The 144179-nt window shown below is 45.5% G+C and overlaps 3 protein-coding genes across 6 annotated transcripts; 1 reads left to right on the top strand and 2 right to left on the bottom strand.

Annotated features, from left to right (window-relative positions):
• Window positions 1-2755: 2755 nt before the first annotated feature.
• On the bottom strand, window positions 2756-65527 carry kremen1 (kringle containing transmembrane protein 1). Its single transcript, XM_035435644.1, has 9 exons — window positions 65207-65527; window positions 39764-39926; window positions 25358-25449; window positions 8706-8830; window positions 7063-7216; window positions 6255-6587; window positions 3933-4121; window positions 3337-3421; window positions 2756-3059 (listed from the first exon to the last, which is right to left on the bottom strand). The coding sequence occupies exons 1-9, from the start codon at window positions 65280-65282 to the stop codon at window positions 2903-2905; spliced, it is 1374 nt and encodes a 457-aa protein (XP_035291535.1). The 5' UTR covers window positions 65283-65527; the 3' UTR covers window positions 2756-2902.
• Window positions 65528-83549: 18022 nt separating this feature from the next.
• On the bottom strand, window positions 83550-102995 carry susd2 (sushi domain containing 2). Of its 3 annotated transcripts, none has more exons than XM_035435810.1 (15): window positions 102775-102994; window positions 101982-102180; window positions 101720-101868; window positions 101407-101574; window positions 100234-100408; window positions 99036-99237; window positions 98025-98110; window positions 96877-97145; window positions 96077-96220; window positions 95088-95246; window positions 94331-94582; window positions 93295-93573; window positions 92784-92960; window positions 87457-87553; window positions 83550-85226 (listed from the first exon to the last, which is right to left on the bottom strand). In XM_035435810.1, exons 2-15 carry the CDS (start codon window positions 102047-102049, stop codon window positions 85190-85192), a joined length of 2262 nt encoding a protein of 753 aa, XP_035291701.1. In that variant the 5' UTR covers window positions 102050-102180; window positions 102775-102994; the 3' UTR covers window positions 83550-85189. The 3 variants fall into 3 exon arrangements, with proteins under 3 accessions (XP_035291701.1, XP_035291699.1, XP_035291700.1); XM_035435808.1 differs by having other exon boundaries at window positions 102618-102994; XM_035435809.1 differs by lacking the exon at window positions 87457-87553 and having other exon boundaries at window positions 102618-102995.
• A 2016-nt stretch (window positions 102996-105011) lies between these two features.
• Window positions 105012-109891, top strand: si:dkey-174n20.1 (uncharacterized protein LOC796174 homolog). Of its 2 annotated transcripts, XM_035435581.1 has the most exons (5): window positions 105012-105229; window positions 105376-105433; window positions 106305-106547; window positions 106671-106973; window positions 109175-109891. In XM_035435581.1, the coding sequence occupies exons 2-5, from the start codon at window positions 105391-105393 to the stop codon at window positions 109432-109434; spliced, it is 849 nt and encodes a 282-aa protein (XP_035291472.1). In that variant the 5' UTR covers window positions 105012-105229; window positions 105376-105390; the 3' UTR covers window positions 109435-109891. The 2 variants fall into 2 exon arrangements, with proteins under 2 accessions (XP_035291472.1, XP_035291471.1); XM_035435580.1 differs by having other exon boundaries at window positions 105012-105433.
• Window positions 109892-144179: the final 34288 nt, after the last annotated feature.

A 144179-nucleotide genomic window follows, 5' to 3' on the forward strand; every position in this document is an offset into this window, starting at 1 on the left:
CCTAACTGGCAATATAAGCACTTCCAGGTCACACATACAGGACACACTGCACTTTGATTGGTCAGAGTACCATGGCTTTCTCAGTTTGGGATAACCAAGGGACCGGAGCTGTCGCTATAGATTCCTAAATAGTTATAGCCAAATTAAATGTTTTGCATTGTGAGTTTTTCCTCATTTGAAATGGTAACTTTTTGTCAACCTCATTCCAAAAAAGACAACTACAGTACTTATGCATGGTCTGTTCTAAATGCCAAATTCAAACATTTTTTTAAAGGTATTTGAATCGACTTGCAATCATTATCACAGATTACAGCATATCAGGTTGCCAAAGTAAGACATTAGTCTACATCACCCAGACACCCAGACAAGTTGGACGCACAAAATTAATCCTGCAATAAGCATATTGGGTAGGCTATCTTTTACAGATCAATCTGAACATGAGGTTATTGTTGTTGTTGCTGCTGTTGTTCAAATGTCATTTTTGCATAAAGGTGTCTGTCTTTATTACAAGTGCACATGGACTCTGTATTTATAGCAGTATGCTTCATGCATTTTACATTTGTCTCAGTCTTTCTCTGAATATTTATTTTCTTTATAGAGGGTATAAATTACTTGATTCGAAGAGACACATGCAAACTGAATAAGTACCGCTAACAGACCTGTAAATGGTATTTAAGTGCACATTTTTCCTCTTTGATCTTTATTTAACTTGCATGAAAGTTCAAAAACAATACAAGTACATATAAAGAACTTTCAGCAGTATGATTGCTTACAATTTACATTTTAATGTTTGACTGTATAATTCCGTTTTTGCCGTTAAGGTTAATCGCACGCTTCTGCCATTACCCTCACCACGCGCTCAAACTCCCGTGTTCTCCTTCATGCAATCGTCATGAAAAGGGTGGTTTGGAAAAAAAGAAAAAAAAACGGATTTGCGAATAAGCTCGAGTAAGTGTTCCACTGGCGTTTCTCATCAACACGTGAAATCTGACAGTTCACCACTCCGTCGCTTTGCAGCAGGCAGTGACGTGCTCGCTAATATGGACCTAGTAATTAATTGGAACGGCCAAAAGTTCACAAGTCCATTAATTCCAGTGCTGTCTGTCAGCGACCTTGAAGCCAAATGTTGGCGTCTGCGGGGAGCTTAGCGTGTTTTGCTCCGGCAAGCTTTTGAAATCAGGAAAATCAGGTTGCTGGTGATAGAAGTGCTTTGACACCCTAAGCTACAGTAAAAGAGCATCTAAAGAACACACATTTTTTTTTACGTGTGAACATGTGACAATTCCATTATCAGTGTGCCAATGCCTTTACAGTGAAATTGTTTTTTAAAAGATGGCTGTTTTTTTTTTTTTTTTTAATTACATTTAAAAAAATTTTTTATGTAACACATTCAGGCCTTGCGCAAGTTCATTCATGGCTACGCTGCCAGTACAATGAAATGCAAGGCTTGCCCTTCTAATTAGTACCACAGTCGGCCAATGGAGCAAAAAAGGTTTTGCCTGCACCAATATGGCATCAGTATGAACAGCATAATTTAGCAGCCTAACTTTCCTGGATAGCATTTTCAAATTTAAGACCACAGGGTAAAAATATACATATATAAGGAAGCAGATTTAGTCACCAGCCACTCTTCCATGAACATATTTTTGCTTCTTTTTTTTTTTTTTTTTTTTTGTAAGCGCTGTCATACAGATGAGTTCTGAAAGAAATAAATTAAATTTCCACGACGATTTAAAAAAGAAAAAAGAAAAAGCCCACGTTTGCTTTTTAATTCTTAAGGCACTTGAACGCGGTTCAACCAGAAAGATCAGAGCCGCTAGCAGACAAAAAAAAAAAAAAAAAACAAAACAGACAGTTTAGCGACATCTGAGGGGAGTTTAAATGGCAATTATTTAAGTAGACTGCACACCCGCTGGCACTGGGGCTGACTCAGATTCTCCGATAGAGGTGAACTCTTTAACCCACGCAAGTCTTTTCAATTTGGTTATTCGCTCCGAGATCGCAATCTCTCTCTCTCTGTCTCCCGCCTTTATTTATTAACGAGTCCTCGTCCAAGTAGGTGTTTGTTCCACCTAGGGAGCGCGGCAGTCTGCAGAGGAAGCAAGACCTGACCTACATAAGAAAAAGCTTTTCAAAATGGCCCCCGCGTTTTCCCGCTCTTTCTCACAGGGCGGGGTTTCCAGTAGTCGGTCTGATTGGTCGGATTGGCCTTCGGAGAGGTATGTGAACCGTTCGCGTGTGACATGTGACAGGGGACCGTTCCCCTCGCCAGAGCATGAAGCCGCCGCGTGGGCCGCATTCGGTGTGACGGTGAGGATCTGCCGAAGGAGGATCATGGGAAGGCGTTTCATACGCGTGATGCCGCGGGCCCACGTCCCTCGCCTTCCGTACCTCTGCGGTACGAAGCGATGCGTTCTTGTGTTTTAGTTTTATTAGTGAACAGAGGGAAGCCCCTTGGAAGCTGAAGCAGAACCTCCATCGGTACACTTGGGAGGGGGTGCACATTTGGGAGGGCGGGGGGGTGGGGGTGGGGTACCCAGTTCCGGCCAGTCTAAGGCACCCACACTGATGGGAAGGCAAACGGGGGCAGCCGAAAACGTTGGCGTCTCCTCTTCAGACTGCCTTCTCCGCCCCCCCCCGCCCCTGCCCACCCCCCCTCTATGCCGGGTGCGGTTGCGGTCCTGACCGGTGTCGTAGCCGTAGTCCAGACCAGGCCTTACCATCTCCCTCACCCCCCCCCCCCCCCCCACCCATGGCAGTTAGCTGTTCAGTCGTTTGTGTTAGCTTGGTTTTAGCTCCTCCCCTCTCCCTCACCCTCTACCCCAAGAAAGTTTGAAGTAACGGGCCAGCGCAGCCTGGAAACTGGCTTCCTGCTGAGGACGCCTGGTGGGGAGGTGGCTTCCTAGTTGCCCACCAGGGGGCTGAGGTCGCCGTGGTGATTCTTTAGCTTCTTCTTGAAGAAGGATATGGTGGACGGCCGGTAGAAGATGATCCAGGGCTCCGAAGCGGGGCTCTGGCCGCAGGCCTCCGAGCCGCTGATGGAGGGTATGGTTGGAGACCTGAACGAGTGACGAAAAAAAAGAGAGAGGTGAACAAGAAAGCGAGGGATAAAGGAAAGAATGAAGAAACAAAAGGAGATGGTGAAGGAATGGTAGGGAGAGAGGGGCAAAAACCAAAACACATTAGAGCATAATGAAAACCCTCGCACACCAGTGTACACCACAAGAGGGAGAGCCAGAAAATCTTTCAGGGATCCTTTTGGAGCTCCTGTGGTCCAAAATCACTGCACAAAATCTCAGGCAGGTAGGTTACCTTAAGGAAAGCCTGTGCACTTACTTTACTGTGATGTGCAAGAGCAGTTTCGCCACCATGGCGATGACGGTGAGCGTCAAGAGAGCCGCTAGGACGTAGATGGTCCAAACTGTGGGAAGAGGAGACGCGACATTAGGAAAAACCCAACCGCACGCCCCACGCTGTCCCCCGGCTCCCCCCGTCACACGCCCGTAATTGCCAGAGAACTGAAGATGAAAGCGAAGGGACAGAAAAGGCGGGGTGGGGGGGGGGATAAGTGGATTGTGGGAGTGGTCTGAACATCCCGCGGTGGGCCGAATGAAGTCACGGCGACCGCAGACGCCAGGGTATTTAACTTTTTCACTTAAGCGTTCAGCACGCACTCTTATCCAGAGGGAACGGCACAGCTGGCTGTTCTGTCGGCACACACGATAAAGTCATACAGCTGGTTCGGGTTAAGCACCTTGCTGAGGGGCACAATGGCTGTGCCCCCACCTGGGAATTGAACCCGCAACCTCTTAGTCACAAGCCTTAAATCATTACAGTACACCGCCCCCTAGTGGTGGGGCAGAGGAACGGTCTGATGCGGAAGCACATACTAGAGCTGGGGCCACAGGTCCAGCTCCGGCTGAGCCACTGACCTGGCATGTTGTGGTCTGGCTTGCCGGGGCTGGACGTGATGACGTAGAGGATCTGGGAGGAGCGGCTGTCGTTGGACTTCTCCGTCACACCCTCGTACGGAGGCTCCACCGTGCCGCCGACGTCCTCCTCCTCCTCTTCCTCGTCCATCACGTCTTCCTCGCCCGTCCGCCGCCCCGGTCCTTTCAGCGCTGCGGGGGGAGAGAGAGAGAGAGAGCGAGAGAGTGAGAGCGTAAAAATGTCAGTGCTGTTGTTATGATGAATTTAAAACATTTTAAAAACATGTAACGACACAAAAAAAGAAGTAGTCAATGCTTCTGTCAGGCCCGCCTTCTCGCTTGTAAAGATTTTATTGACAGAAGAAACGTTCTTAAACAGATTCTGAATGACTGACAATAAAAATAAGGAATTTTTACATAGTAATCAGTAGCATTTTGCATTATTGTTTAACATGATATGATAATTGTTACTTCCTGTGTGTATGTGTGTGTGTGTGTGTGTGTATACATTAGGGGAGGGAGTACGCTGTTAATATCTGCAATATGAAAATTTGTGATGGGGAGGTCAGTTAACAATTTCACTCATTTCAGTTTTGTTTCAGAATGTGTATAAACTTGGCTGGGAATTTGACTACGAAGCGGCTAAATTAATTTATTTTTAATAGTCAGTCACTTTCAAATAAATAAATAAAAAGTTGAAAAATGGATGAAGCATTCGCAGATGTTCGGCATACACAAATAACACTGGCGGATTTCTGAACCAGCGATTTCCACACACGTCATCTGAAAGCGTTTATCTTCGCTGAAAATACCACCGAGCAACTCAGCGTCGCAAGAATACATCCACGCCATCTGGTGTTTGCATCTGGGGCGGGCCGGAGAAAACCACGCAGGAGGAACGTCTCCTCCGAGGCGGAGCTTACGTGAAACGAATTTCGGAAGCGAACTGTTCGTTTAGTTGTTAAGTTGTTAAGTAAGAGCGACAGCAAACTGCAGGTCTGAGGGGCCGAAGCCTTGCTAGCTGCACGTCTGACCGAGCAACAAGGACTCCAAATGTTCAAACAGTAGGAAGCCACGCCCCCCCTCGCGCCACGACTGGCTTGTTTTAGCATCCAACCGTACATCGTCCAATCAAAGGAAGGACGCTCAGAGACATTCAAAGCAAGAGTGTGTGGAGCTGACAAAAAAGTGACCAGTGGGTGGGCTAGCTGGCAATCAAAGCCTCACAGCACAGACCCAGAAATCTAGTGACAAAGTATGAGCACATATAACTGTATGATACATATGTATATATGTGGGGCTTCCATAAATGTGGACAAAGTGGTGGTGGGGGGGGGGGGTTTGACATAAAGGCCATGATGTATCGCCCACGCGCACACACAAAGAGAACGGAACGTTCCTCGGGACCCGTTAGGGGGCCGTAAATGGTGCGATTTTAAAAGCACGAGCGCCGGCAGCTCGGTAAAAGCATTTTAAATATTTCAGTTGCAGCCGACCGCAGATAGGACTGTCGCAGACGATTTCATCAGGGGGATCACGCGGCCAGGCAAACAAATATGTCAGCTGAAACCCAAAACCGTTTCAAGACGTACCTTTAGGTAATTTAAGACCCGCATTTAAAAAAAAAAAAAAATATATACGAAGAACTTGTTTTGTGGCGTTCCTTCCCATTAATCCGTGCTTTGAAAGGGCCAGAGATTTATTTACATATTTGCTCATTCAAATGCTTGGCTACACTTACTTTATACGATTACAGGACATACCCATTTAACTGCATGGTTTCAGTAAAGGACAAACAGTACTCCCTGAAACAACCTGATCCTTTTCTTAAAGGCCTTAGAGACATTGTTCTGTAGAAACCCTTGTGCCTTTGGAGGAGACTTTGTGAGCTACTATATTTAGATGCTATTCGGGTGACAATCTCCAAAAAAAACACATTTGCAAGGGGTATTAAGAATGTAAAATGTGAACCGCAATATGATTTTAAGCTCCGAAAACATCAAGTTCAGGATTTAAAAAACGATCGCAGCGTGTGGTACGCCTGTCTCCTCTTACCAGAGGGTCAGATATGGGGAAATGTGTAAACAATTTTGCTTGAGCTCAGCTGGAGTGCTGATCAGCGAAAACCCAGGGAAGCTCATTTTCCAGCCAAACCGTCACCAGCTTGATTCAGGGAACTGCAGCGCAGGGAACCAGTCCAAAGGGGACGTCGATATCATTCACCCCAACTTTTTTCAAGGAATGTTCCGGAAACTCAAAGACCGTTTGCCAGTTGGGGGGGCCAAGGAGCCGAAACGATGCGAGGCAGAGACGGGGTCGTCCTACCTTGGTAATGGACTGCGAATCCTTGCGCCTGATTGGTCCTGTCCGAGTAGAAGTACAGGATGACGAAGTTGGCGGTGACGTTGATGGTCTCCCGGGGCGGGTGCCGGCCGTCGAAGCGCGCCACCACCTGGTTGGAGTGGCCGTCCAGCAGCTCCACCATGTCCGTCTGGTCCACGATGTCGAAGAAGGTGAAGTTGAAGAGAATGACAGAGGCGCCGGGCACCTGGATGGTCCAGTAGCAGACGCGGCCCGTCCCGTAGTTGTCCGGGAAGTCCGGGGAGTACACCACGGCGGACGGCTGGGTGTAGTTTCCCCCACAGGCCCCCACCCTAGCTGCAGGTGCAGCGCGAAAACAAGCCAAAAAAAAAATTGTTAAAAAAAAAAAAGTTAGTGAATTGCAAACCTGATCACAAACAACAGTCACGTAAGATCTAGAAAACGGCAGAACACAACAACAAGGTAAGATTTACTCTCCCTTCATGATATAGAACATAATCTTTATCTATATCTCCTGCCACTTCATAGTGATCTGTCCTCAAAAGTTTCGGTAAAATAAAGTTTCCCTCCTCTGCCAGCGCACTCAGCATTTCATTTGTCATTTATCACGACAGCAGCGTCTGGACACTTGTGCGGGGGGAATCGATATCTCCCAGCTAGGCTGAGCATCAGGAGAGATTAGCGTCAGAGCTCTGGCTCGGCAGCGCAGGCTGTCAGGGAAGATGAAGCCTGGCTGAGCCCGAATGCGCAAAAAGCGTCTGTTGGTTTTTGAATTTTTTTTGAATTTTTGAATAGTTCCCCCCCAACTCACTGTCGAAGATGATGACGCGCCCGTCTCCGCCGCAGGGCTGGGTGTGGTCGCCGAAGCACACGTGGTTGCACTCGGTGCTGGCCGCCTCTCCGTGGCGACGGTAGTCGGGGTCGTTGCCGCAGAAACAGGCGTATCCCGACTCCATCCCCGCGAGCTGCGGCGAAGGGGGGAGAAAAACGTTAGCGGCGGCGGCGTCGGGAAAGAGGCCTTCTTTCGTGACTCAGAACGCAATCTCGCTCTTGCCCTCCAGTTTACCTCAACCGCTCTTTCCCCCTTTTACAATGGCAAGGGAACAGACACGACCCCCCCCCCACCCGGCCTGCCCTCCCCCATCCTAAAACGCTACATTTCAAATGGCGCTCATGGGAAGTGATTGCCGACAGCCAAGCGAACATTTGTAGCTACTTCACTACACTGCCCCTGAGAGAAGGCAGCCTCTTGTTGGTTTACTTGTATTGTAATTCATTAAAATAAAGGTTGCCTGCACATGAATGATTGATGACTCAAAAGCGAGTGTTTAAATATTAAATTAATGAGGAGGGTGTGGGCTTTTCAGTCCAGACATATTATCTAGGTTAATCCAGCCGCCCCTGTTCATGTGTTTTGGGAGGGAAATATCTGTCTGCACAAACTGTGCAGATGATCTTAAGCCGATGACATTTGACACATTTTTTCAATAGTTTTCGCTGAAAGCCATCAAAGGGTTTATGGGTCTGCGGCTTTCGAAAGTTGCTCGAGACACAAAGTCCTCGTTGTCGAGGATGATTAGTGACATGCTGTTTACACATTGGAGATATCAGCTGAAGATACTGTACAATGGCTGTTAAGTTTTTTTTCCTCAGAAATCGGTCCAAAAATCTGGACCAAAATATGATGTGTGCAGTTCACACTGCCTCTCTCATCTTCTACTGCATGAGATAGAGAACAGGCTCGGAGGGTGTTTCCAACAAACAAACCAACCTTTAAAATCATAGTTTTGTAGTCAAATTCACTTCAGTGCGCTATACTGTAACATTTGAATTCCCCAGAAACTTCATATTTAAGGTATTATATTTAACCCAAGGTGTAATATTTATGCAAATGCAAATGTAACCTATGAGGTATGTTTAAAAAAAAAAAAATATTACAAAGATTAATGTTACGGAAAGATTTGTGAATGATGATGTGCTGATTTTTTAAATAAGTAATGTACCGCAAAACAGATCATGGTCAATGATAGTTAAATGAAAAGTGGAATAGACTGCACAAAGTTAGCTGCGCAATGCTACTTGTGCTAAGCTACCAGTGCACACTATGAAGAATAAATGTTCTGTATTCACATCCAGGGGAAATTATCTACTGACAGGTGAAACTGTTGGGGGTTCTAACTGCTGAAAGCCTGGGCAGCTGGTCACTGAAACATACACAGCTGAGAAAAAATGAAGAGTCGACAAAGACAAATGAGCCAAACTCTGCACTGTGTTGAAATAAGTGAAAGTACAAAATTATATACAAGAGTAAGAGCTGATGTGATCCAAAACTGAACAAGAAAAAAAACAGTTAAAAAAAAAAAAACACGGGAAACACAGTGGACCTTGTTTGAAGACCACATTGCAGTACAGTGGGTGTGTTCTTCCCGTTTTTCCCTGGGGAGCCACGCTTACCTTGTACCTCTGCCTGCGGCATAAGCTGATGCAGTTCTGGATGGTGAGCTTGTTGGAGGTCTCGCTGCTCCCGGTCAGCGTGGGGGGGTCGCCGCTGTCCTTGAAGCAGCCCAGGTTTCCAGGCACTGTGGAGAGAGGAGGAGGGAGGGGGGGGGTTAAAAAAACAGGTTTTGGGTGCAGGTACCTAGTGTCAGCAGGTAGGGCGGTTCTCCAGGTAAGGGGGACGAGATTAGCAACCAACAGAAGGAAACACCTGTCCGAGGCAGAGTGCGATTTTCTGGGGGTCCACATACTCCCTCTAGAGCAGGGGTTTTCAACCATTTCTGATCCTCCTCCCGCCCCCCTACCCAGACTCAAAGGCATCCAGGGAACCCCCCATCATAACTTCAAAAGGGTTATGTTTAAAAACAGTCACTGCATATCAAGTCTGGCCAGGGGCCCCCTTCAAGGACCCCCCTGTAGAAAACCCAGGCTCTGGGGTTCCTTTCAGTGAGTTTTGTGGAGTTTTTTTCATGTCATGACTGCGTGTTCCTCCACTGGCCAGGTTCCAGGGCTCCTCCCGTTCATGCTTTTTCAGAAGGGGGGGGCGGGGGGGGGGGTTGGGGTTGAGGGGGGTGATACCAGCTGACTGGGACGCGAGAGTGGATCTACAACCCCCCCAGCCCCAGTCGAAAATCCTGTTAATTGTCACCAGACAAAGGGAGGTCCCAATGCGTGCGTACGTGCGTGCATGTGTGTATACACGCGAGTGTGTGTGGTGTGTGTGTGTGTGGGGGGGGGGAGGGAGAGGGTGCTGGAATCTGGAAAATCTGCACTGCTTGTGGAGAATTTTCCCTCTTTTCCCGAAAGCTGTGTAGTGTGAATGGAAGACAGACCTCATCCCCCTGCCCTCCCTCTTGTGAGGTCTGTGCTGTGTGAATGGGAGCAAGCGAGCTCATATCCTTCAGCTGCAGATGGCGGCTGTGGGTTCCAGTGTGTTGCATCAGTACCCCCCCCACCCCACCCCACCCCACCCTCATGCCCACTTTCTCCAGCTGGAGGGGAGACAGATGGGTTCCATGGACGAAATAGGTTCCCGTGGCGATGCCCGCGGTGAGACAGATATTAATGGGGGGGGGGGGGGGGGGGGGGGGACAGAGCAGACGCCCTCTGGTTGCTCAGGCGGGCACACGCATGGAGAGGAGTCGTCTGCAACCCGGACCGAGGCTGAAGACAGACCCGAGCATCGACTCCGCCTTGACCCCGCGAGTTTGACGGCCTTGCACTTAGCGCTTGGCGGGTTCAGCCGTCTCCAAGCCGTCGGTGGGGGGGGGGGGGGGGGGGGGCGATTGGCGGGAGGACGAAACGCGAGCGCCGCGGTAAACAGGAGGTTCAGACGGCCTGTTTCTGAGTCACCGCAGTTTTTCATAAGGAAGCCCGGCACACACCCGGCACGGATCACGATCAATGGAGCGTGTGTGTGATGCGAAGGGAAAAAAACGACCTAAGAAAGCGTCGCTTTGTTCCCGAACCGTCCTCAGTTGAAAGGGTGAGGGGGGTGGGGTGGTGAGGGGGGTGGGGGGGGGGGAGGCTGAGGGAACGCGGAGAACCTCGTCTGGAATCCCAAGCAACCCATTAATATGACTTCCACAACGTTACCTTGATTATGTTTTCATATCTCGGTGCGCTTGAATGACAGGAAATAAAAGCGGGAGAATCGCACCTACTTTCTATTCTCTGCCAGTGCGTGCCACCTCAAGCTATTCTCCTGAAAATTAGCATTTCTGCAGAGCTCGCGCAGTCAGTGAGCAGGGCTGCGGACGCGTGACTGAAAAAGAGCGGGAAATCTCGACTTCGAGAACGACCGTGATTTAGTTCGCCACATCTTAAAAGGCGTCCAGGGTTACCGGTGGAGGAGGCGGTGAAGGGGAGAGCCTACAAATTTCTAAAGACGACTAGAAAAAACGTGTCAAGCGCTAAGCTTCAAAAACATCCCCGTGAAGGAGGAACATCGGTTCCCGGATCAAAAACGGTATGGAGGCAAAACCTCAAATACCCGAGGTGAACCGGTAGTCTGTGAGGCGGGTGACTGTCTCGCCGCAAGCGTTTTCGGAGAGCTGGAGCGCTCCCAGGCGGCCGTCCTGCCTGCACTCGCGCTCGTTCCTCTCCTCTCCTCTCCTCTCCGCGCATCGGACGCAGGCGGCGCTTGCCTTCTCGTCTGGACGATCTCCGCGGAGCGCGATGAAGACCACACGTGCGCTCGCCGGTCTCTGCCAGCACGAACATCTGCCTGGTACAATGTTGCAAAAACCAAAAAAAAAAAGCCAATCTTTGTATGTAAGACTTTTAGTCATATATTTACACTTAAAATCCTATTTCTCACGCTTTTGTTGGCAAATATGAAAAAGATTGCCAGAAAGGTGAGGCAGTTTGACTCATTTCAAGAGGTAAGACCAGTTTCACTTGCCAAGCAAAAAGGAAACTTAAAACACGCTAATATTTTCAACTTGAGAGAAAGAAATAAGATGCTATGTCTCATTATAAGACACAAACCCTTGTTAAGGCAGACTTTTATTTTTTTCTCTGCGCAGCGTTAGCGGAGCGTTAGCTCGTGGCACAGCCGCCAGCTGAGCGGGGCGCGATGGCATATCCACGGGGTTCAAAAGGTCAACGCCAAGAGATCCGGGAAAGCCTCCAAGACAGACGGACGCATCGAGTCAAGTCGCGGGAGATCACCCGCTCGCGGATTTATTTACGAGGGGCACACACATTCAAACGATCTCGATTATGTCGTCCATCACGGCCGCGGCTGACGGCCCGCTCGGCTCGGTCGTAAATCACCGCGGTTACCGTTTTTATGGCAACGTTAAACGCGGACGCTTTATGAGGGATTAATGGACTGCAGCACTTCCAGGGGGGTGACGACTGTTTGCTGCGGTAAGGCTTTCCCCGGAGAACCAAGCGGCGTGTGGCACACGAACGACGGCACTGACGGGGGAGATCTGGAGTCCTTTAACGCCGGGCTTGTGTGAGAGCGCGAGCCAGATGTTCCCGAACGGCCCTCTGGGTGCTGCACGGGCGTGAGCCGTTAAAGAGGGTGTATATTGTTTTTGGACTGATGCAGACAAACACCTGGCTGTGCTGTGAGTTAGCCCCCCCCCCTCCTCCCTGTCCCCCGCCGACCCCCCCCCCCCCCCCTCCACCAAACCCCACCCCCTCCACCTCCACCGCACACCAGCCCCGAGCCATGCAGGTACTTCTTCAAAAGCATTTCCCCAGTGCTTTCAAAGCGAGGGGAAGTGTTTCTCTGCAGGGCTATGGCGAGATTAAAGGAACCAGGATATTTTTTTCCCTTCTTGACAGGAAGACTTATGACATATCGCTGTCAACTGACCTGCCTTCATCCTCCTGGACCTCCTCCTCCTCCTCCGCTTTAAAACGGGGCGCTCTGTGGCTGCCCCGTGGGCACGTGGGTAATGCGAGCGGAGCGGACGCATTCGGCTTTTGAATCAACAGAAATCAGGACTTGTTTGTTGCACAAACACGGCGTTTCGCTGAACATCTGCGGCACAGGTGCGAAAAAAACGTCGATATTTTCAGCCACTTACATAAGAAAATTCCTCTCTCAGCGAGTCCGAAAATCTTAACAAGCTGAGGGGTCTGTGATTGGGTACGTGTGAGTGTGCGTGTGTTTGTGTGCGTGTGCGTGTGCACCTGTGTGTGTGCATGTGCATGTGTGTGTGTTTGTGTGCATGTGCGTGTGCACCTGTGTGTGCTTTGTGTGTGTGTGTGTGTGTGTATGTGTGTGTGTGTGTGTGCATGTGCATGTGTGTGTGTGTGTGTGTGTATGTGTGCATGTGCATGTGTGTGTGTGTGTGTGTGTGTGTGCGCATGTGTGTGGTTTCAGTATGACAGAAGGCGATGGAATGCACCAGCCTGGTTCTGTGGACACCCAAGAACCCCCAAACCCCTGAAAAAAGTCACAGAGCAGAGTTCGGGTCTCGTGCTCGACCACAGGAAGCGGACGGCAAGGTGACGTCCGCACTCAGGTGCAACATTGAGGGGGCGGGGGGGAGGGCAAGGACTATAGAGCCAAAAGGGGCTAAGAAACTTCTGGAAAATATAAATAAAGCACATAGGCCTGCTAAACAGATCACAAGGGGGTGGGAGGGAGAGGCAGAGGAGGAAGAAAAAACAGAACGAGTGAGAGAGAGAGAGAGAGAGAGAGAGAGAGAGAGAGAGAGCGGAGATAACAAACACGACAACTTCAAACGGCGTGGTCTTGGCGAACGCGCCTGGCAGAGCTGGCGGTTGAAGGCGTCTGCCCTAGGCCTCTCCTCCTCAGCATTATTAAAGAAGGTAAATTACAGACATAAATTGCGCTTGACATCCGGAGAGAGAGAGAGTTTTTCGCGGAAGGCCCGTGGGGCGTGGCCTCTGCTTTCGAAAACACGTTCGCGCTGAGCGGGCGGCCTTCTCCGCGCCACGCCCCTGACTGCTCCGACGCAGCCGTTTTTTGTCGAAAGGGGAGAGAAGAGGGGGGAAAAAAGAAATAGGGAGGGAGGGAGGGAGGGGGAGAGGGAGGGGGGGAGGGAAGGAGGGGGATGTGTACGAGGAAAGAGAGGATGACTTGTCATGGTTAATAAGGAGGCCCATCCTCTGGATCTTTCCAGACAATATGTGTCCCTCTTGGCGAAGTACTGTGGCTACCTACCGATAATGAACCTCAGGTTCATTCAAGCGTAGCAGCAACAACAAAAAAAAAAAAGATAAATTCTGTCTCTGCAGAATACAGGCAACATCATAAAACCTCTCTCTGACAGAGAATAAGGAAGCTTGCGTTCTGGTCGTTCTCAGTACTCCTCTCCCCAGTCGGAAGTCAGAACCCATTACAAGAGAACAAATAAAGGTCAGCTAACAAGCAGCGATGCGACAGGGAATAAAGCTTGTGTGGATTACAACATTTGTGCCGTTGTATTGTTTGTGTGGGTTCAAAGCCTAGCGTGGGGAGGGGGGGTGGGGTTTTCTCCCACCTCCGGTTCACATACACACATAGCTTTTAAATTTTGTTATTTATTCTTTACTAAAAACATTTCATCATTAACGGAGGCCAATCATCTGAATGCTAATTTCACATGAAAGGCCTTCAAAATTCCATTGTCATAAAAAATCGTGTCATTTAACACAATCAATGACCCACCAAGGCATAACACACAAAAAAAGCTACACTACAATACTGAGAATTAGTCTCTGTTGCATTATTAAAAGGATGAATGGTTTGTTCCTGGCAATAGTTAACAAGAGTCAAAAGCATCAATAACTTTAAAAGTGGCTGTGTTTACCGTTGTGTGTGTGTGTGTGCAAAATTATTTTGAATTTCGAGTAATGCACGGAACTGACATATTTATGAGCCATAATTCCCCTCGGAGAATTTTATGTTTGGTGTAAAAGCGAGGGCTGTTTTATGTGGCCGCATTTGCTTTTATTATCTAAAAATCAAAAGACGCTTTGCACTTGTCTCTTTACCACAGGCTTATGAAAGCAGCTCGTCGATTTCATTATTGTGAGTTCAGCCACCATAACAAGTTCTCTTAAATTATAAATGAGAGCATATGTTTGTGTCTGAGTGTGTGTGTGTGTGTGTGTGTGTGTGTGTGTGCGGGTGTATGAGTGTGCGTGTGCGCGTGCGCATGCGTGTGTGTGCGTGCATGCAAATGTGTGCATGTGTGTGGGTGTGTGTGCATGCAAGCGTGCATGTGTGTGTGTGTTTCCAGGGAATAAGCAAACAGCGCATCCTTTATCTTCATGGTGCTCTAAAATAAATATTAGCTTGAAGGAATATTATTTTTTACAAGAGTACTTTTCACTGGCATGAACTCCTTTGTAAACAGAATGTTACTAAATACATTATTACTGATACAAATGATTTGTATAATTAACATAACTTAACCATTATTTTTATACCTGCTCATTGCAAACACCATATTAAAACTGAAATAATGTCACATTACAAATTACCTGATCTTTTTTTTTTTTGCATATGGCTGAACTTAAACACATTCTTTCTTTTTTTTTACTCTACTTACAAATCACTGGTCTTTGTTGCCGTTAAGAAAAAGAAAAAAAGAAGAAAAAAAAAAAAAGCAGGGCTAGACTTCAGAGATGTCCACTCCTCTTACGGTATAAAATTTCAAAAGAAGTTTGGAGTCGTCCGTGCCCTTGCGGGGACCGTGTTGCAACACGACCGAGCGGGAGCTGATCAATGCCTTCGCCCCGGGCTCCCGGAGAATGACTAACTGCCTAATTAAAGGAAGGGAGGAAATTTTACTTTGAATGAATAATTAGAAGCTTTCCAGAGCTTCTGGGCCCTGCAATAAAGGCGGTTGAGAAATTGTCGCTGGTGCGCTGGGGGGGGGGGGGGAGATCCCATGTTCCCCCAGCGGTATCAGCGCGGGGTCAGGGGGAAAGCGCGGTCCCGGGCTCATCCAGATGGAAAGCTCCTGGCCTGACTATTTTTTTTTTTTGTTTTTCTATAGCGCCCTTATCCAAAGCGCTTTACAATTGATGCCTCTCATTCACCCATTCGCGCACACACACACACACTCACACACCAACGGTGAAAGGCTGCCATGCAAGGTACCAATCGGCTCGTTGGGAGCAATTAGGGGTTAGAAGTCTTGCTCAGGGACACTTCGACACGCCCAGGGCGGGGGATCGAACCGGCAACCCTCCGACTGCCAGACAACCGCTCCTGAGCTAGGTCGCCCCGCTCTCATCCCACTGGAGTTAACAGCTCCTTAAAAAGTCACGTCCATCCCTCACCACCTGCTCTCAAAACTGAAGATATACACATTTGCAGTTTTTTTCCCCCACCCCCTTCCCTTCACCCACCCTTCCCACCCCCCACTCAACAGCAAAAAAAAAAAGAAAGAAAAAAAAGGGGAAAAAATGATAAGGTTTTGGTAGCGCTGTCATGTTTTAGGGTGAAGTGGAGTAACACGGGTTTGGGGGTTGGGATAGGGTAGGAACCTCGCCCAGCGAAGCCGTCGAAGCGTCTCACTGGACAGGTGCCCGACCCGGCGGGGTAGAGGTAATTCGTTTAAATGTTTGCCCCACTCACGCACAGCCTCTTGGTCGCCCCAGCACTTTCCCTGACAATGGAAACGGGGGGGGGGTGGGGGGGTGGGGGGGTGGGGGTGCAAACAAACAGCTCTGTGCCACCGCTGTGATCGAAAGGCTGCCTGGTTCCTCATCTGGTACGGTCATCCAGATATCGCAAGCAATCCCGGGCCGGATCTGTGCCAATTCTGGTCAGAAGTCAGCTCAGCCAGGTGAAAATTGGCCCAGATCTGGTCCGGAGTCTCTTCCTATCTGGGATACTCTCCTTCATGCTTCAAAGCTCCAGTATGGACCAACACAGACGCCGTAGACAGTAGATCCTGTGTCTTCTCAGTTTTCTACAGTTAACCCTCCCCCCTCAACACTGTTGTGAAAATATGGCAAAGACAATCCCCCTTGTAAGGATTTGAGTAGGTAAGTAGTTGACAAGCAACTTATGCGCAACCCTGCAACAGCTCACTTCCAATTATAGCTAACTATCAAAAACTGCATTTCCGCAGGGCCAATTGGTTCTTATAAGCACAATGCTCCAAATGGGTCCACACTGATCACTATTCTCCTTAAGGAGTTAAGGATTACCAGAAGAAGAATTGGGAGTAAACTATACCATATTTTTTTCTGTTATTGCTTCCAGCAGAGGTCCGAATTCTTGCCTCCATTGATGCCATTTAACAGGCATACTTGCCTGCCACTGTCATAGCACGGCACTTCAGCCTCGCAGTAAACTTGCGCAAGAATGTCGGACGTGGCAGGAATCCAGAGCCTTCTGCGAAAACACGCGCGCAGAGTGCGCCCGGAGAGAGGAGGCCCTCGCCGACGCTCGCGTTCACGTGGCCAATCGCAACTCGCGAGCCGCAAGGTTCACCGTCGCACACGACAACAGCCCGAAACGTGACGGGGCCCTTTTCCCAGCATCCCTCTGGTGTCAGCCCCCCCCCGCCCCCCCCCCCACCCGCCCCCCCTTCGAGGGGACCTCACCGTACCGCCCGTTCGTACCCGCGCGTAAACAGGAGGAGGAATTCCTCCCTCGGGGCAGGGAGCTAAAGGTCACGGAGGTCTGACAGAAACCAGCTCAGATCACCTGCGCAGGGGGCGGGGCCTTTGACAGGTGAGTGAGACTTGTTAAAAAGGGATCAGATTCAGGGCCTGTGCTCAACCCCCCCATCCCCCCCCCCCCCCCCCCCCCCTCCCAACCCGGCCGACGCCCCTTGGGAGGCCCAAAACCTGTTCTGCCGTACTGAGTCTACGTGCGACCCACAGCGCAATACATCCAGCAGTCTGGACTGCCGGAGAAAAACAACCAGGGACAGCCGTTATCTGACCATACTTACGCACACAGAACACTAGAAGTATGGACGGTCGAGTATGCATGGGGAAACTCAAATATTTGTACTTTTTATTTTGGCAAATTTCAACTTTTACATTAGTTTTCACTTCCAAATAAGAGGTTTAGATAAACAGGACTTGTGTGAGGTAAATTGAACGTGCATCTTGACATGCCCCATAAACACTGTTGTGAAGCTACTGACATGGAGAAAAAAGAAACCTTTGAAAAACCAAAAAAAACTCAACAAAGAAGCAGGTATGTAAAATACTACCAGAACCACCTAGGAATAATGCAAAATAAGAGCCAGGTTGAAAAAAGAAAAACAGAATTATCCTTTAGGTTTGAGAGAGAATCACTGGTCAACATGTTAGGCTTTGTGCCAAAGTTACTTAACCAGAAAAACCTCAGAAACTGTGTCTTGTTTTACAGAGCAGCAGACAAAGAGGTGTACTTCTCCAAGATACTGCCAGGAATAAGAACCACCACCCAATTTCAAAACCGTAAGCCAGAGAATCTAACTGCTAGTCAACTGGCACTGACTTTGTGTCAACATGGCTGGACCAGAATCCCACGGGGGAACTGTACCATGTTTCACAAGGAGCGAGGGCCAAAGTAAGGAATGCGACTCCCTGTTGTTCTGCATGGCCTGAGCGATACCCTCGCATTCGTTTACTTCCCTTCAGACCCTGAGAAAAAAAAACTCTGCGTAGTGGGAGTGTGGGAGACATCTTAGAACAATGGCTCCCTGATTACCTTCACCACAGATTTTCCAGACTCACCAAATTCCCAGCTCTGAATTCTTCGTATTTAAAGTCCTTTCTACTGACCACTTAACCTGAAATATTCCATTTTTAAGGATCTTCTGAAAAGTCATGAACCTTCTAAAGCCTTGCAATTTATTTTTGTCCCCTGTAGGGGACATCAGCAGCGGGTCTCAATGTGAAGAACCATATATTCTCCTGTGCAGAAACCTAATCAATAAAGACAGTCAATAAAAATAAACGATATTTTTGAAAATATATTCACTGCGACATGTTTTTGTCACCCAAGACATCAGTGCTACATCAAAGAGAAAATTTCAAATATTTCAAACAATTTTCTGCTGTTCTCAAGGGATGTGTGTCATGTGACCAAGCACCATATTTAGGTAATGGATGCCCTGCACTGAGACACAGCACCAGAAACTCACGTTAACAAGCAGAGCGTCCCGCAGCTAAGAGGGCAAGCAGATGAAAGGAACGCAGGAGCTGAGCATCTGTCCAGCCCGAGGGTCTGCGCCTTCAGCTGGGCTGGTGGGGGCCGTTAGCCCCTCCCCCCCCCCCCCCAAACGCCCCAAACGCCCCCCCTCGGTCACTGGGAGTTATCATATGTCGCATGCGGTGAGATTTAATGCTCCCCCCGTGATACAGGGAATGGTTCCACTCGCAAGGAGAGGACTTTCCGTGGTGCGAAGTGACCCCCCCACCCCCACCCCCACCCCACAACCGCCCCTCTCTGGGGGACCGAGCTTGGCATGCTCAACCGATACCCCCTGTAATTCAGTTTCTTGCAGAAGAAATGCCTTGTCTTGTCTGCATACAGCCCAGTAATGGAAATGAGTTCGCGTCTAGAGACTAACCTCACCCCCCTGTAAATCAATCCACATTCAACCTTGACGGTTTTGGTCCTTGTACCTCGATGGCAGTTGTGACAGGGTATTTATTTCAATAGTTATCGTTTCCCCGCGCTTTTTGCGTGAACGGCCTCTGAGCGGGCCGGGTCCTCTTAAGTTTGTGTGTTCGAGTTTTGAGCCCCTTGTTGGGTCCGCCTCACACCCTCTTATGTCCATTTCTGTCCATTTAAAATGGGCTCAGTCGGTGGAATGAAAAATGGCTGACGTGTCGAATTAATGAATCTAATTAATGGTCATATAAAGTGGTAACGAGATACTCAGAGTTAAGCTCAGTTGCGCTTCCAATTTTTATCCATCACCAGGATTACTGTTACTTTACAGAGTGCTTTTCAAATTTATCCACCAGATAACTAATCTACAAGACAACAGATTATGTTGCTGTCTTAACTGTCTCAACACGGCAATAAGATAACATTACAGCGACAACACCACTACTGCACTACTACTATGACTATTATTGTTACTACTACTACTACTACTACTACTACTGTTACTTCTTCAAGCATTATTGTTCTGCCATATTCTATTAATTGTGTATAAATACATATATAAAATATATTGTTGAGAAATTTTCAACTTAAAATATACCATCGTTGTCACATTCAAACTTTATTAGGCTAACCAGGATAAAATAGAACACTTTGCTCCCGGTAGAACAGCAGCATTTGACCTTCGACCCTGAGACAGAAAGTCTGGTGCTCTGAGCATCACATCACATGATGCCCCCCCCCCCCCCCTGCCCCCCCCACAGACACAGAATGTCTTCTGCCTCCAGGACCCCTGGGAAAAGGTTAGGGAAGCCACATGCTCCTGAAACAGCAACACAGATGTGCTTTTTTTTTTCCTGACTGCCAATCGGCGATAAAGGACGTTCTGGAAAAGAAAGAAAACAACGAGGCATCCCGGGGGCTGTAGCTGGGGTCCCGAGCACACGTCGCACACAGGGTGTGTCACAGTGAAAAGAGGTCAGGTGTGCACGCAAAAAGGAATGTAACATCGGGGGAAAATGTTCAGGTTTGAGAAAAGTAAAACTCCTTCCCAGTATTTTGTTCCAATCTCTTGGATTTGATAATTAGCACAATTCTTCAGCCAGGAGGGAGAACTAATTAATGAAATCAGCTGGTTGAGTTCACGGGTGGAAGAAACACATGGTAGGACTTCTACTTTCTGACCCCTAGACTTTCCAGCTCTGGAGGATAACCCAGTTGATCGATACAACACGGTGTTAGCATTATAGGTATGTGTGACCAGAAATTAGTCCATTAAAGCCACAACAGCCTATTAAATGCACAATGGACAGAAAAAACATGAAAATATACTTTCAACCTGTCTGAACCATAAAAATAATGGATGGATATGTGGATGGACAACCCTTATGGTTCACTGAACGGAAGACATGTAGATTGGAGTAGGGGGCTTGTCAAGAGGACTTCACTTTTTGGGACAGGATTGAGAAAGAGAGGGCTGTTTTTCTGACGCCTTGGAGCTCTGGGAAGGTACTGATGAGACACCCTGAAAACAGACCACACTTTACCCTAGTGTGGAATGTGCCGGAGGCGTCTCTGCCTCCCCCTCCCTCAATCTCTCTCACTCCTACTCGCAACCTTTCTCTCTCACTCTCTCTCCATCACTCTCTCAATCTTTCCCTCTCACTCACTCACTCTTTCTCTCCCAATCTCTCTCCATTCTCCCCCTCCCACATTTCTATCTCAGCCTTTCTCTCTCTCTCTCAATCTTTCGCTCGCTCTCTCACTCACCCTTTCTCTCAATCTCTTTCCACTTCCCTCCCTCCCCACTCCCCCTCCCCCCCTCCTCTCTCTCTCTCCATAAATATACAGTTGGAGAGTTGTAATTTAGCGGTGCAGAGACCTTAAAAGACTCCACGGGGATGGAATGCCCCGAACTAGCGCGGCAGGTTTTCCCGCCGTATTTGGCGGGGAGAGAGAGAGAGAGAGAGGGAGAGACGGCTCCTCGTTCACCTGCCCCCGGGGGCCCCTCGTGCCCAGCTGCTCGTCTGATTCGCCCTCACAGGGTTCACTCAGAGGTGCGCCTGACAGCCGCCAATCAGGCCTCGGCTTCTGGAGAACCCAGCGGTTTAGACCAGGGCTGCCCAGCCCTGTTCCGTCCTGCAGGTTTTCACTTCAACCCCGAAATTTGGCACACCTGATTTTGCCAATTGGCAGCTCGACGAGATCTCTGGCTGTTGAATGAGGTGTGCTTTGTTGAATGAGGGCTGGAGTGAAAACCCACAGGATGGTAAATCTTCAGGAACAGGGTTGGGCAGCCCTAGTTTAGACCCTGTGTTTACAACATGGGGTCCTTGAAGGTACTGTAGGGGGTTTCTTTGACCAGACTTGATAGATGTAAATATCGCATAAAACCTTTAAAAATCCCTGTTTTTAACTTTATGGGGAGGGGAGGAGACTTTTGAGGAAGTTGTAATTTCAGTTACAGGCCATTTTAATATCATCGAGGACTGATATGCTAAACAACACAAACACAGACAGACACACACACACACACACACACACAGCGGAAAGCAGGCAGTCCAGGGCGATCCTGGCGTAAATTCTGTGCCGGGTGTTGACGAGGCCCTTCGGTAATTTTGGGCGAAGTGGAGTGGGGAGGGTACAGTGATTTATCGGATGCATTCTTCACGCCCCATTACCCGCCGGTGCCTGGTGGGGAGACAATCCAGCACCCTTCAAAGGGAGACAAAGAGCGGGGGACTGCGTCCCAATAAATCAGCCCGGCGAACTGAAACGTCCCTCGCGGGGTGCCTGTCCGCCCTCGACGGGCCGAGAACACCAGCGGCGAATTTCCGGCCGCGATAAAAACCCGCTCCGAACGCGGGGCGCAGCACGTACGGCCACGGCGGGGCGAGCAAGGCGCGCGTTTCACGTTGGAATGTGCGATGTTGGCGAGGGGACATGCTGGAGCCGTGACACGCTACAGCGGGTGCCCAAAGCCAGCGGAAACTACCGTTGCCGGGCCGTTGCTAAGGCGATAAAGCGACAGGGGGAACACCGCGACAGCAGAGGGATCCCCCCCCATGCTCTGGAGGAGGGAGCCAGACACAGCACCGTTAACGCTTTAAGGGGTGAGATCACAGATACGTGATTAGAATGTTCTTAGCTGAACATTCTAACGCTGATGTAACAATCAGAATTAGAATGGAAACTGAAAGTAAAGGAGATCTAGAACACTGACTTTCCGGAAAAAAAAAAAAAAAAACCTGCTCTTCAAAGGGTTAAAGGCAGCACAGGGCCATAGAGCCAATGGCCTTGGGACATGGAGGAACCTAGGAATGATGGGACAGACCAGCCAAAACTGACCAATGAGAGACAACCCAGTGAGGCGAGACCATTGTTAACCAATGGAACTTTCCTTAGCTCATGGAAGCAGAAGCTTGAGAAGCCACAGCAGAACAAAAACAAACATACAAAGACAGGAGGGAGGGAGGGAGGAAGAGAAGGAGGGAGGAGGGGGAGTACAGGAAAAAGGGGGGAGAGACAGAGTGAGAGAGATGAACTTAAGAGCTGAACTCAACATAAAATGTTTTCAATTGTTGCCTGTTCTTGGGACAACGCCTTGAATAAACGTGATCACCTTGATCCCGCCCTCTTCTCTTCCTCAGCCTCGTCCTGCCCTATTCTGTAACAGTGAAAGGATGACCTGAAATGACAGGCCTCTGAAGGCTGTCTTTTCAGGAGGCGCACCGGGCCCGAGAGCAAACTAAAGGCGTCCCTCATTACCAGACAGGTCTGGGTGTGCACCTCCTGTCGCAAGCACGAAATTCAAAGGCGCGAGGCATAATCCAGGCTTGGCAACGGCTTCCAGCGAGCTGATAGAAAATCAAACCCCCCCCCCCCCCAAAAAAAAGAACGTTGTGTGTTTTGGATATCTCGCTCAGAGGGGTTTTTAGCTATCGCAGTACGTTCCCGATTGTGGGGGACGAAACAGGAGCATGCTGGCTGCATTGTGTGGGGAAGGAAGGAACGCTCAAAGCGTTTAGAACCGGGACACACGACCATGGGATGAGTTAACCCTCTGAAGAGTTCATGTTTTTTTTTCGGAATGGGTTTTTTTTTGTTTCTTCAAAATTCCAGGCCTGTGTTCTAGAACGCCGTGTTCGATTAGCAGGGCCGAGTGTTCACGTCGGCATCAGAACGTCGAGTTAGAAACATTCCGATCTCACACCTTACATTACATTACATTACAGGCATTTAGCAGACGCTCTTATCCAGAGCGACTTACACAACTTTTTTACATGGCATTTTACATTGTATCCATTTATACAGCTGGATATATACTGAAGCAATTTCGGTTAAGTACCTTGCTCAAGGGTACAACGGCAGTGTCCTACCCGGGAATCGAACCTGCGACCTTTCGGTTACAAGTCTAGTTCCTTACCCACTGTGCTACACTCCGTCCTACTAAACAGGCAGACTAAACAATTTCGCAGACATGAAGTTACTTTAACGAGTTAAAGTGGGCGGGGGGTCACACTGCGGAGGCAGACGACTACGACGACGAGCGCACAGCAGTCAGGGGCCTGACAATGGGATGGCGCACATTCGCCGGCGGCTACGATCTTCGGGCTCAAAGCAGAGGCGACACGGGGCGGCTGGAGCTAACCTCCGCGACTCAGACGCGCTCCACGGACGCAGAGGCGACGTGAAAAGGCCATTTGTGCGAAGTAGGTCACTCGCAACTCCGGTTACAGACAGCGTGGGAGTTGGAGTGTGTGTGTGTGTGTGTGTTTGGGGGGGGGGGAGCTGACCGGCAGGGAGCCTCATTAACGCTCTGGCTGACATCCAGATGGGTACTGACCAGCCCCCTAAGGCTCTGCTGCGGCCTGCCATTGGTAGAGCATCGTGTGTGGGTAAGACATGTGACCTAACAAAAGGTCATGTGACCCACCCAAGGCAGTGGTTCCAATGCTGTGGGCCAGGGCTCGTCAGGGGACTGTGGGAGGGGCTGAGCCAGGTCATGAGACGCATGATGCGCGAAAAAACACAAGACGCTTTATTTTGACATCCACAGATGTCTCACACGCTTATACACTGGCCCCTCTATACTCACAGTGTAGAGTCACAGTACGCAAGAAATTGTTTTGTGTTTGCTGATACACTTTGGTGTCATGTTTTTTTTCAGATTTTTAGATTCAGATTAGAAAACTTTATTATCCACTTCTGGAAATTTGTCTTTGGCTTTACCGTGGTTGCATTAAAAACAACAATCATTAAGTCTAAATACAGCACAAGACACTAAAATAGCACAAGACACAACATAACTGCAAGGGACACCAATTATCAAAGTGCAGATTTGAGGAGGTAGGGATTTTAACACATATCCAGCCAAGTTTTAATAAGGAAACTTAATCATAGAAAAACATATTCGCTCATTAAGAGCACTGTGGCTGTCAAAGTTCCAGAACAACTAACTGCTGATGGGATACACTTCCCAGAATGCTGTGTGTGACCGTGTCTACTGTGCCCCTCCCTACTGTTTCCCTGTTTTCTTGTAATTTACAGGTGTGTTGGATAGCGGCAGTGCTCAACATGATTTGTTTGCCAACACCTGGCCTGCCTGCATTTAGAAGACTCCTACCATGTCATGTGACCCCATTCTGCCCCAATCACATTTCAGAATCCACTCCCTGGTTTCTCTTACAGCTCTTAATCTGCAGGGCACTGGATCACTCCAGTAGGTGAGTGCAACTGCTCTCGCCGTCCTACTCTGCCAACCAAATGCAGTCACCGGAATGAATAAAATTTTATCAAACGCGTTAAAGCAGGGATCCGCAAGAAGAAGGTAATCTCATGGGTGTTCCGTTCCCCTGAACGAAAGGAATTTGAGGGATATTCCAGAGACGTAACTCAGGGCGAGAGTGCCTCAGCCTGGCCCACTGATCCGATTACAGAAAGTGGGATCGCAATCCAAGCCCTTTCCGAAACCAGACGGCAATTAAACACGACTGGAAAACCAAAACAGACCTTTTTTTTAAGGATGGAGGGGGCTAGAAGAAAGTGCTTCTGACACACACACTCGCACACACACACGGACCCACACACACACACATACACGCACACAGACCCACACACACACACATACACGCACATGGACACACACACACACATACATACACACACGCACATGCACACACACACACAATCAAACACACACACACACGCACACATACGGATTAACCCAGACACATGCACACAGCGCACGCACACACAGACATGAATACGCGCGCGTATCGCTTTTCATGGAAACAGCACACCCCGACAGCCGATGTGCGGCTCAGGCACGTCCGGACACATCAGGAAGCCTAATTGCAATTGTGATAGACTCCTCTCCTCCGTGTAACAGCCCGGTGACATTCCAGCACCGGCATATAAAGGAACCGTAATTCACCCAAAGACAACTCCGCATGAGAAACACCAGCGGACTTCCATTTTTTAAATGAAGATGTAGTGGGCTTGGCCTCCCCGGTGTTTCGGCTGAGGTTGTGTGTTGCGGGTAAAAGAAAAGAAGAGCGACACTTACTCTGGCAGGTGGGAATGTCGCAGTACTTCCAGTAGATGCCGTCGTCGTGGTCTGTGATGTAGCACCAAGGCCGAACGTCACCGTCTGGGTTCCTGAGTATGGGGGGGGGGGGGGGGGGGTTGGGGAAAGTTGGGAGATAAGAGAAAGAAAACACCAAAGACATTATTACCCAATAAAACAATGGCAAAGATTAAAGGTTCTTCCTGCGCTGTCGGTCTCATGCAAACCCCTCCCCCCCTTCCCACAAACCCTTGCTCTAAACAGGGACCTCCTCCCAGCTCTTCAGGGGCTCATTGAGCCAGAGCCACCACGGGACCTGGGTGTGTGGGGGGGGGGGGGGGGCAGAGAAAGACTAGCCGCATCAAGCTGGGAGACGCTTTGTTCTGCTGCGGGGGGGTGGGGAGGGGGGGGGGGGGCCCTGGGAAGAACAATGCGTCTGTCAAACAGGGACGCCTTTGACCTCACCCGCTCCATTTAACCCCTGAAGATCTGAGAGTCCCGCCAGCGGCTCCCCGTTTCGGTTAGGGGGGGCGGGTATGGGCGGGGGGACTGGCAGAGGTAAGCCGCAAAAACCGCCAGAAACGATCTTCCCTTGGACCGTCTACCGGTCGGTTATTAAAGTCTACAGGAATTCATTACATCCGCCCGCCCCACCTCCGCCGAGCCGCGATATAATGTAGCACCTCCATACTTCCCCGCGGCCTCTCCAGATCCCATTTCGCCCCTTTTGTCGCGAAGAATTTGATGGGTGTTTCCATCTCTTTTCTTCTCCTTTCAAAAAACACTTTCCAGATTCTCTCCCTCTCTCTTTCTAAATAGAAAGGGTCATTGATCCAGATGTCTTTTTTAAGAATGGCCTTTTTTGCAAACGCGAAACATAATCCCGGAATGAATGAAGCTAAGCGTGAACATTTCGCTGTTTCTCTGCCCCGGCAAACCTTCAGCGCGAATCATTTTATGCTGTATAATATTTTAATTTCAGGGGCACATTCTGTAAAAGTTCAACACACTGAGCCATTGCAGACAAGCATTGTCTTTCACAAAGTAAAAAAAAAAAAAAAAAAACTGACTGAATACTCCAGGCAAACTGTTTGGAAACCGAGAGGGAAAGAGGGAATACAATCTGCTCTTACATGCCAAAGAACTTTCCAGAAGGGGTCCGTCCACCCGTTCACTCAACACTGGGTAGCCCCTGTAAGTTGTGTAAGTGTGTACACTAGGGCAAAGTGATGATTTCTGAACGTTACTCAACATACACGCATTAGAAGACATTTTGGGGGGGGGGGGGGGGGGGGGGGAGTGTTGGCCCGGCTATATTTGACACCGGTACCTGGAGGGCGTTCACCTCGAGCCCCTCCGTTCATTTATCTACTCATTACAGCAATAATTACCCCCCGGGAGGGGGGGGGGGGCAAAAAAAAAAAAAAACTGAACATAGAATGGAAGTTGAATGACTGCAATCTAATAGAGAGAAAAGACTTTGATCACTAAATGGTTCCTCTCTTTCCCCTCTAGCCCGTCAATGACGGGTTTTGGGTGACAATGGGGGCTTGGCTTTCACGCGCTACTGTAACCGGCGGAACACCGCATAATGGCGGAGCGGAGAGGCACGCACGGATGAAAGGGGAGGCAGCCCCTAAAAAAAATAAAAGGAAAGGGTGTCGGGAGACGTTTTGTATCGGGGGAACGACAGGAGCAGGTTCAGGTTAACGGGGAGATTTAACGTGAGCGCTACCGGAGAAGACAATCTTTTTTTGGGGGGGGGGGGGGGGTGGGGGGGGGCGGTCTGTTAATACAGGTTGGAGGAGGAGGAGGACTGGGAGCAATTGCGAGGCCATCTCTGGAGGTGCGTGAGAGAGAGGACAGACGGTAGCGAGAGCGAGCAGAGACAACCGCGGGAGCGAGCGGATTTCGGGACCGTCGAGGTCCGAAACGCGGTCGCCGTGGGAACGTTCCCGCGTCGTCGTCGCCCGCTGGCCCCGTTCGCGCCCCTTTCACCTCCCGGGCGCGTACGCCGGCGAGCTCGACGATCGACATCGGCGTGTCTGCGCGAGGAACAGCAGACTCCCTGAGTTTACATCAGACAAAAGCATCTGTCCAACTGGCTCTTTCCAACATCTTAAATAAGCCATTTTCAGACGGGCCTAATCATAAAATTTATGATTACATTAAAAGATTCTGGCACGGAAGAAGCTACAAAAGTCCCAGATTATGAAATGTTAAAATGTACACAGAAGAGAAAAAACAAGCAGCCAATCCTGTGCTTTCCAAAGACTTGCACATAGGCCTTCTGACTTTCATTAAGAGGACCCTGAATGAGACATTTAAAAAAACACCCCGGCCAAAATGAGCTGAGCCAGATGACAGTGTGATCATTTTCAAAATCTTGCCCAGAATTCAGACTCTGGGGCCAGTAGAGAATGAAATGATCACATCACCCATTAGAGAAGAGTGAACCCTTATCAAAGTTTCACTACAGACTACGCGGATTAGGAGTACTGAAACCTTAGTGCAACATTAATTAAATTAAGATTAGAATGGATAATATACCTGTCCATTTTGGAGACAGAACGTTAATGACTATAAGCTTCATACAGCAGGCCTGATATTAAAGAACGTCGACCAGAATAACATATGTCAGTCACATGGAACAAAATAAGATTGAAAGATACGGTTCAATTTTGGATCAACAGAAATAATGAGTTCACAAATATTGGCCAGCTGACAATTACATATGAAGTTCGACTGAAAACCGGAATTGCTTAGACGCAAATGAATTCCCCCGCAAACAACAACGCGAATGAAACACTAGTGGCATTCGTCTACCCAAGCACTGCTGAAATGACTGAAATCCAATATCATTTCTCCTGCCCCCCCCCACTGCTTAATTTTACATTTATATATGACAACAGAGCCACAGGATCACATTACAGCAAACGTGCCATGCATTATTAGGCTTACCTATATGTGTCACCAGCAATCACTGGAGGTGTTTGGAGAATGTGAATGGTATCTGTCTGTCAATCAAATCAATCAAACCTATCCTTTGAAGGCAGACACAATTCAGTCACACTGTCCAAAAATAGGAAACTATTGAATACACTTTATGTTAAGTTCAACTCTCTCTCTCTGTCTCTCTCTCTCCCTCAACTGATCCATGTCAACCTTGGTCCTGACTACATTGCCAATAAACACAAGGGGATTTTTTTCACTCGCTGTTACTGCCTCTGTGGTTTTCCAGTGATCCGTAATTAAAAATGTCATTCATGTCATTACCTTTGTGGCTTCTGGTGGTGTTTTTTTTTTTTTTTTTTGTAATTTAAAAATGTAATTCGAAACTGGTAAAAAAAAATAAAAAAAAGAAAATAAAAAAAAGAAGAAGAAGAAAATCCCACACGGTAGCAAAATGTTGCCCTTTCAGAATGCCGCAGGTCATATTTCAGGTGAGGCGCACGAGGAAGACAGTGCAGTTTAATTGGGGGTCGAGGGCCCTTGCCTCTACAGAAAGCTCGGCTTCCTATCTGGGGGTTTAATGCGATCTTTACTCCCCCCAGCCCCCAGCTCCCCCACTGAGCCACAATTCCTCCATGCTTTTCAGTGGAGTATTTTATTGGGCGTAATAAAGATGAAATATGAAGGCTATTAGGCCTTTCTGCATACTGCCAGTCTTTCCTTTAAAGTGAGACAGCGCATGGAAAACCAACAATGGGGACACGGAGTTTAATAACCCCTCCTCTGGCCCGAAAAACACCCCTCCCTCCATCCCTCCATCTCTCCCTCCTCCCTCCCTCCGTCTCTCCCTCCTCCCTCCGTCTCTCCCTCCCTCCCTCCCTCTCCTCCACATCCGAACCTGGCAGTAAACGGCTGTAAAGGCACTGCAGGTTTCTGGCCTGAAAAGCGTCCACCTGCGCCTGGATCCAGGCCAATTCCCGGGTTCGAAAATCCCCGCTGGCCGCCTGGGGGGGGGGATAAGCTCTGCTCTAATGCTTGTGATTCCCCGCTGACCGTTCACACCAGGCTGAAAAAAAGGGCCTCTTCAGATTTAACTAAGATCCAGCAGCTCTCTGTTACTGCACTGGTCCAGCTCTGCGGGGATGTCAGGTATTACACACTAACAGGTGTCTTCTGATCATATACCCACAGAACATTATGGGCAGTGCCCCAGAGCAGAAGTACAGGCCTTGAGGGGGTGTGCTGTTTCACTAGTGACTGCAGAAGGCCTGACAGTCCTAACAGAATGGAATATACTCTAAAAATGTGTGTGTGCGCCTGTGTGTGTGTGCGTGCGTGTATGGTGCGTGCGTGTGAATACACAGGCAAATATGTACTGTATTTACCATTTTTATGTATTGCAACACATTGCACTGCTGTGAAATACTGCACATTTTTGATATATTTAAAACATATTGCAGCGTATTCCGTTTCTGCTGGAGATCCCCAAAATGACCCACAGGTGGCAGATTTACACTGGGTACATCCGACTTTCTCCGGGTTCTCTGGGCTCCCACACAAATCAAATCAAATCCCGGCTCAGAGATAACGCTCATCTACAGGAGCAGAGGGGCACAGTTTAAAAAGGCGAGTATCGCACTGTAAGTCCCACAGGGGGGAAAGGCCATCCTTCCAACAAATCCAGCCAGATTAGGCAAACTAGTCGTCTCCTGCATGGTGAGCTCCTGTCCTTGTTCTGTTTGAAACGTACATTCTGTTTCTGTGTACGACCAGCTTACGTTCCAGCCCCATACATCTTAAGCTCTGTAAGGCACTATGAGCTACAAATGTACAAAGACTTTGATACAATTATTACTATTATTATTATCATTATTACTATTTTTATTAGGATCGGTTTGAGCGATGTAAGGCGCTGGAGAGAAGGCAGAAAGGCGGGCAGCTCTGCGGGGGTGAGGGGGCGGAGTGACCCGCGGTGGGAACACTCAGCGGGGCGGTCCCAGGCCGTATATCAGCGTGCGGGGGTCCCGTCTCCTGACCTTCCCGAGCGGAAGGTCAACACGGCCCGGCTCCACCAGGCCAAGCCAGCGCTTCGGGCCCGACCGCATTGTCCGCGGGGCAGCCCCCTCTGCGCTCCCCAAAACATCCATTCTGCGCAGCGCACACGGACACAGGCGGGGCGGAGGGGAGATACGCACGTATAGACATACACACATGCATGCAAATACGCACACATGCACACACAAACACACACACACACATGCAAATGCACACATACACACGCATGCAAACATACAGAACACATGCACACACACACACACACAAACACACAGACACATACACACACACACATGCAGGCACGCACACACACACACACACACACACGTATGCAGACATACACACACATACAAACAGACACACACACACCCATATGCATGCAGGCGCACACACACACACACACACATGCACTCACACACACGCACACACATACTCACACACACACACACACACGCACACAAAAACAACTCCGCCCAACACCCCCCCCCCCCCCCCCCCCTCTGAACAGCATGGAAAATACCAGGCAGGAAGAATCAAGGTAATGATAACAAAGCGTAAGAGGTACACACAGACGGCATCTCTCATCTTCGCATTCCCTCCCGCCAAGAAGCTGACAGACGCCGCACTTATGCTGATGAGCGAGCGAGGCGCGGGATCAATCAAACCGCACTGCGCTTTTATCCCCGGCCCCCAGAAAAAAACGTTTCACATATTTTTATTTTCGAAAAAACCTCACATTCATTTTAATGTCAGTGTCGCAGTCTGTCCCGCTCAGCAGCGTAACCAACAAAAATCAAACGATAAATTCATTTTTAAAAATTTACTTCGTTGAATATCAACAAGCTTCTTGGTTAGTCTCTAATTTGCTCAGGTAAATTTAGTTGTGCACCTATTAAGTTTAATAATCACGCAGTTAGGAAACCTGATAGAGGCATCCACAGAACATACTCCCTAAATCACCGGCTCTTAAACTTTTTAAATATTGAGACCCAAATCGGAAACACTTTATTTACTGGGACCCAAATGAGAAATTTAGTACCTTTCAGCGACCCATCAAATACACACCCCAGCACAGGCTAGTGGACCACAGATTCATCCTGGGACCGACCTCACATACTCCCGCAACTCGTTTTGGGTGCCGACCCATAGTTCAAGAAACGTTGCCCTAAAAACTGTTAACATCCCCAAGCATGTTTTTTTTTTTGCACAGAACCCTCTGGATTAAGATAACCCCTAAAAGGAATTGTAGAGGAACAGCTCTGTATCTCTTCCCTTCCTGTGAATCACAATTTTTATTAGCATTGTGGTCCCCAGTCAAGGTTTCCCTGCTTTATCAACTGTGGCAGGACAGTCACCCAAGAAGGCCGCATCTTCAAAGCGCTCTTTCTCAAATTTACGACAGAGGCTTCAGAAATTTATGCTAAGGGGGACAAACTTTGTGGAGGAGCAATAATGAACATTTTGGTTATTAATGTGTTCGTGTCATAACTTTGGCAGTTACTCCTGGTGACTCCCCCGAACTTAATTGCTGTGACACCGTGTGTTTAAATCCGCACTGCCGAAGCAGAAAGATGGAGGGGGTAAAAGTTCAGGACGCGGAAAGTCATCTCTCCTGGCAAGTGCGGTGGCAAGACAAGTCTTGGGGTTTAATAGGAATTGGGAGGAAGTGACATGGAAGAGTTTGGCTCCAGGAAAACTTTCACGCGTAACTAGTTTCTCATCACGAGTGGCTGAGCAGCAAGGAACAGAGGGATGAAATGAAAGTGCATGTCTGTACTTCAAAACTTCAAGCCTAAAGAATCTCCAACCTCCAACCTGACAAAAAAAACTTTTTCTACAAGTCTAGACAGTCTTTATGAGGAAGCCTCGTCAAATATTGACATTTAACACTAGGAGCGCCGGACCATTTCCTGGCATTCAAATAACTTTTCGCGCGGCCAAGGGTCAAATGACACATTAGCCTTCAAACTGGAAATATTCGCATTGTTCGCTAGATGGCGCTTATTAGACAGGAGCTGACAAAGGTTGCCAGCCCATTGTCCTAATGAAATATTTGCGAGATTTTAGACTGTCAGAGTATCAGAGTAAGTTATGTTTTAGTTACGGCTCGGCATTCTAGTCAACACATTGTTGCAATATAAATGTATTTAGAATAAACAGTATGTCTGTATGAAAAGCTAACAATAAACAGATTGTAGGGAGGTCAAACCTGTTTTTCAAAAAACAAATTTGACAGTTTATTCTTCATGCATAATATCATAAATGCTAATAATCAAATAGGCTAACAACATATAAATCGCCAATTTGCTAAAATTAGCCGCTTCCCTCCGCATGTGATCACTGATCGCTCTCGTTGGAGGGAAACGCATCATCACCCGTGCGAATTTTAGGGTCGGGTTTTCTGTTTTATAAAAATACATGTAAAAAATATTGTCGTTCAAACGAGTTTTTTTCCGGTGACCAGAAAACATGTAGGCTAGGCTACACTGGCAAGCAAGTCATAGCTGGCTGTGACTATTCGACTGGGGATTCGAAATCCAAAGTCTCTTATTCATCGTAGACTAATTACAAAAAACACCCATTCGTAACACTGAATAATACCGCACTGTACATAAGACCATAGCAAATATATACATGCAAGAATCCTGTTGTTCAAACGAGTTTTTTCCGGTGACCAGAAAACATGTAGGCTATACAGGCAAGCAGGTCATAGCCTAGCTAGCTGTGACTATTCGACTGGGGATTCGAAATCCAAAGAAGTCTCTTGTTCATCGTAATTACAAAAAACACCCATTCGTAACACTGAATAATACCGCACTGTACATAAGACCTTAGCAACCAAGTGGAATTTCAAAACTGATTATCGCTTCAGCGCACACACAAAGTCAAATTGAGATAGCAACAAAGTAAAAAGACGAGACACCTGTCTTCAGTAATTTGCTTTATTAGATCAAAAAGCATACAGCACATTGTTAGGAAGTTGAAACGATTTTGAAAATATAACGTTAGCTAAATATATAGCTAGCAAGTTGAATTATTTAGAATCACCCCGCAAATCAATAAATAAACATTAGCAATAGAGCTGCTGGTAATGCGGTAACGCCGTCAGCATTCAAGACAGAGCTTGGGTTGCATTTTTGTACATTTGCCGCAGACAAGTCGTTTACACTTGTCACAGATATCACAAGTTTTGTTCCCTCCACATCTGGATACCTGGCAGCGTTTTCTTTTTAGTGACCGCTCTCGCTGTGGTGTGTTGGGGGTTTCTGGACTGCAGAGGGGCGCTAGGACGGTACGCCGCGGAGCTGCCTTTGCGGTCATGTGATTTGCACGCAACTCCTTGGCCAACTCAAGAATAAATCTTCTCCGACTAATTGTTTTGTTCATGCATTGCGTGTACAAAACATGGGCGTTGATTGCAGCCAGATCCAAAATGTTGTAAAAAACGGCAACTGGCCAACGACGACTGCCCCCCTTGACCGAATACAGCCGTGCCATCTGGTCCAAAACATCCACTCCCATTTTTGTTGCGTTGTAATGGGCGATGGTTTCTGGCAGTTTTTTGGCATCAGTGTCGATCGATACGGTTTTGTGCATAGTGCTCAAAATGCACACATTTTTCTTGGGCTTGCACTGATAAACCGTAAGTGTAGCGTGTCCAGCTCTCCAGATCGTGGTGGAAAATCTCTCTTGATTTTGTGCCTTCGCAGAAGGGGGCACTTCTCTCCTCTTTTTGTTCATGGTACCCACCAATGTAGTTTTTTTTGCGTGTAGATTGTTCGCCAGGGCAATCGATGTGAAGAAATTGTCCGAGGTTATATTTCTTCCTTTTCCGACGAAGGGTTCCACAAGGCGCATGACCACATTGTCAGCTAATCGTTCACCGACAGGCCTCGCCTCATCTTTCCCAAGGTATGGGAAAGCGTTCAGCATGTACTTCGTTTCAACGTCGGCTGCTATCCAGAACTTTATCCCAAATTTATCTGGTTTAGTAGCAATGTACTGCGTGAAGCGGCACCGCGCTTTAGTTGGGAACAACTGCTCATCAACAGTTATGTTTTCTCCAGGTGTGTAACACGCAGTACTGTTGCTTACAAATTTGCTCCATATTTCGGAAATAATGGCAAATTTGTCTTTCTCAAGACGTGTTGCCCTTGTGTCCTTGTCATCAAATCTGAGATAGCGCATGATGTCCCGAAACCTTTGCCGCGACATAGTTTCATTGAAAAATGGATTTCCCAAGTCTGAAGACCAAAAGTCTTCTAAATTCATACTTTTACCGCCAGTGATGCCTCGTAAATACAGCAGTCCCACGAAAGCTTTCAATTCGTCGACTGACAGGTCCCAGTTTTCTGCACCATTTCTGTGGGCTTCTGCCACAGTATACTTGACAATCTGCCCCCACATCAGAATGTCAATCAGACATAGCAGACTGCTCAGCGGACTTACAATGTTCTCCTTGGCGCACCGTGTGGGCCCAGCCTTTTCCCGTAAGATATTGCAGGATGGTGCTCTGCCCAGAGCATTACCAGCAGTCTGTTCGACCCAAACTGTCCCATCGTTTGCCCTTTCCTCTCTCTCTGAGACAAACTCAGTCGTAGTCGCAGTCTCAGTTTCAACTTCAGAATCAGATTCAGAAGCTGAATCAAATTCAATATCCAGCTCCAACTCCTCATCGCCCGAATCCATTTCATTGGCATCCTGAATCAGGTCCAAAGCTTGCTTGGCAGAGTATCTCTGTGGTCGTGTGTTCATCTTGGCAAGCGATACCAAACCGAACTGGTCGCCGAAATAATCATGCTTCTCTTTTATAGCCATATTTTCGTAGCCCAATAATAATTTGAATAGAAATTATTATAACAGCCCCGCCCATGCCATTATAGTTTCAGGTGTGAGGGGCGTGGTGTGGTGCGTGAAAAGTAAATTCCTTGATAGGATGTAACATCCATAACATGTTACATTAACAATCTTTTCGATTAAAACTTTGATAATTATGTAGATGCCTAAATGTGAATACTCTGCGTAAAAATTAAAAAAGTTGCACATAATAGCAACATCTGCAAACGTGTAGGATATCTGTTTCCATTGTGTGGTATTTTAACATGGATGCATTTCATTTTAACCCTTATATAAATTTTTCCACTTGCATAACTATGTAGGACTATGATTTTCGTTTGTGTAGGAATACAAACGAAATTCACATGCATTTTAGAGAGATGATAACGAAACGATCGCAATATTTTAAATATTTTAAAAGAATATAAATAATGATACATTTATTCCTGGTTATTTGACGTGATTCTTGCTTGGGCTGTCAATCCTATGATAGTGTAAGAAAATTGTTCATTACATGTGCCGATCATTAGTAACATTAGTGGTAGCGACCTGTTTCTCCCGATTGGTAACTGTAAATGTATTGCTGAAAGTGGAATAGTAATTATGTGGGCAATTAGTTTCATAAACTCCATAAACCCTATCAATGATTGCGTGGACATGGTAAAGCACAGAGACGCCTATATTCCCACGCAACGCATCCCGATAGTTTATGCATGTGCTGTTGCATCTACGCAGACAGCGTGAGCAGTCTTCTAACACAGTTCCTAACGTGCAAGGCTCTAATTTTTGAATATGAAACAAGGTCCGAACCTATTATGACTAGAAATAAGTAAAACTTAAAAAACAAGTAAAAATGTGACACTTGTATCTTTGTTTTGGGCATTTATCTTTTTACTACTCAGTAGGCCTAAAAGGCCTACTCATGATAATAGCTTCAAAAAAACTACCAGCTATTCACGCACGATCGTTCACGCTCATCCATTGAATCGTCCCTCACCCCTCCCCCAGCACCAGAATACTGAATTCTTTAGATGCCTTTAGCGAAACCAGAGCTGATAGTTTTTTCTCTATGGCCCCGAGTCAAACCCAGTAGGTGTGAATGTTCAGCTTCGCAGAGGGGTGTGATTTTCTTCCTCTTCACGACACCAGTGATGGCGATTGGAGACTTCACCTCAATAGACCTAACTTATATTTTCAAAACCTACATTTTCAACTGTGAAAACAATATTTAAAAATTTCCATTCAATCTATGGATAAGCAAATGTATTTATTGATATCAAATCAATAAACAAGAAAATCTATATAAAACATTAGTAGGCTAAATGTTAATAGTAAACATAAAACATCAGTAATAACAAGCCCAAATCCGCAATAGCTGCGACCGCGCATGCATCCACAGGAGGACACTTTTGTGGACCAACTGACCAACAAACTAAAGAGCTGCTGGTCGCCTATATGCCGCGGAGTTTGTAAGCTTAGCTGCCTTTGCCATCATGTGATTTGACATTGCAAGTTCGGTCGATAGCACATTGCTCAAGATGCCGTCTCATCTTTATACGTGCATGCATGAATATGTGCTTTCGTTTCTAAGTAAGTGAAAAATTACGGTCAGCATAACCATGCTGTGCCATGCTTCGCTAAAGCATCTGAAGTTTTCTGTGTTCTCGGGTGGGGGAGGGGTGAGCGTTGAATGTCCCATACAGATCAGTGGTCTTACCCTTACCCTTAGATTGACATGTGAATGTCCCACTTGAGAATGGTTCACTTATGCCACGTGTGAATGTTTGAAAGTTGATATCTCTCCAGGGAGAGGTAAAATGTTCTATTTGTCCGGCACATAATATTATTATGTTATGTTAGCCTACTCAAAAATAATACAAGTATTTTGCTTAGCCGTAATTAGTTACGCTACAAAGTATGCCTTGTATTACTTTTAGTTACGCAACAATCTCTCGCTCTTGCTTATACTTTTTTCTACATTTTTATTCTTTTTTTTCTATTTAGTTTACTGTTTTAAAAAAAAGATTTTTATTACTAGTTTACTCAACGGAATAACAGCATACACCACACGAACACATCACAAGACACTTCACATTTGAGAAATCATTTTTGATTGTAGGCTATGTAATAGTTACATTTATTGTTCTCTCAAGTAGCCTAAAGGTTAATACTATGTTTTTAAAAAATTGTGGAGTTATACATAATAGCAACTGCAAAGCCTAGCCTAACCGGACATCGTGTCACCACTCGCGTGCTTCCACAATGATTTTTTCCCCCCAAAACCTTTACTCCCTGAAACGAATGTCCCCTATTTCCTGGTCCCTCAAAAGCCAAATGTGTCACGTCACATTTTTACCTCACAGAAAATAGGATATGATACAGCTATAATTTTTTTTAGCATATTGTGTGTGTGTGTGTGTGTGTGTGTGTGTGTATACATCAACGAGCAATGTATGCTTGATCAGAACTCACAGAAAGTCCACTGATAACAAGTGCACTAAATAAACGTAATCCGTCTGGGATAAATGCATAGGAAATTTGCCGAGGGAACCGATGGCAGAAGAAACGTCCGAGTTGGTGTACAAAAAGACGTCTTCACTGAAACACTCTATAAATAAACTAATTAACAGCCGAAACAAACCATGACTAACTATAAACTAACAAACTACGCTATGATTCAAATATATTTTTATCATGCTGTATTGTAGTGGTTTCTTTATTTTAGATTGTTTTTGCAATAGTGTTACAGTTTGTAGTCCTAAAACCCGGAAGTAAGTTGGCATTGGGTTCTCATCAGATTTCTCCCGTGGGGATTTAGTTTTCTGCCGAAAGTAAGGTTTGTGGTGAACGTAAGCCTAAATGAGCTTCACGATTGTTTGTCAACCGTGGATTTCTAAGCTGTCATGTGCTTTTGAAAAGTAGGCTAAGTTTCTATATTGAAACTACAAGAGCGGTCACATTTTTGCAATAACCACTCTTGTTTTACTAGCTCGCATGCACGCTGAGCGTCGAACGCTAAGCGTGAGTGAGCGGCGAACCCATAGAACTCGTAAAACAAAACGTGAAACTGTTTTAGGCATAAATTAACCATAGGTCTTATTTTCGGAAGAAAACTAAATCCCTATTGGAAAAATGCATTGGCAATCTGCCGAGGGAACCCATGGCGGAAGAAACGTCCGGGTTGGCCTACAAAAAGACGTATTCACTGTAATATTCTATGAATAAACAAATTAACAGCCGAAACAAATAGCGCTTCGAATATATTTTTATCTTGTTATATTGTAGTCGTTTCTTTAGCTTAGATTTAGTTTTTTCAATATCATACGCAGCATTGTTGTTGTACGTGAACGTGTCGCATGCAGCCATTGTGCACGAGAATGATAATGCATAAAATTGAAAAAAAAAAATTTGTTTATGCATTTGAAGACGGATCAATTTTATTTTAACCCTTATTTAGAAATTTCCACTTGTATAATAACTGTAAAAATAAAATGTAGGGCTATGATTTCAGAACACAAGGGAAAGGCATAGGCATAAACAAATGATCACAAAACGAACGCAATAGCCTATAAAAATATTTTTTAAGATCACATATTTAAAACATTATATAATGTATTATTCAAAATAAACATAAACAAATATTTCTAATAACAAAATAAATAAAACATTCGTACAAATATAAATGCGTGTCCACCGCGATGAAAAGTATATCCTTGCGCCTCCTGGTGTGGTGAAGGAAAACTGACTCCTTAGTCTGAAGACGGCCGTAATTTAACAACATTGTTATAACACACACGGAAGTGAAATAAGGTGCTTTTAACATTTTCCAAACGGGAATTTGACATTCCTACTACGCTGGTACGTAAAGAACAAATATTTAGGAAAAGTCAGTGAATGCGGATGATGTAGCTTGCTAGTAACTAAATGAAAAAAATCCTAAACTCCGAAATATCTCAGTGACAGGTCAAATGACCTGTCACAGCGCTCCTAGTGTTAAATCACCCTCCATGTTTTCTACAGCGAACAGCGCCACACTACCTGCAACAGTAAACATTTCTCATCACCATGATCTTCTGTTTCGGTCAGTGTAAAAAAAAAGTCAGATGGTAAATGGTAAATGGACTGCATTTATATATCGCTTTTATCCAAAGCGCTTTACAATTGATGCCTCTCATTCGCCAGAGCAGTTAGGGGTTAGGTGTCTTGCTCAAGGACACTTCGACACGCCGAGGGCAGGGTTTGAACCAGCAACCCTCCGACTGCCAGACAATCGGTCTTACCTCCTGAGCTATGTCGCCCCTTTACAGATATGTACAGATAATTGTACATATATAAATTCATATGTATATTAATGTCCTCTTAGTAATGAATCACAGGTACGTATATGGTATTGGGAATGCAATGATGCCCAATCGATGATTTACACTGTCACAAGATGTACAATTGCATGTTCATACAACTGCCCGTGGGAAGGACATTAGTTACACACTTGGGATTCCCACCACCCAGCAAGCCCTCCATTAACACAGAAACACAGAACACAGAGTAGGGCTGTATTCTAACCTGCAGTAGTTGTGGGAGCCCAGTCCTCCTTCTCCATTAGGGTACTTGAGGGTGTTGTACGGGTGCTGGAAGGTTTCGTTCCAGAAAAGGCAGGGCTTCCCGCCCAGAAGACAGGTCTGGTTCTGGCGGCCTCTGTAATCCTTCCCATTGGCTGTGTAACATTCTGAAGAAAAAAAAAAAGAATCGCTCAGTAATCTGGGAATGAGGGGGGGGAGGGGCTCTAATATTGTTACTGACTAAACAAGAACATTTCCAACAGTTCCAAGAATAGTCCCGTGAGGAACGCCAAAACATTCTGAAAAACAGCTTTGTCGAGAAAACCTTTGTAAAAGCAACAGAGTGAGCTGGGGACTTTGCAACCACAAGGATTACAGAAAACAGCCACATTAATATATCAACATCAAATATTCACTATTTAATATATTCACACTGTCTGCCAGTGCCTAAATTCTTGGTTATGCTGCACATGACAAAGGAAATGATCAGCACTGCTTCAATTCCTGTCCACCGGTATTGTCGCTTGATTTCACACAAAGAAAAACACCAGGCGAGAAACAAAACAAAAAAGGGAACAATTTGCATTTGCCATGAATATTAACCATGCGAATGACCGCCATCCGCAGAACCGACAGCCTTCCCCCCGGGGTTCCTCAAACAAAATGAAAAAGCAAAAACAAAAGAAAACCAATTTTGATAAGTCGAGACAGAAGAGAATTAAACAGTTCAGGGCAGCATCTGAAGAGCACGCTCAGTATCTTCCCAATAACTTCAGCGGGGGGTACTTTTTTTTTTGTATGTGTTTTTTTTTTTGAGTAGGGCAAAGAATGGCTTTGAGCCCTGTCAGAGGTCTCTGCTCAGCAGAGGGTTCTCCTTATCCAAAAACGGGCCTGTCTTCTATCTCCCACAATCAGATTACAGGTTAGCCCGTCGAGTAACTGTATATCCCGAAGCCTCTCAGCTGCCTCCCCCCTTTGAAGAATCCAAAAACTTAATCAGGAAGAGATAGGCCCGTATTTTTTTCTATAGCACAAAAAGCAACATATTGTACGCTAAATCAAAAACAGTTCATCTCTCTCTCTCGCGGATTCCAATGTCTCATTACATTCCTCTGCGAAACAAAAAAAAACAAAAAAATAGTCGTTTCAAGTGTCAAAAACAACTGAAGCCGGCTGATTTACGCTGTTCGGCTCAGACGAGGCCACAGCAGACGCGGTCTGGTCGCGGAAGGCGCTCGCTATCCCGGAGATCAGCTTTCACAAAGCAGAACTACCTGCTCGAAAAAAAAAAACCGTGACCCTTTTATAATGCGCACTTTTCAGGATGCAGGTCCGTACACGGTCGAATCATTCCTAAACGGAAACTTCTGGTTTTTAACCCCGGCGCTAAAGCCGCGAAAATTTACTCAAATTTACTTTTTCGTCCGGTTAAAGCCGTTAATATAAAAAGCGAGGGGTTTACTCACGGCCATTCTTTGAATTCTCCCCTTTGAGTAAGCGCGTATTTAAACGCGACCGTTTAACCCTCGCAGCGCCCTTTCTCACCGCACCTGAGCACGCTCGCGCCGGGGCGGATTCATCCTGTCGTTTTCTCGCGTGCGAGTCCTCAGAAGGGTCCCCCGGGGGTGGGGGGGGGGCTGACTCAAACCTGCTTTGCGTCTAAGCCCCCCCATGCCTCAGAAGAAAAAGCCCTTTTAAACTTTGCCCCCGGAGGCCAGCTACCGCGGCGGCAGCTTTGAGCCGCTCGTTAGCGGGAAGCCCTCGGACACGGGCCGCTCGAAGAGGGAGCGCGGCGGTCGGCCTCGTCCGCGTCGTGACTGGTTCCCAGGCCGCGCGCGGTACGCGAGTCGCCACGCACCGCCAATTAGCCTTCCCGGCTTAAAAAGGACCCTGCCTGTATTCTTCATGGGGAATACCCTTATCCTCCGGTCTATAAAAAACTACTGCGAAACCGACAAGGAAAACAGTTACTGGCTGGACCTTAGGATAAATAAATAAAAACAGTGATTTATCTGTGAGTGCTCGGTTGTTGGGTACAGGGGACAGGGCCACATGCCTGGCACCGATGCCTCCCTGGTCTCTGCCATGTCCAAACAGGGGAGGAGGAGGAGAAAATGAAAGCCAAGTGGACTCAAAGGAAGCCGCAGTTAAATCTAATTAAGCAAGGCTTCCAGGCCTTCCCATACGATTCCCCATGCCTCTTACGACTCCAGATTTTTCTTGGGGGGGGGGGGGGAAGTACCTTTGGTAGAGTACACTCTGTTTTCACTTCCCAACATTCCCAGGGCCGGCCTTCATTACAACATAAATCAGAAACTCACCGAAATTTCGGACTGGGACGAGAGACAGAGAGACTGTCTCTGTCTCTACCAGGCTCTCTGCAAATTTTCTGACAGACTGGCAGTTGTGTTTTTATTGTCTCTCTTGTTTTTTATGTGTCTTATATTTCCTTCACCATGAGCCGTGAGGACAGTGTCTTTAACATCCAGCACATCTCAGTACCAGTCTTTGTCAGAGTCAGGCAGACCTGTTATCTTGGTGGCATGTCAATCCTGATTTTCTTGAGACGTTCATTTTCACGTCTGCTAAACACATGGATGTGCCCTGTTATTGACAAAGAAGAAAATAGCGCACGATAGTTTCTGAAATATTGCCCAATAGATTATTCTGCCGGTTTTACGATGATGCTTTTGTTTTTACTGAAGAGGGAATTCCAGTTCTTACTTGTGTTTGAAAGGAAGTAGCCCCCCTACCCACAATGCTTTAAAAATAACCACAGAGCTCCTTACCTGACCCTATGAGGTAACCACTCTGACTCCCTTTGGGACTCTATGGTACTAACATTTCATTTTACTTAGTACCTTTAGCGGTTTTGACCGCTCAATCAATTTCCCGCCAAGAGAGAGAGTCCTTTAAGATTTTAATTAAAGTCACTGAAGCACTCTTCTTCTCTGTTTCTTTTTTCTTCTTCCCCTGAGCTGTTTCTCGCTGACGGGGACGCCGCTGGTGAGGAGGCGGTATTGAATTCCCGTGATCACGGTGGCGCTCGGCTTTACTTTAAAAAACCGCTCTTCTCATTTAGCGATTTAATTCCGCCACAACGCTGAAAGGCACGTCGGGGGAGCGTTGACGGGCGCGCTCGAAATGCGACTCTGCGAAGGAGCGATGCGGACTAATGGCACTGCGAAGCGTGTCGGGCGCTCTCCGAGGTCGCTCAGCCGGCCCTGCGTGCAAAACCCAAACGCCGCTCTTCGGGGCAGAGCCATTTTGAATAATGCAAACACGCTTGTTGTGTCACGGTACACTCAGGACAATTGAAGGGCAGTCATGCATCAAAAGAGAATGTTTAATCGGGACGTTTGGGGGGGGGGGCAGAAAGTCACGATGCGGCCTATGACTCACGCCGCTCCTTGAGCAATCGCGGGGGTGTTCTGGGTAACCTCAGACTGCTCTGTTTGCTGTGCCAAACGCTCGTGACGCGAGCGGAACTCGTGTCCTTTACAGAGAACTGTGGTTGCCTGCTTTCTGAAATGATAAATACCCTCCCTTACACATGCCCAGTAGCACAAACGAACACTTTGTTATTTTGTGCTCGGTTTTTACGGAAAACCGGTAAGTTCAGAATCGCTTGTAAACGGACTGCAGGAAAAAAAAAAAGGTTCGGCCGAAAGGAGAAGCAATAAAGCACGCGCTACGGAAATGGCCCCCGCGCGTGACCCAATCATAAATGCCCGCCACTGTTTTCGCCGTTTTTATTTTCTCGCAGAACAGCCCTCGCGCTACGGCACTCGAAAAAACGCGCAGGGCCACCGCGCAGAAGAAGCAGATCGGGTGACTTCCGCGCGGGTCGCTCCGGCTCAGCGCATCAGATCACAGATCAAAAGGACGGCTCCGCGACTTTCGGCAAATGTTTACTCATCCCTAAGTACTGCGGAGCGCTCCGTTATGGCTTGCGCACACACCGCGTGCTGGCAGCCTCCTCTGCCCTGCGGCACAGTTAGGCAACGGGGCTTGTGGCGAAGAGGAAGTTGAGGTAAAAGAAGAAGAAGAAGAAAAAGAAAAAAAAGGAAAAATAGAAAAAGAAGGGGGTTATGGGCCGCCTGTGTTTTGCTAAAGCCGAAAACAGATGTGGTCCGAGAAATTTTTAAAAAAGCAAAAGGAAAAAATGTTCTTGTGGTGTGGCAGTGGTTGGAAGTCTTAGATGGTGGGGGGTGGGGGGGGGGGGGGGGGTGGGGGTGTGTGGTTGTGATGACCACAATGACAAAGACCCATTAAAAGATCAGCAGATCTCGGGGGTTTCCCCTCAAAGGGTCGCTCGCAGGGAGGGGTGCTGAGGCGCTGCCAGTCAGGTGCCAGGTGCTATTGCGCTGTTCGCCGATCACTCCACTCCGTCGCCACGGCAGGGCCAATCAGAAACCCTGATTTGAAACACAGCTGCCACCGCATTACAGCCCCGGGAAGTCCCGATCCAAAAATAGGAGGCATGAGGGCAAGCTTCCACCCTCCAGCCACCCCCCAATCGCACATTTTTAAGAAACGCTAAAAAAAGAAGAAAGAAAAAAGAAGCAAAGTGGTTTATTCACCAAGACTTCCTAACCCTGGTAATTACACGAGCCGGGACTGCTGTTAATTGTTTCCACGTTACAGCTTCAAACGTTCCCGCGTAGCATGGAAATCGGGAGAAGAGGCCTGTGGTCATGTGATCCCTACAGAACAAAAACAAACAAGCAAGCAAACAAAAGGCTACTGCCCAGAGCCGTGTCATGCTACGCTACGGCACTTTCAACAGACAGTTTCGCCAGGAAGCCAAAACTAAGTACTTGCTCACACTCTCTTAAGAAAGGTCTCCAAACGGCTCCTTACTGTCTCCTAGTTCAAGCGTTCTTTATCGGGCAAAATGGATAAATCTGGGAGCTTTGACACTTTTCACACCTAACCACAGTGGGTTAAATATCCACAATGAACTTTAGAAAACTTCCCCAATAGAGACAAGCTACAGAGCCCTTTTTTTCTGGGAGCGCATGCATTTGGGGGTAACAGCAAAAAGGTTTCTTGATGCCGAACTACCTTGTGGGTAGTTTTCACGCTCAAAACTATTATGTGCAGAGACTGGCTCGGAGAAGCACCCACTGAGGCTCGACTGTTTTGGTCCCAGTTCCTTTCATCTCCTGTCAAAATAGCAAAAAATAGTTTCTGACAGGGAATAGATATGGAAAGCATGTTCAAAAAGCAAAACATGATAGATTTCTTCTTTTCCCACTGCCAGGCCCCATCTTTTGCGGTGCTGTGATTGTGAAAATTCAAAAGCTCTCAGGAAGAAAACACAGAGGCACTCATTTTTGCCAGTTCCACCAAACTCGCGCGCGCACTGAGCTACTTTCGAAGGGCGCTAATTGGGTAAGGGCTGTGCGCATGTTCAGCCATTAAATATCACATAGACAAAATGTGTGGCTGAGTTTATGCCAATTAAACGTGTTTTACAAGTCTCTTGATTTAAAAAAACTATCCAGACAACCAACAAATGAAGGCCAGGGAATGTCCTGTTTTGTTATTTTTTTCCTGACAAACAATAACATCTGCATCAAACAAAGATAGTGCCTTTGAACCTAATTTGCAGCCAATGTAAACGACCGTGCTTTAAAAATCCCCTTCAGATAAGCTAATGTTTCCCATGCTTTTACAGGAACCTAATGGAGCGAAGCCATAAAACCGGTGGAAGAGAAGCCAGAAAAAAAAATCGATGAGAAGTTGAGGGGGTGACAGCAAACGTGTGTTTCGCTCATTGTGCTGCACCTCATTAACAGCACCAGTCCTGTATAAACAGTCAATTCTTTGCCTCTGGGGCACAAGAGATCCTTTGTTTGTACAGCTGATCAAGAGTTACTCAAGTTGCTGTTGAGTTTTTAACAAACATATTTTTGTAATTTTTTTTTTTAACTTTTTGTTTTTTACCTCCTTCACTGGTGGTGGAGTTTTACCAACCTCTCAGGTAGTGGATGTGGGGTAAATAAGCACCATTTGAGTTTGATAACTGGCTAAAACTTGAGACTGCTCTATTTTCAAAAGAGTTTCTCCATATATTGTCTCCGTGCAACGCTTGCTTGGACAAAAGTGAGCAAAAGTGAGAATCATTACACATCTCCACACAAAAACTCAGTCTAGGAGTTCTAAATCTCATGAAGCGTTAAATTTCTTAAACGGGCGCTTAATAAGATAATAACAGAGATAATGACAGCTTAAGCCGCCACGTCCCCTACGGTGGCCTGGCTCGGCGCCAACAAGAGCCGATACGTCCGAACGATTACGTCTTCACTTCGGGGACCGCAAACCGGTCCGGTCCGGATCGTTCCGGTTTCGCGTTCACCTGTGCGAAAGCCCCCCCCCCCCCACCCTCACCCCACCCCACCCCACCCCCCACCATCCCCCAGGCTACCGGAACAAACGGCTGGCACTGGACGCGAAAAGTGATAGTGGCACAAAATGGCCTCCGCCGGCGTGGCACGCAGCAATCAACGTGTCAGTTGCTCCTTTCTCAGCCGTATCCCCCTCCGAGGCTAATCGCGCTGAATTAGTCACGCTACGCGCCGCGACGCCAAGCACCGGATTCCAGTTGCTGTTAGCTGCGAAGGTGCCACCCGCTAATGCTAAGCGATAGCTAAGCCTCCAGGCAAGACAGGGGAGATGACAATTGAGAACTGAAGGCTTCCAATGCTGAAGCCCTGAGCGATTCTGGCGATAGACCCAGATGAACCACCTGCCCCCACCCCACACCCCTCCGCCCTCCCCCCCATCTCATTTCAGCAGTCTTGGTGCCTTCATCATCCTCCTCCTCTTGTGTCAGTTGCCCCGGTCAGTTGCCCCATGCTTTCTCGCAGTAGCCCAACTGACACCAAAGTATCGGCAGGGAGTCCATCGGAGCCTAAAAATAAAAAATAACACCTAAGCACCCATGCCCTTGCCCCCGCCAAAACACCTCCCAGTCTGGGCAACTCCTCGCCAAACCGTTCAGTAGCACCCATAATGCACGGCTGTTTCTCATTTTACCGTCATTCCAGCAATTTCATTCCGGTATTAATTTTTTTTTTTCTCACATTAACAAAAAGAGACTTAAGTAGTCATGCTGCCAAAAAAACAAGTGAACGCACGTTGCCAAAATGTTGTACTTCTGATGTCTTTCCTCTTTAAGTAAGATTACAGGACAAAACAAAAGAAATGCCCTAAGCTCCCATCCGGTGTAAAAATTACAGTTTGACTTGATTGATGCAGTCTGATTCATCAAATAAAGATATTTCAATGACAGGACAAAGAAAAAAGACATGTCTTTCTGAAAGTCCCTACAGGGGAATGTAGAAATATAAAGCAATACAGATACACCTCATTGAAAAAAAAAAAAAACTTGGGAGGAGGGGCACCACCAAGGATTTTGGGCCCCATTAAAAGATGTCATGTTGGGCCCCACCACCCCAGACCACCCTATCCCTGCACATTCACAGCACAGTTTTTTGAGGGCCCCTTGTCAGTCAGGGCACTTGGAATCATCCTAAACCCACCCGCCCCCCCCCCCCCCCCCCCCCCCACCCCACACATAAGGATCCTCTACTGGGGAGTTTGACCTCTTGAGAAAGATGGAAATGATGAGCCCAAGAATGTCAGAACAACAAGCAGCTGTGTTTTAAGACACGCCCACTTTCTTTCAACTCGGGAGTCTCATTGACGGGAAGAGGGGCAGCCGGACACTGAAAACTTTGAAACACTCACAGAGTTATTTAAGGAGAGGACTGCAGAGTCACAGTGACAAACGCCAGCCCATAAAGCACAAGGATCCCACATATCCGCAAACCACGCACAAAACCGCTTGCTCTTCAGGAATACCTCCCATTTTTTTTTATTGAAAACGCAGAAAAAGATTAGCTGGTTCATCGCCACCCCCCTCCCCCCCCATCGCCCACACCAAATCACTGTCTCCCCGGTGACAATGTTAAACGCCCTCATATGCCTCCCGGAAATGAGTTTCACCAGATTTTATTATTATTTATTTTTTTTATTTTTTTAAACCCCATTGAGATCTTTTTCAAGGGGGACCTGACATAAATGCAATTATAATAAACCACATCGCAGTGATGAGTCACATAAAAAGGGTGACAAGATTACAGCTCAATAATGTACCTATATACAGTGGGTAATCAAATCAACCAGGTTGGACTTATTGTTTACTCAATTCGCTTTCTCCCTTTAATAGCCCAGACAGTAACTTCCTGGGGACTTGTCTGCTTGACCTATTCAGAAACACCGGTTTTAAAAATATATATAAAACCATCAAAACTCTCCAGTGATCTGCATTTGAACTAATAACTGCCAAGCTGTCATTTCTATTGCAAATTATTCCATCTGCATACCGTTATTAATCCACCATTTGACTGCTCTTTAAGTAGTCGGGGTTTTTGATTTAAACAAATAAAACAGTAAAATCTCGGTACACAGGGTAAACAAAGTGTATTAATCCATTTCCGACAGCAAAGCACATCATCCCATTCAGTGTGGGAGGAGAGGGTGGCTGTTGCTGTTCTTCTCTAGACTTCAAGGCACACAATTAGAGGGTTCGGGACACATCCACAACAAATCATAAACTCCCCCCCCCCCCAATACAATTCTGTTATACAGAGGTGGGGGGGGGGGGGGAGAGGAACACTTTAGGGCCCCTGAACGCTGAGGTTCCTTTCAAGCTCCTGCAATTTTCTCGGCAAAGAGGCCTTTCGACCGGCGGCGTAACAGTCGGTTTAATTTACATTTCCTTTTGTGACGGAGAGGTCGTAAAGTTAACACTCGTAAAATTAGCGGCAAAGGACCAGAGAGAGAGAGATAAGGCCCGCGCGAAGGGAGCCTTTGGAGTTCCACATCCAATCCCAGCCGGCTACCTGCCGGGCCCTCATGCAGCTAAAAAAAAAAAAAAAGCAAACAAACAGCCAAAAGCGGGAGAGAAAGCAGTTCTTTAAAAAAAAAAGCACTGCTAATGTGTTTACTGGAGAATACCACATATGGGTTCTTATGATTGCATAAAACGCTATCAAAGCTCGACGACTCCAGAGGCATGTGGGCCGCGATGCGCGACATGGCGGCTCACTGTGCCTAATGGACGCTCACGCGCGGCGCGCATCGTGTGGGCGATGTTTTTAAACAGTGCGATCTTTCAAAAAAAAAAAAAAAAAATTACAATAACCGCCACTTTAAGATCTCTGATAAAACGCGCGCGCAGCAACAAAAACAGACGTTAATCGATGCCCGCCTGCCCACCGCATTCTTCCCCTGTTGTGTGCCACTTACGAAATAAAAGACGGGGGGGTGGTGCGGGGGGGAGGGGGGATGGGGGAGGGGGGGGCCGTCATTTAATCGGCAAAACCACAGTTATGTTTTGAGATGCATCCGATGTCGGGGAACGGCAAACACAAGCCTCCATTGTTCCGAAGCTCAGGCCTGTGGCATTGTGCTGGCTATTTTCACCCACTCATCCCACTCCCCCACCACCCTCCACCCCCCCCACCCCACCCCCCCAACAGTAATTCATCAGCGGATGTGCACCCACCCGTTTTTTGTGTCATTCGGTTATTTTGGTCTCGCCGGTCGCGTACGGCCTGGTCTTTAACTCGCCGTTGGAAGGCGGCAATTTGAGGCCCGGCATCAAAGAGACGCGTTCGGCGTTCCAGAGTCGACGCAGGTGCCTTTGAAGTCTTCCGCCGGGTGAGTCGTCGAGCCCGAGCGAACGCGGCCAAATTACAGGCCAGCGAGGCGGAGAGGTCCGACCCCTCGACCTCGAAAGCAGAAGGTTGTGTGTTTGAACCCTAGAGGTATTACACTGTTACACTGCTGCTGCCCGATAACTAGCGAACGAACAGTGTGTGAAGTATAATATACATATATATATATGCATATATATATAAAACAAGTAATGTATTTGTCTCCCTGGATAATGCAATTAATGTACTCTATACATATATATATATATATATACACACACACACACACACATATATAAACATACATACATATTGCATTCATGCTAAAAATTCATGTTAAACCAAGTTGCATTCTTCGTAGATTCACAAACGCCACTTGCCTGACAAGTGAGCACGCAACCAAACTGTAAATTATGCATGAGCAGCGCTGCATGATGGGTACTGTGCACTTCAAAGGATTCCCCCTCCAATAACAGCGGCGGCGGCGGCAGCAGCCAGTCAGATTCCACGATCGTCTTAATGTGCACCCGACTGCCGGGGCCTGGCTGCGGTCCCTTCGCGGGGAAAGAGCGCGGTCGTTCTGCGTGAACCAAAACGGGACGGTGCCGGATCGAAGTCACCGGGGCTCGCCGAATCGCCTCGGAGAGGTGAGACCACGGAGGGGGGGGGGGGCGCCCGCGCGCGCTCACACCTGTTTTAGATCGCCCCCCACCCCCCGTTCTGGCTCAGGTTTTAATGGCATGTGAGGAATGTTAATTGTACGGGGTTCTAGGTGGGTGTGTGGTTGCTCTCCGGGGCATGGTGTGTAGAGTAGAACAGGTTGGCCGTTCTGTTCTGGGAAAAGAGAGAGAGACAGACAGAGAAAGAGAGAGAGAGAGAGAGTGAGAGACAGAGTGAGAGAGACAGTGCGAGAAAGAGAGACAGAGAGAAAGTGAGAGACAGAGAGAGAGAGAGAGAGAGACAGAGAGCGAGAGAGGACAGAGGGAAAAGGAGGGGAGAGAAAGAGAGACAGAGTGAGAGAGAGACAGGGGACGAGAGAGGACAGAGGGAAAAGGAGGGAGAGAGAAAGAGAGACAGAGTGAGAGAGAGACAGGGGACGAGAGAGGACAGAGGGAAAAGGAGGGAGAGAGAGAGAGAGAGAGGAGTTTAGATAACACTGTGGGGCCCTGAAGAGAGAAGAATGGGTAGAAACCTGTCAACTCAATACGCTTCACTGGCCTGAAATCAATCAGGCATGCGTATTGAACAAGGGCACTGCTTTCTGTTCAGCTCATATTTAACATGGAGGCAACAGCGTAAAATATGTAGACACATTACAATTGCATTACAAACAAACTTAATTTTTAAAACAACCCTAAATTGCATTACTACAGAAAATAAACAGTCTTTATATATCTCATAAACGGCTTCAGCGTTTTGTGAAAAATAACGATACAGCCAGGGCTGGTAGACCTCCGGTCCGAAACGTGACACAGCGTCTGTGCAGTCTGTATAATTTTCCTTCGAATGAGCGATTAACTCTTTGTCAAGTTAATGACTCCGGTTATGCAACAAAAAAAAAAAAGGGGGGGGGGGGGGGGGGGGGGAATGAAAGTCTGTTTAAACAGAGAATTTCCTGTTTCACAGAAATAATCGTTCCTTTCACTGCGAGCTAGCGCTGGAGCGCTGGGACACTAATGTGACAATGGTGCAGAACCGAAATTCCTGGGTTGCGTGACACAATGGGGCCTGACCGACCCTGCAATGGGACTAGGTTACGACTGAGCGGCAGACAACTTGCTACAGCAATGAACGTAACGCCCAGTGAGCTGAAATCGTACTCCATTCTAAATTCTAAGACTTAAAATTGCTATAGGCATTGCACATTGAAAATGTGTAACGTTTCTGGAAACACTCTTCCATTACCTCATAGTGACACAAGGTGTGTAAGAACATGGAAGTGTAGACTCCCATGCAAGTGCAAGGTACTGTAACACACCTGGGGAAATTACCTTAAAGATTACCTTGAACATTAAAGATAGTGAAGACATAGTTCAGACAGCACTCACATTTTGCCCTCCTCTGTGTGGAATACTATCTACTTTTAATGGAATCCCTATCGTAGGAGGACAGGAGAGATTGCCCAGTAATTAGACAACGTTGCGTTTCTGTTGTATCCTGTACAAATGAAAAAAAAAAAATAGTACACATGCAACACGTATTACAATCTTCCGCAACACAATAATTCATTTTCATCTCTTTCACTGAAACAGAACAACGTGGCCATAAACATGATCTACAGTACATTGCAGTCGTCAATGCATGATTGGTATATTTGTGACTGTGTTTGTGTAGCAGAGTGCTACGTTTTCTTTTTTAAATGAGAGGATCCTCAGAGCTGGCCTGTTGGAATGGCTTTCATCAACGTCCGGGCGCATGGTTATTGTTTATCTATTTGGGATGATGAGGGAAATACGTTTCGGTAATGCCCCGAAGAGCCGTGCACGTGGAACTAATTCTGCGATGGAAAATTACCAAAACAGAAAGAAAACACAAATCGGATTTCAGGATAAAAAAAAATAAAAACTTGTTGATAGAGAAAGACACTTTTATTCAGCTATTACAACTCTTTTAAAAACTGGCAGCCCCCGATCTGTAAAATATCGCAAAACAAAAAGTTCAATATCACTCTTTGTTCACTTAAAGTTTCATAAACAACTTATTATAAATACATGAAGAGTTATGCATATTTAATGAGGGTCTTTTACACAAGGTAGAGGTAGACTACACAAAAAAGTGACTGATAAAATACCTCAGGGTGGATGAAACTGTCAGTATACCAGTGGAAAACTGAGGTAGCCACCTTTGGAGAAAGGCCACACGACTTGGGAGAGCACATAAGGGTAAAATGAAAAGCACGGATGACTCTCACTGTGGCTTTTGATTGGTTACTTTCCTTTGGGGGACCTTAGATGTTTAGAACATAAAAGAGATGGAAGAAAAAAGAAGAAAAAAAAACTTTTTCAGCACCATGGATCCAGATGATTGGAAAATTTCCCAGAAACCCCCATGACGGATGTCGCCATGGGAACGTTTTTAAAAAAACGGTTGGCTTTGTGCAGCCAGTGCACTACTTCAAGGCGTTCCTTGCCCTCGTGCGACCGCTCGGACGGCGAGATTAAAATGGCGAGCGGAGCTTTTCGCTAAATGTAGCGTACTGCCCATCACGTGTCCGAGTGGCGCCTCCAGCCAATCATTTTGAGCGGGGCCGAGCTGATGCCCGTTTCTCTGAGGCGACGCGGCGGGAGGCTTCGGAGAGACGGCCAACGCCTCCCGCGCCTGAGTAACCGTCAGGATCCTTCATCGTTTTCGTTTGTTTATTCCAAAACGCGCGGGGTTGCCGCGGCGGCTCGCGCCAGACGGGCACCCTCCAGGACTCCGAAAGCGTAAATAGAGCGTGTTCGTGCTATTAACCTCGCTCGTATGTTTTTGTCTGTCTCCGTAAATGACACATCTGCCACAACTCCAAATTCCCCCCGTTGTTCGTATCAGAGTCCATGCACGTTTAATCTGATATCGTCTGGGGAAAGTTCATTTATTTACTCATTTGTTTATTTTGGTTATCGCTGGTGCAGTGGGCTATTCGTCCTGCTGTTATTATCTTTCACTTTGCAAAAAAAAAAAATCTGACCTGGCCTTTTAAAGCGCACAAAAATAAAATTACAACAACAACAAAAAATAAAATAAATAAAGGACGTTTGTGCCCATTTAATCCCGCCGATTGTCGTTTCAGATGATAAAGGACAGCAGGTCAGACTTCCACTCAGAAGAGTCAGAAGAGAGAGGGACACAAGAACAATGAAGAAAGTACCGCAGTGTAATATAATGGACAGGGAAACTGGGCTTGTAACCTAGAGGCTGCTGGTTCATTTCCCAGGCAGGACACCGCTGCTGTATCTTTGAGCCAGGTACTTGACCTGAAATAGCTTCAGCATATACTATATGGCCAAAGGTATCTGGACACCCCTTGGTCTGGGGCTGTTTTTTATGGTTTGGGCTGGGCCCCTTAGTACCAGTGAAGGCAAATCTTAATGCTACAGCATACAATCACAGACAATTCTGCGTTTCCCTTTCCTGTTTCAGCATGGCAAAGGCCCCGGGCACACAGCGAGGTCCATACGGAAATGGTTCTGTTGAGAACGTTGTGGAAGAACTTGACTGGCCTGCAGAGCCCTGACCTCAACCCCATCCAACACCTTTGGGATCAACTGGAAAGCCAACTGTGAGCCAGGCCTAATCGCCCAATCAGTGCCTCACTAAAGCTCTTCTGGCTGAATGAAAGCAAATCCCTGAAGCAATTGCTTTAGCAGCAAAGGGTGGGGCAACTCCATATTAATGCCCATAATTTTGGATGAGATGTTGGATGTCAGGTGCCCACATGCTTTTGGCCATATAGTGTATATCCAGCTGTACCAACGGATACTGCAAATGTCGTGCATGCTGTTCTTGATAAGAGCACATGCTAAATTCCTGTAATGTAATGCACTTCTAGGGGAACCTTGTCAATAGCAAATGGCCCTTTTTTGTGCTCTTTCCCATTGGCACGCAGGCTCCAGGTCTCTGCCCTTTCACAGGGGAGCTGAGGGAGAGGGAGGCCACAGGGACACGGGGAGAGGAGGCCTCCTCTGTTTCGGCGTCGGCGTCCATGAGAACCGGACCCGCTTCACAAAGGTCCATTGAATCGAGACGGCGCTCCGGTTACAGGACCCCGTGCTGGCGGCCTCTGAGCAGCCCCCCTCTCGTCTCCGTTCGTTATCAGCGATCGTGGGACGGACGGACGGACGACAAAAAAAAAAATCGGCTCTCCCGATAGGCTGGGTTATGCCCCACTGCGCCAGGTAGGTTAGGGTTTGAGGCATGTTAAACCACACAAACTCTCACGGGGGGGGGAAAAAAGTTTGAAAGTAAGAGCAGCCCAAGATGGCATAAATATTGTACGGATTGTGATGTCCGGATGCAGAACAGCTATAAACTGCCTCGTTATTGCTGTGTGATTTATTTGAAGGCACTTTTAATCTGTGACAGCACACAGCACAGGGGTGATTTCCAAACTCCATAATGAGTCAGAATCACAAGTTTGGATGAGTTATAAGGCACAACGTCTGATTGTTCAAGGCCCATGAAATACTACCAAAAATATTCCTGTATGGTCTACAGCAGACTATACGTTCACAGCAGCCCTGATTAAAGTCTTTTTTCTTGCCTTAATTAGCTAATCTGATTTTATGCATTCTAACCAGAAATAAAAACTTGCTCGCCTCCAGCCATAACTGAAATGTAGCTTCCAAAATTTTCTTTGGTAAAAAAATTATGTCTGAATATCAAAGAATTTACTGATATAATTTAATTAGGATCTTTTTTTGTTTGTTTGTTTCTGTTTTTTTAGGATAATCATCATTTCCCATGGTCTACTACACGCACGCATGCACGCACGCACGCAAAAAAACTACTTTTTGAAAAATGAGCAGTCTGCAGCAAAAGTTTCAAATAAAACCGAGGTCACAGCTATGCTACTGCCACCTTTCTTCATCATTTTTTACCAAGAAAGATGAATAAAAGATTCGACAAAAGAGTGTGAACCTCCTCTGAAGAGGGCTCAAAATACTTCAAGCAGTTTAGAGAGGGGGGTCGACACGCCACGGCAGAGGAACTCTCCTTCATGCTTCCCCTCCACGGGTTCCTGTCTCCCTCAGCATCGATCGGACCGGTGCGTTTTCATCTCGTCCGCATTCTGTCCTCAGAAGCCTCAACTTCAAACCCGCCCGCTCTGAGCAAACGGCTCCCCGGTGCACAGCTAGCCGTTCCAAACACATTCCTCCCCCCGGTTTTATGGCGTAAAAGCCAGCGTGCTCCTCCACTGCACAGGGTTACTGTCAAAAACTGCCCTGCCATCTAATTTCATGCCTACTACTATTTTCGCAACATTGTTCATATTAGAACAAAATGACTTTGCCTAAGCCAGTTTAGTGGTGGTGCTGTTTTAATTCAGGGGGTCACTCTATTGTAGTAGAAAGTAGAATAGCACCTGTGCTGTTTTGCATTAGTGTCTGTCCTTTCCGGTGGCCATTGTCAGATGCTGGATTATGAAATGTGGTAAAAAGGTAAGACAAAGCAGTCTCTCTCTCTCTCTCTCTCCCTCGCACACTCTCTCTCTCTCGCACACACAGACACACACACACACAGACACACAAACAGTCACCAATTGTGTTTACCGATTGCCAAATGACATGTAAAATAGATGTCAGCATCGCCACCAGGTGCGGTGCCACCTGTACAAACAAGATCAAGGACAATGTGTCATCCACTAATGGGCTTAGTTATATTCTGTAAAGCTCTGAACAGCTCCTCAAGAGTTTATATTATAAGGCCCTGATCTCACTGTGCATGGAAATTACACGCGTTGTTGACTGCCAATGCTGTCGCTTGCCAGTGACATTGGATGTGCAAAAACAATACAAATAAATCAATAAATAAATAAATTATCTGATCTGGGCAAATCCTAAATATGAGATCCAGCACAAAACAAAAACCAGTGCAGAAACTGCATCTTCTCCCCCTCCGAATTCCGTGGCCGTTCGGACGAACCAATCGGAACGCAGTCTGAGCAAGGAGACTTTGGACGGTCTCTAAAACACACCCCACCCCTGCAACCGCGCCCACCCGTGTCCCTCGGTTTCATCCCCGTCTCCGCGGCGACGAGGGGTTGAACGGTTTCGCAGAGAGGGGAAAAAGGCGACAATCCGCTCCCTTCGAACCGCAAGGCGGTCCTGGACCGCCTTCAGGCCCGGCGACCTCGCGTTCGCTGGCGAGAGCTCGGCCATTTCCCCGCCGCGCCCGCGGAAAAAAAACGCACGACTCACGCCGCTGGACAGAGCTCAGCCGACGCTCCAACCGACGCACGAAAAGGTCACAGGTCACGTCCCACACCAACACAGCAGCAACTCGATATCCTGACATTATGTTATTGGTCATGGCTCTTTAAAACTGAGAGTTGCATGCAAAACCGCGTAAGTACAGGTTTGCTGAAATGATTTTAAATTGGTCAGGCTTTATTCTCGGACTTCGTATATTTCTACCAGATTCAAAGAGGACGGTGGAGCACATTTAATGCTTCGTTCCTACACAAAGGCAACCAGAAAAGTAAGCCGAACCATAAAAAAGGGCAACCAGACTCAAAGGTAAATGAAGTTGAGTTTGAATGCAAGCATAGCATTTGACTGCCAATGCCTGCTCTCCATTTTAGAGAGGATTCAGTGTTTTATATGTATGAAGCATAACATTTCCCACTGTTTGGGCAAAAAAATAAATAAATAAATATTAAAAATAAATTATTATTTTGTGCCAATGCAATTTTCATATGTACACAGTTCATTCCTCAGGGCCTTTCATATATTCTCAAATGATGTTCTCCAAAAGAGAAAAAGAACTACTTTCAAAACCAATTATTGTGAAAATAATTGAGCATCGATATGAATCAAAGACTACGTGGGGCCCTTTGCTTTGTGTTTTTTTTCCCCATTATTGTGCGAAGCCACTCAAGTCTCCCTCCGGGCCAAAACAACCAGACGGCGGGCGGGCGGGCGGGTGGGGGGAGGCGAGCCGCTCGAAAAACCGCCGGCGCGCATCTCCCAGCCCACCCGAAATGTCAAGGCAAAGAGACGAAGCAAGGGCGGGGGGGCGGGGGTTGTGGGAGGCAGGGGAGCAAGCGAGGGTGAGATGGTGCAAGAGGAGGCTTTCTTTCTACACACGCCGTCAAAAAGCTGCGCCCCCCCCCCCCCCCCATATGTGGCAACCCGAGTTCCCAGAAGTCTCGGCCCTGGGGATTTTTTTTTTCCGCGTCCAGTCGTAGGCGCTCTGCCACAAGGGCGTCCGCACGCGGTTTGGAAAACACCGAAATACTCGGGTGTTTCGCGGAAAAAATGCCACTGCGTGACGGGGTCAAGGGACCGCTGACTATTCACAATATGTAGGCCATGGTGTTGCAGGGCCCCGAGGTCACACGGTCAGGCTGAATTTTGCGGCCTAACGGCTTCAGTCCCGGTGAACTAAGATGGACCCGATTCCACGTGCCAAGCGGTGTCGATCGGAAAGAGGCACCGCGGGCTACCAGGGTAATCCCCTCTGACAGCTTGAAGGTTCCAGAAAAAAGTCGATTTCGCCAACAACTGAGGTTTCATTCAAGTGAGTCGAGTGGCATGATCCACTGTTATCGTCTTTGGGGTGTCTTCAAAAAACAACCGCTTGACGAGCCGGAGACGTTTTCTGGCAACGATGACTACGTTTCCCATCAGCGAGCCTGGCATTGTGTGCACACGCGGAATGCACTTCCCTAACACTCTAGCGTTTTAAAAGATAGCATTTCGTCTCTCCCCTCAGCATCTGCCTTACACGGAGATACGTCTTACTCTATAGCGGCCTGACAGCTTAATTTCATGTTGTCGGGGATCTGCTCGACTGGATCACGCTGGACTGACACAGTGAACCCGACACTACCTTGTTTAGCGCGCTCTAACATAACCATGGCGTTTGTCACGTCCAATTACCTTTGGCTGACAGCCGTCGCTCTCGTAAGACACCGAAGCGCTTCGGGCGGGAGGCGGCCATTTCGCGGTTTCCGCTGGCCCTGGGCAGGTGGTGATTTGCGTACGCGGCGATGCGAACCGGCTGAAACCGGCGCGATCCTTTGAAACGTCGAAGAATGCGTCGGGTCGGAAAAAAACCGTCGCGGTAATGACTACGTTCGACGTTCGCGGGGGCAAAGCCCGGTCGGCCGGCGGCCTGCGGCGGCCCCACCCACGCGGGCGTTGCCCGGGCAACCTCTAGGGCCGCTGTGAAACACCCCCCCTCGTCCCAGCCCAGGGGTCAGGAGGAAGTCTCTGGTCACCGGGCCCCCCCGTGCCCGTTCCAGAACAAATTGACGTGGAAAACCACACGACACACACCAAGTTTTTTTTTTTTTTTTGGTTTTTTCTCTCCCCTCAAAACGGTCCCGGTTTCCCGCCAAGCGAATGCGGATGTTCTTCAGGGCCGGATGGCCGCGGCGGATCCCGGCGCTTCTGGCGGTAAGAAGGCAACCAGGGGAAAGGAGCTCACTCACTCCCTTGGCCGGGTCTCTCTGCCCGCTGGTCCTAGCTGGCACGCTGGTTTGAGTGCAGAGCGGTACGGAGGGGGGTGGTGGGTTTGCGGCAGCTCAGAGATCTAAACAGAGCCGGGGAAAAGAGGGGGGAGGAGGTCGGCCTCCCTCTGCCGGTAAAGCGGACCGCTACGGGGTGGCGTCAGGAGCCATGCGGGACGTTCGGTTTTTGGGGATGTGAACATCATCCACCGTCGCATTTTGAAAAAGTACATCCTGCTCCACTTGGGCCGTCGTACACGCACACAAAAATTTTATTTTTTTTTAAAATTGCGCCTGACACCTCATCCCAGACCCTGACCCGAGTTTAGCTCCCTGCAGCAGAACCGGAGTCCTTCGGACCGCAGGGGCCAGAATTTCCACAGACCTCACCGCCCGAGAGCAGATTCCAGCTTTTGACCCTCCGTCCGCCTGGTGCCAAGCACTCCAGGGTTACGACACTTCAGGCTAACCTTCGCACCGTCTCCGATCTCCCTTTCAGTCGACGGCAGGGCCGGCAAAAATCCGTCTCCCCGGTTATCAATCAGGAGGGGCTATTTAACAAATTACAGGCTTTACTGAATCAATCAGCGGAGAGGAGAGAACGACACAGAGCAGGCCCTGCCACTCCTGAAATGAGAATCAATACTGCATAATAGACTTAGCTTTAGACAACAGAGCGCTCAGACACAGATGTAGCTTCACTGTATATCACCCCCGCCCCCCCCCCCCCCCCCCCCCCCCCCCCCCCCCCCCCCCCCCCAAACCCCCCCCGCCTCAGAATGGCGTAGATGGCGGCTGTTACTGTCGGGCACACTCGCTGACCTTGGGGTGAGATCTCTTTTAATGTGGAGGTCTGGATAAAAGAGGCTAGCGCTGGTGAATATGTACCCAGCTGGGACTGAAACAGGTTATCCCTGCTGAAGTGACAGATTCACACCCCTCTGTAGGCACAGTGAGCCAGCGAACACACGGGGACAAAAGCCACATTTCAACATACGCCCTATATGCAGAGCAAATTTAATTAAACCAATACAGCTGAGAACAACACGCACACAGTGACACACACACACACACACACACTCACATTACATATTCACACTCAAAACACACACGCACACATTAACACACAAACACACGCACACACCTACACACACACACACACACACACGCAGTGACAAACATACAAACATATATTCACATGCACACGTAACACACAAGCAAACACACATACACATATGTACACACGTGCACACCCAAACGGATACACACACACACACGTACATATGTATACATGTGCGCACTCACACACACACACACACACACACACACTGGCAACATCTCTGCAACAGAGATGAGTTAGGAAAAGGGGGGGGGGGGGCACATCTGACCTCGCTCTGTGGGCCACCAACACTCTCCGCCCGTTTAGGAGAACCCCACCCCCGCCCACGTGCGCCCCCACAAACCCTCCCCTGCCAAAAAAGCTTGAGCCAAAACATGCTTTCCCATAATCCCCCTGGAACCGCAGTCCACAGGCCCCACCCTGCCCACAGAGTGTTCCCGCTCAAACGGATGACATCACTGCCTCTGGCCAGTAAGTCAGAGCAGACAGCAGCCCAGATTCAGGCAGCCGGGGCAGGGGGACGAGGGGGGGGGGGGGCTGCTGCCACCAGCCTACGCATGCACTAATCTTAGCGAGGGACCGAAATAAGGGCTACAGGGTGGAACCCGGGACAAGGTGCTGTCGAGGACCTTTACTGTAGACTTGATAAACACCCATCTATACGTGTCAACCTACATGTAAACACACGATCGGACACACCACGCACGGACATTACACAAATGCACGTGCATGTATGCACAACCATACATGCGTGTTCATGCAGGCACGTACACGTGAACGTGCATGCTTGTACACACACACACACACGACAAAGGACTCAAGCACATTGCATGCATGTAAACAAGCATGTACATGCACACGTGTGCTAGCATAAAAAAATCGATGGACGTACAACAAAGGACCTAAAACCTTGTTGTTTATACACACACTTGCACAAGCACGCACACACACAAATATACACACACACATGCACACGCTCACACACACAGCTAAAAAAGAAGCAGAGTTTCTGACATCACACAAATAAGGCCTGTATCCAAGCCCAGCACAGCATGATAGTCATTCTGGATAAATACCCAAAATGTAAACGTAATGATAGGTTCCACCATCTCGAATAAAATTTCACCCCCACTTTTTTTTTGTTCCCGAGCTTTAACACGGGGGAATATGAGCGTCATGCTAGGATTCACACACTGTATCAAAACACAGATCAAAACACTAATTGCCACAGCCTCAGGCGATATCGCCCAATCGAAATTTGTTTCGTAACGACTTCAATCCGACGAAACAACGGGAGCGACGCAGCTGAACGTTCTGATCTCCAGTTCGGCCGTGCGGGGGCCTGAGCCTGAACGCGGGGGCGTCTGCACAAACCGGTCGTTTTTTTCCCGGGGATAACTAGGAACAGGGCTCCTTTGAGGCCCGCCGCCGGCCCACATACCTGCCGTGGATGTGGAGTAAGTACGCCCCTAATCCCGACATCCTGCTTCGTAAGCCCCTTCTGAAAGATCTGCCCTTTTTTTTTTTTTTTTTTTAGGAAAAGACCCGAAAGGCGCGCAGCTACTCGCGGTGTCATCTCGAGGCCCTTCGTCCCGCCCCTCAAACAAAAAACCCGCGGGCGTTTATTCAAATGCCTTCGCGGAGCAGAAGGACGCAGTTGACAAACGAGGAAGAGCCGTGTTTTTTTTTTTTGTTTGTTTTTTTTTTTTTGACGTTTTGTTTTTGTTTTGTTCCGCTCCACGCCCCGTCGTCCCGCCTGTGTATATTTCTTTGTCTGAACTTTGCTGGGGGGGTGGGGGGGGAAGAATCAACCGCGGCGCAGGCCAATTTTCGACAGACTCTTCCGTCTCAACTCCAAGCGAGGAGGTCGCCGCTAGGCTAATCTCGGAAGCTTGTATCTAACGTACGCTCTGCAGAGTACAGAGGAACGGCAATCCTGCACGTCCAGCAGATTTGCCTTTATTACCAAAAACAGGCGCCGCCTCTGATCCTCTCTCCTGGTGGGCCTCAAACGCGGCATCTCCGAAAAGTGTTTACAAATTGTGCGCCGCGCCACAAAAGGGCAAACAAAGGGAGCGCCGGCGTAAACAGGAAGAACACGCAGAGCCGTCCGCCATCCCCGCGAGACGCAACCCATCGCATTCCTCCTCAAAGACTCCGAACGGGAACGTGCACAAGCGCTGGCGAGCAGGGACACTAACTCGTGAGGAATTCGGGAAATTGAGGGTGGCTGGGAAGGGGGGGGGGGGGGGTGGTGGTCCGAAGGCGCGCTGACCGAACGTTGCGGTCGTTTCCGACTCCCCTGAATGGGAAGCCCTCTTCTTGACAACAATCGCAAAACCCACGCCGAGATTCTAATCAGATTGCTGTCCCAAGCTCATTCGCAATAGTGCAAATATTTGGCCCGACACTCGGGCCGGAAACGGACCCTACGCAAGTACGCGAACGCAAATGACATCGCCAGGCCGACGCACTGCCGACGCACGGCCCGGCTGTACATACCCGACGTGCGTCCTCACATCCCTGTGGAGCTAATCAACCCGCGTCCTCCAGGGGACGATCCGGGACAGCAGTGAAAGACTGAGCGGGGAAAGAAGCACAAATCAAAGACGGCTTCCTCCTGCTGTTGCCTGCTGTGATGTCCCTCGCTTGAAACTGCGGCTCACGCTTGCGTTGCGTTAACAATTTCAGGCGACACATTTCAGAACGCAACGGCGCGTGAAACCGGCTTTTGCGTAGCTCGAAGCGTCCGCGTCCGCGTACTTACGTAGGGCATATTTCCGACCTCAAACCCCCCCCCGCCTGACTCAAGCACACGCAGCAGTGACAGCTTTGACCCGGAGAAGCCTCTGTCTTTCCCCTCTTTTTTTTCCCCAACGCCGCGTACGGCGAGCGCCGCGGCCGGAAAAGGGCGGGAGGTAAGTGGGTTATCCCGAAAAATCCGCCAAAAGCCCTCGAAGCCTACCGCAGGATCAGGCGCGTGCGTGGCTCACACAAATTTGACAGGAAGGAAGCGAGCCCGCGGACGGGGCCAGCCAGGCCCCCGCGGGGCCGGCCCTGGCGGACCGAAACGAGCTCGCCGAGCAGCGCTAAGGTCCAGGGAAGTCGATGCCGTTCATTAATCCCGAGCTAACGATCCATCAATCCCCGAGATTGAAAGAGCCCAAGATAGATTGGACCCATTAGCTTTAGTTCATTATCGGCTTGTTTCTGGTCAGCAAAGAAAATAAGGTTATCTGCAATGAGTGAGGGAAGGAGATGGAGTAACCCCCCCCTCCTCCCCCCAACCCCCAACCTGCCCCCCGACACATGTACACGTACAAACGCTCACCCAAGCATTCTCTTAATAATCAGGATCTGATCCCCCACATATTTTCTCGGCTTATCAGTCTAATGGCGGAAATAATTAAAAGGACAGAAAGACCGGATTCACGGGTGACCAGTACCTTTTCCTCACCACTGAAAGAGGATAAGCTATTCGCTCTGTCATGTCTTTGTCTCTACATCAAGGTCACCTAATACAAACGACGCTGTCTGATCCTCCTCCGTAAGGTCTCTCTTTCTGCCTCGAACATCATATCTCTGACACTATCAACAAAATGCCTGCATCCAACTTCGATTCATCTCCTTTAACCATTTGTCATTATGACAACATTATTTCTGTGCAGAAAAGAACCAAGACCTGCAATGACCTGAAAGCATACTGCATAATTATTTGTTTACAATTTCTCGACTCAACATAACTCCCACAATGAGCGCACAGAGAATGGCACATGATACAGGACGTTCATTGACAGAGCGGCAGTGAATTAATGGGTGCGATAAAACCCTCTTGCTGATTGAGGACAGCCATTTATCTCATAAAGATCTTTGTGTCCTTTCGCCAGATGTTTAATTGCAGACAGTGGCAGAACCTCGAATTTAAGTAGCACTGCACCAGGCAACCGATTGCTAATTAATAATTTCCCAGTAGTTGACTGGTGTCTAACATGCCGCAACCGCTACACTTCTTGACTTTCAAGAGTTTTCAGAGGAGAGAGAGCGATGGGGAGGGGAGAGAGAGAAAGAGTGCTTTTGAACAATATCAAAAATAGTACAAAACTAAATATGAAGGTCACTCGCTTAGCATGTCTGATTTACAACATTTATACACAACTTGCGCCAGAATTTTTAAAAAAAAATGCACTTCCCATGTGTAAAGTTCATGTTTTCTTATAAATATTTCGTAGTTTATGTAGGCTCGCGCAAGCGGGGTTTTCCTCTTCAACATAAAAAACGGATTACCGTAGCTTTAAATACATTGTTAATACATACGTACAGATGGCAATACTTACGCACTGCCCAGATGGCGAAACCTCTAATTTGAATCAAAGGCTATAATTAAGAAACAAAAAATTAAAAAGCAAAGCATGGGGATTTGCTTTTTAAACATGAAACACAACACAAATTACAGCAAGAGAAGTTTGGTTTATGTGGTCGTTATTAAATATTTAAATGAACTATTTCTTTCTTCTCTGAAAAAAAAAACGACCTCATTTTGAAACGCAATACGGTTCCATGTGTGTAATTTAGAGTCGGAACTCCCCGCAGAGCTATCCGTGTTTCTTTAGTCTGGACAAAAGATAAATTGAAGATGACATGTCGGATGTCTGAAAGCGTGGGACTGAGTGGACACCGAGGTCTGAAGTTCATCTTTTCGTTCGGATAAGGACGATTTACTGTGGCGCGTTATGTTATGTGCATCGGTGTAAATAGTCTCTTGTGGTTTTACCAAAAAAAAACAAAAAAAAAAAAAACATCAGTCCAAGACTGTAAACTACGCCTCGTCTCAGTGGTGATATGTCGCGAGCTTGCTGTTCAGAGCAAGCAAGTTGGGGTGGCACAAGCAATCGTTTAAACATACATAGGGTATTACATACTTTGTTAAACATTTAGTCCAGTAAATTACCATGTAATAACCCACACGCGATCACATTAGACAACATGGTCATGTGGGCTGACAGGCAATCCACATCTTAAATTATACTGAATTTGCTCTGCTATTGACATAACCTACGCGTTAATTATCGGACAGGTAACAAATATTCTAACAACAGATTTGTGCCGTTCTTTGCATATACAGGAAATAAAGTCACTGGAGAAATTATTCAACAAATGAACACGTACATTATCAAAGAAATTTAAAGATCACCTGGATATCCTTTCGCTCCACGCCGGGATGGCTAAGCAGCATACTGGTGCATTTTTTGGGTATCGGTGTCGTTACCCAAAGCGCAAACCCATCTTAAATGCAATAACAATGCAATGCGCATCGCACAAAAGTTGCCTTTAACTCGGCGCAGTTTTCCAGGGCGCCTGAATGCGGTATTTTTCATCCGCCTTTCAATGCTAACCCGAAAAGCACAAAACAAAACCGCCGTCAAAAGTATGTTAGCAACTTACCCGTCTCCAGTTGTGCTGCGCTTGTTGCGGAGAGAACCCCAGCTACAAGCAGCGTAGCAATTGTCAAAGAATCCATCGCACAACTTCAGGGCGAACGGCTGTACTGCGGTCTTCTTTTGAGCAGTCGGAGAGATGGCTCGCAGGTGACTTGTTTTGGACGTTGCAAACCCGAATCTGAAACGTCAAGTCGAAATCTGGCGGTCCCAGTTAAAGCCACCTCCAAAGGGCGTCTGAACTTCAAGGCAGATCCGCACCACACAGACACACGAGATAGTAGAACGCAAAGGATCCTATTTCGAATCATGTGACAGGAAATCGGAGCAACAGCTTTTCAACCTGCAAAACTGAGCTTGGAGCGCGAGCGCTACAGTGAGGTCAGACCTGTCCGTTTGCGCTCTTGGCGCATCGGATCGGTCCAATTGAGCCACGTTCGAATCACTTGCACTACTGCATTATTTTCACTCGGTCGAAACAGTTTTTAAGTAGTATTTGCTTGAGGACATGCGAGTAGCCACGTCTTCATCAATCAACGTCCTTATGCCTAGGATTTTGGCTTCGTTCTATCCTTTCCAAAGTTTATGACCGAAATGGAGCTTCAGCTATACCGTCATTTCTCTGTATTTTCCCCGTCCTTCGTCTTCCCGCTCTATATAGGTTAATTCATAATGCATACAGTATATTGTTCACGTGGTCAGATGCATCGTGTCTTCTTGTCTTTCTATTACCCTTACGGTTGACATCATCACTACAATTCATATCACAGTCGAATTGCTTGGCATTTAGTCTGTGACTGAACCTCCCGCTATTGCTTTACACTGAGATGCATAATTGTTTCGAAGAGCCTGCGGGATAAATAAATGAAGTGGTCAATTGCTCAGACATCAGCTCAGATTTCAATGGGTTTATTGCGTTAAGAAAACCTACTGGGAGCAATTACTATGCTTTAAAATGACAACGGATGAAAGTAAGAGGTAGTTAATAAAAAACTATCCTTCAGACCATTAATGTCTCAGTTGAATATATTATTATAGCCAAAAGAAACTGTATTGTAAATGTTTCAAATGTCTAATCAAATAAGTTTTGAATAATATGCAATATGTACTGGGGGGAGGGGGGGATGGTTCGGGACTCTTCTTGTCTGAGCAGGCTGATGCGTGCTTTTAGTATAATGCACCCGCTTCTTAATGGAAAAATCTGGGCTTAAAGTTTTTAAATGTATATTTTTAAAAATATATATGCAAAATGGCGCCCTCTGGTGGAAGCAGCTTGTCTACAGACGTGTTCGGTGGCGGCAGGGTCAAAGGCATTGCAAAAAAAAAACAAAAAAAAACAGGGATTGCACTTTCCATCACTCTGTTATTACATTTTGTAATATTCGTCCCTGTGTTTTCTACTACCACAGTTATGAAGATCTTACCAGAACCTTAGAAAGGATGGGAGGATATTAATGCACAATAATTAACACTGACAGAAATGGCCATTTAAGAGACAAGATATCACACTATATAACAAAAAGTACCTGGACACCCCTTGGTCTCGGGCCGTTTTTCATGGTAGTTCCAGTGAAGGCAAATCTTAATGCTACAGCATACAACCGCATTCTAGACAATTCCTCAACAGTTTGAGGAAGGCTCTTACCTGTTTCAGCATGACAATGCCCCCGAGCACACAGCGAGGTCCATACAGAAATGGTCTTGTTGAGAACGATGTGGAAGAACAGTGATTGGCCTGCACAGAGACCTGACCTCAACCCCATCCAGCACCTTTGGGATCAATTGGGAAGCAAACTGCAAGTCAGGCCTAATCGCCCAATCTGTGCCCAACCTCACTAACGCTCTTCTGGCTGAATGGAAGCAAATCCCTGCTGCAATGCTCCAACACATACTATAAAGCCTTCCCGGAAGAGTGGAGGTTGTTATTGCAGCAAAAGTTGGACCAACTCCATATTAATGCCCATAATTTTGGATGAGGTGTTGAATGTCAGGTGTCCACATACTTTCGGCCTTGTGGTATACATCTACCTTTGCAGCTTGTCTGCTGTGACCCTTTGTATAATTCTACAGTTAACCTGAATAAATGGTTGAAAGTTACAAAATTCACTTTCCTAGTTCCCTGGCTTTTTACATATACAGCATTTTTCCTGATGAATATCATTTATTTATTTGGTTATTAATGCTTTTTGATGATTTGATTTACTTCTTTCGATTTGCACATGTATGGTGCCATCTCCAGCTCATATGCATTGCAAATCTTGCTATTGGCAGACGTCTTCTTGTTATTCTTTTGATATGTACCTTTCAGAAATGTCATCATTCAACATTTCTTTCTAATCTCTCTTCCTTTCACTTTACAAACATTTCGTAAGTTTATATAGAAAGCTTGCCAAAATAAACTGCAGCTCGTGCTTTTAGTTTGAAGAAATATCTCATAACTGATAAACATATCAAGTTACACAGAGGCCAATAAACAAAACTTAAAAGCAGTGGGTATACAGTTGAAATGCTTCATCGTATTTTTTTTTAATTCAGTTGAATGAATAAAGTAAGTACATTATACAAGGGCTGTTGCAGACTTTGTTGTGACTATCATCATGTGTCATACCAGTCTGAGCATGTTTGCGAGGTGCATTCTTTGTGGTTTAGTGCAGTTATTACAGCTCAGCCCTTTGTCTTTGATCTTCCTGTTCTCTTAAATAAAACGCGAGTGCAAGCCGTTCGCTGCCATATGTTTACGAATGCGTTCTTACCTACATTTCATTTTTAGCACGATTTATAGAAGGGCATAGCCTAATGCAATATTTTTAAAACAAGAACTTTTGTTATATGAAAGATGTGACTTGCTTTGAGTTTATGCACGCTGATGTAAAAAAAATTCGAACCGTCACCTGACAATGACTTTGTCAGACACTTTAAAACAGTACCCGTCTGAAGCGAGCGCCGTCTTTTTCGGGAAACTGATAGCCTGAGCGTGCTCGGTAAAACTGGTCTGTTGCCATAGCCCATGTTTATTTCACATTTCAATCTGCCGTCCGCTCTGTAGCTGTGCTGACTGGATGGCAGGGCTCTTACCCGGGCAAGTTCTAGAACCGTGTAAATCAACACGAAACCCACATAGCAATCACCACCAACCACTAAACAAAAGAACCCAGAGTAGCCGACGATTTCTGCCTTCTTTTTCTTTTTTTTTTGGTGCGACTTTCCAAGAAAAAAATGTCCCGTTCTGAAGTATGTGTTGAAAAATTTGTTTGAGAAATGCATAAATGTATACAAGCACAAAAGGAACACATGTAGACCATACAATGAGTCATTGTTCTTCTGTGACCGCAAATCAGAAGTTTTGTTCAATCTTTGGTTTCTACCCGCCAGTTCGGGTTCCATTGGCCATTGCAGTATTAAAATGCAGGAGAATGGACGGCTCCCCATAGCCTACTTCTACTTTTATTATTTAAAAGGTTAATTGCTACGTTCCAGCTGATTATTTAAAAGTTGTGTAAATCAGCCTTATTTGATACTCAAAAAAGTAAGAGGCCTAAGTCTTAATTATGCCAACTTCATTAAGACTGTGAGATGGAATTAAATCTGGTGGTTCCGTAGTATATCTTTCTGCACCCTTCACCTAATTTCGTGACCGAGTTGCACATTTCTGTGGGCTAAATCATCAGCTGAATCAGAATATTCCTGCATGCGGTGACGTATCCCACCGCATCATATTTAATTTAGCATAATTTCAAAGCGACGAGACAATCAGCTACATTGTGTGTTTCCAGACGTGGAACAATGGTGAAAGGGGGAGGGGGAGGGGGGGTACAGAACGTTCTGAGGTCACGAGGCATTGTGCACCCACGGCGCGGCGCGTCCGACGGGTTTTCGCGATGAGTCCACGCAGTCGTGCCTACGCCGTCCGCCGCCGTCTGCGCGTTCAGCTCCCCGCCTTACGTAAACGTCGTAAATCCGCCTCTCTGGAATCCGCTCACAGTGCACGCTGTATATTTCACTCTTTAACCCCCCCCCCCATCCCAGCACTTTTTGGTAATATGTATTTGTCCTAATACTGTAGCTCATTCTTCTGCCTAGTTGGCTTTGCAGAGGTTAGGTCAGAATAGTGTTCACTGTGTGAACTAAACTGTGTTCTTGGCTAGAAATAGCTGTACAAAATAAGTATTGTACCTTACTGAACCTGTGTTTAGCAGTTGTCTATGACCATGAAATGCACTTTTTTGTACGTCGCTTTGGATAAAAGCGTCCGCGAAATAAATGTAATGTAATGTAATGTAACAGTGCCAGGCGGGCTGCCGCGGCTGTCCTGCTGAGGTCACCCGAGGTCGTGTTTGCCCAGTGACCTTTGACCCTGGGCCACATTTTCTTCCCCCCCCCCCCCCATCCCACCAGATGTCAATCACAGACCCCGCTGTGACTCTCCTCCTTCTTTTTTGTCTAAAATAAAAGTTCACTCGCGAAGGCCCACCTGTACTCTGTAAATCACCCCCCCCCCCCCCCTCGGACGGATGAGTCACCCTTCTCTCTTTCTGCTCCTGTGCTCTCTAATTAGCAAGCGTTGACACCCCTTGGAATGCGACTTTACTGTCAACTGCCTTCCTTTTCCTCTGAAATCAGACAAAAAGCAACTAAAAAAGCATTTTTAAGGGGAATCTTTAACATTGCCAGCCCACTGAATCATTACTGGTAAATTTACCTTACAAACATCCCTTGGACATTTATATCTAATTGATGCTGGAAATTAATTTGAGAATAATCTAAAACACATCATGACAGAACACACATAAAGACACACACACACACACACACACACACATAAAACGTCATAATTGATTTCTTCCACGTCTTGATTGATTCTGTTGATTAATACCCTCCCATCATCAAAGAGCACATGAAACAACCCAGCGTACAGCATTTAGACTTTGTGCACATTCTTTACCTCTCTGAGCGCTCCCGCGTGTGGCTTTTCCCCCTAATATATCGTCTCACGGAACCACAAAGCATAGCTCCCGTCTGCAACGCAAACCACTAATAGAGCTGGGTTTTTATCATGGAGCCCGGAGCTTAGGTTACTGCCGATTGAAAGGGTGGTCTGTTCATTTAAGGAGCCCTTTGCCCCCTCGCTGATCCCTCTCAATGAGACGAGAGAGCCTACTTTGAAGATACTTTTTTTGGGACGGACGTGTGTACACAGGCCGACGGTGGAGAACGGCGCAGTTTACTGGTTGGTAGGCCCCTTGTGTCTTTTTTTTTTTTTTTTTGTCGCCGCTGCTGCAAAAAAGCAAAGATTAAAAAGAAGAGGGGTTCGCTAAGACCCTCTGCCGGGGGTGTAAACCTCGATTACGAACCCGATTGGCCAGGAGCTGACCTGGACTCGGAGGCCAGTGAGGCAAAAGATCAACAGGAGCGGCATTCCTTCCCACGCGATTCGCTGCTTGTTGGCAGGCCGCTAAGCCGAATCCCACCATTACTCTATTTGTTCCAAAATATCTTTTATTGGCAGGCCACACGGCAGCAGATATGATGGAGGGGCCTGAGAACAGGGTGTCAAACGCGTGCCGTGAACAGTGAACCTGATAGGAGATGCTCTGAAATAAGGCTCTTCGATTTCATATGAGCATAAGCTCTCTGCCCCTGTTCAAAATTGGTACAGAATGCAAGAAACAAGGCTCAATGCAGAGAAATAGTCTGTACGCCAGAGCCAACAGCGAGAAGGCAGTATACAGCCATGCTGAAATGCAGGAAGATGCTAATGGCTTCATTTTTAAAATTTTGGGATTCGTCTGCAGCAGAAAAAAAAACAATTATTTCCACATCTGGAGGGAGTGTTCTCCAAGGCGGTCTCAGGAGTGGGACATACACTGTCCCATAATAGCACTTCAGCTTGTACTGGTTTTTTTTCTTTCAGAAGTTCAAGCTTGAGTGCCTTTTAAGAGATCAGGGGACAATTTTGAGGTTTTTGTCAAACTGACGCAAGCTGTTTTTTTTTTGGAAAATGTTCGCCGTGAAGACCTGTTTGCAAATATACAAAAATAAGGATTGAGTGAAAGATTACAGTCAGTGAGTTCAAACATGTCCCGAAAACACCCCAACCCCAAACCCCTACCCCCTTCCCCCCTCCAGAGAGCCCGAATGTAAGATTTGAGGACAGAATTGACCACAATGCCAAGTTCTCGGTAGTTCTAACATTGTTCTGTTACCGCCAGCATTGTCATACACGATTATTATTGTTATTCATATTAACTAATACACAGTGACTGTAGGGGACCAGCTGCGTGAAATGCATGTTTGGATGCTGTTGCTAAGGAACAAGCATGACATCACCCCAGATTTGGACAGAAGCGGGGGTATTTTAAGTGACTATATGAGGGGTTTAATTTACTTGAAGGCGACCACTGGATGAATCAGACAGATTTGGTTTGCCGTCTACACCTCCCATGTGACTAAACTCAACCTAACAGGTATGTCCGACCAGGCTAATCATCAATCCAAACTCCACGACAACCCTGACCCGAAATTAAGGGTGTGAATGTGGCATGGTAATCGCTCTTGACAGACATCAAAATGAATCAGTAACCGTGCCTACTTAGCGCAGTGCTGTCCTTACGTGAATCCGTATGCAATTCAGTGCTACTTTTTAGCTGTACGTACCACACTAATAGCAGCAAGCATGTTGCGCTTTTATACACATAGCCATACCTCTGCATTTAATGGCACAGCAAGAGATAGGTGTTCTCTTCAATCAGTCACAAAAGATCGGATTTAGCTGAAAATGCACGAACAAATAAAGCCACACTTTTTATGGGGGTGGGGGGCTGTGGGAGGGGGAGGGGGAGGGGGGGGGGCATAAAAAGAAAACAAACGCGGGCTTCCTCGCCCAGCTGAAACCATGCAAATTCACGGCGCCTAGGTGACTTTGGCAAGGCTAACACATTTGGGGGGGGGCGGAGGAGGGGGTGGGCGGAGGGAACTGGTTCCTGTAATGACAGACCAGGCCGCCAAAGGCAACTCATTTACACGCTCCTCTTTGATGCCTGCAAAGGCAAATGGAGCTCCAAACGACCATTTCACCCTTTCCCCGACTTCTCCGCTCGAGCCTGGAAGCGCAGGGGAGTCGGCCATTTTCCTGCCGAGGATCAGGGTAAACACGACCACAGCATTTTCATAATATTATGGTTCGCCTCCAGGCCTCCGCGCTCCGCCTGCATTTAACTAAATAGGGTTAAAATGTTAATGGCGAGATAAATGCAGAGGTGACAGAAGGCCGGTCGCCTTTTTGAACCGCCATTTTCATTTAATTTCCTCTGGACAGCCGCCCAGAAGCCAGCGAAGCGATTTCAGGCGTCACGCGGCAGTTAAAATGAAATTAAACCGGGTAAACACGCCCGTTTGTTCTGGCGCTGCCGCTTCAAGGTGCCTCAGGAGTGGAACTGCAACTGGGAGAGAATGGGAGGTGGGCGGGGGGGGGGGATTTGGTCAAGCTGGGAAATCCAATAGCCTGAGTAGGTCTCTCATTGGCCAGCAGAGCACCGATCACTGCCAAAAGGGCTTGCCCTGATCGCCCGGGAACAGGAAGCTCCCGTGAGATTGCTGCAAGGGGATTCTGGGAAGTCACTGCCAGCAGGAAGGGCCGAGAATCCCGGCATGCAACGGAGCCAGTTTTCCTCTGATCCTCTTTTGGCAGAAAAGCGAACAAGATGGAGGAGATGCCTCTCTGAATTCTACTCAATCTCGCAGACGCAACCAATTATGGTACCAAAAACATCTGCACTCTCACTTTCACTTAAGCAGGTTATGAACTTTTGGTGCAAAAAAAAAAAAATCAGAATTAATAGAAATAAAGTGAAGTTTGCACATTTTTTCCTTATAAATGAAAAAAGAGAACAATTTGAACTAGTAGACATTAATAAAAAAAACACACAGTGCTGTCAGAAAATATATAATTAGATAAGATAATTTCTCACAAACTAGTAGCTTGTGCAATAAATAAAAAAACAGGCATTTAAATCATTATTTCAAGTGTGAATGAGTTCATGAAGACCTAAAGACCAGCCTTTTGAGATCCGTGAGGAAGAAACACCGGAACATCGGAGCAGCGCCAGACTTTCCGTCAGTTTCCTGTCAGTCACTCGGAGGTCCAATCCATTTTTTTGGTGCAGCTGGAAATTCAGCAGCTGTCATTCTGCAACAACATCTGTAGGTTTCACATCACAACAGAGAAGGCCGCAACGCTCTGGTGCGCCTGTTGCTGGGCCTGATGGGAAATAAAACCTTCTTTCTATTATCTGGCACCCCCTCCCTCTCTGCCTCCCCCCCCCCCCCCCCGCCCACCTCTGAATTTTTACATGCTGTTATCCAAACGCGTAAACAAGTCAGACCGTTCAGCTGCAGGGGTACGCTGAGGACAGCCCCGGCCTGCGGACCCGACCGGGACGAACGGCACAGACGTCATTCCCCCCCGACGAGTTTCCATTCGTTTCCCGGGGAACGCTAACCGCGCCGCGCTCGAGGAAACCTAAACAAGGAGCAGAAGCACGGAAAACGTGTCCGCTTCTCGTTTCGCGAGCGGCCATTACGAAATAGCAGCTATGAAGCCGAGTATAATTGGCGTCCTCCAAACCGCTTCGTTGTCCATGGATTTGTAAGCACTCAGACCGCCATTTGAATCTAACGGCCATTTTGTTATTCTCTGCTATTTGTCTTGTTTCCCATCTCTTCCTGGAAGAGACCAGCGCCCACTTTTTTTTTTTCCTGGGAATTTTCTCCAAGATAAGAAGTCATTATGTCAGCAGTACTGCCAGCCTTCTGGCAAAGAGGGAGGATCATTTGTACTGAAGTGGATATTACTCCCTAAGGGCCATTCAAATTTTCCAGGATGTCAACCAAAGATCATGACAGGTTTTCGCGCAAGTCATTTGCAAAATCTCTTTTGAGTATAGAAAAAAAAAAAACGTTAATACACGTTTCTGACTGATCAGCAGGTCTTCAAAGCAGCATTATCCTTACAATCATGGCATGAACTAAACATTTTCACCCACTGACCAGAGTGGCTTGAGGATTCTAAAAAATCACCAGCCATTTCCAACATTTTACCAGCCATACTTTACAATATAACACAACCTGATCGGTCAACTGCCAAAGTGGCAGCTAGAGTAGAAAATCTTACAGCCATAATCAAAATCTCACCAGCACTTGGCTTGTGGTTGGTGTTAATTTCACACTCTGCTTACAATGTCCCTCTATTGTACCTGTACAGTACCTTGTAAATTATATACGTTGCAAGTATACCTAGAAATGAATTTAATAATAACTTCAAGGCAGAAATTCTGACTTCAATCTGAAATCAGCACTGCATAGGCATCTAGCCGGCAGCCCCACAATGCCTAGAGTGCATGAACTAAAACTATATGCCTTGCTGTAGGAATAAGGGTACACTTTTTAACACATTTTAACTCAAAATCACTGAATAAAGTTACACTACAGGACCTCATAGAAACTCGGCCCATTGATGAGGAATAACCACTCAGATTTGCTGGATGTAATTGCTTTCGTGCTGAAAGCAAAGAAACAGCTCTTGGCAGGTGCAGGGTTGCCATGGGTTACAGCTGTCTGAATTTCGGATGGGATTTGTGGGACCTCAGGACACTGTACAGGTAATCAGTGCGGTTGATCCTCAAGGTGGGGAACCATCCGGCAGACAAAAGCACAAAAAGAAAGAATAGTTCAAACCAATAGATAACAATAGTTTCAAGCCACGTTTCAGATGTAGGCTAAAAAAATAATGATTTTATTATCCAACGAAAAGCCACACCATATTAATAGGTAGCAGTGTGTATTCATCAGTTAACTTTTTGTTCTATAACCCATATCAAGAAGCTCAAAAAGGCTGCGATCATCTTTATTTTTTAGAAAATACATTATAAAAATATAACATGCCACAAGTCCTTACTTACACTAGAGAAAGTGTGCATCATAGTGCTCACGATTCTTCCCTCTGCTCCATAAAAGCAAAAGGACCTTGGGTCATATCTTTCAAGTTCAAGTTCTGAGAATAAAGTTGTTGCTTTCTGATGTATTTATTTCGTTTTTCTTGTTGTTGTTGCAGTCAGAAGAAAAGTAATTATGCAGTCCCGATGACCGCAGGTCTCTCATCCCACCACTAGGGGGCCAGAGAAGGCGGTGAGGGACCGAAATCAGGATGTGTGGCCACAGGGGAGAGGGACTTGCACAAAGCAAGAACAAGACCAGAACAAGAACAAGAGCTTGTGCAGGGGCACAAGGTCGGGTGACAGATTTCCACAGTTACTCAGTTGGACGCAAGCCGTTATCCAGGGCCAGTGAATTAAGGCAAGGTTGTGCACACACCGTGGAAGTTTAAGATCAGCAGAATAACAGCGTTCTGGTCTAACTGGAGTGTCCGACTGTCACATACTAGGACACCAGCCAAGAGGGGAGCTGCAGCAATAAAAGCAGGTTACAACAATGCCTTAGACCGTGGGCTGGGAAGTGGGTGTCGAGAAACTGATGGATTTATCCAATGTCGCAAAGGGGACAAAAACCTGCAACAGAACAATGACCTAAATAAATCAAACTGAAGAGAGGCCTAAACAGTCCCGTTTCATCCGGGACCGAAACAGAATATCCTCTCTACCTTTCTGGTCGTGGAAGCTCGCTAATGCATCGCTCATGTTTGGCACGGAGAACACCCAAAAAGCAAACAATTAAATCTCTTCAACGAGTAATCAGTTCAGGCTGAGAAAAACATGCCGGGGACAAGCTTTTTTTAAAAAATTTTTTGCTTTTAATCCTGAAAGCCAAGTCGGAAAACAGATAGGCACGTCGTAAAAAAAAAAAGAAAAAAAAAACAGGCCAGCGCGAGCAGCATCAAGTCGCAATTATGCCTACTTAACGCACTTGTAGCTCTCAGAGAAAATCAGACGGCGAAAACACCCGGAGAATACAACGGAGGCTGTCGATTAATAATTAAAGGAGTGTAGAGGAAGGACGGGTTAGGCGAGGACAGCCCCCCCCTCTGGGTCTGCGATCTCTTGGAATCAGCCGTGACAACCAAGCGATCCACGGCAGACGGGTCTGGCGCGACCCGTCCGTTCCAATAGGTAAAGCGCGGCCGCGGATATTAATTATGAATGCGCCCCCCCGTCCTCAGAACTGCCGGGCCAGCGACGCATTCCGCTCCCGTGGCTCATTCGGTCCTCTCCCCTGCGTCTTAATCACGTTACCATTATTAACATATCGTTTACCTTATTTAACCAGGACGTTCCATGCTGGGACAAAGACAAAATCTCTTTACTTTCCAAGGGACGCTTGGCCAAGACGGCAGCAACTAAATGCAAAAAATTTAAAACATTCCGTGAAACACAAACCAACACATTAGTACACAAAAGCACCTGTACCAAGGCAATTAATCCAAGCCTGGAGAACACAGTGTCCTACACTGCAAAGTAATTAAACTCTTATACCACAGTACTCTGAACAAGGGGTTTAAAGTTGCCCAGGGATATTAGTACCTTCTCCACTTTGAATTTTTTTTGCAGAATATTCCATGCCCAAGATGCTTCATGGTGCACGGTGTCCTGCACGGTAACAGGAGTTTCAGGTGCAGTTCTACATTGTTAATAATGCACAGCAGCCAATCTGGAGCACATAAAGAATCTGCGTCTTAATCCTCTGGTAGTAAACAGCAGCTGGTTTACAAACTAGTCAAAGCTGACCGCAATCAGATGCCAAAATTTAAAAAGCTCCCCCACCCATGTCATACTGCTAACCTCATTCCTGCTAATTTTGCACCACGTACAGTAAATGAATGACTGGTTATTTCCACAACACTGACAAGTAGGAAATGGGTGATAGCAATCAAGCCTAATTAGGGGCAGGGGTTCAGAGTGGTGCTGATCGTGGGAAACGGTTATTTAAAAAAAAAAAATTATAATGACATTTAATTAATATACTGCAGACTGTAATTACACGGTCAACATTGAGAGTGATTCCCAAAGACTAAAGTGCACGTGTTGTCTGTGACCTCACACTGAACTGATTACAGTTGACTGAGAGCATGAAAACCACTTTTCCTTTCAATAGCAAATATTAAAATATGAGCAGGGACGGGTTATTAATTTACTGCACTTGTGTGCTCAGAGAAACACTAAGGAGCTCTCAGAACAGCCTTTGTAATCTTAGTTGAGCATTTGCATCCAGTAAAAACACACGCATGCTAGAGTCAAAAGGCGCACAAGAACAGAAGGTTCATAAACATGCTAAAAATTGACACTGGCAATCGAAGAAAACCCAGTTCCTTTTTTTTCTGCTTCTAAGCAACTCTTCGCCGAGAAAGTACGATTTTCCTCAGACGGCGGCCGTGACTGCAGACTGCAGACACTGAGATTTGGATCTGGAGCTTTGCACTGTTGAAACACTTCAGCAACAGATGCCCTAAACTTCAGCACTGTAGATTAGATCGCTGTTACAACATTACATCACTGTTACTCTATAGTACACAAAACAGTCTACTTTCACAAGATGGAGATCATCTTTCTGTGTAGGAAAACGTGCCTCCATTTTATTGTAGTGTGTAACTGTATTCACACAGCAAAAACAAAAAAGGTCAAAATTAACAAGTATTTTAGCCTTATATTCAGATTTATCTTATTTTAATTACTTTGACAAAAGATTGCCAGTGAGGTGAGACAATTTGACTCATTTCAAGATTTGTCAGCGGGCGTAGGACAGTTTTACTTGTCAAGCAAAAAGAAACTTAAAACAGCCTAATATTTCCAACTTAAAAGAAAGAAATAAGATTTTATGGCTCATTACAAGCCATGGGACACTTAAGATAAACTTTTTTTTTTTGCAGTGCATCACTCTTACATTGAGGCTGGCAGCGTCCTTCTGTGTAACTGAACTGTGTAAATAAAGCCATGTCTCAAGGGTGGTTACACACTACAATAAAAACAGCGGCATCACCATTAGAATGCAAATGGAAACGGGTAGAAAGTAAATGCAGCTATAATGCTAAATCGCTAAAAGAACACCAATCTGCTGTGCCCAAAAGTCCAGGGATCCAACAAGGCAAATAATTAAATGACCGTTATGAACTTCAAGGACACATTTATAAATGCATTTTAAAATAACCGTAATTAACGCTGCTATTTTTATCTTTTATAGATAGGCCTGTATTCAGGAAACACTTCAATCTATTTATACCTCCGTAGAACTTTTTTTGTAAAGTTTTGTGAACAAACTCTGGAGAAGGTGTTAATTTTTACCAAGCACATTTCACACATAATTAGTATCATTATATATCTTATTAAACACTTCTGTAGGTTTTGTTTAGACCATGAGTATACTTTAATGAGCTTATGTTAGTATTTAGAACTACCACTAGTGTACCACGGATTGTGGTCTTAAGGTTGCCTCATCGAGATCTCTTGGCAAAATGTTCCTTTCTTCTTCAAGGTGGCAGCCATCTGGATCAGTGCATGGCCTTTAATATTAAATCCCAACTGAATTTCAGTCATATTATTTAATTGAAACTTGAAAGTTAAAGAGAACTTCCCTGCTCACAAGGTTACAAATCATAAAAGAAACAAAGATGAAAAACCAAAACAAGAAAGAAAGCTGTGTACCCACTCAAATGCAACTTTGAAGATTTTTCAGGCTGATTTTGGCAGTGTTATTACTACCAGTCCATTACACAAAATTGCTGCACCAAGTTCAAAGCCCAGGTGCATTATCTGTGATAGCAGGAAGAAAGTCGTCTCAGATTTGAAGGATTCTGGGAGGGATTTGCGAGGTGGTGGGGGGGGGGCCTCGATCTTACAAGACCTGCTTCACAACAGCACCAGCAACAGAACAACTGCGGTTTGACTCGTTAGAACAACCTCTGTACATACACTTGAGCCAGACAGCGAGGATTAACCCAGAATCATTTTTTAATCCATCCAAGTCACAGAAACCTCTGAGTTTATTTAAACTACATCAGGTAGCTCGGGGCATTTTATACGTTTGTCTTTTCTTGTTTTTTATTTTTTATTTTATTTTTTTAAAGGAGAGCCAGACAGTCTGACATCACAGTACCAAAAGGTCCAGGGCCACGATGTGAACCCCCTGGGCTGCCTGTTCGGAGTACACGGGGTCCAGGGCACGGGTCACCCTTGCAGACTGTGCCACACTGTTGTATTCGCCCGTTACATATTTCCTAGTTTCTAAACGAACGAACGAACGAAACAAAAGAGGAGCCCGGTGATTCGGCACGACCGCGGCGACTCTCCGGAGCGAGAGGCCGGGGGTGGAAAATTACAGACGCGCTGCGGGTACGCCGGCACCAATACCGAGCTCGGCTGACATTAGCTGGAGCGTGCGACGTTCAAAGCACAGCCGGTAAGAGCAATTCAAATGAGACACTGAAGCTATGCGAGCAGAAAACAAAACAAAACAAAAAGAAAAAAAAAGACCGTTTTCCTTGGCAAGATGTTGCAAACAAAGCATCACAACAGCATAAGAAAGATATCTGGCCAATCGGAGAGATAAGGGACGCGCGATACGGTTTAATTGAATTAGGGATCCTTGTGGTGGCTTGCTGACTTACAAGCCTCGGTTAGAGGCAATAAATATTTAACAAAAGACCTGCGATTCAGGTCAGTGGACAAACTCGTGTGTCTCCCCAGGCCGAAGCAAAACTTCTCAGAAAACTGATCTTTGCAAAAAAAAAAAACGCTTCACTGGAGAGTAGACACGAATGTTTATTCATGAAACATTTTTCAGCACAGTATCTGGGCTATGGACTGGAAAACATGACCTCCTTATAGATATACTTCCAGAAAGAGAGGTTGCTTAAAGGTTATCTCCTTTGAAAAAACAAAACAAAAAAACCTTTTTTCCCCTTTTGAACGGGATAAAGGAAAAAGATATTATCGCTTAACTATCTACATGCCTTTTCAGGTAAATATTTTTGTTGAGGCCCCACATGACGCTGTTTTTGTTGCATTATTGCGTTTCTGTGCGCGTTCACAGATAGGGCAGTTGGCACCAGTTTCCATTTGTCTTACGTATGGTGTTTGGTGTGCATTGTGTCCGCACCGTTTCTTTATATTTCCCTACATGAAGCCCTTCAATGGCTTCCTGTGGAGGCTTGACCCCCTCGGTGCCGAACGCGGTGATTGATATTGGTTTTAATGGCACACACTGCGGGACGAAGTCGAAACGAACTGTCAGTATGGAAGTGGCACGACGCCTCACACGTTCCTGTGCCTGCCCACGTCAGGGCAGCACGACAGACTGGTGATCTGCCTTTCCGATGCTCTTTGGCTCACGACGGCCTCTGTTGCAAAAACACAGAGCCCCTATGAAGCCCTTTGAGTGTTTTTCTCCCCCACTGAGGAGTTTTTTTAAGGTCACTCGCTTGTTTTTTTTGGGGGTTCAGGCCTGGTTTCGCCCCTATTTTCCTTCCCCTCTCTGTCAAGCATGTAGGTGACTGTTCTCTTTAAAAAGCAAAAGCACAAAACCGAATACATGGATTTAATCTGTTTTTTGATTTCAGAATTAGAACGTTCTGCTGCTATCTGGCTTTGAACAGCAGGGAGAAGCAGAACTGTTCCACTCCAGGAAAGAGTGTAATTATGTAAATGAGCACTAGACATATGGTCATGCACGATGCCAATGTCGAAATTAAAAAAAAAACGAAAATGCTCTCCATAATTCAATTTTTTTAAGCAGCCGTCTTAACACAGAGACTGAAGGGTACTCAAGGTCACAGTGGATGTGCGGGCGCCAAATTCATATAATTAATAAAACAAACCCAACTGAATTATTTTTTTTTTAAACAAGAAACTGGACACCTGCGCAGCTGCCGCAGACTTAACAGTGATAAAACAAATATTAAGTCGAGCCACTTCATGAGACGTTTCAAATCCCTGTATACGAAGGGATAAAACTGTGATTTCGACTGGAAATTCCCTTCAGAAGAAGAAGAAGAAAAAAAGAACAAGCTACCACAAAACAGTGAGCATTAAAAAGCATTTGAGTCAAATTCCACTAATTACAGGGACTTTGAGATAAGCAAATGTAAACACGGCAGCTTAGAACAAGCACCCAGAGAGATCAAAATGGCCCCCTTCATTCAGGGGTAATTAATCACTATCTGCTTCTCCCGCAGAGCTCAAACTCTACGCTAGATTACATTTCTTGTAAGCAACGGCTGACACATGGAAGCGTTTTTGCATACGGTGAGACATTAAAGCACTTCAGCATCGCAGCTTCCAGTCAAACTTTTGTTTTTCTGTTTGTTCGTTAGTTGCAGCTCGCTGAAAACGTTGCTTCGTTGGAAACGCAACCGTGTTTTGACAAAACACACCCGTTGTCAACGTGCCAAACAGCGCCTGCGATCTTAAGGGGAGGCCCAGCTGAACCGAGCCTTCGGGTAAGATGAGCCGTCGCCTGTTGCCAGGCAACAAAGTACCAAGATTAACAAATGTGCCGCCATCCACGCAAAGGCTGCAAACTGCTGTAAACGTATGATGGTGCTTGCGTCATTGTGTGCATGGCAACAGCTACAAAATTCAGATTTCGGACACGATTGTGAGGGACGAATCCACAAATTCATGCCTTGCACCCTAAATCTGGCAGAATGAGGCAAGGGCGTGTTTTAATCTAAGGCAGCTTCTACATTACCTACATCTTGGAATTATGGACCGAGCACACCAGTAGGCCCATGCTATTCACCATGTAAAGTAGTTTTAGTAAGATGTCTGCCATAAGCCATCAGATGTGCCACTGAGCATAGGACAGGCTGAACGGCCATCATGCAGCCTTGAGACTACCATGAAACCTTGCAGCTGCTATCCAACCACATCCAGCTACTTGTCACTGCTGAGTTAAAGCAAGCAAATGTTCCTCCAGGTTTCCCGCAGCCATTAACAGTGCTATATAAAGGCCAAACCCCAAGAATTAAAATAAGGCAAGTATGTACTTCAAAAAAAAAAAAAAGCTGGTATTGAGAGGGAAAAAAAATCTTTTAGAGTACTTCCCAAAAAAAGATGGTTTTGGAAAAGAATAAGTAAGAGAACAAGAACAGAAGGAGAGCTATGAATACCACAGTGCAACCAAACCCACATGAACTAATAGCCGAAAATCTGCTCCCACTTTCGCATCGAGCAGTTCGGCTGATTAAAGGGCCAGCAGAGAGAAGTCTTCAGGATCTGGATTGTGACGTCTAATGACAAGAAACATGTGCCCTTTGCTGCGGGGGTTACGTAATGGCAAAATTCACTAGTAAGTCAGAAAGATTGCAATGGCATTGGCCTAGTGGAGTTGATGACGATATACAAGCAATATTGAAGAGAAGTAAGACGGCTGCACGACAGTAGATATCCTCGACAAAATGCGCGTGCCAACTCATTACATTACATTCTCGTAGCAGAAGCTTATCAACAGTGACGCACAGAGTAGTAGCGAATATCAATGTTACTCCCGGGAATACAAAAATGCGGTATCACCTAGAAAGCACGGAGGTAAAAGGGAGAAGTACGGAATATCAATTTTAAAAAAGGCTACCACAACAATGATGCGTTCAGCCACTGACAGAAACAGTCAGTTTTTATTTTCCCGATCTACCAGTTTCTACTGCACACACCACTCGTACACACTCAGACACCCACACACTATCCGAGTGCAAAGGACACCGCCAACATCTGCCTGGGACCCCCATTAATGTGGGCCCGCCTGCATTCGATGTGTGTTCCTCTGGGATAAGCTAATGGATCCAGTAGGCTACGGCAGCGCAGCTGGTGTGGAATGGACCGTGCATTTGCCCCGGTTGTGTAACTTCAAAGGTTCACTTCCACCAAGGCAGATTATTTCAATTACCGAACGTTGCGACCTCCCTGTGGCAGACACCTATCGCTCCTGGAGATCTGCCGTGCTCCTCTATCCATTCCAGTCCCCTTCCCTTTTACCTCCCTGTAGTTTGTTTCCGAAAGCAAAGTTGTTCCAGTTCAAAGCCGTAAACTGCGACCCGCGAGTAATTGGAGACGAGCGCAGCTTCAAACCGACGTCCACGGTCGTGCCGGTGTTTGCCTGGTCGATTTGCATCCCGAACACCCCCCCCCGGCTCTTCGCCCGCAGCTGCAGGCTACACACTTGTGGTGCGTCCCCAGATCGAGTCCTGTTTGTGTGCAAAATAAGAGTCATGCATCAGAGTCTAAAAGGAAGTCAAAGAAACCGCGTACTTTGCAAGTTACCTCGTAATTTTGTTTGTATCGCTCTTGTTTTCCCTTTGGTGTTGAGCGAAATTGGGTGATAGTGTTATGGAAAAATACAAAACAAGGAAAACAGCCGTTTATCATTTCGACTTTTATTTTCATTTTCCCCCCAGTTTCCACGAAATCGTGGTATAAAAGAAAACCATTCATTTCACAACCAGAGCGCTCGTACTGCTTAAGTGCAGCGGGCAGCAAATGTTGTGAATTTTAACAACTAATTATTAGTTGAATTATTCGCTGAATTACAGATCCAGTCAGTATGTGTTAGTTCAAATGCTTAAATTAATCATCTTTAAAAAAAATGATACGATCAAAATATAAACGAACAAATAACTTATTTCATTAGTTAAAAAAAAAAAAAAAAACTAGGCTAGGCTATGGCTTCTGTGGCTTTCTACTGAATAACAGTTCAAAGGATGAGCTGGAGTGGTCCACCAATCTCTTGGGGGGCTGTACCGTTATACCGAGTCTGCCATCAAACTACTCTCCAATACCCCGCCAAAAAAAATCACTGACTATATCAATTACACATTTAACTGTTTGTTGCAAGAATCTATATACAACACAGGCTACCACACATTTCTAGTTACCACAAAACTAGAAATTCTGGCACGAGGAACACACTTGCAAGCTTTTCACATTTGGCAGTACAGCAACTGAGTATGGTGAAATACAACTTCAATCAAGCACAAATATTTCTCACTTTATAAAGGTACAGTCCAGACAACATGTACTACTGCATTTCCGAATTTACCAGTTCAACTCAAGTGAGCACTGTTCGGTTGTCTTCCTCTCAATTCAAAGGTAAATTGTGGTATGAATCCATGATGAAAATAGAAAAAATGAGAACCTTTGTTGAATATGAAGGGAATTAACACCTCCCTGTTTGCGCATGGCTCAACCTGTAGTCTTTTCAATGAAAAAAAAAAAAGAGAAAAGATTTGTGCACTTTTTCAGAGTTGGACTAAGTACAGTAGCATGCATGCTAGCCAGCAAGTCAGAGCTTCCATATAATAAAAAAAAAAAACTGCCATTTTTTCAGTTGCCATGGCAGCGTTCCCTAATAAACGCTGACTGATGCCCTGCCATGATGCTGAATTGGGAGAACCGCAACAGGCCGAATCCAACAAATGCTGACAAGCAAGGCGACCGATGTGAAACTGCCGCTCATGGTGGTTTCTGGGGAAGGGAATGTTGGGTTTGTGAACGAAGCACCATTGTGGTACATACGTCCCGTTGGCTTTTGTTTTCCAAGAGAGACCAAATTAACTGCCGCAGAAAAGGACAGAAACTGCCTATATATATCAGAGAGAAACACGGCTCCCCAAAATGGCCTCCATGCGAAGTCAGCATTGGTTGCGCAGTTCAACCAAAAATAAAGAACACGACAATAAACCAACAATCAACATATGAAATATGTTAACTCCATATCCTTCATTGTCTTAGATGTATGTATGGAAATACAAAGTTTTTTTTGTACATATAAGCAACACCACCATGACTTACTACAGTGAGTAAGCATAGAAAGTCTATGCGTATATGTACTGAAGTAATACGTATCAATTTCTGAGAGTCACTTCAAGATGAAATCCCCATCAAGTCTAAAGGTGCAATATTATTCATAACGCATGACAAAAGCATTTCACTGTTGAACTGAACATGCCAAACAGTGCAAAATGATAAACGGTGCTTGGGATGTCTGTCACCTTTTTTCAAATGTCACCTTTGAGTTGAATCTCTGGCGCTTTTCTGAAAGAAAGATAAGAAAGACAACAAATGTTCAAACAAGAGAATTTTCAATGGTCAATAAGACAAGGACATCTACAGGACCGTAGATATCCAGGAACAGCGTTGGGAACCACTGTTTGTGGATATCACCGGTCCTGTAGGTGTCCCAGCGATGCACACCTCATTCAGCAGCTAGAGATCTCATGGAGCAAGATAATGAGATCATGGCTGGGAACCACTGTTCCACACTGTAGATTACCACGTACCGTAGGTCTGTGGTTTTAAAACTTGGTTCTGGGGTCCCCCTGTGTAAGTATGTTTTTTGCACAGCCAATACTGAAAGCTCCTGTTGTAGATACACTGAGGATGGCCTGGTGCTAAAATGATAGTCTGTGTGCTCGTAAAGTGAGTGAAGCATCATAAACTTTCGAGCCCTCTGGCTGAGTATGGGCATAAATTTGGTTATTACACAGTAGCCTCGGTCCATATGACCCACTCTGGGGGGGGGGGATATTTGACAGATGGGGATTGGGGAGGAGGGGGGTGGTGCTGGTTATATCTTCCCCACCTGTCACCCCCCCTCCCCTCCCCTCCCCTCCCCTCCCCCCCGGTTCTCCACCTTCTGCACCCCATCAGGCTTCAGGTGAGACTCCCTCCCCCCTTTGATCTGCTACGTGGCCCGTGGGGTAGTCATAATAACGCCGCTCATGGGCTTAACAGCTCGGCCCCCCCACGGTGCCGTGTGCAGAGGCCTGCCCGGGCCTGATGGGACACCCTGTTGCTGGGAAACACCCTGCTGCTGCTGTCTGGGGGGGGGGGGGGGTTGGTGGGGGGGGTGGGGGGGGTGTGGTGGGTGAGCACACCACTTCCAGAAACCAGACACGCTCCTTAACGCCCAGGGCCGGCCCGGGACTACCGCACCTGGGCCACATAATTAAAAAAAAAAAAATAACTGCCATCGAAGTCAACATCGACACGGGTAAAATTTCCGCACGCTATAACTGACTATCTTAAAACGACCATCTATTTGCAGAAATATGCTTCCGAACAATGCCCGTTTTCACTGAAACAATTCTCGGAAATTCTCTCAGGAGTGTTCTCAGGACATTTTACCCGCGTCTAAATATTTAAAGTATTTGTGTGTTTTTAAAAAATATTTTTAAAAAAGTGTGTTTAACTGAGGCCAGGGGGGAGCGGGACTAGGTCTTGTTACTGCAGTCCAACCTTCCTTGAAGTCTGTATGTGTGTGTGTGTGTGTGTGTGTGTGTGTGTGAACCTGTGTGGTAGAGACAGCCCTATAGCGTGTGTTTCTTCTCTACAGGTGTGGACCTCTGACACTGCTGCTTTTCTCTCCTTACAGTGCGTTTCCTGAGAGAGGAGAAGGGGGGGTGTGGTGGGATGGGGGGGTGGGATTGGGGGGAGGAGAGAGAGGGGACTTTAAAGTGGGAGCAGGTGTGTTCGTTTCCCCTCACGGGGTGAAATTCTAGAGCTTTCGGCGGTGGCAAATGCCTCCGGAAGCAGCCAGCAGGTAGAGTGAGTGACACGGTTATTACGCTCGCCGTGAGAATTACGAAGCGCCTCGTTTGAAGTCCGAGGGCCCGTAAAATAACGGGCGATTTTTTTACAGCACCCCCCCCCCCCAAAAAAAAATCACCTTTCCTTCATCTGCAACATTACGATAAGTGTTTATCTACAGGGCATTGTGATCCTGTGAGACGTGGCCTTTGATCGGAACTGTAAAATTTATATTTCCCATAATTCACGCGCGGAGTGATTGGTTAACGGGTGGGAACTCTTCCTGACACGTTTAAGGTTTTTCGGTTCAAAGGTTCAGCGATCCCTGTAAAAAAGGACCCCCCCCCCCCCCCCCCCCGACGTTTCACTGGCTGCGGTGATGTTCAATCGATCAGTAAGTTTTCTAAAAGTCAGCCGCAAGTCAGCTTGATGAATGGCGTTGCGGTGATTTTCCACTGGGATTACCCGAAGAAGGAAAATATGTACCCACGCAAACTATGTGCAGTTATGAATAATAAGGATGGTTGGTTGCCCTTTACAATACAAAAATACAACACCGAAGCCATAAAACATATTTATGTTGATAGCGCTCAAGTCAACTGGCAAAATAAGAAAAAAAAAAACAACAAAAGCAAACCTTCCAGCTTGAAGCTGTCACCAGTGCCAATATTACAATAGAATATATTCACAGTCCTATACACAGTCGTCTTATATATATTAACTGCAGGTCACTCACCTTTTCTGTTTCCTGACGGTTAATATGACAGCCACAATCATGCCAATTAGTCCAAGTAAGGCGAACACACTGCCCAACACAATCCCCAGGATATTATCTGAAAACACACACAAGCAAAATTTCCATGCGGGACAGCCAAAAAAAAAAACTAATAAATAAACAAATAAATAAATACAGTGCGGGTACAACGGGTAAAATTAAATCCATAAAAATTATCACAAGTTTTTAAAAGCACAAATTGGGACATGGATGATCTTCCCTGATTAAACTGGTACTTATATCCAGATATCCAAGTACAGGGTCACTGAACCAGATTGAGTGGATGTCCCCTGGTCACCAAAATTGCCATAAAAGGTATGAAAATAGACTGAATACCAATGTGCAGTAGCACCTTATGGGGTGGGGGGGTCGGGGGGGGGAGAGTGATTGATTCCAAAGGCCCACACTGACAGGGACCCTCAAAAAAATATGGTGTGTGTACAGTACATAAATGTACAGGGATTGGGCAGGTGGGGACCAAAGTGAAATCTTTTCATGGGTCCCAAAATCTCCGGTAGAGTCCCTGCCAGTATGCGCTTCAGAAACCTATGTTCCCCAAGCACCGGCTGCTGGCTAACTAGCCAACTACAGGCTTCTGTTTGGCAGGATGCTTTCAGAAAGAGCAGTAACTAAATTTCTGAGGGGGTGAGGGTTTTTGCTAATTAATTTAGTAAAAATCGATGCCATCTCACCTGGTTGGCTACTCAAAAATATGGGGAGATCCCTGAAATGGGTGAGGTAGATTTTGCAGTCAGCGATGCTTTCGCTGGCCATTTTTAGACAAGTTTTTTAAAAAAGGAAAGATATCAAAGAGAGTGTTAGGCTGGATTTTCCAAGTACCAGAAACATAAAATAGTCCTGTGGATCCCTTTACCGTCCAAGTACAACTTAGTCGCTAAATCTCCAATTCAGTCCAATTTAGCAAAGGTTTTTAGTCAAAATGGCTTGCAGAGGGTGCATTCAACTTGGCTAGAAAAGCGAGGGAAGTTAGAGAAAGAGGCAAGTAAAGCTACAACAACGCAAGCGCTATTGCACAAATGCAGCGCTCATGCACACACACACACACACACACACACACACACACACACATTTCATCTTCAAAGTTCCCAGCGGACCCCAGACACAGTAGCTGTCCCACGGAGGCTCAGACTCAGACACCAGCCTGTCGAGCCCCTACCCCTTGGGGATCCAGCACTGTCTGCATCCCGCCCGATCCCGGTTCAGCCCTCCCGGGCCCCCCAGTCAGGCATTACGCCGCTTCCTCCCGCTCGCTCGCGCCGTCAGCCTCCGGGCGACGGCACCGACGCACATCAGCGGCGGCTTATCCCTTAATCCCCGCACATTAGCCTCAATCTCCGGCTAATGCCTCGTAATTGTCGTTTTGATTCGTTTTCCGTCCGCGGGATTCTCGGTGCGAAGCGGCCCGCGCCAATCCCGCGGCGCAGAGAGAACGAACAGATCGATCGAGCGGCCGATGTCGAGCGGGGTACAGGGCTCTACGCTAACATTTTTTTTTTTTTCCCCGAGTAACACAAGTGCTCCTAAATTGAAAAATTTAGGAGCACACTAATGCATCCCAATTACTAGATGTGCTCCTAAATTATTTTTACTGTTACCACACATCAGCTTTCAGGAGCAGGTGCTCCTAAAATGGGAGCACTGCACGGCCCTGGTGTACACTCTTAACTACCAAGGCCCAAATAATAATTTTAAAACAGTAGCTTCGCTGGAAGTTGCACTGCTAATTGAGCTTTAAGTTCGCACAGGGATCACAGACCCCTAAAACCATTCCCCCTCCTCCCTTACAGCCACACGTAGTTCATCAGGACACGGGACGCATCTGAGATCCGCTCAATCTAAGGACTCGTTACTGTAATCCGCCGGTACATTTTCGACTCTCATCACAGATTTATCAAACGGCTCGAATAGGCTTGGAGGGCCAAGCGAAGCCGCCCACGCACAGTAGCAGGGAGCTCAGCAATCAACTGCGAGACCGCTTCAGACACCACCACCCCCCCGCCCCCCCCCCCCCAACTGCGACTGCGGATCAGAAGCCAGCCGAGAGGCTCCATCACGGCTCCCCTCCACTCCGCCCGCCCCCCCCCCCCTCACGACTGCCGCAGAGCCCTTCAGGTCTCTGTTCAAAGAAGTGCTTCTGCATCAAAGAGGAGCAGGAGCATTTCGGGATGTTGGGGGGGGGGGTGGGGGGTGCGGAAGTGTCCAGCCCAATTTGGCTCCTTAGCACAGCCCAGCCGAAGGGGCACAACGGAGGCTGCGTCGGGACCAGGTCGGGCGGGGAGGAGGGGAGTGCAGCAGAAGTCTTTCACACATTTCTGCCGAAGATATTTTACCTTGGCCTAAAATCCGGCATCTGGCTCCCAGATTGCACCTCGCCCTCCCCCTGTGGGGCACTGCATTACGATCGCGATCATGGGGTATGTATAGGTATGTATTGCATTGGGGGAAGACCCATGGCAGTGAAATGGCAGTAAGGGGGGGGGGGGGGGATGTCCCATCACAGACGTGTGCCACACATGGAACTCTAATGAGGATCGCAGCGGCCACCGTTCGGGGGGGCCAGTTTGCTTCCCCCCCCCCCCCCCCGCACTGTGCCTTGTCCTGAGACCGGTGGACCCGCATGTTCCGAAAAAGTGTCCAGTTCAGCCACCGCGACCGGGAAGACCTCTTCAGCCTGTTCCCCCACTCGGCTGGTCTCCCACACAAACGTAGCGCGAGATCACCGTCAATAACTAATCAAAAAAAAAAAGCGGCACAAGTCCCCAGTTTTTAATGTGGGACAGGGTCGCGTATAAAGAGCTGCGCGTGCTCCTCGTCGGCGGGCCGCGTCACACAGAACCCGCTCGTTTTTCGGCTGGGCGCTAACTAATCCGCGGCTGAGCTCTCCCCGGGTCCTGCGGCCGCACGTTCCCTTTGTCGCGCGAGCCGCTGGATTTTCCTCTTTTAATCACAAAGCCCCGTTTACGCAGAATTCCCTGGATGAGGGACCTTCCAGATTCCCCGCCCCACAGGGCTCTCGCTCAAAGGGGGGGGGGGGCGAGATAGACGACTCGCTTTAAACGACTCCCGGCTCTCTGTTCTTTCCTCTTTTTTTTATTTTTATTTTTTTTAACCCTACGCCGTTTCTGTTGCAACCTGTCCCCACCGCAAGCTTAGTTGCCTCACATCGTCGGGGACCCGGCAAAAAAAAACAAACACTCTTTTTATCCCCCCTCAGTGCGCTACGGTGGGCCGAACACTCTTCTCCTCACCCTCATCATCAAAACGCCCCCCCCCCCCCCTCCTTCCAACGTCGCTCTAGTTGAAAAATCCATTAAAACAGTAATGCCATTATTGCTAGCAAGCATCTCCCTTTTTGATGCAATTACCTCCGCGCCAAAATATAACTTTCAAAAACGCTTGACTCAACCCAGCCGATGTAGTAAAATTGTATAACCTCCAATTCAATCTCGTTCGTCTTTTTTATTTTCTTAGATTAAAAACATTCCCATTTGCTCGGGGAGCAGAGGAATACGGTGTACCCTGCACGCATGAGCATCATCTCCCGCTGAGGATATTAAAATTAACAATCAGTATCCATAACACTCATAAAATTGCGCAGACACATGCATACTGTTCAAGCTAGAGAGGAGAATGCCTGTGACGATAAATTGCAATTAAAGTAGAAGATATTATCTAGCTGTGTTCCATTACAGTCGTGGCAAAAAATATTCATATTAATATCAACTGCCATCTTGACAGATAAAACTACATTTTATTCACAACCTGACTTGGTTGCTTGTGAAGCCTAATTAGGGTCTCGGAGATGCTAGCAAAATATATTGCCTGTTTACTGCATACAGTTTTGTTTGCGTTTCTTTAATGAAACGGCACAGGCCGTTGGTGAAGTAGCACCGAATCTTTCTCCTGATTTTATGTAAATTGCTTTTTTTTTTAGTCAAAGTACCAATTATTTTCAGCCCTGACAGGTCCTTTGAAAACCGCCACATACGTTAAACAGAACAGCACGATCTGCCAGTGTGCTCAACGCACCCGCTGCCACGGAATGCGCCAAATGTACAATAACTAAATACTGGCCTTCTCCCGTGGCATTTTCCCTGCAGTTCCAGGCATCTCTGAGCTAATTTTTCTCCCTTCTGGAGCAGAGGTGTTATCTGCATAGTTGGACACCCTTCTGGGAGTCAGAATCTTCTAAAAAAAAAATTTTAAAAACCAGACCACAGCGACCAACTGGCCCAACTCTGAACACAAGCGTGAATTAAACTGGGCTCTGTGTGTCAGAGTCGGTGTCCAAAGGCAACTTTATTAGCACACTGTGTGCTAAACAGATGGAAATATGTACGTTAAAAAAAGGCAAAACACTTCCTACCCTGCCGCAACAGGCGCCACCGCGCCGCACAACAGCAGCAATACTGACACGGCTTGTTTGCTACTTAATTATATAAACACGCTGCTAGGCCAGCTCGTTAGTTTTAAATAATCGTTGACCCAGGCTGAGAAAGCTGCACCACCCGTGACAGCTCTAGGACCCACGGCCTACGGTCCATTCTTATCCCACGGCTGATCACCGGGCTCGTGGTGGACGTCCAGATCTGATACAAAGCTGGAAACATACCCGGCGGATTTATACCCAGAGGAAGTTTTTGGTCGGAAAACTAATAAAAATAAGAGGGAGCTAAATCTCGCAGTCATTTGGGGCGAGGAGCAGATGGTAAAATCGAGCTGGAGCGCGGGGGTGAGGGTGGATGAGACAAGATGAGAGAGAGAGAGAGAGAGAGAGAGAGAGAGAGGGAGGGAGCAGCATGGGCGCGAGTCCAGTCCACAAGCACTTGGCGACCGTTTCCCTGGGAAACACCGCCACCTGCTGACCAGTGGGAAGCCTGGCAACGGAAACTCTTGGCTGAGGCTTCCCACAACACTATCCGCAGAGAACAGGTGGTTCCCATTCAGAAAACGTAGACAGAGGCCAAGCCAAAGCAATTTCTTTTTTTTTTTTTCATGGTCGAACTAAGCAGGCTGGAGCCCTCTGGAATCCTTTAACCTCTTAAATGCTTTTGAAAATAGGCTGCTTAGTCATCACGGCATTCATATTCCATTACATTAAATGCAATTTATTATAATTATTATTATTATTTTTTTGTACTTTGAGGAAGCCCTGGGACCAGCTCAGCACACAAACACCTGTGATACTGACGCTCGGAGGCAAAGATGCGAGGCTGAAAATGGACTCAGAAACAGAGACGGGACAGAGGCAGGCGGCCGGAAGGTACCTGAGACGCAGTGCGTGGTTTCGCCCGACCACGCCCCGTCTCCCTGGCAGGTGCGCTCTCCAGACCCCGAGAGGACGTAGCCCTTGTTGCAGCTGAAAGTGACCTTTGACCCTTCCAGGTACCTTGTACCTTCTTTCCTCCCATTCCTGGGCGGGGCCAGCCACCCACAGGACACAACTGAGGGACAGAAGACAAGCAAACTTACCTTCCACACAAACACGACATGTTCCTTGTCAAAGGCAAGACTTGTCAGGTGCTAATATGGTATATATTAGTGTTACAAATGATCCTAAACTGTTTCCAAGCTAAAATTGTCAGATGCTATATATTAAAACTGTTTCCTTTATGCACACACAAACACTCACACACACACACACACACACACACACACACAAAAACACACAAACACACACACACACACACACAAACACACACACACACACACACACACACACACACTGAAACTAGTGATATTTCAGTGATAGTGAGTGTGCTGGAGTGCTGTACCTACCAGGTTCCAGGTCTCTCATGACAGCAGAGTGACTGGTGAAGGAGACCATGGTGGAGTTGCCCATCCTCAGGCTCCGGCTGGTCAGCGCGTCGTACTTGCAGAACCAGGACCCCGGGCCCGAGCACATTTTCGACACCTCGCCGTAGAGCGGGTCGTCCGGGTCGTCCCGGAACGAAAAGGCGGGGACGAAAGCGGGGTCGTGCTTGGGCGTGAAGTAGTACTCGTCCAGCAAGCGCGCGGTGTCGTAGGTGAAGAGGGAAGTCTCGTTGGCGATAGCCCCTGGAAACAAAAAGAAAACAAAGTTAATCTAAACTTTTAGCCTGAGCCTGGTTTTGCGATGTCGTCGAAGCCATGCGAGCAGGTGTGCTGGTTCGCTTTGAAGTAGTGACATCACTGGCCAGACTTTTCAGCGCAAAAAAAAAGCAACAGTAATGAGTTAAAGCGTTACCATATGCTCTGCACATAAAACATGTAATACCCGATATTTAGCTATAACGAGGATCAAAAAAAATGATGTGGCGTACAGTACGCCAGCTTATTAAGACCACATGTCTGTGGCTTGATAAACACGCTGCATCCAATCACAGCTAAGATGCCGCATTGGGTTTTTGTGTACTACTGGGCATGCCCAGTAGATGCCAGCCAGGCTCACCGGGTGAGAGAATGCAGAGGGTGGAGGCGGGGCTAGTAGATGCCAGCTCATGAAGGAACGCTAACGATCGGTTTGACGGTGGCGGGATCCCGGCCGCGATGACTCACTCGCCCCATCGGCAGCCCTTTCCGCCTTCCTTCCTTTCTTTCCTCCTCCCTCCGACCAATCGTATTACAGCCGAACACGAGCTTGGCTGCTGTGTGTGTGTGTGTGTGCACTCTTTGCATGTGCTCTCTGCTGAAGCAGGCGGTAACAGTGAGCTCCATAATGTTGGGGACTTAAATATTTCTACATTTGGCTTTACTCCATAATTTTACATTTGTAATCAAACAATACTCAAAGAATTTTGGGAACGCCCTCCTCTGTCCTGCCCCGTGTACTCACAGCCAGCTCCGAACTTGAAGAGCGCCTCGGCCGTGGTCTGGTTGAGGGGAACGACCTCCCCGTCGCTAGAGACCAGGTCGTCGCCGGGGTCGTCGTTCATCCGTCCCAGCAGGCCCAGGGTCTGGTTGTCGAACTCCTGGGGGAGGAGCACGGTGGTCGCCATGGTGCCTCCCCTGGCTCGAACCTCCACCCCGGCCCCCGTGGGGAACATGACGGTCACGTTCTGTGGGACCGACGAGAAGACGAACACACCTGGAACGGGACAGAGGTGCGGTTTAGACAATGGTTAGGAAACCAGACTTGCAAATCCAAGGTTGTAGGTGTAATTCACACGGCCATTGACCTTTGTACAAGGAAACACTGCATTTATGATTACCCAGTGCTAAAATAGGCATAATTAATCATGGATGTTTAGGTTGACACTTAGTGGCCAGGTTGCTGCTCTGTATCTACACCATTACTCATGTTGCTATCATGATATGAACTCCATAAACTTCAGGACGGTCAGGACTGTCTCGCCCCTCTAGATAAGAAACAGTGCGTATAATGAAGATAGCTGCTCCTTATCTTTCGGGGAGAACAGTGACATTATCCATTATCGCGCATCCCAATCTCAAGAGATAAATAGAACTGTAGTAATCCATGTTCTACTATAACGAATAGGCTAGATATGTGTTAATAATGAGCCAGGTTCTCTGGTTATAAGGTGCTATGGCATGATTGGAAGAGTAAGGACGATGGTGACAGTCTCCCTCACCTTTGAGGTCCATCCAGCTTTGCTGGGAGAAGGAGAGGACCTCCTGGTTCTTCAGCACTTCCAGACGGTCCTCCTGAACGGCCAGGCGCACTTCGATGACATCAGAAGTGTTCTCCTGCATCGCCACGGAAGACAGCCTGGTGGCATTGGCCAAGGTGCCTGGGAGGGTCGACACAGTCAGTCTGAAACATGCCCAGCATCCACAGGATCTTATAAATATATATAGGCTAGCGTAAAAAGAAAAGAAAAGAAAAAACCCAAAAAAACAAACCCTAATCCAGGGGTCCTCAATCTTATCCAGAATGGGCTGTAATCTGTAAAGATCTGTAAAGAACAGAATCTCCGACTTTTGTGTATCTCCTAGCGATTAGGGCGGAAAAGGGCCAGTGTGTGCACAGATTTTTGTTCCAACCAAGCAGTCACACATCTGATTCTACTGATCAAAGTCCTTAGCAAAGACTCTAGAGGTTGATTCATTGAATCAGGTGTGTTACTGCTTGGTTGGAACAAAAGCCTGTGCACACACTGGCCCTTTCTGGTTAAGACTGAGGACCCCTGCCCTAATCGCTAGGAGATACACAAAAGTCTGAGACACTGTTCTTTTCTTTACAGATTACAGCCCAGGGAGCTAGAACCAGGGCCTCCGACAGCTGCTAAATTTAGTGGCAGACTGAAAGTCCAGGGGTCAGAAGGTCAAAGTCATGTCATGCGTTTCTTCCACCCATGAACTCAGCCAGCGGATTTCACCAATTGCTTCTACCTCCCGGCTGAAGAATTATGCTAATTAGCAAATTGGAACAAAATACTGGTCAGGACTTTTACATTCTGAGCCTGGACTTTCCACCTGTTCAGTGGGGAGCATTTAGGGACAGCCCCTACACTCAGAGCAGGGAATTTTTAGACAGCCCCTAAACTCAGAGCAGGGCATTTTCAGACAGTCACGCTGCTTACGCAACTCATGGCGGGCATTTTAGGACAGGGCCACCCACCGTTCTCCAGTTTCACCGGCTCCGTCCTGCCCTGGATGGTGAGCCCCTTCCCGGGCGCAAGCACCAGGTAGTACTCCCCCTTCCCGTTGAAGGTGTAGCTGGAGCCGTCGAACGTCACAAAGTGGGGGTCACCAAACGCGAAACCTGAGGGTCAAGAGGTAAGATAAACTCCACTCTGACAAGACGGAGATTATCCACTCACAGCGGACTCCGGATAAAATTTAGGTTTGAGCTTGCTCAACACCAGGGGGAGCTATTTCTTGCATCTGTTGAATGCAACCGTTAATCTGTCACCAAAGCTGGAACAAAATTACTAGCAGTACAGGCGGGCTTGAAAACAATGTCAGTTACACTTACACACCAAAAACACGGATGCCAACCTCTGCCTCTGTGGTTTCCAAACTTCCTGATAGGCCACAACCCAACCCATGAACAAACACATTTACTGTGACACATCCCAAATTAATAAATAAACACATTTATTCTATGAATTTAAACATTGTGTTTAGCTTCTCTTTTGTCCCATGTTGTAAAATTTGTTTGCTTGCCTTGTTTGGTCATACTTTTATATCTTCAATAATTTTTTTGTGAAGCACATTTACATTTATGCTACAATTACCTATGAACGTTGCAATATAAATAAAATGTAGCCTAATATTCAAATATGAAATTCACACTAATTTTTATATTTGATTAAATTTACATTGTAGATAAGGCTGTGCAGAAAAATGAACATGTTATATGCTGAGTTTAGGAAACACTGCCCTGGTGAATATATATTAATGTAGTGAAATTCTCACCGGCTTTTGGGGCTTGGTAGGTCCTGCAGTCGCTGGAGGGCCGGTGGGTGAAGTAATAGTGGCAGTTGTCTGACCACAGGCAGCAGTAGTAGAAGCTGAGAACGTCGTATACCCAGTGAGACAGCCCAGGGACCCTGGGGGGTTTCCGGTACGGAGGGGAGCCCCAGTCGTGGCCCCTGTCCGGGGTGCTCCCCCCGATCGAATCGGCCGTCAGCACCTGCGCCCCCGTGCTGTCATAGCAACACTGCTGGCCCGCTCCGTACTTGGGGCTGGACGAACAGAAATGCACGCTTACATTTCGATAACCCCAGGCGTGTGGCTGAAGGTCACTTCCTGTAGCGGGCTGTAATGCCGCGGTACTGACAGAGGCATCTTGGCAGGCGAATACTGACCCGCGAGTACTGGGCCCCGTCCCAAAGCTAATTATCGATACCAAACGCGCAGCACAAATCGCCACAGCCAAGAAAAACACGCACACAAACTGCCACAAGTGGTAACACAAAAACGTGTCGCTTGTTTCTATTTCGCGTCCAATTGGTAATAAAGCAACAGTCGTCTCTAACCGACACAAAATATAAAACGGTATCTTCCACGACTGAGAAAAATGCTCACGGTGCAATCGGCTCAGGGCCAGTCTCACTGGGAACACTGAAAACGTGAGTGGAATTCATCATGATAACATATCACAGGCATTATGATAAGGTATCGTACAAACTGTAAAATGTAACAAATCACAGATCATGAGGAACAAGCGACTAAAGTGGTCAGTAAAGACAGTGTAAATGCATAATAATTACTATAGCACATTACTACAGGACACAGTACTACTACTAATAGTAATCACATGCATACTGTGAGGACCTGTGAGGACCTGCACATACACAGTATCTCCTCTGCATGTGCATACTTCCACAAATACAGTCAGTGTTTAAGTTCAATGTAAGAAGAGGATACTGTAGGTTTATGGTTTGTGTTCTAGATGTGTGGTACACAAAAGGATGGGAGAAGGGATAGTGAAATAACGAGTAAAGATTAATAATCCATTCATTTGTAATGTGTACATAGGTATTGAATGAGACTCTATTGCTCTATTGTTTCAATAGTGCATTATAAAATAAATTGTGGGATGGGGGGGGCTTTTTCCTCACCTGGCCTGAATGGCTCTCACACAGTGAACGCTGCCAGGATGGTACGTACACACGCTCCCCTTTTCTATGTCACATCCATAATCGGTCTGAAATATAAAAGACATCAAATGTGAATAAAAAAAGCTTTAAAAGGAAACGTATCCCCACATTCAATTCTTTCGTATGTTGTCCTTCATGCCTTCTGCAGTGTGAGCATACGCCATTTTTATTTGAGGAGATGTAAGAATTATTCAGGCTAAATCCAGCAGGAATACATTTCTCTCTGCAACTGCATCGGGTTTTTATGGAAACTACAGTATCCCACAATGCATTTCTTCCAGTCTCACCTGTAATAATGCAAAATCTCTGACTGCAGTTTGGGAAAATGAGGCAGTGAGGGAAAAGGAAAATAATGGATCAATCCTTGATTATAGTAAATATTAACAAAACACTCATGTTCATGTTGCCAATGGCAGGCATTCAATACTTATTGGACAACCACACACATGACACTCCTGCACTGCACTTGGGCTGACCAAAATTCCTGCAGAGAAGCTGAAAGCAGAACTTGATATTTAATATCAAATCAGAAGGCATCAGTCTATGTGAAACTTGCACTCACCCAACAACGATTGTACTGTAGGCTAAAAGGTGCATTTTTTTCCAAGAATGAAAGATGCCGTAAATGGTATTGAAAAATGTCACTACCCCTGGTGACTGAAATTTGAGGTTAATTTGCTCTGTCCCGTTAAAACAGAAGAGACATTTTACAGCGAACCCCTATACCCTGAAAGGTGGGAAAGTAGGGGTGTTGATATAAGACGCTTCTTCGCTGAAAAATCTTACCCCAAAAGTTCAGAAGTCTCTCAAGATATATTTTTGTAACCCAAATATGTATTCTACCAGTGCCTTTAAATTCAATTCCAGCTTACGCATTACAGCAAGAGAATAGCAACACAGCTTTACAGTAGCCCTAGGTTTACCGTTCTGCGTGAACGTCTGAACAGTGCCGCAGTGAGAACTCGTCCTTACATGAAACCTGCCTGTGTCCGCCCTGGCCTGGGTCAGTGTGCAGGGACAGTCTATGGTCTCGTTCAGGAAGTTGGGCAGCGCCCGCTCCAGCGTGTCCCAGCTCAGGCACTTCCCCAGGGCCCAGGAGGCGGAGTCCCGCCGAAACCTCTCCTCCAGGTGCCAGGCCAGGGCGTGGTCATCGCTCCACACGGCCTCCACGTCCCTGAACAATCCACATCCCCGCCGTTAAAATAATAAATACTGCCCCCCCACATCACAGCGGTTACGCAACCTTCTTCTATGAAGGGGTCGGAAGGGGGGGGGGGGGGGGGGAAGGGAGTTTTGCAATGCCTCCGGATTTCCTCCAGATGATGGAACAATCGGTATGTGCAGAGTTAAGCAGCTGCAGGACTCAAAACACTGGCTAAATGCACAATGCTATGGAACTGGTCAGGTTTCGTGCAATCTGTTCTAGCCTTACAGCAGAAAACGTGCGAACCATACAAGCTATGAAGCAGGTTGGAGGTGCAATACTATGGGCTGCAAAACAATGGAATGGCGGGTGGAGCTATGGATGGACGTATGGATGGAGGGTTAATCTGCATTGCCGTGTCCTAGACTGCACCTGAAGTCTTAAAGGGATTACCTTCTCCCCAGTGACATTTGCAAGGGTGGAGTCCAGCACGGACGGACTGAACCCAACATATTGTCCTTGGCACCGACATAAGGTTTCCTGGAGTGAGTCAAGGACTCGTGTAGCTTTAAACGTTAGCCTTCGAGGTATCATTTTCTCTGAGACCTGCACCCATGATAAATCAAAAGCAGAGCACGTGTTGCAGCATCCCTATGCAGATCGTATGACACACGTGTAACGGGAGGTTACCCTGCTGTGGGTCCCGAACTGCGGCCGTGGTGCACTGCGCAAAAAGAGACACAATCAGCCAGCCGGGCTGAAAACAGGCATTCCCCAGCTAAGGGATCGAAATCCTGCTATTGCTGCTTATGAATATTATGAATATTCTGGAAGGGACTAACGCTAATCCACATCTTGGATGGTTAGATCTGGCAGCTTTCACACTTTTCACACCTGTCATAGAGGGTTCCATAAACAGCTAAAAACTGTTCCCCAATGAAGAAAAGCCAAAGCACCCTTTCAGGACCCTTCCCCCTCCCCCCACCCCCTCCCCCTAAGGGTGTACACCAACATTCCATTCCATACCTTCTCCCATCAGGCTCGGAAGAGCTGCTCACTCGGACACTTCCGAGCTCCCACTCGGACACGGGCTTCTCCTGGGGTTTGGGAATGAAGCTGAACTGGCCATCATTGGGGAGGTCTCTCCCCAGAGTGTACAAGTACTTCCATTCCGGCGTCCAGGAACTGGAGTAGGGCTCGCCTATCATAGGTCCCAACATAACATCATCATATAGTATCATGTGCTAACTATAATTTAAAAAACCGCTTGGTAATACTTGCCATAAATGCCAAAAAGCCTACGTGATACTGCCAAGCATGGCACAATCAGGTATGACAGCATACAGTTAGCGTACAGCAGACAGCGTACAGCATATAGTTTGTGACAAATGTTAGAATAGTATCACAATGTATGTAGCCAATTTTACAAAATATTTTTCTAAATAAATTGTACAATATGATTGTTAAATACATTATGACAGAATTACGACCTCTCACAGCGGCAGTCATGGTTCGTTATGACAGGTGTTATACTGTACGTATGACAGTAATGAACGTTTTATGGTCTATAGTTCAAGTAAAGTATTACAAAAGATAACACAGAAGATGACAGTTAATGTTCCAAATATTAACTGAGATCTTGATCTTCATATCACTCCAGTAAAGGGTCAAAATGTTAACTGCATCATGGTGAAACAAATGTATCGCTTTATCTTTGAAGCAGAAGAAAGTGTGCAAGAATTTATTTCCTAAAACAGCACACTGCAACTTTCACCAAGGATTTTTAGAGTGTGTTTATTCTTCTGCGTTGTGCAGGATCATCCCCCATCTCCACCAATCAATCCCAATAATGTACCTGGCAGCCCTAATAAATGCGAAAACAACTCAAACAGAACCCAAGAGAATAATAATTTGAAATACTTTTCACTTTTTAGATGCCAATACAATTCTGACAATTGTAAACGAAAAGTAAACATCTATTTTGACCAATGTTCACAATATCTTTTTTTCTTTTGTGTGACTGTACATTTTTGCTATGAATATGTTTAGCTGAAAATTCTCAGGGATCTGCAGGAGTTTTTTTAAGTTCACCAGCACTTCAAATACTAAAAGAATATTGAACAAAAATATTTGACCCTGGTCTGTTGGTACAAACAAACAAACAAACAAACAAACAGCCCCATGAACTTTTGTACTCACCTATCTCCCTATATCCCCAAAGTTCCACTTTGACCTTGTCTGCTTTGATGAGAGAGGTGTTCCAAGTCAACTTCAGAGTTCCCGCAACATTGGGTGTGCCATAGTACTGCCACTGGGTCGCATTCACAAGGGTGGCTTTCAAATCAGGACTCAGTTTCCCAGGATGCACTAGTTAAACAGACATTAAAATATCAAAGCAGTTACATGCCACAGGGCTGTTACCATAGACACATATATGTCTATGGCTGTTACCCCAGATCCAAATACAAGCTTGTCCCGATACGTTCCCCCCTCTTCCGTCCGCAGTTCCCACCTGACAGCCAAGACCCGTGTCTATTATACGTGACGTCATCGGTTGAGATGTCAAACGATATCCATCCCGTTTCGTATAGAAAAGGTGAAATGCAGTGACCCCTGCCATCTCCGTCCACGTACCCATCGACCACAATTTCACCATTGAACCTGACGGTTGAATAAAAAAAACACAACACATTTATCCAATGACCGCAGCATTTCTGAACTTAAATAACCTTATCTGAGTCAACGAGTTGTGACAGCGCATTGCCGGTGCTTACCGGCAGAATATTTTGGAAGTCTGGTCAAAAGTTACACCGAGCAAAGTGAAGTCAGATCCTCCGAACATTCCGCCTGAGTACGGCGAAATCTCCAGACAGAATTGCCTATAATCTGGGCAGCAGTTCTGTAGAGAAGCACATGTCGTATGGCACGAGCAGGTCTCCCATTTTTGGCCACACTGCCCTGCACATGTCTGCGCTGTAAGAGAACAACAAACAGCAAACGTTTTACTCTTATGTTTACTACGCTTCCTTCAATATTATACAAATAATCGCAACATATTTCATAGAACGAAGCATTCATAGAACTGAGTGTGGAACTATTCACTTCTGACATTATTAGCAACAGACTGTACAGGATTAAATCAGTTAGAATGAAATTCACCACTGGGAAAACAGATTTAGGCAAATCTAACTCATTTGCCCGCAGGCTTCGCGAGACAAAGCTGTTTTAGCCGTACTACTGAATATTAGTACAGTTCAGAAAGTGAGAAATATCATTTTAAAACAGTTTCCTGAGAGAACAATGCGAATGCTCGCGGGGCATTTCGTAAACGCTCGTGTTTTGGCACGATCTATTCACCCAACCGTAGGCTACAGACTGGCATGACAAGTACTGAGACATCACGATCTTACCATATATTTTCGATGTGCATAATAGAATAAAAATGACTTCAATCCACATATTCGTCGTAGAAAAATGGCACACAAATAGCTAAACAGACCGGCGAATTAATTTAAATAGTTAACTAGCGAATGACAGTTCGCTGGCTATAGGTATAACATGACTAACCGCGGCAGCAGGACAAGTGATTCAAGCTGAGTTACACATCCACGTAGCTGTTAAACTGTTCCAAGGGTCGTATAGATAACGCAATAAATTCATCCATGACCATGTATCATACAGAAACGATTGCTTGTAATTTAGCTAGTACACGTAAGCATTCTTGTTGCTCGCCACTAGCTCTAGTTATTAAAAGGAATCAAAACATATCGGATATCTTCGCTGGCAGGTTATTTTGATTTCGCCACGGCCGCAGTTTTTCGAACCTGTCAACTGGAACTAGTTTTTCCTTGTGCATAGAAATGATGGTTAATTACGAGTTTCCTTGCCAATACAACAAAGATAGAAGCTGGGATAGAATATATTAAGATCCCTTATTTTGGAAACAAAATAAGATCTCATACTTTGAAACTTTACAGGAGTTTCTCATGTTGTAGGTCAGGGGCTTTTAAACTTTTTCTGAATCACCTGTACCCAAGGCACTAGGGGAGCCCCATCAGTTAAATGAGTTATATTTAAAAAAAAAAAAAAAGTTTTATATTTTGAAATGTTTTCCCAAATCTATGTAGTCATTGCATATTAAGTCTGCCAGGGACACCCTACAGTACCTTCAAGGACCCCCCAGAGGTCCAGAGACCCCTTGTTGAAACCCCAGGCTGTAGGTGATAGAATACAGCTTCGTGTTCATAACTGCCACTAACTCGAAAGTTGCAAGTTCGATACATACAGCGCTGCCATTGTGTCCTTGACAAGGTACTTAAGCTAAATTTTCAGCTGTATAAATAGATCTTATGTAAAAGTATAACCTACATAAGTCTGGATAAGATAAGTATCTGGATATGTGCTGGCTAAATGCCAACCTTTTATGAGGCAAATTCACATGCGACTCTCATTCTGCAGATGTAAGCAATGCGGGCGAAAGTGGTAAAAGTGCCAGCCTGTGTTTCAAAAAATGAACATTGTCTATGCAGAGGGAAATAAATGTATTCAGCCCTGAGTGGTCTTAATGTAGTGATACAAACTGATAGTAGCCTGCAGTCTCTGGTTTAGGTTTCAGCAGTCTGATGGGAATCGTTTGCCATAGTGACCTCTGAGACTCCTTCTCTGTAGACATCCAGCTCAGAAGCTTAGCTGCTGTGGCTTATCTCTGAGGTTTCTGAATCAGGGGTCTGTAAAAGACTAGGAGAGTTTCTCAGCAAAAAAAAAAACGGAGTAGTGGAACTCAGTGGAAGTTGCTTGTTGGAAGTGCAACTGCTCTGGGACATATGTTAGTTTCAGTGTCCAGATGGATCCTAGTATTGTTTTACATAAATAGTAATTGGGTCATAGTCCGGGATATTTAGATAGTTTCACTAACCACATGGAGTATCCTTAGTTAGGGCTCCCTGGGATAGATGTTAGTTTCGGTACCCAGACAAGCATATTTTTCAGATTAAAAGTTGCCATTCAGGGCATGAAATTATTTTCAAGATTCTCAGACGAGTAGCACCTTTACCTGCCAGGACAGAAGGTCTTAGTGTCAGAGAACAATTAGATGAATGCCTGGCAGCAGTAGATAGTCTTGCTCTCTGGGGTACAAGTCTTGCCACCCACCATTTCAGCACACTCCAGTCAATACACGTATATGCAAACCCGTATTCGCACACACAACCACCATACATATTTATGGAGTCAGATAAACTTGGTTTTCCTCATTGCAAAACATATCTAAATAAACCTCTTAATCTTCTTAATCACTTGTCACCAATTTTAAATCCTTACAGTTTGGTGTCTGGATCGATGTGATCAGCAACTTTAAACCCTTACAGTGGCCACCTGCTAAGTCAGTATTGCACAAAAGTCAGTTTGTTCTGAAAGGGCATCATGTCACTGCATTTGATTGACATGCAGTGTGTGAACAATTAGGTGTCACTGTTAATTTACTTTAAAAAAATACATATATACCAAAAACTAGCTAGTGCTTCCTTTGCCCAGGCGTTGTGGTGAGTTAGCAGCACGTTTATAAGCAAAAACAGGTCACAAAACCGCCCCAATAACTTCATGTTCATGTTTAAGAAATATAGCCTCTAAGTTTTTTTCCCCATGCGATTCACATCTCGTGGTACCGCAGCGTTCAGACTGATCTAAGATCTGCCTTCCAAGCCTCAATCGTAGCCTCAACCATTAAGGATCTGATCCAGGATCTGCTCTTACAATCTTCTTTCGCACACCGTGACTTCTCGCGTGGCGAGAATCAACATTGGCCGCACATGCGTAAAATGAAATGTAAAGAAAAATGGCATTGTAGACATCCTTCAGGCTGACTACCTTGTTAGCTGCATTATAAGAACGCCTGCAAAGAGTCAGGTGTATTCAAAGATGTTTGCCGTCTGTAGCGCTAGGTTCATTACATATTCTTTGAGTGATACAGAATTGCTTGGTTGTTAGCCTGCATGTAAGACTGAGATTGCAAGCTACTGTGCCGGTGAGCTAATTAAGGGGAAGTAGCTAAAGAGCGACCACTACGCCGTAGTATAAAAAGCAACCATTCATTAAGCTAGCTTGCTAATGTATCTATTGTGTACGATCGCAGTTTCTTTAATTACATTTTTGTTTTTAAAATGGATGAAGAGAAGGAGGCTGTGCATGGATTTGAAAAGGCTAGATGGAAAAACAGTTCTTATTACAGGTAACGTTTAATGTGCGCTACATTATACTTGTTCAAGATAATCGGTAGCTAAAGCTAGCTAATATCCTTTAAACCGATCCATGATATATCTAGTCAGGACCGGGAACAGCAAGTTTGATCTACTACTATAGGAGTGACGATGTGATATATCACTATGGACTACTTACTATATGAAAATACACGGCCACACGACCTTGCTGTACGCTTGATTGGTTGCTAGCTGGTTAGGAATTAAGAATTTCTCTAAACATTAATTCGTGTAGCTAGCAAAATATTCACTCTGACATTAACTTAAAGTATTCCCAAAGAGGAAGCCTACATTTTCATTGAGTCGTATTGTGTTTTCCTAAGCTAATATCTTGAAAATAAAAGCACACAGTAAAATGGCCAGTGTTAATGCAGCTCTAACATAGTACATATGAGTCCATAAGGGACCATATGTATTCTGTAAGAGTTGATTTGACATTAACTTTTTAATGTGCAGCGATGACAGATCGTTAACAGAATTCTTCAGAACATTGCAAACCATTTGCGAACGGGCTGATAATGTCTCACTACCTAAGCACGACCAGTCTCGTCAAATTTTGTGTCTAGGGACTGTCGCTGAACTGTCTTCTGAAATCCCTTTTTAATATTACAACTAATTGAAACTGTTCTTTTCACACATTTTGTTAAGTAATGTTGTCTGTTTACAGTTAAAAGCAATAACCAATCATCTCTGGCTCGGAAATCTAGTCGACCCAACATGTCACGCTCATTGCTTGCAATATTAGCGGGCCCATGATTTACAGTGCCATAAAGCCCACAAGAAGAGCTAGAGTTACTGTCGCCATCACATCGTATACAGGACATTGTCGTCCTTTCTCCTCAGGAGGGAATTCCGGCATCGGCAAAGAAACCGCGATTGCCCTGGCAATTCGAGGGGCACGTGTCATCATCGCCTGCCGGGACGAGGAGGAGGCCGAGAAGGCGGTCCGAGAAATCAAGACTATAAGCCATAATATAAACGTGCTCCACGTGCACCTTGATCTGGCCAACATGAGATCCATCCGAGACTTCTGCAAGACATTCTTGCAAAGAGAGAAGAGGCTCGATATCCTGATCAATAATGCAGGTGAGAGGACTTTTAACATCCAGGCAGCTACCATATCAAACATCTCATCTCATTCATTTTGTTTGTTTGTTTTTTTGTTTGTTTGAAACACAAAAACGAAAAATGCTGCTCATTCTTCCGCAGCAATGCCCAGTGTTCTCGACTGGACGGACGACAGTTTCAGCATGTGCTTCGGCGTCAATCACCTGGGCCACTTCCTGTTGACCAACCTCCTCCTGGGTCGCCTGAAGGAGAGCGCCCCCAGCAGGGTCGTCACCCTCACCTGCTCCGCCTACAAGTACCAGAAGCTCGACTTCCAGGACCTCAACTATAACCTCTTCCCCTTCTTCACCTACTGCCGCAGCAAACTGGCCAACATCTACTTCACCCAGGAACTCGCCAGAATGATGGAGGGAAAGGGAGTCACGGCCTATTCCGTGCACCCAGGTGAGCCGGAACCCAGTAGATGTTTTTTGTGGGTTTGAAAAGTCGGTTAAAAAAAAACAGCGTGTAGGCGTTCCGGTGAAAACCCGCTGGCTACGTTTGGTTGAGAAGTGAAAGTTTTCTAGCTGACTAGGATGTAGCCAGGATATATCCGGGTAAAACCTGGAGCTATTTTGGGGTTATCGTAGTCCCATTTATGTCAAAACGTCTCTCAGCCTAGATGTCCATGCCTCTAGACATCCAGATTCTAGCTTTTGCTCACCGGGAACTTTCTGCACTATGAATTCTTTATCGCCTCGATGCCAACTTGTTTTGCGCGAGAATCTGAGCATAAACATAAAAACATAAGACAGAAAAAGGGTAAAACAGTAGCGGTTGTTATAAAGATAAATGTTTTAATTATAAAATGAAGTGTTGGTGCTGTGCCAAATACTCAGTTTATTTTAGTTAATTTTTTAATCGGCTGATTTATACATTTTTCCTAGTTAATGAATCAAGGGTTTGTTGAATTATGCAGTAATTGTAATGGTGCTGGCTTAGGGAATTGAGCTAGTTTAAATTACAGCATTATATCTTGTACACGTGCCATTTAGCATAGAAGCAAATACCATAAACTATTACAAAATAGGGTATGGCAGTACTTATCAGCCTTGTCACCAGTGACGTGATTTTTTTTGTGGTCAGGACAGCAGAATTATTGGCCATTTCTTGACTGCGTCTTGCTTTCTGTCCCATCGCCACCCCCACGCCCACCCACTGACACTCCCACTTTTGTTACCAATTCAGATTGTGGTATTTTTATGATTTAAGGTTATATTTTTATGGTTTTATGTTTCTCTTCTTATGACTTGTTATGGGGTGTAGTCTCTGTTTAGATTTTGTACTTTGTTTATTGGCTTGCGAAGTTAACTTGCAGGCCTGGGGATGTTGTTGCAAAGGTGTTGCACTATAGATAATTTTAATCAAGTAAATGAACTTGTTTTTCTCCTATATGGCAATTTTGTTCTGGACTAGAGTGTCTGCTAAGTGAATGTAATGTGTTGTGATGCGGTCAGCCGCACAGTGTCAAACTAGAACTGACTAGCATAGTATAGGCTACCAGACTCAGGGCATGCTTGTAGTGATTGACTTTGCCCGTTTTTCTTCTGCCCCTTATTGAAGGAATATTTTAATTTAACAATGTTTTTAATTGAGTAGCATTCACATGACATAAAATACTTCAGAATAAAGACCTCTTAATTATGGTACACGTTGCAAATCAGGTAATCGATAAACTAAACAGAAACCAAGCAGCTATTCAGAATGGCGCAATTAGCCTGGCGCAACATCGCCATTGATTCCCCCCCCCCCCCCAAAGCGACAATATCAAGTAAATAAACCTAATTTAGCATAACAGCAAACTGTACTCCACACCAGAAGAAGCTAAATGAAAGCTTAATCTCTTTAACTTTGATGGCACCATTTGTCACTTTCACTGTGGTTGTTCTGGAATTCTCGAGAGGGTCCATTACCATTGCATTGCATCTTAAATGGTCATTGAGATGATGACTGCATTATATTCTCTTTTTTTGGACACTGATTCTGTGCAGGGGCAAATTTGACATTTGTCAGGCAGTTCCTAGAACATGCTCTTAACATGGACACCTGATGTGAAGTCCATGTGATGACCATTAGTGTTCCTGTAAGTGATTAACTGCACATGCCTTGCTTTGGACCCACACCAAAAAGTTGACTCCCATTGCTGGCTACTGGAGCTGGCTCTGTAATTTGCACAGTAAACAAATCAGTTCACCACTTTTTAGTGATGGGGCTGTAATTGTTCTGGAAAACATCACCTTTTTTTCCCCAAGCTGCATAAATGCTTTTTAGACCCACTTAGTATAATTTTATAATCAAGGGTGCTTGACATGCTTGGTGTTGAAGTATTTCACGGAAGTTAAAATAGGCATCCAAACAGCAGTGCTGAAAGTGCCCTATTGTGATGTCAACAATGTCCATATTAATGCGTGATATTAACATCTGCCTTCTATTGTTTGTGTGTGTGTGTGCATATACACGTGCATTTGTGTGTTTATGCCCGTTCGTGCGCGTGTGTGTGTGTGTGTGCACATGCACGTTTGTGTATGCATATACACGTGCATTTGTGTGGTTATGTCCGTTCGTGTGTGTGTGTTTGTATGCGTGCATGTGCGTGTGCATTCCAGGGTACGTGCAGAGCAGCTGGACCTGCCATTACTCCATCCTGTTCCGCGCGGTGATGCGGGTGATCATGTTCATGTTCTTCGTGTCCTGCGAGGCCGGCGCCCAGACGGTCGTCCACTGCGCCGTCTCGGACGACGTGGTGCCGCACAGCGGCGGCTACTTCACCGACTGCCGGCCGGCCGCCCTCCGACCCTTCGCCAAGGACTCCGGGGTGGCCAGGAAGCTGTGGGAGGCCAGCGAGAGGATGGTGAAGCTCGCTTGAAGGGCTGCTTCCGCAAGAAAGAGTTTATTTTTTCCTTCTTTATTTATTTTTTAACACCAAAAGATCCCCTGCCCCCCATTTACAGTGTTCATTTTTTATTCGGAGGACATTTTGTGCGTTGGTCTGTCCGAATGATTGTGGTCTGATGCTTGTTTATATGGATAAGTTTGTACTCTGCTCCACTTGACAAAATGTTTGAACTGAGATGAGGTCTAGTTTGGTTTGGCAATTTTGTTTTGCTGCCTTTCTTTTTTGTGAAATGTATTATTATTATTTTTAAATAAATACGTTGGAAAGCCTACTGAGCTAAATGAGATATTACTGAAAGTTTTATACAAATGAACTCTAAGCCTTGTGCAAGACGTCTGTGCTCGCAAGATGTCTAATGCACAGCAGCTCGGTGGTAGCAATTCCTCAAAGCAACTGAATAATAAAACCCATCCATTTTACACATCAATAATGTGCCGAATCTGTCATTTCTTCGCCAGCGTGAGTGAATGCGTGCCAATATAATTTGAACCCTAGCATCAGATCAGTGGAGGAAGCATCAAAGCACGCGTTCAGTGGGGTTTTTGCGTGCATGTCGTTACTCTTTTTCTCCCCCCCGACACTTTCCATTAAGCGATCAAGCCTCGGAGGATAATACAACGACCAGACAGACACAGGTGCCCTTGTAAACAAGCAGAGGCGTTCATTAGCTAACATCTGTCCCCGTTTTTTTTTTGGACTAGCCGGCGTTGGGAAACTGCGGGCTGCGGGCGTCAGATCTGCCATTGTTGACTTTTAAAGTTAATGCCGTTTGCTGAGCGGAGAAGCCTGCTGTTGTTGTTCAGCTGTCGCTGCCGCGCGGCGCCGATGTAGCGTTTCCATTCCGACCCCTTTCCTCACAGCTGTGAACGATTTTACATTTAAATTCTTCAGAAACCAATATGCTATTTTCGGTTTAGATTTCTGCTGCCTTGAACGTGTAACGCAATAGATATCTCTTTATCCTCTGCTGTGCACAGCATAGCATGAGAGAGGAGGGTGGTGGGGGGCGTTTTTTTGAACAAGCCTATTTATAAAGTTCCGATACAATTTCTAGAGGAAAAAAGAAACATGTGACAATAACATCGTAATAAATTCCTTCTCATTCAAACATGAGAGGAATAGCAAATAAAACGGTGTCCTGTTGTAACCTTTCCATCTTGTCTTTCCAAAGAACAACCACTTGATGGCAGGCAAGAGGCATGGCAGAGCAGCACAAACTGGGTCCTGCTTCAGAGGGAGAGGGGGATAGGACGTGCATTAGAATGTTGTTTTTTAGATTTCCCAAAATACATTCGGCCTGATCGGACTGACATTTTGAGACGTGTAAAATAAATTGAACGTTACATTATGTAGTAATCGGAACTGGCATACACTGCAACGGTTGGGTGGTAGAGGGGGTTAGAGCATAAGATTTTGGTAATAAAATGTTTCAAATATGCCATATCATATTTTACGTTATTTTATTTTATTTTAAACACACGTGCGAGGTTAATACAGTTGAACGTTGCAACTTTGGGTTCTCCGGATCAGTGTCGGAATGACTAGGGTCAATAGATGCACTTCCACGGGGCTGTACAGGACAGTGGCGTGCAAAAATAGATGGTAAATGACAATTTCATATCTCATTGCACAAATAATTACAATAAATAGCCTTTCAGATCTGCCCTTGCCGTCCTGCCAGTTGAGTGTCCCTTCCTCTCACTGGAATCCCCCTTCTGTCGGTGATTTAAAACAAAACAAATCCCTCTGCTGCTGTAAGTACATCTGCTCTCCCATAATAAATGGACAAAAATATAATGAATTGGGCAAAGGTATTTCGATATGCCTTTCCACTAGAGATGGCCAGATATAAATATTAATCCCTCTGCCCCACATTTTTTTTCTGGTAGGGGGGGATAACAGACTAAAATTTATGAATTTCCATTTTTTATGGAGGCACTTGCTCGATACGCTCGTAAATTACAACTCAACTAGTCTCCGTCGCCTCACACTAGCATAGCCGCGCGTGCGCACGTGCTGTGGAAGCCAGCGGGCCCATCTCAGATACGCCAGTCTCGGCTTGGCTTTCACTTATACCAGTACCTTTTGTTGCATTCCATTTCTGCTTTTTGGATGTATGCCGTAGCCAGAGCAACGTTCTCGCGTGTTTGAATGACATTCAAATGATCAACTTCCAGATAGGGGTCTTGGCAGGTTTATTCATATTGGAAAGGAAGGTGTCCTGTCTGGCAGAATAGACTCAGTTTCCCCAAGCGACAGCTCTGTTCACAGATTAGGACTTTTTAATCATGTGCTATTATTCATCACATTCGTGTCTGAAAGTGTTTTTTTATTATTATGTTTTTTTTTTTTTTTTAGCCCAAGTGCGATGGTGTCCAAAAAGGAAGTAGCAAATGTGTTTCTCCAATAACATATACTTGGCACAGAGGGACTAAAGGAGCCCTAATTCAATTTTAGCCCCTGTTTGCCCTCACAGAGTGTTGCTGACTTGGGGACACCTCTTCAAATTTGCAATTAAAAGAAGCTCTGTCATTTTAAAGCAGGATCTAAACCTGTACTTAATATGGTAACCAAGGAAACCAGTGCTCTCAGAACTGTGTGTGTGTGTTTTGTTTTTTTTGGAGGGGGGGGGTTGACTTAGGCAATATAAATTGAAAGTCTGTCGTGATCACTAGTCTGGAACTGAAATGCGGGTAATAGACTGAATTTTGATTCTTTTTTTTTTTTTGCCCATTGTTGCGTCGTCCAGTCACACGGCTCACCGCCCATCATTTACAGAGAAGTGGATGAGGTGACAGTTGAGAAGTCGTGGGCACTGTTTAATATTTGAAAGAGCCCAGAATTGCTCAAGGTAAACATAGCTGATGGCACAAAATATCCCGTCTTGTCCGAATGTCTTCCGGTGCTCTGGTTCTAGAATCTGTCATTCCAACATGTACAGGAATCCTCATACAGTACCCTCTATGCCATTATCACAGAAATTATATTTAAACTATATGCCAAGAAAAAAACCAATAGGCTAATAATATTGCTCTGTATTAAGAGCATCAATATCTATTGACCATTAATTTACTCCTTTTAGCAATCAGAATCCCAGGACAGGTTTACCCGATTCCTGCTATTAGAATTAGCCTAATCATGCTTTTACACGCTTTTGTATGGTTTCCTATTCCCTTACTCATGTATATTTTCTTGTATCTATGCATATATAAATTTGTAAGGACACAATGATTTAACCTCTAGTATGAATACGGGCATTCTGTGCCCATATACAGCATTAGCTGATAATCTTAGGCGACTGCCATTGCTCTAGAAACTTCACTCGTTTGCATGCAGTTTGCCGTTGTACAGTGTACTTTCCTCTTATTTTTCATTTTTGCGCTTGTCTTCTTACATTTAGTCTTTTGTGCCCCCACTACTGTTCTCTCTGAACTCTCTGTGATATTTTTACAGTTAAGAGTGCTCGTTGCCTAGGTAAACAGCCTGTACAGATGGAAATGCATTATTCATTTTTCCATAGCTATTTTCAAAGTTGGCCCACATGGGAAATCTGGATTTAAAAAAAAAAAAATGTTTTTGAAAGGCATAGACCTTGTCTTTCTAATCTCCTGTTAACCTGCAGCCACAATTGTGACCTTTTGCTTTTCTAATCTATGCTAAACCTTTTTTTTTGGGTGGGGGGAGGGGGTGCATTTAACTTTATATAATTTGTTAACTGGTTCACTTTGAGGTGCTGCAGAGTAAAACTAGAGGCTTCACAGACAGCGGTTCTAATTCTGGTTTATACACCTCTTTCAAAAGCCTCTCTCTCTCTCTTTCCCTGCGCTCCTGTCTGAAAACCTCCAGGGCACCCTCGGGACCAGTAAAAACCAAATGATTTCCTGGTCACCATTTTCTTGAGCACGCCAGGAAGGAGCAGGTAAGTCAGCATTTCCGAATTCAACGTGTACAGTAGATGATGTCAGCGATTGTATCAGGGCCTGATTTATTTTACCGGGCAGTAGTTTGTTGAATAATTAAAGCGGGAACGTTAATTATCCAAATTTGCCTGGTGAACAGGCTGTCTGTGGATAGCACTCAGCCTGTGTGATCTCATTCAGTTGTCTGTGCCTCGTCTATCTTATGGCCGTCTGGTGCTGTGCACCATCTTTTCCCACAGTCAAAGGTTGCTGAAACATCACATGGTTAAGAGCAGCACTGAATGTTTATAAGATGGGCACCATAAATCAAATGTATAGGGGGCCAGTAGGATTAATTCTTTTCAGACAGTGTCCAGCAGTGGCAGACTGCACCGAGGCATTAAAAAAAAATGTACAAAATTCAGGTTTGATATTTCACTGTTTATGACGACAGTAAATGCATAGGGATTTTAAATGATTCTTGATAAAAATTACTATCTATAAAGCTGCAAAAGCCTATCCACTGAAGCCAGAATGCAAGGCTGAATTGTGTAGATAGAGGACAGGGCTGTGTGTGTGTGTGTGTGTGTGTGTGTGTGTATGCATGTGCTCATGTGTGTGTGTGTGCGTGCGGAGGTGGAAATGGTAACAGGCATGGGCACCATGTTTATCTGGCTGTGGGGGGGCGTAGATTGAGCTGCAGGTTCCACTACAAGACACAGACAAGGTGTGAAACCAGTGCCCGAAATGATAAATTCAGTGTCATAAATCTGCTTCATTAAACAGCACAGTTTTTATAAGCCTCGTAAAAAAAAAAAAAAAAAAAAACCACACCTTCAAGGCCACAGTCTGATGAGGCTCTCCCTTCCCGAACGGCCCGAAATCGTGCACGGTCGTCCCTGACGACGAAGTGTAGTGCCCGGAATACGCGTTCAAATAATGCCTTTACACCTCTGCAGCCCGAACAGTCCCCCTCTGGGGGGGGGGGGGGGGACGCAGAAACGCATTTCGCTTCCTGGACTCCGAGCTACCTTGGTCTTGTTGCTGAATTAAAAGAAACAGCAAGGACCCCTGGGAAATATTTCGGGTTGCTTGCTGCACACTCAGCATCTTTTTCATTTCCACCAACGATTGGACGGGAAAAAAAAAAAAAAAAGATGACAGTCAGACATAGATGAGGAAAGTGGTGTTCTTTCCCTGATGGCGGGTTTTGATAATTCTCATTATAATTAGGTTTCTGTCTCACTTTCATATACATGGTTGTGTTTAGCAGAGCAAGGAGTATTCTGAATCATTCATTGATTGAGCTGCTTGGAGATTTGAATCAACAAACATCATTTCTCGCCTTCCTCCCCCAAAAGGAAACAAATGTGAAATGGGAATATGCTCTGTCCGCATTTATTCATCACAACAAAACAAGCAACTGAAAATATATTTATGGCCTAATAATTTGAATAAATTTGAGCGGCTCGTTCTCAAAAGTCACTCAAAACAGGGCCTTGTAAGTGAAATAAATATTCTAATTACATTTTAATTGCTAGTTTTTGACAAATATTGTGATCAGCAGACTAATGGGAAATATAGAATTAATTCTGAAGATGCAAATTCAAAAATTTGCATTGTTAAGTATGAGATGAAATTTAAAATGTTGCGATTAAAATGATTAATTTATTCATCAGGGCCATTTTTTATTTACCCCCGTGAATTTACAAGTTTTTCTTTGCAACATTAATCTATTCCACCATTGTGTACGTATTAATTGAATATGGGAATTGAACTGTTTTGAAAATGCTTTTTCTGTTGGAATCAATCTAATGGAAAAAACTAGCTAGAGCCTACTTTTCCGGAATGTTTTAGCAGTTACCATACAAACTCAGTTTACAATATGGTAACAAGAATTGCATGTTAATTTCAGTATCACAGGATAAATGTGATACATAATTGGAGTAATTCCTCCACGGATCAGAGTATGACACGTGTTCTCTATTTGCTGTATCTTATGAGGTTCTTGCAGATGGTCTCCTCAGAACCCCAGAGTTGCATATTCACGAGTCAGCGGAATGCGGTGTGGAGTAGGATGCATAGTAATGCCTTAGCAATGTCGGATTTGTCAGCAGACGATGGGCTCTCCCCTCTAAACTGGGCTCCTCCTGAGATTTTGTCCCACTGGGGAGATTTGTTGACTCCACAGAGTCTGCGACCTCAGTGAGAGGGGTATTCACTGAAATATTGACCTCGCAAGTCATTCAATTTCTCTAAACTAACTCTGGCCCAGTATTTATGCTGACTTGAAATTGGGGGACTTGACTGAATTGAATCGTATTTTTGTAATAAAGTTCAATGTCCGCTTAATAAAAAAAAAACCTCATGAAATAAATGCTGACATCGTGAAATTTGCCTCATAGCCACTGTTGAAATACAAGTGCGAGTGTTGACAGTGAGAGTGCATTGTCAAGCTATAATCTGAGGACTTGGAAAGGGAACCAGTGAGAGATATTAAAGGAAAATGCTGAGGTCCTGGATATGATACCACTTGAGCATTGATCTTGGCAAGTTACTACACAGATTTATGAAGAGGCAGCATCAGCCAAGGAGTTTCAGCTGGTGTAAAAACCAACACAATTATGCGAGGCCAGTTCACATCAATTAAATAAACCAGTATATCTGAAAGCACCATTGCGTCGTCCGCCATTCGGCTGTTGACGTTAAAATGCTACTCGGATGTATAACAGGGGCCAACTGAAAACACGGTAATCCTCTCACTGACAAAACGCCCCGTTTAAAATGAATTAATCGAAAGTGATAACGCCCCTGACAAAATGGTGGCTCTCCTGCAGAGAGAATAATTTGATCCGGACTCTGTGCCATCCCAGCAGAAAACTATGCCAGATTCAAAATCACTCATGGTGGAATGTAAAACTGTCCAGTCATCATACTTTTCCTTCTGGGTTATGCACCTGGTGGAGAGATACTGTAAAAATGTATAAGTGACTTTATTGCAATGTAATGTTCTCTCTTTATAATATACACACATATAGGATACAATGTTCTTAACCTCAATCACTGTGGTTCACGTAATGCCAGTGTACACAATGTAACCGCTTTCGCCTTCTATGTTACTCAGGATAAGAGCATCTGCCAAATGAATGTGCTGTTTTAAAATGGTGGAAGCGGTGGTGATGACCGTGGCACTCCCTTGTAAGTGGGTTGATCAGCACTCTCATAATGTCACTCAATTCGCTGTTCTTGACAGCATCACCTTCAAGCATCACCTTCCAGCATCAACGTTCAATCTATCGCAATCTATCTGTGACACGCAATTCCTTTGGTGAAGGACTGACACGTTTCTTAAAAGCCCTTGATGGGTTTTAATTACTCTCTCCAAAATACTTGATTTCTTTCTCTCTCTTTTTGTTGCCTTCTTTAGTTTTATCTTTTTGGCCTTTTAGACCCTCAACAATAAGCATTTTCTGCCGCGCCGAAATCGAGGACTCTGATCCAAGTAATCTTTTTATAAAATGCCTATAATCCTCCTTGAATTGAAATGGGCTTAATTACCATTAATTGGCTTCAGCGCTGTTGCGCGTGAGGCCCAGGGAGATGATAATCCCGTTTGTTCTTCTGAAACTGGCGAGGCAAGAATTTGGAAAGGAAGAGGAGCGGGTTCACGTTTTTAAAAAAGCGAGCCGTTTTCTCTGCCGCACACAGCAAAGAGGTCCATGTGAGTCGCGTTTATATTCACAAATGTAAGAACTGCGTTTTTGGAACATGTTATTTCATGTCATTTTGTATAATTAGGCTGAAAATTGTGGAAGTAGCTGCGAAACCCTTCTTAAAATCTAAAATACTGAGTGTTAAAATTTTATTTTATAAAATGAAAACAGAATCTCGGTTGTTAAAGGCAGTTTGTTCAGGTGTTCCCCGCAAGAACAGGCCAGGCCAGACGTGTGCAAAACAAGGGCCATATCCGCTTCAGATTTTTATTCTTCTTCGTTACTTAATTAGCCCTAACATTTACGCCATCTGGCATTTTAGCTACATTTTTTGACAAGCGCGTGAATGACAGCTGAAGGCTGTTCTTGTGTCCCAATCTGAAATGTTTTACTGTGATCTACTCTACGAGTGAACCAGTGTTGTTGTATACACCCAATTAGCTCATTTAGCCAGGGTAATTGCTGGAAACAAAATCCTGCATAAAATTGCCCGAGGCCATATAGTGATAATTAAAATTTGACTTTCCTAGTTTTTTTTGTGGTCTGCTCTCCATGACCAGATGACTGGGATTCAAAAGCAGCAGGAAATAATTACCTCTTGCCAAGTGTTTTTTTTTTGTGTGTATTTTTTTTTTTTGCGATTGATTGATCGTGTTCCTACATGTAAACTAGTGCACAGCAGGCAGTTTGTGTACACAACCACACCAGCATGCATTCTGTATAGCTCTAAAAAGACAAAAAAAAGAGAAATTAGAAAACATGAGAATTAATTATCATTATCAATGAATAAAGCCCAGTAGGATTTCTGACCCTTGTTATAGATGATTCACCTCCCTGTGTTACACTTCGAGGATCTGAAGACAGTGAATGCATTTCCCTCTTCAAGACGACAATCCCCTTCCCTCCCCTTGGATATCTGACCTCCATAAAAGCCACCCACATTTCTCTTAGATCTCAGACCAGCTGAACTTTTGGAATTGACCAAATCGATGGCCTTGATGGCAAAATTCACTTTAAGGAATTATGCTGACAGTTAGTTCTAAAATTAAAATGGCGGTGAAATAACAGTTTCCGCTGATAATGGGGGGGATGGGGACGGGGGGGTACTCTCTTTTCTAAAATAGAAAAATTACCCATGAGCCCTTGGCTGCCTCGGTGCCTGATGGTGACAAATGGCTTTTGACGGGAATGGGAAGAGATGGATTTTGATGGGCGATGCCACACTGGCAAGGCCCATGGAAATTCACAGTGTGACAGTGGCAACAAGGCCCATCAATTCATCTTCAAGCTATTATGCTAATATAAACATTGAGTCCCTTAAAAACGCCTCTTCAGCAGGATGGGGGAACTAAATGTTTCAGAGAACCTGGGCTGTGTTAACCCTTGGCCGTGAGAAGCTGAAAATTTTTTTGGAAAGAGACCAGGCTTCATGCGGCCTGAGTCGCCAAGTTTTTGAGCTGGCTGTCGTGAAATTTTATTCCGTCTGTGGGTGGTGGGGGGGGGGGGGGGGGGGGGGCGATTGAGATCGCGGACCGGGTTGCGGCCAAGATTATTGAGGGGGAGCAGGGGTGCGATTGCGATTGTTTATGGTGGGTGGGGGGTAAAATAAATGAAGGTGTGCGCTTGTTTAGGTCTTCTGTACACATCATACCTGGGGCATTTAAGGAGCTGGACGCTGTGCTCCTAAGCAAGTAGGCCAGAATGTGGAACTTTAAAAGGTCTCAAGATAAACTTGAAATCTTTATGACTTAGCACTCTTATGAAAGAGCAGTACATCAAGATCTCGCCTGCTCTGCTCTCTTTGTTTGGGTTACACCTTGAATTTATCTGCCAGAAGGAGAAAATATTTACGACTTCTGTAAACTATTTTATTTTTTTTATTTTGGTATTTGGAGATGCACACGGGCCAGTGCCATTGATTTTGTAGTTATGACACTTATTTGTCAAAGAGATTAATTTCACATTCATTTCTCTGTGGATCAATAAATGCTTGAAGGACAAGTCAATTTATAACATTATTATTGATATCATTAATTGTATTAGAAAAAACATTTTGTTGTGTGAGTGCAGTGGCACTCATGGTTGTCGTGGGATGCAATTTGCATACCATTTGCATAATATTCATATACTTATCATGCACTCAAAGCAAAAGAATCTCCTTGTGGTGCAATTTAATAGAAGAAAGAACCCCTTCAGATCCCTTCCTCTTCTTGCTGACCTCAGCATAAACACACAACAGCTTAATTATCCTCTAAATCTCCCCAGAAAGGGGTAATATACCTGCCAAACCTCAAAAGGAGCGTGTCGATGCATTATTTGTTTGTCTGCTCCCCACAGGCCGATAAAAACCACTGTGGAATTTATTTGAGAATATACGGACGTAATTAAATCTCAAAAACTCCAAAGCTTGGCGTTTTATGGCAACAGTGCCGGAGTCGCATTATACGCCATCAACATGCGCCGGAATGCGCTGACATCATAAATTACCCTTGGGTAAAAGACCTCGACTGCACGACGATGACGACGATGATGATGCATATAAGGGCTTTGAAGCTCCAGGAGTTCAGCCAACCCCTTTTTTATGGTTCGTATTTATTACAACATTTTATTGCGTTTTCTATTGTATCGGTTTGTATCGTATGTGTTTATGTCTCTTCTGTGCAGTCCCCACAGTCCTCCAGCTATGGGGCCACAGGCTCAATATTTCTAATCGACTTGTCCTATGTTTTCAATCTCCTGCCACAGGAAATCCAGATGCTACCCCTTCAAAAAATAAATAAATAAATAAATAGAAATAATAATCAATACATCCTTTGAACCAACACCCAGTCTGCTGCTTTCATTCCCATGCTAAGGTCTATCACCAGTTGAGATGCCTGATCCTCATCACATCCCCTGCCAATACCAAATAAAATTAAATAATCTAAAATTCCCACCAGAATGAGCTAAAAAAAAGCCAAAACAGTTATATTGAGACTGTTGATGGTGGAATACCAACCATATGAAGCACAGTAAGCCGTAATGCTAATGATTCCTGAGACAGTGATGACACATTAATAAAGTGTGATTTGCTGTGCATTAATCTAATTCCAAAAAAGTCCCCAGAGGTCAAAAGTCCAGGGGTCAGAAGGGCGAAAGTCCTGCCATGTGTTTCCTTCGCCCGTCGACTCGGCCAGCCGATTCCACTAATTAGCCCTACCTCCTGGCGGAAGAATTGTGCTAATTAGCAAAATGTAAGTGATTAGAACAAAGCGCTGCGGTGGACTTGCTGGGTTTTTCCACCTCTGAAAGTCGCACATTCTGTTCTCAGCAGTCGGAGTATCAACAGTTCTTTTGTCTCCTTTGAGCCCCTGGCAGTTTATTTGCCAACTTTTGGCGGGAAAAAAGCCTCTGGCGGTTTTTCTTCTTTCCTTCATTATTCCTCAGGCAATGTGCATTTCCACCACCCCGACACACCCCTGCAGCTTAAATCCACCCCCCCCCCCAACAACCCCCTCACCACCATCTTATGTTCTCCACACGCCAGCTGTCGTGGAAACGAACCCGTATCGTACTCCCCCTTCCCCCAGCCCCCCAGAGAAAAAAGGAAAAGAAAAAATAAAAAACACAACGAGAGGAGGCAGGCCTGGAAAAGGGGTCACCTGCGGTCAGACGTCAATCGATTGCCCGCCTGAAGAGTATCAAATAAAGCGGGCCCTGTAGAACACGAGCGAGGGGGTGGTGGTTGGGCGAGGGGACGGAGGATCTTCAGTGTTTTCCGAACACAAAGATTCTTCTTTCACAGGTTGTTTCTTCGCAGGTAAAGAGGAAGGCGGCATGCACGAGGCGGGGGGGCTTGCTTTGTGATGCCCCCTCTGCTCTCCTCCGCGCGCTCTGCAAAGCAGAGAAAAACGTTTCAATAGACGGCCCGCCAAACCCGTGTTTACAAGGCCAGTCTTCAGCGGTGCGGCTGACCTCGGCCGTCAAACTGAAACGTTCAATTTTTCCTCCCGCGGAGTAAAATATAATTGTAAAGTAAAAAAAATTTAGCAAAAAATTAAATTGTGGTTTGTACACAACAATAATTGAACTTCTTTTGCATTTGTTCAGGGTGGCGGCCACAATTTGCACATTACCCAGAAATAAAAACCTGAGAAGATTTTTTTTTAAAGTGTTAAAATAACACTCTGGGCAGTCTGATACCTTTCACCAAAAATATAATTCCATTAAGATTTCATATGCAACTGAAGAAAGTATTGTAGATTGATAGGATTCATATTAGTGATAAATGAATACAATATATTTGTTAAAGGGCATTATGCTACCTTGTCCTCTCAAACTGAAAGTTTACACCAAAAACAGTGAAAAAAATGCATTGGCTGTATAAAAATATGTAACTGTGATTCTGTAACGCAGAGCGAGAATATATCACACAAGATGGATGACTTATACCTGCATTATGAGGAACTAGGAGCTAAAGCCTACAATCCTCAAGTCTGTGCTCTTTTTTTAAACACTGCTCAGCCATTACATTAGCTGGGGACTCCCCTAAAGTGGGTGTCAATTCAAGCTAGTCTTGATTAGGGCAAAGGGCTTCAAATGAAGCTTAACTGACAGCACAGGAAGAAAAAAAAAATCTAGAGCCTGTCTAGACACATCTAGTCACACCACAGAAAAACCTCCCCTACCCTGTGCAAACAGCACAGCAAGTGAAAAATTATTCCTGCCAGGCGGACGTCAAAAGAATCCGATCACAGTTATTGGTTGTGAGAACAACCCTCGATGAGGAGCGGGAGAGGGGCCTTGCCTGATCAAGACAAGCCTAAGAACTCCTACAGGGTGTCTGTGTGATGTCAGATGCCTCAAAGGAAACGTCTACACGCCGTGCTCGCTCTGATCAGGTAATACAAGCCGACAGGACCGGTAGAATGGAAAGGCAGCCGTAGTTTTTGCCCTCAAATGGAGTTAAAAAAAAAAAAAAAAAATCCATCGCCTTGGCAACAGCAACAAAACGCGCGCACGCACATGCAGGGTCAAAAAAAACTGAAAGTGTGTCGAGAATCCATTTCAATCCACTTACACAGCTGACTTTGAATACAACGGTGAGACTCAATGCAGTCGGGGGGGGGGGGGGGGCGGCATAGGAGGAGAGAACTTATAGTGGGTGCACTGAAACTTTGCAGGCCTTGAAAGGCATAATGAATATCATACAAGACATTCATCTACCCTGGACTCTATTGATTGCTGCATGCAGACAATGCATATAATTAGCACACGAGAGACTGAGATACAGAGACCCCTACCTTCAGTGGGAGGAAAATTTCAGGCCAGATAAATAATAGCCACATATCTTGGGAAAACAGGACAAAGAAACATGAATCATTCAGGGTCTCAGTGCAGTAATTTCCTACATTTTCATTGACCCGATGTCCATGGCAGCAGAAAATGAACATGTACATTCTCTTCAGTGATACGACGTCTCATTTTAAAGGAAAACAACGTTTTTACATTGATGGGCTACACAATCACTTAAGGCTGCCCGTGGTAATGTTAGTACAGCTTGATCCAGGCCAGCCAACAATCCGGGGCCTAGTTCGACAGTGCCCCCATATCCTCACTGAAAGAAGAACCTCACTGAGTAAATTTGTTTTATTTTATTTTAATATTTAGCACCAAAATTTAGCACCGTGGGGCTGTACATGTCCAATTCGCACCCTAAATTTGGAATGTCCGATTGTCTGCAAGCGCAGCATGCTCAAACCCCACTGCCGGTTTTGGAGAGTATGGATATCCACAACCCTCCTTCGAAACACGTGGCATTACCAGCTTCTTCACACCACGGACTACAGCTATGCTTACAGAGAGCGGAGTTGGAGGAAGACCTTTCATATGCAGCTTTAACACGCAGTAAATGGACACCTGATCAGCCAGTGAAGGTCGTTAGATGGCGATTAAATGCGGGCTGAACCCTCCCATACCCTGGGAGACACAGTCGCTAATTATGTGTTACTCTATTAAGCCATCAGCCAGTCGGCTCTGGCACGGTCCGCATTTGATCAGACACCGCGCGGCTCATTCACACAGCACAGCATGGTGCTTTAGCCGAATGAGCCACCCAGCAGCCATGAGCTTCCTGTTTATGGTGATAGTTTCTCCTATTCAGAGAAACATTGAAACATTTCTCCCCCTCAAAAATGCATTTGGTGCAGAGGCAGAAGCTCTGAACCTGAGATGCCCATAAATATATGTAAAATAAAATATGCATACAGCATCATGAGAATATGAAATTTAAGTGCACTCTTCACTTTTATTCATTATACAGCAAAATGCCCATGGAACACAACACAAATTTTTTTTTGATCTGGTAAGTCTACAAGCCATTACGAAACACAACAACCAAAAAAAAAAAAATGACATTGGGGTTAATTATAGAAGAACCCTGGACTCGTTCACAATGGAGAGGGAAATAAGTGGGAAACGTTTCTGTGTTTCTGGGATGGAGGAAAGAAAAGGATATCTAATAGAAATTCTGGCCCGTCTTCCTGGCCACAGCGCATGAATGATTCAAGGTTAATGTTTGGGCAGTTAAAGAAAATGAAATCCAGGCCTGTCTGTGACTGTGGCTTTGCAGCCGATGAAAACATACAGTGTGCTGCCAAGAAAGGTAATGTGGAGTTTCCCCATCAGTGTGAATGAGTAGAGTTCACCGAAAGTTAGACATTTTTTTGTGATGAACACAAAATATATTCATACCAAGAATATTCTACGCTCTCCGTTGACATTTACACAAGTCAGATTGAACACTTGCACTTGTCAGATTCGCTGCACTAGATCTAGTGTACAAGCAGCTATTTTGATATGCTATTCGGTATGTCAAAATATTGAAATTCAGTAAGTCAATGTGTGTGAGATGATCGTTTAATAAGGGTTGGGTAAACAGAAAATGCGTACGCTCATTAAGTGGGTCACGGACTTAAAAAGTTTAAGAACCACAGCCTTTACTGATTGAAAATAATGACTTGTGATAATGCCAGTTTCTGTCTACTCTACTGACACACGTTATGAAAAATTAAAATTCCCACTAATCCAGAGCAGAAAATGCCAGTGAATTAAACACCAAAATGATTAACATCGAGCAGAAGACATTGCAGCGGAATGAATCTTCTCAACGGAAACAAGGCCAAGCACGATGTAAAACATTAACTCTGATCTTACGATCACACACTTGTGAATTTTCGTTTAGTTTTTCTTAGAGCCGCTGTGCTTACTGTAACGGTAAGCTTTTTAAAAATTTAAGCTCATGGCTCCAGATGGGCTCGTGTACTTGTAAAGTTTAAGAGATTCCATGGTGTCCTGGCAAAATTCCCAAATACGGTCTCTCACCCTGGCCAATGTAATTATTCCCGAGTTTAATCCATTTATTAAGTCCCTCCATCATCATTTCAGATTAATTTTAATTCTGGCACATTGAAAATGTGCATCACCCAGGAACCACCCATACATCTGATGGTTGGCGCAAGTCACCCCTGTCCTGCACGCTCACACACGTACACACTAAAATGAGGGGGGGGGGAACGATGTATAAAAATGGGTGTAATTCCCTTGCAGGTCACCTGATATGATACGTAAATACCCTCAAACTGACAGACTGCACTGTCACCTTGTATTCATGGTTTCATTTCACATCCAGTGTTCTGGAGTACAGAGCCAAAACAACAACAAAAAAAAACGGTCACTGTCCAAATACTTGTGGACTCAACTGTATATGTATTTTGTATTTAACTGTGCATCACGCCAAATCCAATATGTTCAATGTAATATTCAATATTGTGTGGGATTTAGTCTGTTCAGGCTGTCATTTAAAATATATATATTTATATATATATATATATATATATATATATATATATATATATACTGTCTATTCAAGAGCATTGGCTCCGGTAAAATATAAATGGATTTCAGTTAGACTTTTTCAAGGGAACCGGAGGAATTACACAAGGGGCTTCAGACATCTTTTTGAAATCAGATTTTCAAAAAAGTTATTTCTCCTCCACATGGAATTCACCCCCCCCAAAAGTGCCGACCAGCTGAAGCTAGCCTTTTAGCGCAGATAAACTCAATTTAACTTCCACTGAATATATGATAATATCTGCGCGAAATATATGGCCATTATTCACATATGCAAATGATTGGTTGAGGATCCCCTGGCCAAGCTTTTAACTCTCTCCCTCCTCCAGTGCTTCAGTATCATCATTAAAAGCTTAATCACGCTTGAAGCTTTGATGCGTATTTACCATTAGGCAAAAAAGAGGGACAATGAGACCGAAAAAAACGAAGATCAGAAAGCTTTTGTCCAAGACGGGTCTCATCAAATGAGGCACTCGGGCATCGCTTGCAGCTCAAGACAAATGCTCAATCACAGCCTTCTTTCCGCTGCTCACCATTAATTCAAAAGTTGAAAAAAAAAATGATAATGAAGCTAGAACTTTTCAGAATGAGCACTCACTGGTTAGTTAGCAGCCTATTCTATTAACGTAGAATAGCACAGAATAAAGTTCAATGAATAAAGCCAACAGGAAAGGTTGATAACTTTCTTGGCTTATATCAACTCTGCATAATTGTTTTTTTTTTTTTTTTTTTTTGTAGAACTAGCCTGACAAAGAACTCAATAGCAATTTAATGATTTATATTGGTATCAAATAGTTTTATGCAACAAGCCCAGGTATTGGCTTTCACTTTTATTTTTTTTAAATAATAGATCATTATAATTCTGAAACAAAGATACAGACACAATGAAAAGCTGTGCTTAATTTTTATACAACTTAATTTATTTCCCTGTTGGCCCCATGGAGTACCTGGCCTGATGTAGATTTAAAAACTGTTGCACTGGAGAAAAGGGCCAGTGTAATAGTAGGCACAATCATTACATTACATATCCAGAGCAACTTACAAAACCTTCCCATTTTATTATTATTTTTTTTAAACACAGTAAACATGATATATAAACTGAATATGTTACTGAAGTAATTTTAGGTGAAGCACCTGGCTCAAGGGTAAACGGCAGTGCTCTACCTGGGAATCCGACCTGTCACCTTTAGATTACCAGCCCCGTTCCCTAACCATCCAGGAAGGTGCCGCCTCCACATCTTAACAGGACCCATCCCTGGCCTTTATGAAGGAGTATTCAACATGGCTCTGTTCACCAGACTCAATAACACCTCCCTGCCCAACCCCCTCACTCCCCTCCCCCTTTCAGTATGAGTCATGTCCCCCGCTGGGCTAAAATCAGAGCATGGGTGATTTCCCAGGTGAGATCCTATAAAGAGCCGTGTGTGTGTGTGTGTGTGTGTGTGTGTGTGTGTGTGTGTGTGCGCGTGTGCGTGTGCCTGCATGTGGGTGTGCTTGCATGCATGTACATGCGTGTGTCTGTGTTCATGTGCATGAGTGCACGTGTGTTCATTTGTGTCAGTGTGTGTGTTTGTGTGTGCATGTATGTGTATGTGTGTGTGTCTTTGTGCATGCATGTGCGTGCGTGCACATGTGTTCATATGTGTGCGTGTGCACATGCTTGCGCATGTGTGTGTTTGTGTGCATGCGTGCATACAGGCGTGCGTGCGGAGTCAGTGTAAACGCGGCACGCGTCAGACTCCTCCGTGGTGCGAGAGCCATTAGCCACCGCAGCCACGGCTCCCAGTGCGTCAAAGTGACTGGTGACCTCTCGCGGGAGTCAGCGGATAAATAAATAAACGCGGTCGGACTGCAGATGATGCGGCGGCCCGCGGCGGCGTCCCGTCTGACGCCCCCCCCCCCCCCCCAAAAGCTGACAGGCAGGGGAGCCGTCGCCGTGGCAACCGCGCCAAGCCTAAGTGGCGAGCCGCGTCTCGCGCGCGACTGACAAACTCTCTCCTCGGTTCTAAAGTGCTCCTTTTTTCCCCCTCCCTGGCGGATTTCGAGCCTGTCGTTTGAAAACTGGCCTCTCTTTAACCAGGGAAACCGGGAAAGGTTTATATTCAGCATTAGTTATACTTAATCAGGCTGCGATCGCGAGGAGAACACGTCTTTTCCAGTTGCGACACCAATATCTCGCCGCTGTTAATAATTAAACTGCATGTTTATTAAGCATTATGGATGACGGAAACCTCATATACTTCCTTCTGCCATGATTGATGTCTCTGTGGCTTCTGTAATCTCTGCCATGCTATGAAGGAAAAAAAAAAAAAAAGACAGGCCATTATTTTTCAGTGCTATCTATGTACAACAGGGAAGGACCTATAGAATGGACAGTAAACGTTCAGCCATGGACTGCTGTGTGTGTAATTACAACTTCAACAAATTTTATTCTGTAATTTTGATGCTTATTGTCCTCAAAGGAAGCAATTCAATGGACTATGTTTTATTTTCTCCTTTTATGGAAATATCCATAAATGGCCCTAGGTTACTCGTGGCCAGAACAGGTCCATTACCCCTCTGTGACTTTACAATGGATGTAAAGCAGTAAGACATGTAAAAGTGAGATTTTGAAAAGGAACCATTGATTTGCTGCATGTCCTCTGGGAACGTATACCAATGAAAAGAGTCCATATCCATATCATTTGAGTACTTGAAATATGGGAAAACCTGTAGGAAACAGGAACAGGCAGACAATCCCAAGGATCTAGATAAAAGTTCAAAAAGGAAATGTTTTAGCTTCAGAATAACACTTATTTAATTTAGTACAGGTATTTAAAAACCAGCAGTGTTCCAACAGTGAAGAACTCGTCTGGTTCAGTAATGATGGGGTGCATTTCAACTTCAGCACTGAAATAATAGCACCATGGGCATCTTAACATGTTAAAGCAATTCTTCCCTGCAGAGAAGGAAGACACTGAAGATGGCAATATCCTTCCAAAAAAAAAGAAGAAAACTCACATGTTCAAAAACCACATGTTCAGAAACCACATGTGAAAAGTACACATGTGGACTACACAAATAATCCCACTGATAACATGAGAGTAGAATTGTTTTGCTATTTCAAGTCACATGTCAAAATTATAGTTCACATTTTAAACCATAAAAAAATGTAATTTTTCATAAGGATATCCCCTTTCCACAGAGCACAAGCAGTCAGCCAGTGGTTTGAGGAGCACGGCACAGTTTCCAGACTGCGTGCCCTGGCCCTCCCAGTCACCTGGGCCCCGTTTCATGAAGCAGGATTACGGAGTTCGCCGAGCAACTGCAAACCTGGAATCCTCCCAAATCTGGAACAAGGACTGAAGGGAAAAAGGGCTGTTCCGGGCATTACTCAGCTCAGTTATCCCGCCAGCTGGGTAATCCTGCTCTGTGAAACGGGCCTCTGATCCGAACCCAGCTCAGTATTTTAGAGGACAGTGTGGAACAACACAGGGACAGAACGCTCCTTTTCCAGAAAGTAAAAATGTGAGTTCGTGTGACGTTCTTGTGAAAGAGTGCGGTTGTATTCATTCTGCAGAACAGTGATAGACTGTGTGCGCCATGGTGCACATAGGCTGTACCGGCCGCTTACTGGTCCCGTCCACATTACAGCCAAATACGGCTGCCACTCCTCATCTTAGCGCTCAATACCATCAAGTTCATGCTTAGTACAGTCATGAATGAGAGCGACAGCTAGCAGTGACTGGTCCCGGTCGAACAGGAAGTGACTGCAGAAGCCGACTAGCTCCTATGCAAACGCGGTTGGTTGTGAAAATATGGATGGAAACTAGTAGCAGATGCACTTCCTTTCACTCTCTGAAACCAGAAGAAGGATCACGTTTAACAGCCGTGCGACATTTGAAATGCTTGATTTACGTCCAGAGCAAATATTGCGCCATTACAAACTTACTGACAGCGCTGTAAGTACAGGAGCAAATGCAGAATCTTTTGTGTTCACATGTCCTTAATTATCATTTTTGGAAACACATAATCCTATAGTTTTTCCTCCTCCAGATATTCATAAAGTTTCAATTAATATCAACTCAAACTGGTAAATGCATGCATAAGTTTAGTCAGACTGGCTTGAGCCATCATTGAAGTCCCATAAGGTCATCTCAGTTTGCGGCTTTGAGAAGTGCGCTGCCTCGGCCAGTACTGTAAAATGCATCGATCTGAAACAGACGTCGCAGAGCAGCTGAAAGTCTCGAGAAAACAGGGATTTATCTACCATCAAAGGCTACCTTGCCGTTCAGCGGGTTCTCCCAATTTACCTTGCCGCAGTCAATGGGAATGAGGCTATTTGGGATTCCTGCGGCGCGAAAAAAAGAGAAGCAGATTGGCGTAAACTCTCGCCAACAGGGATCCATCAAGCGTTCCCATTAGAGAGATCCTTTCGCCCCATTCCGACTTCCACCTGAAGCACGAGCGCCACAAATGTATTATCGATCACCACATCCATAACGGCTGTCGGGAGCCCGGTTGCCTTGGTAACCCTCTGAGGCTAAGTGCCTGGGGGGGGGAACTGCTCCGCGGCGTCTTCTCCGGGTCCACCGCGTAAATCACCTACCGGCGGGAAAAAAAAAAAAACCAATATGCGCTAAAATTTCGAAGGCCTCCGATTGCTTTGTCATCACTGCTCCCCGACTTCCGGAAGAGCTCAAAGTGGTGAGGTTATCGTTCGTCTCGCGCAAGGTCACGCGGAGGTCGTTTCAGAAACTACGGACAGAACCTGCTCGAGCGCTTTTCTTCACGGAGCTTGGAGCAGACCAAACACAAGTTTGGCAACAAAAAAAAAAGCGTCATAACATCAGCGTCTGATGATCTGGATTCCTTTCATAGGGAAGAGGCTGGAACTAGTGGAATGGTTCAACAGAATTTGCACTACACACAGTTCTTTTTATTTGGTCTCTGCTCACTGGAGAGATCGTTAACTTGTGTTCATAAGGCCCATGAAATCAATGACGCTATGGGGTCCTGAATGAGGAAGCAAGAAAAACAAAATTAAAATAAGACTATTCTACAGAACAGGAAAGAAAAACAAGGTGTCAAACACACCCTACAAAATAAAATTACCAGCCATAAAATGTGTTTGTGGCCATGTTGCAACTCACATGAAATTGTGGATTAGATTCTACATCACTCCCAAACCGCTCACTCCTAATCCGTTGAAAAACTCAAACAAACAGTTACAACAGAAGCGAAATCTCAGTGTGAGCCCAGGCAATGCTACAGCTGGACCTCGGAGAGGACATCGCTGGGGGGGGTGGCAGGGGGCGGTGACGAGGGGCGGGGGGGAGAATCATTTTCATTTTTTTGCGCAAACCCCTTCAGTCCATGAAATATCAAACCCGGGGTTGACGTTGTCATCATAAATTGCACGCGGGCCACTTTACTGCCCACCTCTACTGCCTCGAGCGGCTGGCCGGGGGGGAAGGGGGGGTCGCGTGAGAAAAGGTCTGTCGCTCCGTTTCAAAGCCGGCGACCTTATCGATTGCCACTCGTGTTTCCTTTGAATCAATCTCCATCACCCGTCGGCCATTTTTTCCATTATATTCGGTTTCGGGAGAGACAGATGACGGGGGAGCCCCAGGGAGGCTCAGCGTTTGCTGCGGGGGAGATTCAATCAAAATAAGAGTCTCTGTTCCCTCGACCAGGGCAAGCTAATGGAAAATGACAGATGTGCCACCGAATTCTCTCTCCTGAGGTTTTCAAAAGAAGGGCAGTTACTGTAATTGATTTAAACAGCCCAAGAAATAACATTACTCTTATTAGCTGGACGCAATCCAAACCTTGTTACGGCCGTATATATATATTTTTTTTTTTCGGGTTGTGTCAATGTCTTGGCTTTGTGGAGCGTTGAAGATTTGAAACAGATTTGAGGCATGACCTTGTGCTGCGTGTAGTGGAGGAATTTGACAGATTTTCCTGAAATCGGTTTGCATAGCCCCAAGGTATCTGAGGTAAGAACAACCAGGCACTTAAAAGGGATGACCCGGCATGTTAATACATATAATTATATTATTTTGACTCAGAAGCAGGGACTACATACAGATACTAATTTCATTTTGTCAATGCACAATACATATGTTAGAGGCTTTATCTTATTAAAGGTAAATAAATACACGCACGCACACACAATTAATAACAACACTATAAGTACACTAAATACTGCAAATATGCAAAATGACAGATTTTCTGCCAGTGTGACCGTTTAAATTAAAGGTGATCTCTTTTTGGTTTTGGTTTTAGGATTTGTTTTAAGTGTATGTTTATACTGCTTGCATTTTCACACCTGTCATGAAACAATCTTAAATCGTTTTTGGTTATGTGTTTCGATACTAGTATGCTTATTAGCACTCGTTAATTAGAATTTCTAATCTGAAAATAAAAAAATTAGAACAGTGTGAATTGTTTTGGTCTAATATGCAAGACCATGAGAATGTGTTTAATTAACCTGGAGCAATAAAAACTCAAATGAAGCTACTGGAGAGACGCCTGTACACCGGCACTAGCGCAGTCTGCCTGCATCCCACCATCCTTTGCACGGCACAACAATTTTCTGCCTCAGCGGGTGAGGTATAATAAAAGGTGTCCTAGGGAGCAGGGGGGGTCAAAGGGGGTCAACTCTTCTTTTTAAATCTGCCCTTAAAGAGGGCTAAAAACGAAACGGTTTTTGATAGGTTCTCTTACTGCGGCGTGCCCGAATACAAAGGTAGTAGCTTCCCCCCCATTAAGCAAACGGCGCACATTAAAGTGCCGAATTCCCACATCACTGTTGGAAGACTGCTGTGCTCATTGTGTTGTAAGTGCCTTTCGTTTTTTTGCCATTTTTTTTTTTCCTCCTGGAAATTGAATGCAAAAACGGTTGCGGGTTAGTGGGGCCCCCGCTCTAAAGGACGGTGGGTTGACTTTGGAAAGTGCCGGAACAAGGGGAGAGAGAGAGATGGACAACGGTGACTGTCTGTCCGTCTGCAACTGTTGTGCATCGCCTGTGAAAAACAAAATGGCGCAACCTGAAAGCCAAGCTTCTTCTCTCTCGCATACGTTTCTGAACTCCAGTAGCCTCATTGATTTACAGATTTGCATTTTTGGGGGAAATTTACTGGCCAAGCATCTAACAGGCCGAGCGGCTTATATGAAGACATAAAGCTTCTGTTAATCAAAGTTAAAGACATATGTTTAAAAAAAAAAAAAAAAAAAAAAAAATCCAGGTCAGGGTCTACTTCCTGAACACAGGAGGAGGACATTCAGGACAAATTAAAACTCCTTCCTTGTGCGTTAACTCTAGAGAATTTGGGAACAGGCTGGCAGTCAGCAGCCCGAGGAAGAACAAGGCAAAAGCCAGATTGTGCCGAGCAGTGGACTCGCTGAGCTGTGTCAGCACAAGCTCATTCTGGGCCCGGTACGGCAAGTAAGTAAGGAGCTGGATACTGAAGCCCACGCAGGGTTCTGACGTGGAGCTGGTGAAGAGCAAGCACGTTGATTCAGCAGCGCGCGCTTTGATGTTTTCATGTTGAGATTCTTGCAGATGAAACGGCAGACAAGTAGGAATGCGTGTAGTACATTTAAGGGTTTTTTTTTTTTTTAAATCACGATAATACACGACAGCCATCGTTGTCTGGAAGGTCAAAAGCAGAGACGCATTTTTTGGCAGTCACTTTAATATAATCTCTGCACCTACTCATCTTGCTGTAATCATGCCAGTCAGACTATGTTTTTTTTCCTCCATTATTCATTTAAATGTGCTTATTTTAGCTCAAGCAGGAGGGAGGAATTGAAAGCACAGTTTAGTGATTTCCCCACCGCTGAACGGCAGCAGTTCACGGAGCCCAAACCTGAACAGCACCGTCGTTCAGTGATATCGCAGTCCGAGTGTTCAGTCTTACTGTGCTTTTCTGGTAAACATTTTTCCTGCCCCTGGTGTTGCATTTCCCAGTCGCTGGTAGAACTCATTGTTCCACTCCCCCAGTGCTTTTTGCCAATCAATCAAACCCACGGTTTCATGAGTCCCATGACATTCCCCCCCCCCACCCCCCCCACCCCCCCATCTCTCCTCCTACTCTCTCCCTCCCATTCTACCCCCCACCCCACTCTTCTCCCACTCTCCCACTCCACTTCAATACAATCCCCCACTCCACCCCTCCACCACCTCCTCCATTCTAGCCCCCCCCCCTTCGGGAACAGCAAAAGAAGCTTGGCCATTGATCAGGTATAGATCTCCCTCCTCTGTTTTTTCCCCCTTCAGTAGAGTCCCTTGTCTTTGTCCTAAGCCTGTGTGAACTTATTTCCCCCATCAGTAAAATCCCACACACTCATAACCCTTTTGTGCAGTTCCTGGTATGCCTACTCACAGGGCCCAGACAAGAACCTTAACTTTTCTTTCCCTCATGTCTACCTCTTATGCAGTTTCTCAATCAATAATAAATACAAGTTCTTTTCTTGAAATCCATTCTCCACCGAGATGTGTAGGCAAGGTAAAGGAGAGCCTCTCTTTTGCTACACACAGAAATACAAGTAGCGTAGCGTGTATCCTTAAAACGCTCATTATATAAAATGAAATCCATAACTTTCTGAACAGCTATAATTGCCTTCGTGGCTTTAATGCTGCGCTGAAATTTCCGATTCCTGGGGAGAGAGACGGCTTTAAACTACACTGCACAGGGAAGTTTGCAAGCGGATCTCCTGAGACCCGAGCACAAAGCTCCAAATGCACAGGAGCTAATAAAGACTCTCGTCTGAGCACTGACTTACACCGTAAAGCAAGGTTAATGACGGCATGTCAAGCAGACCGTTTTGCCGTTTACGAACAGATCAAAGCCACTGAGATGCCCTAATGCATTCCTATGCATCGGGTAAGAGTGTATATGCAGGCCAGGTAGGTCTGGGGGTACGTTCAGGTTTAAGATTGCAATCGCTATACCCCCTCCCCAGTGATATGCGGTGTTAACTTGGAATGGCTTACAGATGGCGAACAAAATAAACAAGCAGTGCGTTCTAGCATGCAGAACCGGGCACTGGCATGCTTAGGGCCACAACCATCCCTGAGGCCACAATTCAAATTATAATTTTTTTTTGGGAGCACCCTGGGGGGTGGGACATTGTGGACTCTGGGGGGGTGGGGGTACACCACACAAATGGGGCTCCAGGTGATTACCTACGTAATCTATGCCCAGGACTGGCTCCGACTACATAAATGTACAATGCAGAAAAGATTTTTAAAAACAGTGGAACACACCATCCAGTCTCCATGTGGTTTAATTTTTTTTTGACAGTTGATTCATTTTGACAGAAGTGTTTTTTTTAGTGCAGTGATTTTCATTTTTCTGACAGTTGATTTATTTTGACAGAAGTGTTTTTTTTAGTGCAGTGATTTTAATTTTTCTGACAGTTGATTTACTTTGACAGAAGTGGTTTTTTTTTTTTAGTGCAGTAATTTTATCTGCAGAATGACGGCTTCTGCACCACGCTGTGATGAAAACCCGCTGCCGTTTCAATCGCATCTTACGCCTGCGAGTGGGAACAGAACAATCGGCCGTTTCGCATGTCGCTCTTGGTTTTATGGTTTTTACATGCTTGACTAATTTCTCAAAATACAACTCCGATCTAACGGAGTAAGAAAAAAGAAAATTCTTAAAAATGTGCCTTGGTGTGTATGTATGTGTGGGCGACACACACACACACACACACACACACACACAAACACAAAGTCATAACTTTGAATTAGAATTCCAAACCTATCCAGGAGGGCCAATGTTTGTGCAGATATTTGTTGCCACTAGTTACCCCGTGTATGCATAATTAGCTGATTATGCATACACGCCAGTGGATTACATGATGGCAAAAGCATTTCATATAGACACAAGGGCATTCATGAAATTACAATTAAATTTAGCTCAAATGTCAGATTACACTAATGATTGAGCCAGTTAAATAATTAAGAGCATAAGTAAGACATGTCATTCGGGAAACGGATATAGCCCTGTTCGCCTACCCTTGGTATAACTTCTCTGTGGCACATAATTATTGCAATGCATTTAATACCTGAAATCATTATCACACATATAAGGCTATATTCCCCTACCCAGCCTGGGAGTACTCACCTCATCTACACAATGTCAAATAGAGGGAACTGCCCCTAGTGAATATGACCTTAGAAACAGAACTAGGAGGGTATAAATAAAAGTGGTAAACTCAGAGATGCAGGTGTGATGAGACTCCCATGATGCTCGTTTTTACTCATTCATCCTTTAAAATCCAGGTGAATCCCACCGAGATAGAAATCTCCTCTTCCAGGTGGAGCCCTGGCCTGGTTTTTAAACTCATTCATGCCTGTTAAGTTTTGCTTTAGTTGAATGCGCGGCAGTTTTTACAGTCACCTGACGTATGATGTCATCCCCTTAGAAACATGTGGACGATTCAGACTGTGCCTGTACCAATTGGCCGGTGACTCTATAAGCTTGATGTGCAATTGCTTGGTACCCAGGGCATGGGAGTTGGCGAGACCATGAATTTTGGGACCCCTTCTGAATCGGCAGTGGGGTTCACACGCGTGAACGCTGCTGCCGTTGCAGGCACTCGCCCCGTTCCAAATTGCGGGGATGAACTGAACATGTTCAGCCCCACGTTGTGTAACGGAATTTATGATGAAGAAAAAAAAAAAAAGAAAAGAAAAAAACATTATTAAAAAGGTGTGTGGAACCAGGAGGAAAAGGGGCTCAGAATCATTTCGCCGTCTCTGGTGCGTTGCTCATTAATTCATTAGCGTCATTTCCAGCCATGAACATTCGGTTAATGCCCAGTCACAAACCGGTTTGACATCTATTAATCTGCAGCCACCACCCCATCAAGGGGAGGGCATGCATTTGCTCAACCCTGTCACCGCAATTTCCTAATAAATTATCGGCTCAATAGTGATTATTTTTTGGGGCTTTCGCTGCCCTAATGGCTTGTGTAAGACAGCCATTGCTTTATAATTAATGTACCGAGTTTACAAGTGGCACTGAAAAACAATAGCATTAAACACCGAAAGGCTAACGCGCTCAATCATTTTCGTCTCAGTCGGATATCCCATTAGGTTTTCATTGAAATCAGAAGCATTCATTATCAAATTATGCTGGGCGTGCCAAAGAACAGTGAGAGAGCAGCATCTTGTTCTAATGTTTGTCTTGGAAGTTTAAACTAGCGCAGATTTCCAGGTGGTTCATTCATTACAATATATACATGAGGGATCACTACTGATCCACCCCCACTTCCACCCAATCGTTGACAAGAACTTGCTCTTATGCACTGCTGTCGGTCTGATAAGAGTCCAATAAGCTCTCTACCTTCACTTCGTTTTTTTCTTGCTCACCTGTGTCTTTTTGTTGATCCCCCCCCCCCCTCCTCCTCCTCCTCCTCTTTTTCTGGTGGAAGGTATTGGGTTTCTCCATTATGGATTGTTGCTTGTGTGTGTGAGCCCAGAGACACCACTGGGGACCTCCAGCTCAGTAGTCCGCTCCTTGTGAGCCCCATTATGGGGCCCCCTTCTCATTTGGGCTGCGTTGGGCCTTGGTGATCGGCGCCTCAGCTGTGCCATCCAACATTTGGCATTGGCACGCGGGGGGCGACGGGTTCCAGGCCAGGATTGGATAAGCAGCAGAGCGTCTCTCTTCCTTCCTTTGTGTGGCGGAGGCAGAGACCGCGGCCCTCCAAACAAGGCGAACTGAAACCCTCCCTGAGTAAAGACTTATGGAAACCAAGCTGGCAGCTTTCGATGGTTTCACATTATCATATGTCTGTGTGTGCACGGGCATGCATGTGCGTGTGCGCATTTGCGTGTACATGTACACAGAAGGTTTGGCTTTTTAAAAATATTTGCACTGCAGCAAACAGTGAGATTACAGGACAAATTACCAGAAAGGAAACGTTCTGCATGTTCCTCATCAAGGACCACAGTTCAGTCTCACTGCAGTGCATTTTGCCCTTAACAGTAACTGTGAATTCAAAGGTAACACCAATATTCCGGCTTTGCGAATCCAGTCCTGAGGTAGTATGCCACACAGGTGTTAAATGATGCCACGATTGCCCGTAAACCTCGTGGGTTTTGCCCGCACTCTTTATCGGAGAAGTTTAAACACGACGGCAGGATCTAAATGTTTCAGCTTCGATACTGAGGACAAAGGGCTATGGCGGATAAACTGCATCTGGGATGAAATTTGACAAGCACTAAAGAAATGCCGTGACATTTCTCTCACACGGAGAAACGGCAAACTTGAAGTCTCCGAGCGTGTTCACATTGTTATCCAAGCCATTACCGAACCCTTTTGTTATGTTCAATTTCGTCATTGGCGACGGCATGAATTTTATTACAGACAATTTCCCCATGAATCATTTCAGATTCGCCGTCTTCGTGGATAATCTTCGTAAAAAAAAGATTTGCATTTCAAAAGACGTCAGAGAGGCTCTATTTTTTATTTATTTATTTTTTTAAACTCATGAGACATTTGCCAATCCCGGTGCTCAAGGTCTCATTAAAATCAAAATCGTGGCTGGTGCTCGTAGGTGGCAATTGCTGTAATCTATGAAATCCTTGATTCTGAGGCAATCAAGTCCTTTGTTTTGAATAAAGTATGCACTGGAGACAAAGAAACAGACTTTGTTCCTGCAATTTTCCGGGGAACTTAAAGGGGATGGATTGGATTTTGGGCCACAAGTGCAGTTTAAACCAATATAGGAGAAGAAAGCACGTAGCCAAATCCAAGAGCAACTAATGTGGAAAATGCAAAGAAATAGCAAAGCATTAATTCATGTCATTCCAAATACAAAATGTCTTAGAGACCTCTCTATGAATACCTAACTTTAAAAAAAAAAAAAGAAAACATTAAAGATTTGTCAGTTCAGCTCCAATTAATATCTCTGAGCTGGTACAACATTCACTGGGAATTGGTCTTGAATTACATCCGTTATAGCAATACCTCCTTTGTCAAAAAATTAATAGTATCAAACAGAAAGTGCTAAATGTATTAAACGGAAACACACGGTACTAATTCGGGTTGCCAGGTAACTGTTGTTAAGGGAAGTATGGATTTTCAGTGATTCTGGTGTAGGTGAACCAAGACAGCCTTCACTGGAGCTGTACTGTAGCTGTAATTGCTCCCCATCCCCCAGCAACCCCAAATGTCATTCACATATAATGTAACATACAAGGTATTAAAAAAAAATAATTGGATGCAGTTGAACAAACACAATCGGTGCCTGCTACCTGAATATTACCATTCGCCATGCTATTTGGCATGGTCTTAATGTCCGTCTCAGTAGTATTGAGCTTATGATCACAAGACTTTAAGCAGCTTTATTAGCTATTGAGTTATTAAACATTTATGGTACAAGAGGGCTGGTTGACAAATGTCAATGCATGTAAAAAGAACAAGCGTAAGGTTTTGGCACGATACCAATGCCATTTCACTGCACAAAAATTAGCCCCGGACGTGCTTCAGCCCAGCCGTTGTAAAGAGAAATAGATTGGTGCTGAAAAGCCAGGTCGACCATGCAAAAAGAATCCTCACCCAGGTAAATAAAGCAGACTAATCCAAGATTGAAAATAAACTGTGCTACAGAGTTTATAGCTGTAAGCGCATTTAATGAACAGGAAAGGCCTGGGAGGTGTTTACTGATGTCTTCCTCAGCGCACTAATGTGCTTTTCCCCCTCTCTCCCCCCCCCACCCCCAAATAATCCCCGCCCTTTCCCTAAACCACATTTACAGCCGACGCCACAGCTCACCTCAAATATTTCATTTGACTTTGGGCCAATAATAAGTTAATGAAGGATGCAACGGCAAGGTTTTTTTGGCATGGTCCAGGGCTCTAGAGCCACTAATGCTTTCGCTGCTGGAAAAAAAAAAAGACCTGCCAAAAAAAAACTGGAGCCGATGCAGATGTGTTTAAAAAATAAAAATAAAACATAAAAAAAATCTTTCTTTCCTTGGATTTCCCTTTGGGTAATGTTTTAGGTGTAGCCATGGTACCTTCTTGTGTTACAACACAAATTGCTGTTTGTTTGGGTTAATATCACACTTAGTGATTATGAATGGGAGTCTGTGCCTTTATGGTGATACTGCATTTTTTACTCTTGAGAATGACATTGATGATGTTTCACCTCTACTGTTTGTCACTCCGGATAAGAGCGCCTGCCAAATGCCGGTAATGCAGTGTAATAAACTAGGACAGGAAGTGAGCCAAGTGAGAGACTGTGGATTCAGGCTGCAAATGAGCAGATGCACTGTGGTGCCAGTCTCCTGTAGAGAAGAGAGGCACACTCCCCCAGGTGAGACGAAAGGTGTTCGACGTCAAGTGGGACAGAGCTTACGGTGTGAATGACAACAGCTGCAGTGTTGCTGGTGCATCGTTTAAAAAAAAGAAAAGAAAAAAAAAACTGCTGATGAATGTTCGCAGCAAAATGCTCAATGTAGAATCAATTCAGAGTCATTTTAATGCAGACAGATCCCATTTTAGTCAGGCTTACAAGTGCTGTCACTGAGCTGAAAATGCTTTAATGACAAGTTACGCATCCATGTGACATGGAATGATGCGTTGTGATTGGGTGCCGGCTGGGCCGAGTTCGGCCTTCTAGAACCTTCCGCACATTAACAGCGCACAACCCGCCGTACTTTTGCCCGTTTGCCAAATAAACACAAACCCTGGTCTTTAACCTAAGCCCACATAGATTGCCATGCCCTTGTAAACATTCAGGCTTGTTTTTATTTTTATTTGTTGGGTGAGCCATGTTCAAAACTGCCCTTCCTTTCTTATTTTTGTTGTGCCGTTTAGTGATATTCGCAGAGAAGACGTGTATATATATATATATATATATATATATATATATATATATATATATATAAGAGACGTGCGTGCAAGCGTGTGTGTGTGCGTGCGAGCGAGCGTTATGGCTGTGGTTGTTGTACCGAGAAGCTCATTTTAATCTCGGCAGGTTAACAGGAATAAAAACCAGGAGGTCTGTTTCTGCTTAGTCAGCGGACCTGCTTGCAGCAGCTTGCACCTAAAGGCCTATTTCAGGAGGTTTTCTAAGGGTTAAATCATCAGGTTCAAATGAGTCTCTCATGCACTCTTAAATCCACAGTTCCCTATCCAGTTCGATGTGATGTGCCTCGGGTTGGGATGAGTTCGCTAGCACTCAAATGAACCACATCAATCTAATTTTTATTTGGTACGGCGCCATTAACAATCAAATTGTCACAGAGGACATTTTCTCGCCGTATAAATGTATCCAATACAGGAACAAAAACTGGAGGAATCACTTGGGAGGGAAAAGCAAAATCAATCAAGTTAAACATTTGGAAAATAGTATGAAATTGAAATAGCAAATTAGCATGCACACGAACACAAGTTAAATAGTGAATATACTGTACGTTAAAGTAACTCTTCCCTTGGAAGCATGTCTTTCTGAAGAGGTGCTGGCCCTTTCTTAAAACAAATGGAATAAAATAAATAAATACTTATATTAATAATGTGACAAAGTCAGGCAGTCCTTGTAGGTGCATAAAGTGCTTTGCAGCCATTTTAAGAGCATGAGATGGTGAATGCCATTCACTCCAGAACAGGGCAGGCTAACCTAACTCCTTGTAGGCCACTTTTCGCTTGGTCTGGCTACTCTCAGCCATCAGACCCTCCAGATTGCACTTTATCCATTTATTTTTCTTCTCCAGCCCTGTGGATTAGTGTTTTATCAGAGGGGTCCACTGTGATAAAATGGCTGGGTTGGACTTTTGGATGATTCTAGGCCAGGCCATTATTGAAGGCCCTGCCTGACAGAGGCCTTCAATAATAAAAATAATAATAAACTTTTCACGGCGGCCCAAAATCCCTGTTCTATTTAGTGCAGTCAAAAAATATCTTCACAAGATGGCAAACTGGCTAAAGGTAGAAACATCTGTAGGATGAATTAATTTCCTTATAATATATTTTAGGTTCATTAAAATGTATAGCACTAGTATTGATGTTTGACTTATGAGAAATTGAGCACATGGCTGAACTAACTAATCAGATTCACAAGATAACAGTTTGGAAGAAAACCATCTGAAAAAAAGATAGCTTTTTGTGTGACAGAAGGCAGCAAGACACAAGCTTGTTCTCGCAGAAAGATGAATGGTTTTTCACACAGACAATGAGTGAGTGAATGTGAGAGAAACAAAGTACCTTCAGCTTCAACATGGAACGAGGTCATGGTTCCAGTTATACTGTCAGTGAAGCACATTTAATATTCATTATAAAATACATAACTATTCTTTCTTTATTTCTACCATACTTACAGCCAATTGGTTATATCACCTCATCACAAGCTCTCATTTACCCAACTAATGTGATGAGGCTGTGCTTATACACTCTCTTGTGTAACATTAGAGAATATCGGTCTCAATTAATCAAAGAAATTTTTATGCACTATAAAAACACTTTTAAAACACATACATGATTATATTCACTGGGCAGTATTTATGCAGCGAGTTCCATAAATGTTTGAAACAGACATTTTCTTGATTTGGCTCTTAAATTAAAAAAAAAATTAATTAAAAAAAACATTTTTATACTTCCTTCATTAACTCTGTTCAGCCTGACTAATGTTTGCATATTGCCATTGTTACAATATTGACCCTTGGACACTTGACATAATTCCGTGGACAGATGGAGACTGAATTAAAAATAAATTCTCTCAAGTGTTTGTTAAAAAGTAATCTTCTCCAGCTACTAACTGGTGCCTCTGTCATTATACAAGTGCAGTCATTCCACTGATCAAAGCCATTCCATTGATCAAAGACTCATTCCATTGACTTTGGATGTAGTCATAATTCCTGTCAGGACCTAGCAGTGATGCAATTACTCTTTGCAGGGGGGTGTGAAGAATGTCAGCTGCACGCTGCTATGTTGTGGTTACAGTGTAGTTGCATCACTTTCCCTCGACTTAAACCATCTCATCTGTGCGCACACAGTTAAAATGTCAACGTCCTTCAACCCTTGACAGAGTTTACAGGGGATCAAATCAACTCTGAGTGAAATGTGCTCCATCAGAGTTGATTTAAGATCCTGGCGACTGAATGCTCCGGAGGTCTTTATGCTGACAAAATGTCCACACAGGCAACTACAGCTTCTATTCTACTCTATATTATCACCAGCAGATCCCATTTTAAGTCTTACTGAAGCTGAACATACACTAGCACACCACGCGAAACAAGTACTTTTATAGTGAATACACTGCTGACTCCAAAAGGAGGCCTCTCACAAGACGTCTTACCAAAGTAAATCAGAGGAATGACAGTAAAAAGAGCTGGTCCAGGGTTTTACTCTGCAGTTATCCAGGCAACTCCGCAATCTTGCTTTGTGATACAGGCCCCTAATCTTTGAGTGAACCAGCGTCGGGTGTGTACAGCCAATTAGTTCATTTAGCCAGGGTAAGTGGTGGAAACGAGAACCTGCGGTACACACTGGCTCTCCGAGGACCAGAACTGCCCACCCCTGGCCTAAATGTTAATGAAATGTAAAGCAATTAGGAGAAGGGGGGGAGCTGCTTTGAAGGCCGCAACGAAAGGTTTACACACAGGTAAAGAAAAGTAGCTTTTTTCCCCCCCTACCACCTGGTGAGTGTAAGTAAACCCCTTTAGCACAATAATCAGTGAGAAAAAAAAAAACAATGTGATTGATGGAATAAGGCCGATAAAACACACAGATGAAGGCCAGCGGCGCCCCGGAGTGCAATTCCAGCCATTTTCATTCAGGAGACGTCACATTGTGTCTCTTACAGAATATTTGACTCCGCGAGTCAATGAAAGCTTTCAGCTGGAAAATCGAAATCTGTTCGCGGGTAATTCGTACCATAACGAGAATCCCTCTCCCCCCCCCCCCCCCCCCCATTTCTACTCTGGCGTTGATTTCTTCATTTTCGGTTTCCGGGAACGAAAGTGGTCCGGGTGCCTGGGACGGAAAAACCGTCGGGTGGCGTTAAAGAAGGCCGTTTGAGGATATTTGTCTGAGGTTCTCCCGCATGAACGCGGTGCTGTTTAATTTAATAAGCGTCAACGGTTTGTGATGACGCACGCGCAGGTGGGCAAGGTCTCCTTTCAAAGATTAACAAAGGAATTCTCGCAGAAGATGAAACTGTGCTCATGCACTGTATGTTGAACTGTAATTACAATTTTGCATTTGTGAAACTGTAAATGGGCTATATGCACTTACAGGGGAACAAGGGGGGAGAGGGGGGGTGTGGAGGAAAGAGAGAAGAGAAACAGACTGCAGTCGGCATTCGATAACATTCATCCTTCACTGGCTCACAATTAAAAGCCAGTTTACCGTTTCCTCCAACAAACACAGTCTAGCAAATATAATCCCTAAAGTTCAAAACTCACTGGACTGTGGTTCACTTAATGTTGACTTAAAAATAAATTTAAGGACAAATGTTGAATAAAATCGAGGCCTGCAAAGTATTTGAATTAGATTGGAAAGAAAAACAGCGTTTCACTCCAACAGTATTTTTCCACTTCTGAAGGACACCACCACAGTTTAACCGTCTTGCCAGATAGTTTAAAAAAAAGCCGGCATGTAATTTCATCAGGTTGGTGATTCGGAAAGAGGAAGTAGGCATTTGAAATGTAGAAAAATTACAATTATTCAATACGGACAGGGTGACAAATCATAAACTTTGCTCGGAAAAAAGTTTCTCTTCTCGACATCTTTGCGTTAAAGAAAAAGGTGAGACTGAGAAAATTCATCAAATGAAGTACTTCAGCGCTACGTTCAGCGTTCAGCTTTATGCCAGTCATAAACAATGGTGATGTCACGAAGACGGACCGAAGCGGATGTGCTTGGCTCCGGGATTAGGACGGTTCTTTGGAGGAACTGCCTCCTGTAGAAAAGGAATAAATTGAATGTCTGCTCAGGAATCGTTATCTAAGCGCTACACATTCACATTCGGTCCTTCAATGAAGCTTGTCATTCAAATTCAAACTCCCCCTTTCTTCCCGACACAGCGCCGAGATACTTCACCGTACAGCGATATACCGCTTCCTTTAAACTTCAGAATGAATTCCTTTTTGTAAATATTGAGTGGGTTATATTTCAAACTTACACACTGTGTAGGTTGTCCTACTGCTTGAATTTTTATTAAAATGAAATTGAACTGAGGCAGAACTTTTTTTTTTGAGGCCCACC

The sequence above is a fragment of the Anguilla anguilla genome, chromosome 10 (assembly GCF_013347855.1).
Source record: "Anguilla anguilla isolate fAngAng1 chromosome 10, fAngAng1.pri, whole genome shotgun sequence".
NCBI classification, from domain to species: Eukaryota; Metazoa; Chordata; class Actinopteri; order Anguilliformes; family Anguillidae; genus Anguilla; species Anguilla anguilla.

Excerpts from the sequence above, each read along its gene's own strand:
- kremen1 (XM_035435644.1), bottom strand. The coding sequence starts at position 65,282 with ATGGATTCTTTGACAATTGCTACGCTGCTTGTAGCTGGGGTTCTCTCC. Across the intron at positions 39,927-65,206 it reads CGCAGCACAACTGGAGACGG|AATGTTACACAGCCAATGGG; the intron begins GTAAGTTGCTAA and ends TTTTTTCTTCAG. Across the intron at positions 4,122-6,254 it reads ATTCGCAGTCCATTACCAAG|CGCTGAAAGGACCGGGGCGG; the intron begins GTAGGACGACCC and ends CTCCCCCCGCAG.
- susd2 (XM_035435808.1), bottom strand. The coding sequence starts at position 102,666 with ATGTGGATTGAAGTCATTTTTATTCTATTATGCACATCGAAAATATAT. Across the intron at positions 101,575-101,719 it reads ACACGGGTCTTGGCTGTCAG|TGCATCCTGGGAAACTGAGT; the intron begins GTGGGAACTGCG and ends CTGTTTAACTAG. Across the intron at positions 98,111-99,035 it reads CGGACACAGGCAGGTTTCAT|ACCGATTATGGATGTGACAT; the intron begins GTAAGGACGAGT and ends TTTATATTTCAG.
- si:dkey-174n20.1 (XM_035435580.1), top strand. The coding sequence starts at position 105,313 with ATGTATCTATTGTGTACGATCGCAGTTTCTTTAATTACATTTTTGTTT. Across the intron at positions 105,434-106,304 it reads AAAAACAGTTCTTATTACAG|GAGGGAATTCCGGCATCGGC; the intron begins GTAACGTTTAAT and ends CTTTCTCCTCAG. Across the intron at positions 106,974-109,174 it reads GGCCTATTCCGTGCACCCAG|GGTACGTGCAGAGCAGCTGG; the intron begins GTGAGCCGGAAC and ends TGTGCATTCCAG.